The sequence below is a fragment of the Artibeus jamaicensis genome, unplaced genomic scaffold, assembly GCF_021234435.1.
Source record: "Artibeus jamaicensis isolate MK-2021 breed Jamaican fruit bat unplaced genomic scaffold, CSHL_Jam_final scaffold_754, whole genome shotgun sequence".
NCBI lineage: Eukaryota > Metazoa > Chordata > Mammalia > Chiroptera > Phyllostomidae > Artibeus > Artibeus jamaicensis.
Genome location: NW_026522054.1, coordinates 2,412,171 through 2,553,663, shown reverse-complemented (window position 1 = coordinate 2,553,663; position 141,493 = coordinate 2,412,171). Strand labels below are relative to the sequence as shown.

Here is a 141,493-nt window from a genome sequence, read left to right as displayed (position 1 = left end):
GACCCACACCCAGCCCTGGGGGTCCCCACGTGGGTCTCCTCCACCGCTCTCCAGCACAGTGTGTGTGGTTCTCCTGCAGGGCCACCCGCATGGCTTCTGCTGGCTCAGTCAGTGGCAGCTGCTTGTGGCCAGACTGGGTCCCCCAAGCCCAAGAAACTTCGGGAGCTGCTGGTCTTGGTCCAGCCACTCTGCACTACGGCTTGTCCAGGCATCGATCCTCTTCTAGACGGGGAAATGGCCCCTGGGGAGCTTCAGTGTTAGCAGGGGGCAGAGCAAGGATCAGTCTTGGCTCTGCTTTCTTCAAAGCCAGTCACGCAACTCCTTCCTGTTGCTGTTCACCCACGCAGGACAGGAGGGAAGAGGGGCTCTTCCTGGCTTCTACCTGATGTGACCCGAGAGCCCTGCATCAAAGGACCCCTCAGCCCCTAAGCATTCCCCTCACTTCCTAACAGCTGGCCAAGACCTGAGAGTCTGCCTGCTACAGTCCCTCATGTATTAGACGGTGAGTGCTCTGGTCTCTCTGAGCCAGCCATTGGCATAATAGCTAGGTCAGTCTTGTGTTAATATGAAGTAAGGCCCCAGTGAATGGTACTGAGGCTGAGAGATAAGGAAATGAAGGACCAGCAGGAAAGGGGGCCCCATGTGGCTACAGGTGAGAGAGAGCAATGGGTACTAGGGACATGGAAAGTGTCCACTTTAACCTTCCACCCGGGGACTGCCAATCTGTTAGCTGATCAAATTTCTGGTCCCCAGAGTGGAACATGTGGTCAAACATACCAGGTTTAGGCAGTGAGACAAAGGACTCAAAATCAGCACTGCCCTGGAAAATCCAATACCTCTTGCGGTATTCAGGTTGGGGGTATGTGGTTGGGTCAGACTTCATTTGGGAGCTTCAGTCAACCACAGGTGGCTGGGGCCCAGGAAGGAGGCGGCTCTCGCCAAGAGATAAGGACCGCCCTGTGAGAAGCTCTCCCCAGAGCAGGCAGCCCCAGCTGCTTCTCAGTTCCTGTGGTAAACTCATGAAGATCAAGGGACAAGGGACCTGCCACCTCCTCCTTCTCCTCCACCCCTTGTCTTCATCCTGTGTCCCCTCAGCCACCAGTTTGTCCTCTCTTCCCAGTTGCTGTGCCCATGAAGTGCCCAGCTCTTGCTCCCATTTCGCAGATGGAGAAATGGAGGCCTTAGAGAAGTAAGGGCACTTTCCAAGGTCACAGAGCAAATTTGCAAGCGGAAAACGGGTTCGCTCAAGTTTCTACCTTTTAGGTCTCTGTCTGTCAGTCCCTCTGTCCCTGGGTTGGTATTGTGCCAAGTGTTCAGCAGAGTCGGGCAGCGTGGAGAAAATCTACAACCCTCAGCTCGTCGGCACAGTTTCTTCAGGACTCTGATATCTCTTAGGGGTGGAATAAGATTGCAAGGGCCTCAGTCTGGGGACTTGTTCTTAGGCTTCTATCCCAGTGGCCTCACTTGCAGCCATTTTTCTACCTTACCAAGAAGCCATCCCCACAAGTCGTCCTCTCCCTCCTTGTCCTAGGGCCCTGAAGAGCTTGGGGGAGGGCTGTCCTACTTACTGATAGAAATGAGGAAATGCCTTTGGACTTGAGCTTTTCACCTGCAGCCCGGCGGCCAAATTTTCCTAGTGAGGCATGTGGGTGTTTGGGACTATGTTAGTCTTCTGCGCTATAACCCTTTACCAAGTTCAAGTTCTCTGAGTCCCCTTCCAGGTTAGGACCTTGACTTGTTCAGTCAACTCAGCCGTCAGCATATCACTAGCATGAGTTCTGAGGGGTTTTTTAAAAAGTATGTGCTTTAAGTTTATATAATTATGGGTTTTCAAGATGATGCTGGCTCCTTCTGAGTCTCTTCTGTGAACAACTCTGGTACTCTGGGAAAAGCACAAAAGAAGTATAGGCAGGAACATAAAGAGGCTTCTCTGCCTGCCCAGTCTATACAATTGGCCACTGCAGCCCCAGGAGCTTCGAGGAGAAGGATTCTCAGGGCCTGTCCAAGCTCAGTGGGAAAAATGTGATGTGGTTGATTAGTCATGTCTGCCCTGGGAAAGGAATCAGATGGGGAAGAGAAGCTCTTATTGCTACGCTGAACATAACAGGCTAGGCCTTCAAGGAGTGGAATGATTTCTTTGGGAAACAACTTTAATCCCTTTAACCATCACCCCCACTCAATTCCCCAGAAGCAACAACCACTACTCTCAGAAACTTGAAGTCTATACTTTGAGACCATTCTAAATAGTTTTATATTCCCACCTAACCAACCTAGGTACACACGGACATTTCTGACTCTTCTCATCCCTTTATGTTCAAGAACGAATAGCAATTCCCTATGTCTAATCGGCTCAAACATAGCCCTTTCTTAGTCAACCACTTCTCCTAAGCCATGTTCAGTAGAATCTTCCCAACTTTTCCATTGCCTCCCCTCACATTCTTCAACTTCTTCCCCCCAATGTGCTGCCTTTCTTTTCTTTCAGAATAAATCTTATACTTTCCTTCCTTCCTTTCTCCGTGCCCATATCACAGGATTTTCTTCTCACGCTGAACTCCCCTAATACTGATACATAAAACCTGTTCTACTTGACTATCCACTTGTAAGTTGAACATTTCTATTTTATTAAACAATTTAGATGATTTAGACTGAGACGGACAGAGAGGAGAAGCAGGCCTTCCTATCATCATCATTCTCTACAACATAAGAGTCGGGCTCAAAATAGAACCGCAAGATTGCTTATTGAGTAAAGAAAGTCATTCTGTAGGGTTTTTGTTCCTATGTCAAGTGTCAGAGACTGATAACTGTTTCCCATTTTCTTTACTAGAGGGGAGTCATAACTTGGGGTCCTGACTGGTGTGGTTCAGTGGGTTGAGCAAACAGAAAGATTGTCAGTTCAATTCCAGATCGAGGCACTTTCCTGAGTTGTGGGCCAGTCCCAGTTGGGGGCATGCAAGAGGCAACCAATCCATTTTCTCTTGCTGATCGGTGTTTCTCTCTCTCTAAAAATAAATAGAATATTTTTAAAATTTACCCTAAGAAGATGTCCATAGTCTTAACTAGGCTGCCAAAAGGATTCATGGCACCAAAAAAAGAAAAAAAGTTTGAAAATTCCTGTACCTCTGATGTTTAGCTGGTCATGTTGCTTGCTGCCTAGAATAGAAACCACACTTTCCAGCTTAGTCTGACAAATACAGTGTTAGAAAAATGGTGTTTGCAACTTTCTCAGAGGGTCCTTTAAAGGAAGGACTATATTTCTCTTTCTCTCTCCCTTCTTTCTGCTTCCTGAATCACAGACATAATGGCTGGTGCTCTGGCAGCTACCTTGGGCCTTGGGAATGGAAGCCACAGATCACCATAAACAAGATTGAAGACCTGATTCCCCGGCAGAGCGGAGGGCTGCACCAACCCTGGACAGACTACATCCAGAATCCTTACACTGTGATAATGAGATAACTTCTGATTAACATGAGCCCCTGTTATTCTCAGCTCCTGCTACTTGCCCAGGCCCATATCAAACTGACGCGGGAAGTGTCGCTGAAGATAAATTGAAAATGGCGTTGTTTATCTACAGAGTTTCCAGAAATCGTCTCTCATTCAAGAGAAAGAATCATTTCAAACCTAGACAGTGACTCTTTTCGTGCCTAACCTTACATCTAGTATTCAAACAGAAGCGAATTGTGTGGGAACGTACTTTATTCAGAGTTTCCGTTTTTCAGAGTATCAACTAATAAACTCGGTGTCTTTTGAAACTCATTTTTCAGCCACTTTCGCAGTCTGCTTTGGTCTCCCCTAACGAGCATTTACGAGTAGCCTGACTTGGTGCTCAGCATCTCTTAATTTATGACAGTGATTTATTTAAGAGTGTGTGTGGAGAATGTTTTTAAAATAGTAAAGATTCTTCTGGTGCATCCACTATACTACTGATAGATTCAGAATACATGTATGATATCACAACCACCAAGAACACACTTGCTTTTAGGATGCTGTGGTTACTGAAAGGTATAGAACAGTGGTGTCTGTCCTCAAAAAGATTATGATATAATTGGGGCAATATACGTGAAAATAGAAGTTGCATACAACACACACCATAAACAGGAGGCCATCAGCAAGTGATACGGTGGTTCAGAAGAGGGGGTAACTATGGTTACTGGAAGAAGGCTAAGGTTATGATACAAGGAAGGGGGAATGGCAATGAAGAGTGCAAAAATGAAGGAAATGGGTGGGCCAGTTGGCTGGAGCAGAAGCCTGCCTTCAGACGAGATCCCTATAAGGCCTTTCCTGACTCCTTCAAGTAGACTTCATCCAGCTTTCCACACAGCTGTGCTTCCTTACAGCTTTGTGAATGCTTCTAATATCCCAGGAAGGTGATGGTCCCCCAGAACACTTAGGGCTGAGCTCCTCTCGTTTTTATAAGCCACACATATACAGGGGCTTCTAAAGTTCTAATGAACAAATGTAATTTCATGTAAGTGTGTATACTACATCTTTACATGAACCATCCCTACCTAATATTTCTTTTACAATTGCACATACAAGTCATGTTTATTGTAGAAAAATACATAGGTCAACATCGAAAAGAAAATTAAAATTCATCCCTAATCACAACCCCCAAAGATAAGATCTAAATACTATTAACATTTCTGTGTACACCCTCACATGATCACATACAGGTTTCACTTTTTTGAGTCTGGCCTGGAAACTCAGGTCTCACTTCTTTGGAATGGCTGTCCCAATATTTGCAAAATGGGGTGAATATATATACATTTCAGTGTCTCGATGAAGCTGCCATGCGCATGGGCCCAGAAGCAGAGGCGGGCAGCCAGCCGGGGAAGCCAGCTGAGCTCTGACACAGGCCTTTGTTGCATCGAAGAATGTGGACCCCAAGGGCAGTTAGTGTGTTATGGGTGTCTGGAGGGCTGAGAGTGGAGGCAATGGGAGAGACCGCCTCGGAGAGGCCAAAGAATGACTCATCCCAGCTACGGCTGAAGTTCCTGCTGTGAAATGCCAGCATTGAACTAGCTCTCTTAATTTAAAACAATTACAGTCATGCACCACCTAACCACCTTTCAGTCAACAACAGAAGGCACTTTCAGTGGCAATCCCGGAAGATTATAATGGAGCCAAAAATTCTCTATTGCCGTCATAGCTGGAGGAATGTCCTTGCACAACGTATCACTTGTGTGTGTGTGTGTGTGTGTGTGTGTGTGTGTGCACGTGGTGGTGTGGGTGCACACGAACCCACTGTGCTGCCAGTCATACTGAAGCACGACACGTTAAACTAGGTGCAGCCCATAGTACTCGACGATGATCATAAATGACCAGGTTACTGGCTCGCACTTCGACGAGGCTGTATTTTGCGCTGTTACTTTAGAGTCTACTCTTCCCACTGCCGTACTTTTAAGGAGTCTGCCGTGAACAGTGTTCCGTGCTGCGCCAGCAGCTCCACACGGTCACCACACCTCGTGACTGCATCATTTTCTCGTGTGCTCCAGTTCATCTCCTGCTGTTTTACATATTTAGTGGCGCCTAAGTGCTCAGTGTTTATACAGACAGGTCTTCCCCTTCACTCACCATTGGCTCGCTGACTCACCCGGAGCAACTCCGAGTCCTGCTAGCTCCATGTATGGTAATGCCCTGAGCTGGTGCACCATCTTCTGTCTTTTATACTGTACTCATTGTACCTTTTCTACGCTTAGATGCACAAACGCCTGCCGTTGTGTGACAATTGCCTGAAGTACTTAGTACAGTAACGTGCTGTGTGGGCTTGTACCCCGGGAGCGATAGAATAGGCCGTACTGCATAGCCCAGGGGCGTGGTGAGCTTAGTCCACACACAGCAACCACATCACGTGACTACGCACTTCTCAGAACATGTCCCCTTTGCATGACTTGCACTGAGGTGAAAGTCACATAACATAAAATTCGCCGTTTTAAAGTAGGCAGCTCCGTCGCATTTAGCAGCTCACAATGCAACCACCACCTCTCTCTGGTTCCGAAATATTCCCATGACTTCAAGGTAAAGCCCCAGATCCATTAAGTAGCTTGTCCCCAACCCCACTCCCCTCCCCAGCCCCTGGCAACCACCAATATTCTTGATGTCTCTGTGGATTTATCTCTTTTGAATATTTTATGTAAATGGATTCAAACACTATGTGACCTTTCGTGGCGGCTCATTTCACCTCGCATAATGTTTTCCAGATTTATTCACATCGTGGCGTGTGTCAGCACTTCCTTGTTGCGGCTGAAAAATATTCCATCTCCGTATATAACGCAATTTGTTTATCTGTTCACGTGCTGATGGACCTTTGGGCTGGTCCCTTTACTTTGAGCAAGGTCCCTGTAAAAGGAAATATTTGCAGATCTGGACATTAACAGACAGGGTTTCATGGAGTAGGATGTGAAGGTTCACTTGGGGGTCACCACGTCAGCCTATATCACCTACGGTTTGAGAGTGTCTAGTGCCCTTGAGTGCCCCTGAAGCTGTAAGTGGCGAGACTCAAAAAGTCATTATAATTAACTCTGCACTTGCAACCCAACTGGACAACAATCGTGTGAGACTACCAGGACAGAAAAGCTTCTCCCCACTTTACAGATGAGGAACCCGAATTCCAGAGCCTAGAAGTCAGGCCCCCTGGCTGGGCAGCATTGAGTCAGGCCACCTGGCAGGCCATCTGACCACATTCAGCCCCAACTTCCTTTAAACACTTACCATGAACAAGACCCACAGTGACAGGCAGAGACCTGGGTAGGAGGGAGATCTGAGTGTCAGGAATAAGTCTGGGGGTGAATACACGGAAGGGAACAAGGGCAAGTCTGTAGGAGCCGGAATGAGACTGGTACCCAAGGACGGAGAATGCTTTTCTTTACCCAAACACTCCATCCTCACATGGAAGCACATGGCCAGGAGCTCACATTTTATCCCTGCAGATCCTGCCCCCTGAAGACCTTGGGAGGTGGTATCCTGGACATGGTGGGCTTAGGGTGGGCAGAGAATGTTTGGGATGGGAGACAGGCAGCATGCCAACTTCTCACACACACAGGTGCTTAGGCAGTGTTTGCGGAATGAATGGATGAAAGAATGAATGAACAAATGCACATGCTTCAAAGCACTTTTGAATCCTTTGCAACATTTTCTGCTAGACAGCTCACTTTCTCTGCACCGAAAACGAAAGCAAAAATCTCTGCTGAACAGTGGCCATCAGTAGAACCTGCGCCCCTTGCCCTCTCGTAGGAGAGGAAGGGCTGCAGAGCTTTATTATGTGCCTGCGTCTGGGTCGGGGCTAGACTGCTGTAGCCAAATCCCCAAGATGTCAGGGGCTTCAAGAACCACTGTGTTTAAATCTCTCTCCTGTACAGTCCCAGGCGAGCATTGCAGGCTGGTGGGCGTCTTTGCTCTGCCTGGGCACTCAGAGGCCCAGCCTCCTTCTAAGGCAGCCCTCTGTGATATTGTTGTCATCTGCCTCCCAAGACTGGGTTGCTGCAAGAAAGAGAAAAGGCATGCAGGAGGGATACTTACTCTCTTCATGCCTTGCAGGGGTTACACATATTACTTCTGCTCAAAGCCTATGGGTGGGAACGTTATCACAGGAGCACACCGACCGCAAAGGAGGCAGGGAAATGTAGCCTGGCTCTGCGCCCTGGAAGAAAAGGAGAATAGATTTTACACGGCCAACATCTTCCATGTGCTTTCAGTTTGTTTCCAGAAGGCAACATAGAAGGCTCACCTCCACTCCCAGCAGCAGGCCCCTGTTCTAGGCTGGGGTTTGTTGCCAGCCTTTGCACTTTTGCATGTGAGAGAGTCAGCTTTGAAGGATGCAGGAGAACTTGGCTTTGGGGAGAAGCCAAAGAAAAGGTGCAGGGAAAGAGGGGAAACCTGGAGAGTGGTGAAAACAAACGTGAGCGGAGCGCAATAAATACCCACACAGGTTGTCTCCTCTGGCACTTACAGAGCAGTAAATTTTATACAAGATGCTCAGCTTCACACTGTGGACAATAAATGCATGGAGTTTTTAGAAAAGTTTCCGACAACACAGGGCTTTCATATAACTTTTGGCTTAACTTCAGGGTGGATACCAATGTCTCCCCGAATACACACACACACATATACACTCAGACACACAACTCGCATGGATTCTCACACTCACACACATTCATACCATTATACACTCCCACCATCTAACACATCCTTTGGGGGTGGGCCCCATTAACAAATAAAGCAGGAGGCTGACCCCACCTACATCTAGGTGCCTGTGAAGGACCTTGAATTAACCCCTGATCACACAAGGGCAAGGTGTCCTGAGGAGATCCGGTCTTCACCAAATGGCATCCATAATGTCACAGCCACCTGCAACAAACTATTTGGCTGTCTTTGCCCCTAAGCCAGAACCAGGGGTCCCATGGATCTCTCTCAGTCTTAAAACACAAGAGCTGTCTTTAGGTACTTACAACAATAGTACCAGACAGCTTTTAGGGAAGAAAAAACTGGTAAGTGGGGAATGAAACCCATCGAGAGCCATCTTCATACTTGGAAGGTTCTTGGGACTCGAGCCATCCTCTGCCTCTGGAAGGGACACGGCTTGTGCAGGGTCCCCCTCCATTGTGAAGGGGGCCATAGTGACTCTGAGGACAAAGGGCCCCTCCAGGCTGCCTGTTCCCACTGGCAAGGCTCCGATTTCCCGTCCAGTCATCCAGAAGCTCAGCTGCTCTGACAGCGGAAACTTTGATTCCCTTCCTGCTGCTTCCCATGCAGCTCATCCTTAAGAAGGTGCAATGGATCATCTCCACGGCGTCAGGACTTGAAATAAATTCTCCTGCAAGCAAAAGGCCAAAAACACCCGGCCGGGGGGTTGGAGGGGAGGGAGAGGGGAGGGAAACGAAACATTTGTGGCTGATATATTGCAAACCAAAGAAACATCAGCTGCTCTTGACCAGCCCTAAGAATACAAACTCCCTGAAAGACTGCACTCTTCTTCCCTATTATGGAAATGTGGCTGGGGCTGCAGGAAGGGCTGGTCCCAATAAACGGCCGGTGGGCAGCTGCTCCCTCGCTCTTTCCCTTTGGGAGTCGTGTGGGCTCTGGTCGTGGCCCTAGGAACCCTCCCCACCACGAGTTACACTTTGTTTACACTTACTAAACCTTATGGGTTGTTTTTTTTTTTTCCTTTTTGCTGATTTTAGGGCCAGGCCCCTTATTTGGCTTCAGAGAAGGACGTTTTCCTGCTTGGTCACAGCCCTCCTATTGTGCTGGCACAAGGAGGCAGATGGAAATAGGGGGAAGAAGGACTCGAATCATAAAGTGATGACGCAGGGCCAGCATGTGAGCTGTTTACCTCTGTCCTTGTGTTATTAGGCACAGTTGCTTATGTGAACACGGTTGACTCTTTCTTCGGTGGGAAGGGGCCTTTGGAGCCTCAGAGCTGTCCTGTTAGGTGTAGCTAGTGAACAGAGAGGCCAGGGGTGGGGTGGGTAACAGTGGGAGACTGATGTGGTCAACTCTTGGCTCCTCACCTGTTGGCTGTTTGTGCCCCAGGGCAATCACTGAACCTCTCGGAGCCTCAGTTTTACCACTGGCAAATTCAGACTGAGAACACGGCAGAAGGTGGACAGCCAAAGGAACACGGAGGGTATGGAGAGGGGTCACCAGGGAGAGACTGGCTGGGCAGCCAGCAGGAGGCCTCCTGGGGTCAGAGTTAACTTAGCAAGTTCACTGGAGGTCAGGTCAAGTGTGCAGGCTCAGGAATCTAACGTCACGCACCATGTGGGTGCCCATTTTTTTCAGGGGCCAGTTAACACCCATCTGGCTGCAGGTTTCAATCTGAGTGCCCTGTTGCTGATTCAAAGTGAGAAATACAGTCACTAAGAGTTGTCACTGGGGTAGATGAATGATTGCACTGTAATTAGTCAGATAGCAGGTGCAGAGGACAACATTTGAGAGCATCATTATCGGCCCCACCTGACCCACAGTCCCCTGGCCTAACAGGCAGTTCGTTACCTCCCGGAATAGAATGAATGCATACCACAGCCTATGTGCAGACACACTCATATGTTTTAAAGATCCATAGGAGGCCCTAACGAGATTATAGAGGTCCCACAGAGGAAGAAAAAAGGAACATATTTATAAGCAAATAATATGGATTTCGATTTGTGAAACTTTTGAGGGTGAGACACTGGCATTTGCACTTAGAATCCCCACAAATGTAACTGTGACCAACACAGACTGATATAGGCCTGTCGATTTGGTGACTCAAATATCACAAGTAACTTTGCCATAAGTGATGTGATTTTCTGACTTGGAGACTAACTCTCGGTAACATCTCGAATAAAGTGAAGCCCAGTCTCCCGGAAAATCTGGTCTGTTCTAACGCTGTGAAAAAGAGCTTGGGTTTGCACGTAAAAAGGAATTAGGTCCAAGGCTCAGTGAATTATAATCAGGTGCGTCAGCTGCCCTGGGTGCCCCCCCACACACACACACGTACCTTTGTGTAGTAGTTTCCAAGGGCTGCTGTAACAAATTACCACCAATTTAGCGGCTCATTCTCTTGCAGTTCTGGGAGTCGGAAGTCCAAAACCAGCTCCTGGGCTAAGTCAAGGTGTTACCAAGACTGGTCCATTGTGGTGGCCCCCAGAGGAGAATCCATTTCCTTACCTTTTTCTGCCTCTAGAAGCTACTTGCTACTAGATGGGACCAAGCAGAGATCCCATCTCTGCTTGGTCACTGCATGGATTCTGGTTTCTGCTGTGTCCCTCCGATAAGGGGTGTTGTAATGACATCAGGCCCAACCAGAGCATCCAGGACCATCTCTCCATCTCTAGATGCTTAACTCAGTCACACTTGCAAAGTCCCTCTCACTGCACAGTAACATTCACATCTTCTTAGAATTAGGATGTGGACCTGTCTGGGGGCTAATATTCTGATTTTGATACCAGCTCTTGCAGCAGTGTGCAAGTCCACGAAGACTTTGACCTTCAGTAAAGAGCTGCTGGCCTCAAGGGCACCCCAAGCATCTTGGCTCTCTGTCCTGGGCTTCTCCCACCTTGGATATCCCTGGAGTACCAGCCCAGGCACAGCTAGGAGGTGGGGGTGAATGTGGCTTCTGGGATACTCGTGGCCAACAAGAAATGATGGACAGATGCCACTGCCTCTCATTCTTCAGGTGGGACTGAGTCCCAGTTATCAGTGTTTTTCTCCTGCCTCATCTCACTTTATGCATTAGTCAGGGTTGTCCAGAGAAATGGAACCAGTGGGAGGGACGGATAGGTAGACAGCTAGACAGGTAGGTAGGTAGGTAGGTAGGTAGACAGATAGATTTATTACCTATTATAAGGAAATGTCTCATGTGATAATGGAGGATGAGAAGTCCCAGGATCCACAGTCAGTGAGACTCAGGAGAGCCAATGGCATAGAACTGTAGAAGTCTCAAGGTCTGAGAAGTAGGAGAGCTGGTGGTATAAGTTTCCATTTGAGTCCAAGTTCAACAGAGCAAAAGAACAATGTCCCAGCTCAAAGACAGTCAGGCAGAGAGAGTTAGACACACCCAAGTCAGCCTTTTATTCTACTCAGGTCATCAACAGGTTGGAGGAGGCCCACCCACACTGAGAAGGGCCATCGGCTCTTTCTTCAGTCTATCTGTGCAGACGCTGATCTCATCCTGAAGCACTTTCACAAACAAACCCACAATAAAGTGTAACTAAAATCTGAGCACTCCACAGTGCAGTAGAGCTGTGTATAAAATTAACGATCACATTCTTTCTGCTTCCTGAAATCTCTTCCTAAATAAGCCACATGTGAGTCTATACTTCAAGCTCCGCCGTGAGGACAACCCAAACTAAAACTACAGGACTTTCACCAACAGTGATGTTGAATGAGACATACACATGTCTTAAAGACTGTAGATGGTTCTCTGCCATGTGGAATAGTCCACACATTACAGAATGTCTAACATTCCCAGCACCTGTGAACTGAATGCCAGTAACATCCCCAATCACTATGAAAACCCCAAGAGCCCCTTACATTTGCAAAATGCCCCAAAGGCAGTAAACAGTTTTTAGCCCCCAGGTTAAAAACCATTTGTTTAGAGGATGTGAACTTCAGGCATGGCTTGATCAAGACTTCAGATTTATTTTTCACTATTATTTTCAGCTCTGCCCTCCTCTGTGTGTCAGCTTAACCCTCAGCCTGCCCTTCTTCCTGGAGGCAAGTTGGCTGCAGCTGCTTTAGGAGCAAACAGGCACACACTACAGAGGCCAGAAGAAATGAGGGCAGTCTGCCTGCGTGTTTCCAGCAAGATTCCTGAGATTCTCTTCAACTGGGTCAGCCAAGGTCATGCATCTGATCCTGTTGATGGTTTACGTGGAATATGGAATTTTTTTTTGTGGCAAGTCAATCATGGTCCAGTTTGGGATGGGAGCTGGCGGTGGTTGGTTCCCCTGAAGCCCATCAGTTGTGTGTGGGCAATGCCTGGATAAAAATTTGAGCATTGTTCAGAGGGGAAGGGATGCTGGGTAGGGAACCAAATGATGTGCACAGTAGAGAACGGGGCACCTTGAGATTGTGTGGGGTGACTCTTGGGCGGAGCATAGGAGAGGTGGAGAGCTGATCTCGGGAGTGAGCAGATAACAGACCAGTTAATGCAATAAATTCAATCAGTTCTCCATTCTCCTCAGTCATGTTTACCAAGAAAAGTCCCAGTGCAGAGAGGAGAAAGCAGGTAGGGGAACTGGGTAGAAAATTTGAGGGGATTAAGCAAAACAAATGAGCAAAAAACTCCATTTGGTGACTACCAGAGGGAAAGGGGGCGGGGAGGTAGGAGCGGGTGAAGGGAGGGTAAGTGGGCCTGGAAGGAGACTTGACTTGGGGTGATGAACACACAATACAATACACAGACTATGTACAGTCGAATCATACCCCTGAAACCTATATAATTGTATTAACTAATGCCACCCCAATAAACTCAATAAAATAAAAAAAAACTAAATACAACAAAGTAAAAAATAAAAAGAAGTCCCAGCAACATTTCCACCTCCCACATCATGCCCCCATCCACAGAGATGCTCTGGCCGGCTTCCAAGACTGCTGATTACCTCCCTGGTGCCCTCAGGTCCCCACTTCCTCCTGCGTAGCGCTCTTTCCATGTAGTCCTGATTTAATCTAAAAATTCCTGTCCTCTGAGCATCCTAGGCAGCCTAGTGGCTGGAGTTAGTGCCTGAGACCCTGCCCTTCTAATCATAGTGCCTTGGCTTGCAGCACCTTCCTCCCCACCCGGGGCCAATGCTGGCTGGCTGGGACATCTGCTCCCCTAAGAGAGGGGACAAGAGTCACTTCCTAGTCTTCCCATGGCCCCTGTGCCTGTAGTGCAGGGCGGGGTGGGGAGGCTGCTCTCATTCTCTAGGAGAGGAGCCAGGCAAGCTGTTGGACCCTGAGTGGGAGTGGACGTGGGTGCTCCTGCTGGCATTTCCTTGTTGGTGTTCCCCAAGGATAAAGTAGAACCCAAACCTAGAGAAGCTATTAGATTAGACTCCGTTGTTTTTTCATGTATCCATATGTTGCATTTTCCTTGTCCAGTGCCATATGTCAAGAGCAATTATTTCCTTGGTTCAAAAGGAGGCTGACCAGCACTTGTTGTCAATGGGCAACTCCGGTTTCCTCTTGGGCTGCCCAGGGACTTACCTGGTTCGTAAAAGAGCGACATTAATCTTTAATGGCTCCTTTCTTAGTTGCCCTGGGAAGCGCTCCAAGTTCGGTGAGATTCTTCTGATGGAGGAGGGTGGAAGCATTAGTCAAACGCTTCTGCCGAGATAACAAATAACAACCACGAGGCCAACCGGGTCCTCGGCTCATGGCAGAGAGGACGTCCGTTAATGTCACAGCAATTCCATGTGCTGGGTTTGGGCGTCCCCACCCCCTGGTAAATGTGGAAATGGAGACACAGAGGGACTTTCCAAAGATCACAGGACCAGCAAGGGCAGTCTGGGATGCTAAACCCTGAAGGATGGAAACTGTTTTTATAAAAAGGAGAACAAGAGAAATGCAATGGGGTGGCAGTGTAACTCCTCCTGGAGAAGAATTTGGGATTGCCTGACAATCCTGATGTAGAATCTGGGCCAAAGAGTTAGTGCAAGTCATAAAAAAACACTGCGGGTTTTGGGGTTTTTTTTTAAACATGTTGACTGCGTCACCAGAGAACTGTCTCCTGTCTCTTGTCCAAAACAATAAACAAACTCCTTGGGAGAAGAGGGCCGCAAAAATTTAACACAAACACGCACTCTGAAAAAACTCACATACAGTATTTCACTACCCAACTGGAACTTAAGAGCTTGTAGAGTTGGCCTGTGATCAGAGTGGATGGAGGACCCTATGAATGCAGAGTGTGGTTTGGATGCTTCTTGGCAGAATTAGGTCGCTCTGCTGCAGGTGACCTTGTTCTGCCGGGGCCAGAGCCAACCACGTGCACCAATACTTCAAATGCCACACAGAATGAAGGCTTTGTCACCGAGATCTGGTGCTCCACGCTGGCTCAGCAAGGGCTGTGCCCTTAAACGCCCGTCCTATTCACCAGCACTGTTCAGGACCCGGAGATATCTTCTCCACATGTCTTGCCCTAAATTTTCAAAACAAAAAGTGACTACCTCTGAATGATGTGAAGTCTGTGAGTTGTATCACCGTCAGCATTGGAGACAGACACTGTTTTGGGGAGTGTGGGAAGGTTTGAGCAGTGGGAGATTTTAGATAACAGACGAGTTAATGAACTTGTACGTCCTCCCCTCAGTGTGAATGCCATGGGTTCTTAAAAATGCATTTTCTTCCTTGTCTTTGGATTGCCACTTGTGGTTTGGAAGGCTTCACTACTGCAGTATTTGCCATAGTCGCACATGCTGGCCATGGAATATTTTGCACTATTCAGCATCACATTAAACATTTTCATCGACCAATCAGCATACAGCCTTGTTTCATGTGTGTTCCTGTTTAAAGCCGCCTTATCTAATATGCAATGTTGATTCTTTAACGTTGAACTCGTGGCCAATGGCAAAACTCCTCCTGAACAAAGTTTACCTCCCAAACACATTTCCTTCTTCTTGCACTTAGGATCCCTAGACAGCAATGCTGCACTGGGCGGGGGGGTATTTTAGATAGCAAAGTTACCCCCCCACCCCACAAAAGCACAAGTGTTTGAAAATTGTGGTACTAAATAGACCGCAGAAAGGACACTCACTTACAGTGCGAGAGCTGGAATAAGTGGGCAGAGTGTCACCTTGTTCCTCCTCAGCTGGGACCATCGCCCCAGGTGACTGCGTATGTCCCCAAATGACCAAATAATTACTGCAAGCATTGATTTGGGGGTTTCAGTGGAATTTTAGCAAGCAGGCGAATTCGTCAATACAGAATTCATGAATAAAGAGGTCCACTGTATGTCACCTAAATGTAACTTGTATGAGGTCAGATGCTAACTCTTTATAGCATATTAATCAGTTGGACATAGAATGCTAAGATGCAAGCAGTTTTATTTTTACAGAGGGATGTAATAAGATTTCATTAAGTTTTCAAGAGTAATCACACAATTTTGTTTTTAAAGAATTTTGATTAAACTATTTATATTCATTCACTAGCCCTGGCTGGTATAGCTCAGTGAATTGAGCACGGGCCTATGAACCAGAGGATCGCGGTTCGATTCCCAGTCAGGGCACATGCCTGGGTTGCAGGCCAGTTCCCAGCAAGGGACACACGAGAGGCAACCACACATTGATATTTCTCTCCCTCTCTCTTTCCCTTCCCCTCTAAAGATAAATAAACAAATAATTGTTTAAAAATTTATATTCATTCATTAAAATTTATAATTTAGCTTTTAATTTTAATAGGTAAATTTAAGGATTTTAAGAAAAATAAATAATTTTTTAAAACATAATTTTACTCTTTTTATACTTTTGTGATAATATATTAAAATTTGTGGTACTTTGAACTGAATTGCCATCACTATTTACTTTCTAGATCATTACTGTTATGGAAAACAAATTATGCGAACATCTTCATTACAATAATATTATTTATAATGTGGCTAAAATGAAGATAAGAAAAGTTAATTATATGGTGTGAACACTACAATAATATGTGAATTACACATGTCTTTAATTTATTGCTCACCTAAAAATTCTCAGCTCATAAACCGAACACCAGACATGTTCCACAATGATGAAATTTAGATATCTTTGGTATTTTGTTGACTAACAGTCATATAAAAATCATAGCTTTACACATATTTTAAAATTTTGTTGTTAGAAAGCTACACTTATCAGGATAGGAGGATGGAACATGTTTTATTTAACAGTTTATTGGTTTGATTTATTGCTTCTTAAAATTTAGACATCTGTGGTTCAGAGCTCTGTTTGCGCTCTTGCCTTGGGACCCACACAGAGCTAGGGTGGGCCCATTACTATGGAGACTGAGGGCGTTAGGGGGATTTTGGAGTCTGCATCCAAGAGAAGCAGCAGCCCAAGCTAAGGATATGCTAATATTCCGACCAGGTCTCTCTAGCCCCAAATCTCAGAACAAGAGATAGCACCCCAGCCTCAAATCAAGCCAGAAACTCCTCTACGATAGTAGCGCACATGGTCCCCAGGTTGGAGGGGGCCCCCCTGGCAGGCTGGTGGGGTGGCGAGGGTCAGAAAATGCGTGGTAGCCATGATGCCGTGGTGGGGAAAGGATCCTCGGGTGTCGGTGGGGTCAGAAGGCCATGTGTTCTGCTGATCAGAACGTGAAATCAAAGCGCTTTGCCACGCCGCCCTGGAGGAAACGCAGTGTCCCCCGCCAGCAGGACCGCACCTGGTCTAGGGTGACATGCCCTCCCACCCTGAGCATCCGGTCTCCAGGTGACAGAACGTGTGTGTCGTGGGGCTCCCACCTCGAATCAGCCCTGAATCGAGGCTCCTCCAAAGGGTGTTTAAAAACTGAAACCTGGAGGCCACCTGCCAAATGTCCACGATATCGCCTTTAAGTCCTGAAGCTGGGACTGTGAATCATCCCAGGAGGGATTTAGCATATGTAAAACCTCAGGGGACACAGTGACCGATGTTCCACTTCCAGTACTCACTCGTGCTGTGTGACCTCGGATCATTTCTTGGATCAACCTCTACAGGCCTCTATTTCCTCGTCTAGAAAACAAAAGCATAGTCTTGGATGATTTCTAAGGTCCCTCTTGCCTGTAAGGCCACGATTCATCTGCCAGAAGGATTCCCTCTGTGTGCCTTGGACCGTATTCAGTATCGGGATTACTTATTCCAAAAGGCAGCTGTTCTTTTGTTTGCTGGCTTCCAGGGGAACCCAGACATTTTATGATCTCATGGGGGAGCAGGAGCAGCCAGCCTTGGTCTCAGGGCCAGCGTCACTGGCATTGGCCCAGCCTCTCTGGCTGAGGTCATGCCACCCACGTCAGGAGCTCAGAGGCATTACCTTTAGGGAAGTACCCACAAGACAATAGGTCCCTTTGACAGCACCAAGTCCATCCCCCTGTGATAGACATCCCTCAGTCTCTCCAATGGGGTTCAGTCTGTAACTTTTTTGAGCCATGACTTATTTATATTAACTTATTCAAGAAATATTTCAATGGAGGATAATAATACCTGCCTCAGTGTATGGCTGTGTAGAGTGTTCCTGTTCCCATAGAACTCTGGACAGTACCTGGCACATAATAAACTCCAATAAATGTTAGGTATGGAGGCCTGCTCCCTCAGGGTAAGTGACTTTTTCTGTTAAGACGCTTGAAGAATTTTTCTTTATCACTCAAGTTCACTAATTTAATTAAAATATATATTTGGTATTTAACATTCTGCATCCTGTTTTCTTGGAATAGTTTGGTCTGTTTAGTTGTACATTAAGCCTTTCCTTTCATGCAAATTAACTCGATTATACATTTAAATACATCTTATCTTATGTGTTGGGCTCTTAAGGACCACCAGTTATATTTAATCATGATTTTCTCTCTTCCATATCTATTTCTTTCTCTTTCTCATTTACATCTGCTGTGATTATCTTAAGCCTTTCCTCCACATCACTATTCAAATTTCAACAGTATCTATTCAGTGTCTTCTTATTTACAATTTATATGTTATTTCTTTATAGTTTTTAAAATATATTTTATTGATTATGCTATTACAATTGCACCATTTCCCCCCCTTTATTCCCCTCCACCCTGTACCCCTTGTCCCGCCCATATTCACCTCCCCCCCCCTTAGTTTATGTCCATGGGTTGTACACATAAGTCCTTTGGCTTCTACATTTTCTATACTATTCTTAACCTCCCCCTGTCTGTTTTCTACCTACCACTTATGCTGCTTATTCCCTGTACCTTTTCCCTCATTTCCCCTCCCCCCCACTGATAACATTCCATGTGATCTCTATTTTTGTGAATCTGTTTCTGCTCTAGTTGTTTGCTTAGTTTTTGTTTTTGTTTTTAGGTTCAGTTGTTGAGAGTTGTGAGTTTGTTGTCATTATACTATTCACATTTTTTATCAACCTCTTTTTCTAAGGTAATCCCTTTAACATTTCATATAATAAGGGCTTGCTGATGATAAACCCTTTTAACTTGACCTTATCTGGGAAGCACTTTATCTGCCCTTCCATTCTAAATGATAGCTTTGCTGGATGGAGTAATCTTGTAGTTCTTGCCTTTCTTGACTTTGAATATTTCTTTTCAGCCCCTCCTTGCCTGCAAGGTTTCTTTTGACAAATCAGCTGACAGTCTTATGAGAACTCCTTTGTAGGTAACAAGGAGTTCCCATTTCTTTTTTTCTCTCAATGCTTCTAGGATTCTCTCCCTATCTTTCATCTTGGGTAATGTAATTATGATCTACCTTGGTGTGTCCTTCCTTGGGTCCAACTTCTTTAAGACTTGCTGAGCTTCCTGGACCTCCTGGAAGTCTATTTCTTTTGCCAGATTGAGGAAATTTTCCTTTATTATTTTTTCAAATAAGTTTTCAATTTCCTGCTCTTTCTCTTCTCCTTCTGGCATCCCTATGATTCAGATGTTGGAACGTTTAAAGTCATCCCAGAGGTTCTTAAGCCTCTCCTCATGTTTTTGAATTCTTATTTCTTCATTCTGTTCTGGTTGAATGTTTCTTTCTTCCTTCTGCTCCAAACCGTTGATTTGAGTCCCAGTTTCCCTCCTTTCACTGTTGGTTCTCTGTACACTTTCCTTTATTTGACTTTTCATAGCCTTCACTTTTTCCTTTATTTTGTGACCATATTCAACCATTTCTGTGAGCATCCTGATTACTAGTGTGTTGAACCGTGCGTCTGATAGGTTGGCTATCTCTTCATTGCTTAGTTGTATTTTTTCTGGAGCTTTGATCTGTGCTTTCATTTGGGCCATATTTCTTTGTCTGGGCATGCCTGTTACGTATAAGGGGCGGAGCCTTAGGTATTCACCAGGTTGGGGCAATCCATGTCACTGCACCGTGGTGCTGTATATGGGGCAGGAGTCCAAGAGGGAACAGTGCCTCTTGTTCAGCTTTCAGTCACTTCCTGTGCTACCCACAAGCAAAGTGGGCCCTTCTGGTGCTGATTCCCGGGTAGGTAGGCTTGTGTATATTCTAGGACCCTGTGGGTCTCTCCAACAAACTCTCCTGTGAGGCTGGGAGTTTCTCCCACCGCCTCAACCCCCACAGGTTTTTTCAATCAGACGCCAGAGGCTTTATTTCCCCAAGCTGGAACCCTGGGTTGTGCAGTTTGTCTCACTTTTCAGTTGTTCCTCCTTGTTTATCTGCATGCAAATGTGGGACCCCCAGTCTGCCAGCCATCACCTCTCCTCATCCGCCAGCTGCCGCCTTGCTGCACACCCTCTGCACCCCGGCTGCCATCTCTACCCCTCCTACCGGTCTGGATGAATTTTTCTTCTTTAATTCCTTGGTGGTGGGACTTCCATACAGTTTGATTTTCTGGCAGTTCTGTTGTTTTCTGTTTTTAAATTTGTTGCTGTCCTTATTTTGGTTGTGCGAGGAGGCGCAGTGTGTCTACCTACGCCTCCGTCTTGGCCGGAAGTTACAATTCGTATTTTAATTCTATGATAATGCTGTCCTCTGTTGGTTTTCTTAAATCTGAAGTCTCTTGTTTCACCTCATTTCTGTTGTCTTACCATCTCTTCTGTGAGTTTGCGTTTCACTGGACTCGTGAAGAAATGGTGAGGAATTTCCTTCTTTTGCCTGAGTCATGGTTTCTCCTCATTTGGGCAGCAGGTCATTTGCTGCATTTCCCTACTTTGTCCTAGGGTTTTATCGTCACAGATTTTCTTCTCATTTTGCTAATCCTTGGGGAACTTCATCCACTGGTTCTGATAGAGTGTGGGTGACTTCAGGACTCTCTTCCTCTTGTGTTTGAGATCACTTTGCCTTTCTCTCTCAGTTTCATTGTGAGGGTGGCAGGAACTGCGTGGTCAGGGGCAGGGAACTCAGTGGGCCAAGTGTGGGATGTTTAAATGCCTGGGCGCTACTCTATCTGCTGTGATTTCAGAGATGTGTTGGGATCTATTGCTCAAGGTTCAGTAGTAGATCCCATTCCCTGGGATAGAACCTTAAGCCTGCCGGATTGCCCACATTCAGTGTGTTGCTCTGAAGCGTTCGCTTTGGCCAGAATCATCCCCATTGTTCCCTACTCTCTCCTTATCGATTTCTCCCATAGCCACGTCTACCACTCCTCAGTCAGTGGAGGAAATGGATACAGATACTTGCATGTTTGGCTTCTCTCAGCTTTGTGGTTATTCATGACTATTCACAGGACTTCGGAGCTTCTCCACTATAGCTTCCAGAGAAGTAGGAACCCTCCTAGGCTTCTCTGCTCTTCCCCAGAATCTTGCTTCTTTTCTTGGTTAACTGTTTTTTGAAGTTTATTGTAGTAGGGGTGCCTCTTTCCTTAGTTGATTGCGGTTGGTGGATTTCTTCTGGTTATTTTTGAGGCATTGGCAGAACAAAACTCCATGAGAACGTTTTAGTCTACCATCTTCATCCAGACATCCTTTACTTGTTTTCTGTTAACCTGGCTACGCTATTAGAATGTGAATTTCACAAGGACAGGGAGCTTGTTGGTCTGTCCCTGTGTCCCCAGATCCTAAAACAGTGCTTGGCATATAGTTGGTGATCAGTGAGTAAGTAGGATGGGTGGATGGATGGATGGATGGATAGATGGATGGATGAAGAATAAAAATCACCACAGTGTCACACAGGGATGCCATGAGCCTGAGCAGAGGAAGCAGAAATGGAAAGGAAAGGGTGGGTATGAGACTCACTGAAAGTTGGGATAGAACTCAAGTGGGATGAGGGGCCATGAATAAGAAGCCTCTATGGTAAATGAAAGACTCTATGGTTTCTGGCTTGAATGAATGGGTGGTGTCGTTAGGTTCTCAAGTGAGAGAGGAGACACCAAAGACGCAGATGATACTGGGTTCAGTTTGCACTCCCTGCAGTTGGTATCACTGAACTGCCTTAGACACAGGGCTGATGTTCAGGAGAGAAGGGGACCGCACAGAGTCTGGGGAGGCATCAGAAAGGTGGAGGTTGAGGTGATGGAGCTTGATAAGAGAATGGGGCAGAGGAGTGAACCACCCTTATCTGCATTTAAGATGGGGGAGTGATCAGAGCCAAAAAGAAAAAATTCCACTGAGCTCCAAGTCCCAGAAAAAAATAATTATGCAGACATAAGTCACATGTGTGCCCAATTTGACTTCCTGCAAGGTCTGCCTTCTTCCCTATTCTGCCCCACCATCCTTCACTCCCCCGGCAAGTGTTTCCACAATACTCAAAGAAAATGCAGATTTACATAATCTCAAAAAATGTGAAACCACTGCCTTTAGCAGCAGGAATGGTTTACTTCTTTTTGCATTCACTTAAATGCACAGTATGAGTCATCTGAGGTTTGAAAATTCAGCAGGAACTAGGCATTTTAATACCCTAATCGGTGGGGGCATAGCCGGTGGGTGTAGACAAGCACCAGGCAGGAAATGCTGAGTGTTAGACGAGGGAAGATCCCAGCAGGTTTACCTTCAGCGACGACTCAGAGTCTGGAAACTGATGTCAGTACAAGTTGTGACTGTGAAACGGAGCTAACTCTGTTCTTGTCTGGAACAAAGACCCAGGGCTGGGCCGCTTCCCCTGATCTCCCAGCCTACTCCCTTCCCTGCCTGCTGCCCCCGCTGTCCTGTAGCCTTGGGCTGAATTTAGGCCTGGGGTGATGACTCCACCCCAAATCTCTGACTCTGATCTCTGTGAGCTACACCTGAGGTCCCACTGACCCGTGTGATCCCCAGGTGTCGTCACAGGAATTGAACACTGGGAATCCAGGTTGAAGTGGTATCGCCTTGGACTCCCCAGGGCCTTAGTTACTGAAACTGCCGGGTGCAGATCTGAACCAGAGAGTCTGGCTCCACCCGGCAGGTAGGAGGTTCTGTTTTGAATTTTCACCTAGTTAACTTCAGCTAACTAGCTGGGATTTCAGAGTTAGCTTCACTGCCATTGGTCACGAACACCACAATTATAGTGACTAATTACTGGTAAACTGATACTGTTTTTTCCTATAGCTAATAATTATTATTTACTGTAAACTTACAATGTGCTGGGCGCTAAAGTAACTTACACACTTGATCCCACTCCCCATAATGACCCCGAAGTACCAGTTATCACTTTAGTTATTGCCGAGGGAACGTGGTCACTCATTTCTCTCTTCGGTTAGCAGCTGGGATGCAGTGTCCATGACACAGACCCTGTGGATGCCCCGCCCGGAGCCCTCCCCTGGGTCAGGGGCTCTTCTCCAACGGTGGTGACGAATGGCAACGGCTAATGCCCCACAACTGCCCCTCTTCTCCCAGGAATTGCCTTGGCCAAATGGGACCCAGGTTATGGGACCTGCAGCCCATGGCTGATGACTCAGTGACACAGAGAAGTGCAAAAGGTGGCTGTGCTCTTGTCTCAAGTTCTTGCTCTAGAGCTCCCCAGGGAAGAAACCAGTCCCCAGTCAGGACACGTCCTTCCCCTCACATCCTCCCGCTGTTGGCGCCCCCTTTATCTTTTGAGCGCTTCACACATAAACGACGGGCACCGAACTCCCGTCTAAGGCTCTGTTTCTAGTGGCAACGCAGCAAGGGAAGGAGTAAAGGCTTCCATTTCAGACAGGCCTGCGTTCAAGGTCATGGGTGTGGCGGCGGATCTTGAGCGAGTCAGTTAACCTCTCTGGGTCCTGTTGTCCTCACCAGTTTTTGAAATATTACTCATGTAATCTTCATCCCTTCCTTAATATCAATAAACTCCCATGTTAGTCTGTGCGTTAGGGACACAGAGACTAAAAGGCATAGTTTTGGCCTCCAGAAGTACAGTATTTTTCTTTTTTCTTTTTTGTAATTTTCTAATTTTAGAGAGAGGGGGAAGGAGAAAGAAACAGAGAGAAAGAAACACCAATGTGAGAGAGAAATATTGATTAGTTGTCTCTCCTACACTCCCCAAGGGGGGCAGACCTGCAACCTAGGAATGTGACCCGACTGGGAATCAAACCTGTGACTGTCCACTTTGGGAGGATGACGCCCAACCAACTGAGCCACACTGGTCAGAGCGAGGTAGAGTGTTTTTCAAACAGAAGAATTAAAATCTCTCATCAGACGTTGGTGGAACCAGGTTTATTGGATCTGGCCAGGATTTTGAGAAAAATAAAACAGAAAGGAATGAAAAGAAGTTATCAGGGTGCATCAGACTTAATAAGGGTGGGTTCCATGACACTTTATTGGAATTTATTATTCTATCTATGTAACATGTGTATTTCTCTATAGTTAGCTGATAGTAGGCCTGAGGATAATGACATAAAATGTATTTCTTGCTGGCCATCGATTTAAAAACATTTGAAAGCTACTTACCTATGGGAATAAGGGGCATTTCATTTCAAAATTAATTTTGTTGTCATGGTTCTTTAAGACTTTTAATAATAAGGAGTTTACACACAACTTTATGTTTATACACATTCCAGGAACTCTATAATAAACAGAATTTGTCAGTCCTGAGGGGTGTTTGACAATACTTTTCCCTTTAAGGCGGGTTAATGAATTAGTGAATCATGTGTTCCAGCCATACAATTACTCTCTCGAACATTTTTTAAAAAAACCACTCTATTGAGGTATAACTACCACACAGAAAGCTGTTCAGATTTAATATATACAACTTAAATTTACAGTTAAGTGTTCTTAAGTACTGTGGTATTTTTTTTCTTCGGGACATTATTCAGCAAATTAAGACACTGGGTAAAATATAGATATGTATAATTAGAGTTTGATTTGTTACGTGTGTCTATATATACACTTATGCACATATATGCAGAGAGAAGAGCGCAAGGCTGATGCAAGTTTCTGTTATCCCGAGAGGGGGCACGATCGGTGATTTTGACTTTCTCTTTCCACTGAGTGCCCCTGAATGGCACTCAGGAGACCAGACCGAGGAAGAGGGTCCCAGCCTACCCTTGGCTCTGTCTTCTGAGCAAAGTGGGAAGCCCATGCCCCAGTCTGAGAAGAGCTCCTTCCCCACCCCTGCCCCCATGGACCCCAGCTTCCTGTCTATTAGAAATAGACACAGGAACCCTCATTTAATTTGGGGTCTGGAAGCCCTGAAGAGGGAGCTCCCCTGCATTGCCACCCAGGCCCCAAATAGGAGGACGAAACACAGCCAGGCAGGCGTTCTCCTTGTCCAGCAAAATACTTCCACCTCAGGCAATGCTGACCTGAACTTCTTTAGCTGGTTTGGGTTGCTGGTTACAGCCCAACCAATGAGAAACGGCCAGACTCAGCCAGTGAGAAGCCATCACCCCCCTGAATTCTTCCAAACAGCCCCTTTCAGCTTCTGTAGAAGCAAAGCCCTTGCCCCTGTTCTTCAGACCGGCCTATGGTTGCCCGTAGCTCGCTTGTCCTGAGCTGCAATTCCTCTGCTGTTTTTGAATGAACCCGTTTTGCTGGTAAAATAACTGGCTCATTTCGTTTTAAGGTCAGCACATCCTTCATCATGTGTTTTCATTGAGCACAGAGCTGGGCACATAATAAACACACTTCAAGTAATCCAAGGCCTCCTTCTGCTGGCTGTGGCCTGCAGATAAGAGTACATGGAGGACGTTTTAAATAAGTGAGACCGGGGGGCAAGTCTGTGGTCGTGGACGCTGGAGCCTGGGACGGGCAATAGGAGCTTATCTGTCATTTTGTTACATAAGAGTGTTCAGAGAAAGGACCCTGGCAGGACTTCTCCAGTCCCTAAGGCCACTGTGTTAGACTTCACAGATGTCATCCACATTGAACAAGGCTTCATAATGTCCCACACCCGGCACTGTGTCTGGCTGTTCCAAACCATTGGATGAATGCAGAAGCTGCAGGGGACGTACGAGTGAAGGGAACCTGCCTGTCCTAGGGCCCTGGCAGAGCTTCTGGAGGGGTGGGCAGAGCCCTGGAGCCCAGTGCCTAGAAGGCAGCCAGCAACCATTTGTCAGGCAGTTACGAAATGAATGGAGTGTCCACACCACAGAGACGCGAGGGCCTCTTACTTCTAACACTGAGGTGGCCTTGATGTTGGGTGCAGAGAAGCCTGGATTGCAGGATCCATCATGGCCAGGGCTTGCTTTGTGTGTGATCTGGAACAAGCCTTTAATCCCCATCTGAGTGTGCACTATTGGCCTTAGTTAAGATGTGGCCTTAGTCACTGGTTATTGGGTGCGGCGGAGCCTGTGCTAGGTTTTTTTTTAACATGTGCCATCCCATGTAATCCCTCAAGAGCCCCAGAGTGCCCCTATTTTCAGACTAAGAAACTGATGCTGAGAGGGGCCACCTAACTCCCCAATTCACACAGCTGTAAATGGCAGAGCCGTGATTTAAACTTGAGTCCATTACAGACTTTGAAACTAAAGGACCTTGTGGCTGATAAAAATAAGATGATGAATAGAGAAAGTGGAGGTATTTGACATCTCTTAGGGCCACGGCGAGAACCTCCTAATCGACCTCCTTGAGGAAGCACTGCCTTAATTGCTGGATTGGTTCACTCAAGCTCTCTTTGATCTCACGATCCGTGGAGAATACCCCACCTTATTTTCCCCTGATTATTCAGAGATAGTCTATGACGTCTCCCGCTGTACAGACAGACTCCGAAATGGTCCCAAAGTGTTCCTGCCTACAGGTGTTCATGGCCCTGTGTGATCTCCGCCCCACAAGTGTGGGCGGGACCTGGGGCCGGCTTCTAGGCCAAGACGATACAGTCGCCGCTGTGATGTGTTATATAAGGACGCAATTTCAGTCTAGCGAGTACACTCCCTCTACTGCCTTCTTAGCTCAAGTGCTTTCTTGAAGCACGCGGTCATGCTAAGGAGGTCCCCATGGCCAAGAACGGAGGGCAGCCTCTGGCCAAAGCCAGCAGAACATGAGCTTGGAAGCAGGTTCTTCCTCAGCCGACCCTCAGATGAAAGCCTAGCCCTGGATGACGCCTTTGCTGTGGCCCAAAGCAGAGGCCCCACAGTGCATCTCATATAAACTCTGAGATCGTGGAGATGTGCTCTTTTAATAAAGCCCCTAACATTCTGGTGGCCTTATTTAACACAGCCCCTTAGTGGCGTGCTCCTGGAAGGCAGGGCTGATATCCTATTCCTCTTCGAGGTCCCAGGACCGTAGGAAATTTTGTGGTTCCCCCTGAGCTGGTCTCTGTCCCGGCCACTAACACGTCTTCCACATCCCCTCAGAGAGATTGTTCTAAAATGCTCATTTCATTCTGTCACTGTCTGCTTCCAACTCCTCCTCAGCGACACCCTATCATTTTTAATAAAAGTCCAGACTATTTAGCAATCAAGGAACTTCACCACTTGTCCCCCGATTGCTACTCCAGGCTCATCTTCTCCCCTGCTCAGCCCCTCCTACTGAATGCTCCAAGCACACTGACTGACCTTTCTTCTGCTCCCTCCTCTAGGGGCCAGAGCACTTGGCCATGCTGTGTCCTTGCCTGGACTAGTCTCCTTTGCCCGGAGTTCCTGCTTGACCTTTACGACCCAGCTCTAGCATCCCCTTCTCCTGAAGTCTTCCCGCCTCCTCCCCTGGCCCACAGGCAGCCGCCGTCGTGCCCCCCACCATGGGAAATGCTATTATACCATGAACCCCACTGAGCTGTTTTTTTAAACCAGGGCTCCCCTTCTAATTTGTGAGTTTTCTGGAGAATTTTGTAGCCTTCTCCTATCCTTTTTTTATATTCCTCTTCAAGTCCTCTTTTCACGCTCCTTGCCTGGAAAAAAACCAGGGATGGTTTAATGAGTAAATGATTGGCATCCATAACAACACCCAAAGCCGAAACCAGGTGCTCGTGGGCCAAACGAGAGCTAACCTGGCTGTATTGGTGGGTACAGCTCTGTAGACACCTGACGTGCTGCTGAAGCGTGGTTTGCAAACACTGGAGATAAAATCTAATGTTGCTAACACTGTTCCTTCATTGTGAGGGACAGGAGACAAGGAGGCCCAAGAAACTTCCTCTTTCTGCTGGAGACAGCTGCCTATTTTGTGTTAAAACATTACATGGTGACCTTTTCTGAGACTTTGCACTTAAAGACCCAGTATGTAAACATCATACTTCCTTTCTGTTCCTAAAATACTAAACGAGGGGACAGGGTGGACTCAATGGCTCCCTCCGGCTCTCCTGGACTTGCTGATCGAGACACTCAAACCCAGGGCTCACTACATCAGAACCTCAAAAAAAATGTCTTGTAAATGTCATGTAATTTACATGTCCCTGATGCTCTTTCCCACCACTTCTTTTTGTCCGTGGGGGAGCAGGGATGCCACACAAGCCCAGTTATTCAGAGAAGGGGACAAAGGAGGGGTGTAGATACTGAGGCTGTGAAGTTTAAGCTGTACAGCCAAGCAGCCTCTGGTCACCAGCAGGCCCCACCAGCAGACGGAGATCCCTGGAGAACAGGTGTACCGGCTGCCAAACCGAAGACCCAGTCTCTCCAACTGATGGCTCCTTTTAAACGGGACACTGTCTTGACCCTACATTTCCACGTGAAGATTTAAGTTGGCCAAGTTCACACTGAGCTAGGAAAAGCAGATTGCGTCCTTTTAATCTTTCTCTTATCAGTCCATGGTTGTTTCCAGATAGTGAAAAGTATAGTGTACATAACCACTGGCTCAGGTCACGGCTGAGCCCTGGCGTTTGGGCCTCTGCTCTTGAGTCAGATTGGCAGCAGCCAATGCAACTGTGCGGAATCAGCTGTTCGAATGGTTGACAAAGTCTATGTGACACTAAACTGCGGAGGGGTGTATATGAGGACTCAAAGGTAGTGTTTACAAAGTGCAATAAAGATGAAATAAAATACAGAAAAAGAAACCAGAGCACTGTTTTGGTACCCCCATGCACAGTGGGTCCTGTGTACCTGTGTCTGATGCTTTGCTGCAGGAGTCTGTCCAATCTGCTTGCTTTCCCTTCCTGGCACCTCTCCTGAAAGCCCCTTTGGGTTTAGGAGAGAGAGAAAATTCTGCTTGTTGCTTTTGCCCGAGTTAGAGTCATTGATCATTCAACAAACACTATCAAGTACCTTCTCTACCACGGGCACTGCAGGTGCCGATCGGGGTAAGGCATTGTTTATTCTCCACCTGGATGCGAAAGAAGCAAAAGGAAGCAGATTCCCACAGAGTGTGTTTGGAAAGACATTTGATAAGTGGATGTATAAACTCACATCTATTATGACACAGGAAGCCCCAAGACTACGGGCTGTGGCCAGGAGGACAGTGAAGTAGGACTGGGGAGGTAGGTGTCAAAATGAACATCTTCTTCTTCAAGTCAACCTAGAATCATAATATTTGCCATTTGCATTTTGCTCTTGCAGATTCTGTCACTTCTTAGTAGCGGCAGAGGGCAGCAAGACTGTGTGTGCGTTTAAAATAAATAGGGCTATCTTTGGTAAAATAGTGTGTTTGAAAGATTAAGGAATTCATCGTGAATAAATAGGTGTAGGGCAAGGTGATGAAGGCCGGGGGAGGATGGGGCTGTCCGCAGAAATGTCGAAGCTGCTCGCATGATCTCAGGGCCTGTCGGCCTCCTGGGAATGGATTCTGGGAAGCCACCAGCAAGCCAGGTGACCAGGTGCTGTGGCTCCTTTGGTCTAGAAACGTTGGTCCGCCACGACCCCCTCCCCTCGCTCAGACTCTCTCTGCTCATTACTGCTTTCTCACTCTTAGCTCACACACATGCTTCATGAGCCCAGGTTTACTATGAGGCCTCTCCATTCAGTTCCTGTCATAAAAATTCCAAAGTCCCATTAGAGGAGTCCAGTGGAACATCTCTTGTTTTCATGCCGGGGCCTTAACCAGCCTGTGGATTAGCTGTCTGTGGGACCCTGGCCCACCTCGGTCTAATTAGCCGTGGGCCCAGAGTGGTCCTTTGATTCCCAGCATTTAAAAAAAATTATTTAAACATTTAAAAATATTTATTTTTAGAGAGAAGAGAAGGGAAGGGAAGAGAGAGGGAGAGAAACGTCAATGTGTGGTTGCCTCTCACATGCCCCCTACTGGGGACCTGGCCTGCAACCCAGGCTTGTACCCTGACTGGGAATCGAACCGGTAACCCTTTGGTTCACAGGCCGGCATTCAATCCACTGAGCCACACCAGCCAGGGCTGAGTCCCAGAATTTCTAACAGGGAACAAAACAGACAGATTCACTTGGAAGGGCAAGTGGGCTGTGAACAGGCATCTCTCAGGTAGTTTTATATCTGGATGTGGGCTAAGCAATCGCCATGTCATTGGACTTCAGAGTTTCTGAAGACAGAGCAAAGACGAACAGCTCAGTAGGACCCCAGACGTCTCCACGTCACCAGGAGATTAGAATAACACAGGGATAAGGGGTCTCTTAATTATTAATGAGCTTAATAATTAAGCTCATTTAGAGACAACTATTCATTGAGTACCTACTCTGTGTAAGGCAGATTCTTCAATCCACTAACTCTTGAATCTTTTTTGGCATGAGATGCTGGAAGGGGTGGGAGCCTACTTTTTAAAGAATATATACTTTTTGGAGTGCTTAACTATGCATTAACAGATCTTCATAAGAACACTGGAAGTGGTGCCATTCTACAGAGCTCAAAACTGAGGCTCGGAGAATCTGTTGCCTTTCATTTCTTTGTTTCGTTTAATTGCCCTGGCGAGGATGCCCAGTACAACGCCGAGTGAGTGTGGCTACAGCAGACGCCCTTCCTCTGTTCCTGATCATAGAGGACCAGCGTTCATTCCCTCACCGTTAAGTATGATGTTAGCTGTAAGTCTCCTCATAGATGTCCTTTATCAGGTGGAGGAAGTTCCCTGTTATGCTTAGGTTCATAGCTACGATTTTTTAAAATTCCACTTAAAAGGTAGGAAGATTAGAACCCTGAAAAATTAGGCAAACTGTTCCTACAGTTTTAGATAATTAGTTTAGAATATGGAGAAATAGTGATAATCTATTTCGATTCTGAATCCAGACTTCCCACGTTCAAATCCAAGCCTTGCCACTTACCTGCTGTAGAATTTGGGGCAAATTATTCACTGTTTTGTGCTTTAATTTCCTCATCTGTAAACTAGGGACAATCATAGCATCTACCTTATTAGGTTGTTGTGAGGATTAAAATCTATAAGTATTTATAATATGCTTAGCACAGTGCCTGGCTAATAACAAATGCTGCATTTTTTTTTCTTATGTTCACCTAAAATTCATGAAAGACAACTAGGTTCTATTTCAGAATGCAAGCCAGCTATGCTGGCTTCCAGATATGGGTTCTGCTCCATCTTTCCCCCAATGCTTGCCGCAGCTGGTGGTGCAGTTAGAACGTTAGGCTGGTAGAATTATCCCCTAGCTCTACCTCTAGCCCAGCCAAGACAGAAATCCCTTCTCTATGTGGCACCGGACCAGGCCTCAGCTGCCTTGTGAGCAAGGTTTCTTCAGGCTGATCGGACATTCAGGAAGCCTGAATTTCCTAACTCTGGGGAAGACCCGAGATGTGTCTTAGGTGACGGCGAGGTTTCCCAGGGCTGAGTTCCTGTGTTCCCTGCCTGCACTGCTAGGGCCTCCCGCTGCTTCTATCAGCGGGGGAAGTGCCACTTGACATGGCACTTGCAGCTCCTGGAACAGTTAGAAATAAACTCTGTAGAGTGGGCTTCCTGGGGACTGGCAGCGCCCCTTTTTCACCACTAGGGAACTGAATTAGGGGCAAGGATAGTGTTGGCTTTTCTGCCTTAACAACTACCCAGATCCCGAGTCAACACCTGAATATACCCTGGGCCCCTTTTTATTGAGCTCATTGTGGGTGGAGAGGGATTAGGCTCAGTCCTTTCATGGCATGTTTTTTAAAAAATTTTAAAGAACTGGACATGTCTGATTCCTAGGAATTCTTGGCTAGGAGACCTCCTGGTTTCAGACTGAACATGGGCTTTTTTTTCCCTCCTGACTGAGCAGCAGGATACTTTGCTCCCTTTAAAGACTGTTACATAATTAAGAGATGAGTTTGCTGCCAGCAAAGTCAAAATTTTCATTGAAATTCTAGCTCATGTGAATGTGAGGACTGGTTCAGGATGCAGATTTTTAAATCTCCAGAACTTGGCAACTCTGCTTTCGCTTTTCACTAAGTGCTGTAGTTTTGGATTTAGAGAATTATGCAGAACACGCTTGCAGCATCAGTGTGTTAAAATGGGGTGGGATCCCCTGTCCAGCTCTATGCGCTGATTCACCTTCACATTTTTTGCTGATGGTGGGGGAGGGGCTCTTGAAAATGAGCTACAGGAGCCTGAGCAACGAGGTCCATGGCTTTCTTAGTTCCAGGACTATGCTTATTTAAAAAATCACTCTGAGAAGTGCAAAGGTATGCCAATGTCACACTGGCTGTGTGTGTTTGGTAACAGATGAATGTGCAACATTAAGGCCTGCCTGTTTATACGACTAGCGATTGCACTGCAAAACCAACAGCTCACAGCCCAACCAGTCTTCCAAAATATCAGCGCGATGCATTTAAAATCTGCAACTTTGCAACGAGGTGCCCACAAAGTCCCTTCCTTGAATTTGCATATTTTTGTGCAAGAACGCAAAGCTTGTAAGTATGATTTTAGCCCGTTTTAAATGCTAAAAAAATAGTCCCCATTATTAGCTTGCTTAAAATACTCACTCAAAACTTTATTAAAAACATTTTTCAAAAAGAGTTTCACATCAGCAAGGCTTGACGGAGGGGTGGAAAAAAGGATCGTATATCTTTAACCCGCAAAAGTTAAAAGGTTTTTTTTTTTTTTTGGTTAGCTAACAATGGAAACTTTTTTTTTTTAAGTGTTTCCCTCCCTCGGTCTTGCCAAGCAATAGAAAAAAAAAAAAAAAAAAAGAAGAAAAGAAAAACTTGTTCCGCTGAGTTCAACCCCAGACAGGCTCACAACTTCCTTCCTGCTTTCCTCCCCCAAACCCCCGCCTATCACCCTCCTCCCTCCACCGCCCCCCCCAACCCCGCCTCAACTTTTTTTTTTAATCGCATATTGAACAAACACTGAAGTAGCCCTCAGCGGACACCGACAGGGCTGGTATCTCCGAAGCCGAGAAGGGAGTGCTGGCCGACTCTGCGCCGCCGCCGCCGAGATCGCCGGGTCCCAGCCCAGGAGCGAGTTTCTTTCTTTCGCACTCTTCTGTCTCCCATCGCTCGGGGAGGAAATCATTTCTGAGCTTTGTAACTTTTAAAGCCATCTTGTTGTTGGGCCATGTAGTCTGCACAGGACCCGGGAATCTGAGAAACTGCAGGTAAGTTTGGCGGCTTTTTTACGGGCTCTGGGTTCTGAGCCGTTTCCCTTCACTTCCATTTCTGAGGAGAATCTGAACGTTCCGGGTTTTGAAAACGCGCACAGAGGCGGGCTGGGGAGGCCGGGAAAGGGGTTTGGTTTGGAAGGGTGGCGCGGAGTCTGGGTGCGGGGAGAGCGGGGAGAGGCGAGTTGTCGGTGGTCCTCCCGCTCGCCTTCCAGGCCGCGGGCTGCGCGCCGCCTTCCCGGGCGGGCGTGCTGCAGGCGTCCCAGGCGCGGGCGGCCTGGTGGCTCCACGGGCTCTGGGCGAGGCTGCCCAGGATGCGGAGAAGCCCTGCTGCTTGGCCGCGCTGCCTGTGGCTTTCTATACCGGCCCCCGGGAGGTTTGCAGAGCCGCGGCTCCCGCGCGGCTGCAGCCACGCACGCCCTCGAGTTCCCCGGAGTGGGCTGGGGTCCCGGAGCCGGCAGGACGGCTGTGTCCTCCCGCACAGGGGGTGCGGAGGCTGACTCGCTGTCCGCGCGCAGACACACACACACACACACACACACACACACACGCCCACACGCCCACACGCCCCTCCGCGGGGGGCTACGGCGGTGGGCAGCGAGTATTGGTTCCGGTACGGGTGCTCGCGGGCGCGCGCAGGCGCGCCCACACTCACAAAACACACTTGTTTGAGGACAGGCGGCAGAGCCGGTGCTGAAAAACGCCTTGGTTGAGGCCCCGTCGCGCGCCCAGACCATCGTAGGCGGAGAAACAGAGTCCCAAGGCCAGGGTGGGGAAGGTGAACCTCAGGCACGCGGGGTCCCCCCAGACCCGGCATGGGGAAGGCAGCCCCCGCCCAGGTTCCGTCTGAGTCGGTCCCGGGTGACCGGAGGCTGGGATGGGGAGATCCTGAAGTCCAGGGGTCGGCGAGGCCCGTTGGGCCCAATATAACCACTTTTTGCTCAGGCCGAAGACCCGAAGAGGGCGGATGGGTGTCCACACTCGCGGAGGCAGCCACGCCATGCACGCAGCACACTTCGGCACCGAGTAGTTCTGCATCGTCCCCAGCCCATCCGCGTGGCTCCGGAGACGAGTCTTAGAATTTGGAACTTGAACACAGCCCCATACGCATCAAAACCCAGGGTGTGGGGTGGGAACGCACTTGGGAAGGGCACACCCACCACCGCGCTGGCCACTGACGCAGCGAGGGTTCGTGTGCCCGGTCTGTAGGTGAGACACCCAGTGGCACCCGACAGATTGGGGGTTTCTCAGGTCGAGTCGTTCGCTCCCCTCTCCCCCACACCAGCCCTCTAGTGTCCTGACGTTTCTCCTTGTGTCTCCACAGCGGCGCTGTTGTTTATGGAGCTTTGGGCGGGGGCTGAGCCCGAGGTCTTGCCCCTCGCCCGCCGCCCGAGCCATGCCACTACGTCTGTGCGCAGAGCGGCGGCCGCCGGGCCTGCGGGGCTGAGCCGGGAGCCGCGGGAGGACGAGGCGCGGGCGGCCGAGCCGGAGCGGGAGCCGCGGCGGCGCCGGGCAGCGCGGGACCCAGTACTATGGCTGTGTACTGCTACGCGCTCAACAGCCTGGTGATCATGAATAGCGCCAACCCGGTGAAGAGCGGCGGCGCCCCACGGGCCGGCAGCAGCGAGACACCCCCGCCGCCGGGGAGCGCCGTGTTGAGCCCCGGCAGCGTTTTCAGCCCCGGGAGAAGCTCCTCTTTCCTCTTCCCCCCAACCGAGTCGTTGTCGCCTGAGGATCCCGGGAGCCCCGGGGGCTGGCGGAGTGGCCGGCGCAGGCTGAATAGCAGCAGCGGCAGTGGCGGCAGCAGCAGCAGCAGCGTGGGCAGCCCGAATTGGGCGGGTCGCCTGAGAGGGGACGGGCAGCAGGTGGTGGCCACCGGTCCCCTTTCCCCTCCAGGGCCAGAGGAGGCCCAGAGGAAGCTGCGAATCCTGCAGCGCGAGTTGCAGAACGTACAGGTGAACCAGAAAGTGGGCATGTTCGAGGCTCACATCCAGGCGCAGAGTTCTGCCATTCAAGCACCCCGTAGCCCGCGTCTGGGCAGGGCGCGTTCACCCTCCCCGTGTCCCTTCCGCAGCAGCAGTCAGCCCCCAGGAAGGGTCCTGGCTCAGAGCGAGGAACGGAGGACCAAGTCCTGGGGGGAGCAATGTCCAGACACCTCAGAAGCCGACTTCCAGAGGAGCGCTGGGGCGCCCCGCCCAAGCCTCTCCCAGGACAAGGAGGGAGCGGCACCTTTTCCCTGCTTGGACTCCCTGTCGGGATCGGGGGCTCAGGGTTCATCCGCTTCCGTGACAATTGAGGAGGGGGTCCCAGCCAGACCCCAGTGTTGCTCACCCGTAGCTGTGGAAATCGACAAAAGGGTCTCCCCTCCTTCCGGGACTCTGAGCTGCCAAGCTCCTTCCTCAGGGCTTGTTGGAGCAAACTCTGTGATGGCCACAGAAGTGGCAGCTAGAGCTACATCCATTGGGCCGCACCATCCATACGACCCTGCGCTCGGTGAGCTGTTTGAGCGGCCCCGGGAGCTCTTGGGTGTACATCCCCCAGCCCTGCTGGAGAGTCAGGGGCAGTTTCTGGGCAGTGAGACAAGACCAGCCCCTGAGAAAGGGGGGCCGAGCCCTGTGGATCCCCCTGGGAAGGTGGGGAAAGGAAATCTGCCCAGTGGCTTGCAAGACTCCCCGGAGCCCGAATCGGGTGGAAGGCCAGAGGAAAGGACTGTGGAGGCGCAAAGCTCAAAGCCCGCTGAGGCCCAGAACTGGTTCAGGCCATCAGGAGACTGGGGCTCTGTAGGGCCCGAGGGGACCCGCAGTGTGGCCGCAGTGGTGGAGAAGCGGCCACAGCGCTCCAACAGAGTGGATGAAGAATCTGCAACACTGGGCTTGCGTGGGGGCAGCTGCTCAGCACAGCCAGGTGCAGGGGAGGCGGAGGCGGGAATTCCCACTAGCAGAATGCTGGAACCTTTGCCCTGTTGGGAAGCAGCAAAAGATGTGAAGGAACCTCAGTGCCTTCTCCGGGACGGGCTGGGTGTGCAGCCTGGGAGCCCCAGGGTTTGCCTGGGCCCCATGGAGGAAGCCTCTCTGGCCTGGACGTGTCGCACTGGGGCACAATCCCAGGGGACCTGGGGAAGCCCACCAAAGGACAGAGTCACCCACCCCAGCCTAGAGCTGCTCTCCCCAGATCAGAGGGACAAGGCTTCTCCGAGGGAGGCCTGCAGCCCCAGCAATATACCTGCAGTGATCATTACAGACATGGGCGCCCAGGAGGACGGGGTCTTGGAGGAGACCCAGGGCAGCCCGCTGGGCAGCCTTCCCCTGAGGAAGCTGTCTTCTTCCTCTGCCTCCTCCACTGGCTTCTCCTCCTCCTATGATGACTCAGAAGAGGACATCTCCAGTGACCCTGAGCGCTGCCTGGACCCCAACTCTGCCTTCCTCCATACCCTGGACCAGCAGAAGCCCAGAGTGGTAAGTCTTGCCCTGAGATTTCTCTGGAAATGCTTTCATGCTCTATGTGTCCCCCCATTCTTCTGACTTTCTACTGAGTCATGAAGACTCTGAGGGGGGGACCCTGGGACAGTCACAACTTGCTGTTCTCTCCAGGTGTGTTTGCTGAACATGCGCTTTGTGGCTTGGGCAGCGAACACAAGTTTCTTCAATGCCTATTTCCGTGTACATCTTAGAAAACCATGTTGATGGTACCTCTGGTAGGTCACCACTCACTTCTTAGGATGATATTCGTGACTGTTACCACAACCGTCCTGATTCATCTCCGCCAAGTGTGAACAGAGCTGCAAGGGTAGCTTTTGTCTCTGGTGGAACCACTTAATTCTGTGATTCTTCTGGGCAGAGGAAAACTGATGAGCACATCATTGAGTTAACTCAGCCTCTGTACTCAGGAAAATGGGTGGCGTGACAGGGTCCTAAAACCTACAGATGTGGTTGTGGCGGGTCAGGGGGTGAAGAACCGCTCAGCGTCAGTCAGCTAAGTGAGGACATTGCAGTGTTCGTGGGGCTGGCATAACAAAGATACATACAGTTTGCTGTACAAATTGAAATGAAAACCATGCTTTGCATTCCTTTAATCACAGAATGTTCTACTAGGTCGAATTGCTTCAGATAGGGACCTGGGTAATATCTTTAAAGTAGACGGCACCTAATGGATATGCTGGGTGACTGGTGCAAGGTGGATTTCGTCATACTGACCTCTTATTCTGGCTGTGGCTGTGGACAAGAGTTTATTTCTACTGTGGTTAATCTCAGTCCTTGGCTGTTTTCACTCTTAGGATGTTCAGTGTTTTACGGAAGACGTAAGCGTTGAAGCTAGTGCTTCTGAAAAGGTCTGGACTTTCTCTTAGCTCTTCCAGAGGCTGGGGAATTTCCTAGCCCGAGTACAAGGGGTTCCTGTGCTGCCTTGGGGAAAGTCTGCGTCTCATTGTAGCAGGGAGCCTCGTGATTTCGTCTAGAATATCCAGTAGTATTCACTGTACCTCAATGACTTAAACCACGGCAACTGAGAACTTTATATCGCTACTCTGCACCCTTGCCTAAGGTATTTTGGACCTGAAAGCATGTTTCTCTCTCACTCCCACTTCAAATATCACAGTCTGGGTGTTTGAAGGCCAGGCATTTTTTTTTCCCCTGGAACTCCACTTTCTGTTGTTGATGAGGAGGCAAACATGCCCCAGTCAGCCTGGCATTCTGGGGCCAGGACAGGGCCTCAGGCCTGGGCGCACCACCTGGAGAGGAGGGACGGTCTGCCTGGAAGAGGATGGTGATAAAGGACAGGTGGAAAGTGTTTCTCCCTGGAGATGGGGCCCAGCTTTCTCTGCCTTCTTGCCTACAATTAAAGGCTCCATGAAGGGGATGGTCCTCTGTTCACCCCTCTCATTTGCTTTCCAAACTGGGAAGCATCACCGGCACAGCCAAGATGCCTTAACTTGTCCTCCAGCTTTCCATCCACCCTTTCTAGTGGTGGATTCGTGGCTCCTATTGGCTCGTTCTCAAAACAGTGTGTGTCTCTCAATGTTTGAAAAGGGCTCTTACCTGGAAGTGAGACAAAGGAGAGCTAAACAGTGACAGACGATGCTCATTATTTTTCCTGTGTCAGAGGGAAGCTGACCGAGAAACCCAGAGGCCAGAGGGGTGTTTTCAAGGCAGCTACCGGGTCCCGAGGTAGAAAGGAGGCCTGCCCTTTGTCCAGCTTCCCTCCTACCTTCAAACGGGTTTTCAGACACCCAGAGGGGGGCAGGGCCTGGGAAGAGTCCCCTGACACCTTTGTTCTCTGAATCACATGAGGCGGATGGTGGGTGTTGGGGGTGGGAGGAGGGTGGGCAGTCAACTGGAAATTACGGGATCCCGGGGGTGTTTGAGCTTCGGGATGAGTGTTCGCACGAGAAGCTAAGTTTTATTTCGTACAGGTTGTGATGGTGGAAACTTCCTTGAGACACCGTAATGTCTGTTCATTGGGTCAAAAACCCCTCGATTGCCTGATATTGATATTTCGTCTGCAGAAAGCCAGACATCTTGATTGGCTGGGCCTTTGGGCTGGGCTTTTCAGTGTTTTGTAGATAAAACCCGAGCCAGCTTTGTCTGACATACTATAACACCAACTCTCTGTTCTTACCTTGGACCTTTGTGGCTTGTTTTTAAACATTTATTTATTTACTTTTAGAGAGACAGGGCGGAATGGAGAAAAAGAGGGTGAGAAACATGATCGGTTGCCTCTCATACACACCCCGACTGGGGATCGAACCCACAGCCCAGCCATGTGCCCTGAATCGAACCCGTGACCTTTTGCTTTGTGGTATGACACCCAGCCAACTGAGCCACACCAGTCAGGGCCTGCTGCTGGTTTTTATGTTGCACTCCAGGTGCACACACGCTCACATGCATTCACACAGCTCACACATGTCCACCCTCACACACACACATACCCAGAAGCTGAAACGGCACGTTCAGCTTCCCAACCCCTGACCCTCGGGGGGTTTAATGCTGCTCAGCCTTTCCCGACAGTTAAACCTTTCGTGCCTGTGTGACAGGGACATGCTGCAGGGGAATGACTAATGGTGTGTGATGCTGTGCACAGGCCCTGGTGACAGCCCGGAGGAGCCTGACGCTGGCTGCCTTCTCAGCCCTCCTCCTGTCGGGTCACCCCGTGGCTCGTCACATTTGGGAGTCCCAGAGCCTGTGTGCAGAGAAATCCAGAGGGCGCCCCTCCAGTGAAAAACACAGTGAAAAAGCAAGGGGTTTGCAAGTGTACTCTGAAGATTACTTCGCCGCTTAGATTATGCAAAGCAGCAAAGGCCTTTTTACTGGGAAGGACCCACTCTCCTCATTTGCTTCCATGGGAAGGAGCTGGCTGTAAGGACCTCTCAGAAACACCCAAAGTGCTTCAGGCCTTGTCTGTTGTGGCTTCTGATGAGCCCGATAGATACATCTGTCCCCGAAGTAGAACGTTCCAAGTGTTTGCACCTGATGTCTGTTTGTAAAGGGTTAGATGCTTGAAATTTACTCGGAAGAAATTATTATACGTGTTGCGTTCCGTGGCTTGAATTTGGGCACATTTATTCTTCACTGGGGTCTGAACAGAAGCAGGTTGTACTGAGCAAGGGTGGTGTTCTCGTATCTCAGCCATTGACACACCAGGCTTAAAGCGCTGTATTCAAATATGTGTGCATGTCACTTTAAAAAGATTTTATTGATTTGTTTCAGAATTGTGCTATCACTTCTGGGTGCAAAAAAAAAAACCCCAAAAAACAAAACGTTGGCCAAGTTAGCCGTGAGGTGGAGGGTGGTGAATATATAAAGAAGTGTAGTACAAAATCTTTGGCTTTTTGGTGCTTACTAGTTTTAAGGGCCACCAGAATTTTGTTTCATTTTTTGTTTTTGTTTTGCTTTCCTATGGACTAGTTTTGTGGTCTTTTTAATTTTTTTTCAGTTGTGGTTGATGTACAATATTATGTTATTTTGGGGGGAACAACATAGTGAGTAGACATTTGTATAACTTGCAAAGCGATCACCCCGACAAGTCTAATTCCCACCTTTGTTGTCTTCGTTTAGTGAAAAACTAACTCATCCATGTACTAAAAACTTCAAACAGTTTATAAGGGTTGTATGTGGTTTTGCAAAGTATAAAATTTTTATTTGTGGGCAAGCCGAATTAAAATTTAAAAGCCTTCGAGGATTACTTTTTAAAAATGAGTGTAGTGGTGAGGACTTTGAAGTAGAAAATTCCTTTCTGGATGAGAACGTTGAGGGCCCAGATCTGGAGGTGGGGTCCGAGTTCAGGTTGAACATGCAGTTCTTGAGATGAGGCCCCCTTCCTCTTTGTTGGGTATGGAGAGGATCTTTCTGGCAAGGCTTCCATACCGTCCAGATCTGGGAGGACCCTGGGTCATTGATGTGAGGATCTGGGTGTTAACTCGAATCTGTGTAGGGACAAAAGAAAAAACAAGACTCAGAGAGCCAAAGGGACTCAAGGACACATTCCTGGTCTCTATTCTCTTGGCTCAGTTTCCTCCTTTTAAAATGTGACTTTTGGATGAGGGCGATCTGATAAAGGGTACCTGTCTAGCTCTGACTTTCTGTGACTATATAATTCTAGATATTTGATTTAAAACTTGGTGTATGTAACCCTTTAGGGTGTCAGGAAGTGTGACAAGACTCCTTTGGTACGGACTTCAGGCACTGCGGCCGAAACTGGGCACATTTAATTTTGTCCTTTTACTTCGGAGCCATTCATTGATTGGCTTCTCTTCTCTCTCTTTACTGGAAGATTGGTTCTTTGTAATTTCACGTTGAAAAAATTGTCATTAAAAAAAATCATTAGCATGATACCCAAGATTCTCATTATTAATTAGACCAATGGTAGAGGCAGTGCTGGCTGCATGCCAGGACACTAACCCGAAAAGTAGAAAAATGCTGTTACTTGAGGGCTTTGGCCTCCTCGGATATTTCAGTTTGGAAACTGAGGCTTTGCCGACACAAAGCCAAAACATCAGTTCAAAGGTCTTCTGTTTTGTATCAAAGATAAAAGTAAGTCGGCCAGCCAGAAAGTCTTTCAAACAGGTGCGGAGTGTAGAGAAAAAGAGAGACCGAGGGTCAGGCATTGCAAAAACACAGCTCGAGAGCCACCTCGCCTTTCGGTTTTATAAGAAGAACATATAAAACCAGTCAGTTGCTGCTTTGACAAAAATGTATTTCAGGTACAAGGTAAATCATTTTCAGGACTTTTGTTTTTAAGTGCTGAATCGCCTCAGAGTCACAGTTCTGATTTTGTTGGCACGTATCTGTTTCTTGTAGTTACAGATTAGATTAGTTCTGTGTAGTTTATTTATATTCCTAGGAGCCTTGATAACATTGTTTAGGCTTATTTTATTTTGTCAGATTTCGACTTTGTTACCTACAGGTAGAATTTTTTTAAGTATTTATTGGAAAGAACTTTATGTCTTTGATAGAAAAAACTTGGTAGACTTCAGGTAATCAGCAGGAACTTGAGTGAACTCCGAAACTATCCTAAGTCCTGTTGCAGTCACACCTTCACTGTGGAAGGCTGGTAGGACATGAGACCCTGATGTCAGAGGTTATGCCCACTGTGCCCTCAGATCCGTGACCAGTGTGCTGGCCATGATCCTCTTCCCGACTAGGTTGAAAGGGCACAAATATAATTTTCACGAGTCAGGGGAGCTCATTGGGTACGAAGTCACACCAAAACTAATTGTGAATTCCTTGGAAATACGAAAAGCCCTTATTTGGCATGCCAGCTGCCATTTTGTTATCTGGATGCTTGGGATTTTGTTAGATGCAGTTCTTCCGAGGACGGTGGTGTCATAGGTGCTCTCAACATTGTGGAGAGGAAACGCCCAGAATTACAGCCTCCCCCAGACCAGGGGTCCAGGCCACCTGACTATGGAGGCCACCCTGAGGTCTGGAAGCAGCCACTGACCTGGTCACATCAAACTTGACCTGCTCTGTTTCTGCCACCAACCTTGAGTCTCACTGTGGTCCTTCTGGACACCTGGTCATTCATTTTTTCCAGGGGTGGGACTGTTATTTTAAAGACAAGTCAGGTCTTCTCGGCTGAAAGACACCATAAATGTATATGATCTCATTAGGTAGTTAGGTCTCTGTTTTTGCTATTTAAAAAAATAACAAGACTTTTCTTTAGCTTATATAATTGACATAATATAAATTTGGGTCTGGAAAAGGCTCGAGAGCTCATTTCTTCCAATATCCACATTTTACGGATGAGGAAAGTAAGTCTAGAAAGGATTCAATATAGTCGCAGGACCCGCATCTAATTATTTTCACTTGAAAAAACTTCATTAGTGGATAAGCTTCTTATTCACCTTGAGAGATCTACCATGGCTTTAGACACAGTACATGTTTTTAAAACATTTGTGAAAGGAATGGGCGAGTGAATGAAGGGATAGATGAGAGGCAGTATTTCATTATCTGTCTATAAAAGAAATGTTGAACTGGACTTCCAGTCAAGATGGCGGTGTAGGCAGACATGACTCGCCTTTCCTCACAACCACTTCAGAATTACAGCTAAAATATAGAACAACCATCCCTCAGAACCCTCAGAAATCTAGTCGGATGGAAGTATGACGACAACAACAGAATTAAAGAAACCACATCCATCCAGATTGGTGGGGGTGGGGGGGCATGAATGCTGAACAGGCTGGTCCCACATTCATGTGTGATGGCTAAAAATTTGGGAGGGGTATCTCGGGAGTGAGGAGTCCCATCCCCACAGGGTTCCAGTGCCAGGAAGGTAAGTCCCAACAACTTCTGGCTGCAAAAACCAGCAGGGACTGAGTGGGTGGAAGAAACTGCTGGAGTCCCAATCAGTTCCTCTTAAAGAACCCACACAGACTTACTTACTCAGGCTCACTCCCTCTGAGCTCTAGTACCAGGGTGGCAGCTTGAAAGGCAGCAGTGGTGTACAGGGAGAAACTAAAGTGTCTGACATCAAGGCCAGCAGAGGCTGTTGTCATTTTGTTAAACTCTCCCTCCACGGAGTCGATAAGCTAGTGCCATATCTGAGACTGCATCAACCTGGCTAACACTGTAACCCGCCTTGGAGATCCCCAGACTTACCCAAACTTACCAGCCTACCCAAACTGCTTTTCCATTGAATGGCTGGTCTTGGCTCATGCTGCACAACTTCCTAAATCCTATCAAACAGGCAGCAGCTGGCTTCAGTGAGCCCCAGGCCCAACACTGGCAGCAGCCAACTTAGATTCACAGTTTAGCTGTGCCTGGGAATCTCCAAGCCCAGCACAAGTAGCAGCCATCTCAGACCGCTTTATAGCTTATGCAGGGTGCCCCGGGTAAAACACAGGTGGAGGTGGACCTTTGCCTGCACCACCCAGGAAACCCCAGGGCCAGTGGAGAGCTACAGACCATGTCACAGCACCACCACCCTGCCCCCCTGCACAGCCGATCCTCCATGGAGGGCGGATGTTGGTGGTCAGTGGTCACAGCCAGGCCTTGCAGCTGACTGGCCTGGGTGAATCCCTCCCACTGATTTGCCAACAGCAACCAAGGCTCAATTACAAGAGGAAGGTGTACTCAACCCACACAAAGGGTGCACCTTGAGTATTTAGCTTGGATGATAGAGAGGCTGTGCCACTGGACCCCACAGGACACCTACTACATTAGGCCACACGACCAAGACATGGAGTCAATGCAGCGGTACCTAATCCACAGAATCAAACACAAGGAGGCTGCCAAAACAAGAGGACATAGAAACATGGCCCAAATGAAAGAACAGATCGAAACTCCAGAAAAGGAGCTAAATGAAACGGAAATAAGCAATCTTACTTGATGCAGCATTCAAACCACTGGTTAAAAGAATGTTCAAGGAGCTTAGTGAGGACCTCAACAGCATAAACCAGATTGAGTCAGAAACAAAGGATACGGTCATTGAAATGGAAAACAATTTACAGGGAAACAATAGAGTGAATGAAGCTGAGAATCAAATGAATGATTTGCAACATTAAGAACCAAAAACAAAACAAAACCCTATCAGAACAAGAAGAAAAAATTTTTAAAAAATGAGGAAAGTAACAATAGCCTCTGGGAGAACTTCAAGAGGTCCAACATTTGCATCAGAGGGGAGCCAGAAGGAGAAAAGAAAGAGCAAGAAATTGGAAATCTATTTGAAAAAGTAGTAAAAGAAAACTTTCCTAATTTGGTGAAGGAAATAGACATGCAAGTCCAGGAAGCACAGAGTCCCAAACCCACTCCAAGACACATCATAATTAAAATGCCAAAGGTTAAAGATAAAGAGAGAATCTTCAAAGCAACAAGAGAAAAGAGTTCCCATAAGACTGTCAGCTGATTTCGCAAAAGAAACTTTGCAGGCTAGAAGGGACTGGCAAAAAATATTCAAGGTCATGAAAAGCAGGGACCTACAGCCAAGATTGCTCTACCCAACAAAGCTGTCATTTAGAGTTGGAGGGCAGATAAAGAGCTTCCCAGACAAGAAAAAAACTAAAGGAGTTCAGCATCACCAAACCATGATTATATGAAATGTTAAAGGGACTTATTTAAGAAAAAGCAGATCAAAACTATGAATGATAAAATGGCAAAAAATACATATTTATTAACAATCGAATCTAAAAAACAAACAGCAAACAAGAATAACAGACAGAATCATGGATATGGAGAGCATTTTGATGGTTGCCAGATGGGAGGGGGTTGCTGGGGAATGGGTGAAGAGGTGAGGGGATTGAGAAGTACAAATAGGTAGTTACAGAATGGCCATGGGGATGGCAGTACAGCATAGGAAATGGAGTAGCTAAAGAACTTATACTTATGACGTATAGACATGAACAGTGGTGTGGGGATTGCCTGAGGGAGTGGGCGGTGCTTGATGGGAGGGGACAAAAGGGTAAAACTCAGGACAACTGTAATAATATAATCATTAAATGTAATTTAAAAAAGAAATGTGTGCATATGTGTGTGTGTAAAGGTTCAAATCAATAAATTGGTGTTCACAATCCAAAAGAACCTATGCACCCCAATGTTCATAGCAGCACAATTTACAATAGCCAAGAGCTGGAAGCAACCTAGGTGCCCATCAGTAAATGAATGGATCAAAAAATTATGGTACATATACACAATGGAATTCTATGCAGCAGAAAGAAAGAAGGAGCTCCTACCCTTTGCAACAGCATGGATGGAACTGGAAGGCATTATGCTGAGTGAAATAGGCCAGGGGTTGAAAGATAAATACCATATGATCACACCTTTAACAGGAAGCTAAACAACAAAACAAACAAGCAAGCAAAATAAAAATAAACACACTGAAATAGAGAACAGAGGGACAGTGACCAGAGTGGAGAGGGGAGGGAATTTAAGGGGGAAAAGGGGAGGGATTCAGAGGAACAAGTATAAAGGACACAGGGACAATAGCTAAGGGGGGTGGAAATGGGAGGGAGGTGGGGAGCCCTGGGGGGGGTGGGCTGGGATGGGAGTAAAAGAAAACTACTTGAACAATAATTAAATTAAAAATGTTTTAAAAGATATAAAACTGTACTTGAACAATAATTAAATAAAAAATGCTTAAAAGTGAAAAAATAAATGGTGTTCACTAAATAAACACAATAATGACAAAAAAAGAAATGTTGAACCATCTGGAAGAGGCAAGCAAGCTCATTGCTTATTCCTGTGACCTTGACCCATAGGGGTAAGGGTGATGGACTTGGGTGTAAGAGACTTGGGGTGAAATCCCAGTCTGCATGTGGCATGCAAGGCCTCTGAAAAAATAGGGAGAGTAGGTATGACTTCAGGGGTGGTGAGAGTTCAGTGGTACAATGCGTATATAAGTACCTAGCACAGCTCCTGGCTCACAACAGAGGATCCAGAAATGTTGGTCAAGGTGGGGTTGGGAGACAGCGTGAGTATTGGTAAGGCAGTGTCTGTCCCGAAAATTTCTCAGGCCCCTCAGAAGAAACACTCTGTAGTCACCCTAGGATTTCTAGGTCCCGCTTTCATCCCAGTACAGTCATGGAAGATGATTCTGTCTCAGCCAAAAAGGCTGGAGTGAAATTAAATTTCTCCCAGACTGGTACGCCCAGCACAGGCTGTTGTGGAACCGCAGTTTCACGAAGTGTCTTTCGTGGAATGCTGAGGGCAAGGCTGGCCTTCCCTTCTATCTAACCTGTTTGCAGGTCTTATTTCTCTGTGCTCCGTGGCTGGGTTGAGGATTATTTTAAGGCTGGAAATCAAAGAGACCTATGGGCACATAGCTTGCAGCAGAAGCATGCACTGTATACAGGCCTCAAGGAATGAGGTCGATGCTGACACCTTTTTGCAGAGTTTATACGTAGAAGACCATGCTGTTGTTTCATACTTGAAGGCAGGGCCTCGCAAACTTTCTCTGATGAGTAATGACTTGTCATCATCATCATCACCATCATCGGTTTACTGGTAAGCCAGCACACAGGGTATTGACTAACTTGTGTGGCATGTTGCCCAGCATTTTCATTAAGTCACTGTTAAAAACTCGGTCTTTCCCCTCCACTGAGCTTTATTTTATTGACTGGCTCTCCCTCAGTGGAAGTCCATTCAACAAAAGGCTCCTAGTCAATAGGTACTACATTTTTTTTTCATTTCCTGAAATTTTTTACTTGTTTTGTTCCCAACCAGTGGAGAATCTTCATAAGTAACCAAAAAGTAGAAGCAACAGACAGTAAGCAAGCAGAATGAGCCCCTCCAGTTCCTATTTATGTACCATGTTTTAACCGGGGGGTGCGGTGGAGGGAGGAACATAGGTTCTTATTTCTGTGTCTCCGAATACGTAAAAGAACTTTGCACTCCACACAAGGTGGTCATGGTTAATTTTCGACTAAAGAAGATCCTCCCTCATGAAGTTCACTGTTATCCTGTTCATCTAGCATTTTACTTTTGTGGTAAGATTCTGGGTGGAAAGGGAAAATCTAGCGATACAGCATCTGAAACAAAGACATTGAGATTATTTCCGTTGACCTGGTGACTAAGATGAGGGTTTGCGTAACCCAGAAATGATAATAAGTATTAATGATGCAGGGTATGGTCTCATCCTGGCCAAGGAAAATGCTTCCAAAAGGGCGGGCCATCTGCTCACATTTATAAAATTGGTCTTTATGCATCAGAGCACAGAAATTAGGTACTTTTGCATCTGGTTTTTGGGCATTGACATTGGTGTGGTTTTTTTGTTTTTGTTTTTACCCCATCTTAAGAGATTCTCTGCATTCTGCATCCCCCCCAATCCATTTAATCAGAATGAATAAACTGATTGTACTGTTTTCCAAGAAGAAGCTGTAATACATTTTCTATTACCAGCACTTAATATTTTCAGACACTCTGGGGAGTATTCAGCCTGCCACAGGGCAGAGGGATTTGACTCCCTGGTGACTGGCCATCCACCAGCCCAATCTGCAGTCCCTCCTGGTATGTTGGGAGTCGGCAGGACCTGGACAATTACAGGAGAGGTCACTGTACCCCCGGGCAGTTCCCACCAAGTGTTTTTCCCATTTCACTGACATTCTTTCCAGGCTCAGCTCAATTTGTTTTCTCCTTTTCTATGGCAATTGGTGACAGAGTCGCAGACTGTAATTCAGCAGGATCTCCTGTTGCGTGCTTCTGGTAGGAGGGGGTGTTCGTCCAATCCCCTGCCGAGGGTGGCTGTGTACTGTTTTCTTTTTTTGCAAATTAGCTATCTATAGAGTACATTTAATAAAGCATGCCCCAGAACTGTGGGGACAGGACAGGGGCTGAGGCAGGGAGAGGAACTCGGGAGTATCACTTCTGTAATTCTTATCTAACCTGAATCTATTAGCAGGAAACTGAAAGGGCCTGTGTACGACAATGAGATAAACAGTCATCACAATGTCAAGTGGAAAATCCTACCAAAGCCAATAGTTTAAAAAAAATGGCTGGGAGGTTTGGTTGGGACAGCAAATCCTGAGACCCTGATTGCTGAGCCGAGGGTAGGGAACTCCCTTGCTGGGTGTAAAAGCTGGGAGATTAGGAAGACAGCGTTAGGGTTTGAGAAACTGTTGAAACTCTTACAGATAACAAAGTTGGCTAACGCAGGGGACCTTTTGAATGTGTTGTAATTGATAGTTCAGCCTGTATGAGACCATTGGAATCTTTCCCTCCTCTTTGACATCATTGGCATGGTCATAGTACTCCTGAGTACTGAGCATTTGGATAATTCCAAGCAATTTAGGAGACTCTGGGTCTCCCCCAAGAACTCTGCTGGGCGTACTCTAGGAATGCAATGAGCTGGGAAGACTGCCGACTCCCAGATTTGGTCTCTATAGGCTTTGATTTCTCCATCTGTAAAATGGGTATATTCTGAAGTCTTCCTACTAGATGAGGTCTTTGGGGGTCTGGAATGAGATAGTCTTTGTAGAGTCCTTTTGAGAGAATATGTATTTTTTTTTATCTTCTCCTGAGGACATTTCTTCATTGCTTTTAAAGAGAGAAGAAGGGAGAGAGAGAAACACAGATGAGAGAAACAGTGATCGGTTTGCCCCCTGTCCCCTCAACAACCCAACACGCCCGGACTGGAGGTTGTATGTGCCCACCCAGACCACTGGGGACCAGACCCGAAACCTAGGCAAACCTGTGGCCTTTTGGTCATGGGATGGCCAAACTGAGCCACGCTGTCCAGGGCCAAAGTAGTTTTCATTATGAGTGCTCTGATGTTGCTTTTCAAAGCTTTCCAGAAGAGGATGGACCAGGACAAGCACTGCACTCATGCAGGGTGGCCCCATGTCGGCTCTGGTGAAAGGGACGTTGGTAAGAACTGTGTCAGAAGCAGTCTCCGTGTGCACAGAGGGGCCCGTCCTGACACGGATGGCACAGTGTGGGTGGGAGCAGGGGCACGTCGACAGACATTTCTGGATTCCGTCCTGGTCCCACTTCCTCAGTTCAGCATAGCCTCCTCCTGCCTCGGGGACCATCTCGACCAGTGTGGACTGTGGACGAAGCTTCCTGCCCCTGTGGTTTGCTAACTCGTAGGTGGGGGTGCAAATGATGGCCAGGAGGGAAGAATGGAGCGAGCCAGCAGGGAGCCGCAAAGCAGGGGTCTGATGTTTCTGGAATGGGGCTCTCAGCCTCTGAATCATTGAGAGGATACTGCATTCCACCTAGGGCTTGAGAACATTTAATGGGAGCATTGATTCCTCCTATACCATGTGGTGGTTTTCTTCTCTGTGTCCTGGGAAGTGAAAGAGAGGGATCCAGCAAAGTCACGAGCTTTCCAAGCAGACACGACATTCAGCAAATGCATCCCGGGCACTTTCTGAGCATGGCTGGGCCCGGAAACCTCTGCACACAGCCGGACCTCTGTTCTGGAGGCCGCCCACATTGCGAAGTGGACTTGACCTCGGTGGCTGCCCAAACAGCAGGCACTTATCTACCACCTCTGTCCGCACATACTGGTGCCGAAGAGAATGGCTTAATTGATGCTGTTCCTGTCCTTGGGGCCCTGCCTTCTAAGCCGAGCTGCTGCCAACAGACATATTTGAGATTTGCAAAACTCAAGGACAAGCTGTATAGCCATTAAACAAGCACATTCATTAAAGATGAGTTAATAAATAATGGATCGGTGTTGGCCTGTGACATGCGGGGAGCTTCAGTGTGCACCGCAGAACAGGAAAGAGGAATTAAGTTTGGGCAACAGCCGTTGGAGAAGGAGTCTGTGTAAAGGCCTCGCAGGCCTGCGTAAAGGCCAGACTAAGGGTTATTCTGGATCCAAAGACTCTGGGAGGTTGGAAAGAAAGAGGGCAGCTCCCTCCCACCACCCCCAAACCTTTGTGCCCTGCACTGAAGTCCACACAAATTGGTACTCTGCTGACAAAGGGTCAGCGCCTGCATAACTGCCCTGACAATGTGCTCTTGTGAGGCTAAAATAGGGCCTCAGGAGATGCACCTCCACCACCCCAACTGGAGAGGGTCAGTAGGTGTTTATGAGCCCCAGCTTTTGGAGGGGAGGGCCCTGGTGTGGAGTCACAACAGTCCTGGGTTCGAATGTGAACTCTACCACTTCCTGACTGTGTGACCCTGGAGAAATGCCCTACCTTTCTGCCCCTCAGTTTCAACATCTGTAAAATGGGACGACTACTACCTGCCTTAAGGTTGTGAGCCTTAAATACAGTAACGTGTGAGGTGCCTAGGACAGTGTGCGGACATTCTCGGTGCCCGATAAACAGGAACTAAACTGCACGGACGTCCAAGGCCACCTTGCTGTCGTTCCTCAGCGTGCTAACTGAGCCCCCAGCTTCCGCCATTCTCTTTGTTCCTGTGACAGTGAAGGGTGGTACCTGGGGGAGTCTCGCATGCTGGTGGCCTTCTTCACCTCGAAGAACAAGAGGGGTCGCACACTGAGTTTCGTAGGAGGAATGTGCCAGAGTAGGATTGTTCTGATGAGCGAAGTAGGGAGGGGCTCTGTCCACTGGAGAGGGGGGCTGGAACCAGCCAGACCTGAATTCACACCCTCCCTTGATCCCAGACCTTGGCAGGGACCCACGTCTCTGAGCCCGAGTTTCCTTGCCTCTAACCTGAGGATAATGACCCTCTCTCATGGGCTATTACGAATATGAAATGAGATCATGCAGCCCAAGTACCTGGCACAGAGCAGGCTTGGATGGAGGGAACCCCCTGTCCCGGCGCCCCCCCTTCCTGGTTGTTACACCAACTTGCCATTACTGAGTTACCTCATCCCCGTGCCGCTCCATGTCCCCGATGATGACAAAACAGGCAGCAGGATTTGTTTTTCCAAGGAGGTTTCTCAGTTGCAGGAGAGGCCTCACTTTGTTACCAGGGCTCAGAACTTGAACTTAAAAACAATCCACTGTATTCAGCTGCTGTGAGGGGTGTCAGGTTACACCACCCCCCCCAACTCTACCCGTGCCCCAGCCTCTGTTCTGTTTTAGAGGTGGAAACTGGCTGAGGTCATGGGGCAGGCACAGAAGGCCCGGCTTTTGGAGGGGGTGGCGTGGAAGTCTCCATCCCTTCTCCTTGCTCCCGACTCCTCTGTCGTCAGAGTCACCGTGCCTCCTAAGAGGGACAATGAAATATCTGTATGTCACCACGGCTTTGTACAGCTGTGGCTCTTCTTGCCAGGGGGACCCTGAATGTGTGTGTGACTTACTGGCCGGCATCGCTTCCCTGTGCTGTATCTGGTCCGGGCTGGACACGTGTTTACGAAAACGGGATCTCCCTGGATTAGAGAGATGCTTTCTTTCACTGCACGCCCCACTTAGGCCCGAAGGCCAGGCTGGGTGTGGGGAGTCTCTGGAGCCCACTTTGCCCGCCCCACTCTCTGCCCTTGCGCTGACCTGAGCTGCCGGGACCCCTGGCCAGACTCTGTCTTCTGCACTGTTCCTCAGGGCTGGGATGGTGGTGTGCAGGGAAGACCCACTCAGGAGGCTGGGCCCATCTGCATCGACCCCACACATACCTAGGAAGGCCAGGGGGACCCGGTGCAGTCCGACAAGAAGTGGGATCAGCTGGGGACAGGTTCCCCCAGAGCACCTAGGCTGTGTATCCCGGCCAGACATCATCGCAGTATTGGGCACCCTGCCTGCCAAACACGGGCTTCTACTTTGCTAGGCATTTGATGTGTGACGTGGAAATCCCTCTTTCCTTCTTGGCTGTGGTACAGGGCGGGCAGCCTGTGGTGTTAACCCCTGGGGACACCTGTGAGTCCCCAGATGAGGTTTGTAAGAGCAAATGCAAGTCCCCAGGTGAATGCCTCACCTTCTGGCACCCCGATGTGGCTCTTAGGTGTCTGAGCACTGAGCACAGGGTTCCTTCTTGGGGCAGTTTTGGGCCACACGCCCTTCCGGAGATTTGGGTCTCAGGCTTCACCTATGCTAACGTCTCCTCCAGGCTCCAGACTCCTCCTGCCCTTTGGGAGAATAGAGGGGCTGACATCCGGGAGGCACGAAACCACCGAAAGAACTCGTTAGCCTGTGGCGAGCTTGACCTCAGAGGCGGTGTGAATGGGGCGTGTGCGGGACAGCAACTCTCTTATTGCCCCAGCCTGGAAATACTCACAGGAGGCAATTAGTTTCGCTCCCGGACCAAAGCCATAGGCAGCAGCGTCTGGGTGCTGTTTGCCCTGTGGTGTCACACTGCACGTCAGGTCAGCCTGCCCCGTCCGAGGGTCCCTTCGTGCCGCTGGCTCCCGCCGAGAAGCTGGCATGGTCCTGCAGGCCCAGAGGCGCTGCCTGGCACCCTTTCCTTGGCATTGTAGACTGGCCTGGACTTCCTGGCCTGGCACCCTTGGCCTCAAATACCACATCCCCAGGGGAAGGCAGGAGAGCCCGTCTCACCAGGAGTGGCAGGGGCCCTAGGGGTGGATGTGGGTCACCCCGAGGGAAGTGCCCTGAGTGTTCCGGGTGACGCATTGCTGGGGACCATTCGCCTGGCCTCTGCGTGTAGTTTGTGGATGTGTGACACTGACTTTGGAAAGATCTCCAGAACTTCAGAAACTAGTTCAGTATGCCCCTCCCCGTGACCAGGTTTTTGTAAGAGCAAATGCGAGTCCCCAGGTGAGGTTTTAAGAATTCTGTTGTACACAGGACGCGTGGAGCGGGCCTGGCTCATCCATATTTCTTATGAAGCTCACCGGGAGTCAGGGCACCGACGTTCGGCGCGCTTACACTGTGCCGCGGCTGTGAAGGAGGCTGAGCCGTCCCAGACTGTACCAGGGTGATAACACACCAGCAACTATGATTTCCAAGTATCGGATGTGGGCCAGGCACGTGCCATAAATCGGTTCATTGGGCTTTTGCAAGGGGCATGCTATTTCCCTCCTCTTACACTGAGCAGACTGAGGACCCCACAGATGAGGCCGCCAGTCCCAGGGGCACAGGCTGGGACCCCCCTCTCTCTGTCATCCATCACCTGGGACCTGGAGAGCAGAGGAAGGTGATGGAGCTCTGTGCAGAGGGGGGCTGAGTTTCTGGGCTCCCGCTTTAGGAGGATGGGGACTAATTGCACTGAAGGCAGAGGAAGATGGGGGACCGAGGGGGACTCTGAACCCTGGCCTTGGGGGTGGCTGAAGGAGTTAGGTGGCTTGTTGCCTTGGACATTTTACTTTGGGGCAACGGGGGATGGGCAAGGGAACTGTCTTCACATAGTTGCCCCGGAGTAAGCGTTTTAGTCTGGTCAAGATCAGTTTTCTATTCACAGAACTGAGAGAGGATTCTTTTCCTTCTAAATGAATGGGTCTTTGTACAAAAACACAGACTCGGGAGACAGGGAACCACAGAGGACTGAGCCTCTGGACCTGTCTGGCAGCCCCAGGCCTGGCAGAGAGGAAAGCGGAGAACTCCTGACCCAGAGGGGCAACGGAAGGTTAAAGCTCCTCACCGCTGCAGACAGAGCTGGGCAGTGAGCCCCTGACCGCAGAGAGAGGGGTGGGGAGGGCATTCGGTCCTTTGTCCTGCAGCCGGGGCCTGGGGACCCCACCTCCCTCCTCCAGCAGGGAGCGGGAGGGTCAGTGCTGCCTGCAGGCTGGGGGTGGGGTGGGTCTCAGCAGGTGGAGAGCGAGAGCGTGGATCTGTGCTTGTCCAGTTTCCGTAGGCCGCCCAGAGAGAGCGTCAGGGCCTCTTCACTTCTTAGGTTATTTTGTGCAGCCCTCGGGCATTCTGGACCCTTTTAAACCAGCCAGGTAAATGCCCGTGGTGGGTTTCTATTTCAAACATAACATTAACACCTACACGGGAATTGAGTGCATCAACTTGCATTACCCGTCTGCAGGGGTCAGTTACATTAGGAGACACTGGATGGGCAAAGGGAGAAAGTTTATTCCAAAGGGACCAGGGGGCAGGAGGCGCAGGCTTTCAATAGATGGTCGTCTCAGGGTTCTTTACCGACAAGAAGAGAGTTTCTCTGCATTGCTCAGTGGGCTGAGCTGAGAGTAAGAGGTGTGAACTCTGAGAATCCCATGGCTTCTCTTTAGCGGGGCTCAGGACAGTGCCACCACATCTTCCAGGTGGCCTCCATGTGAGTGGCATGGCACTGCCACGTGGGACGGTGAGCAAGTTCAGTCCCAGGTGGAGTGACCGCCACATTCTCAGGGATTCTTTTGCTTGAGCTCGGATCACTCCGCCTCAGCCTTGTCATCTGAGATTCTGATGAAACTGTCCCTTTCAGGAGGGGACATCTGTGTCATTTCCAGTGTTTGGCTATTATGAACCAAGCTGCCATGAACATTCATGTACAAGTTTCCATGTGACCATAAGCTTTCAATTTTTTTGGTGCTAAGTAGTCAGGAGTGTACTTGCCGGATCGCATGGCCATTGCGTATTTATCTGTTTCTTTAAGAAACTGCCGAACTGGTTGCCAGAGTGACTGTGTGGCTGTACATGCCCACCAGCAGTGCCCTGAACATCTTTATGCACTTATTTGCCATCTTTGTACCCACTTCATTGAAATGATCCGTCTTAGAAAAAATAATTCCACAGAGGTGCTGTGAGAACACAGGCAGGTGTCAGACACCTTGGGGGATAACCCGCTACCCCCAGCCCATGTGAGCTTTGCCCATCAGGGCTTCAGGTGAGGGTGCTTAGTCATCTCCAAGGTCCCTTTGTGCCCCAACCCTCTGGGCCTCCCCTGGGCTGGCTCCCCCCAATACACACATCGCCCCCCACCCCCCAGCAGCCGTGGCTCCACAGAATCCCACCACAGCTGACTCACAGGTGCTGAATTTAAGGAAAGGCGCCTATGGGTTGTGGGGCCTGGGCCTAAACAGAAGAGCAAAGGGACAACTGTGGAGTGTCTGCTGCCACCCTGCCTGGCCCCCCTGGGCCTCCCTGGAAGGGCTGGGGCCAGGCCCAGGCCCCTTCTCTGTGGCGCCCCTTCCCGCTTCCCTCTGTGTCTGTAGCAGGGCCTGTGCTTCAACTTGAGTTTTGCAACATGGTCACACTGAAGGTCCCAGAAACACTTCCCTTACGTCAATCAAGAAGAAAGGGAAAGTATGTATGTAACTTAAAACTGCCAAGACAGTATTGATTGAAATATTTTTTCTCTTTCAACCTGAATTCCACCCTTTCACCCTAGGCTGCTTGGTAGGGTGGTTGACATTTTTTTTTCCTTCTGCCTCCTGTCTTGGACAGGCAGCAGGAAGTGGTCTTGAGGGTTCCTGGGATCACTACCAGTTTCAGGACCAGCTGGAGGGTTTGGTGTTCTGCTTGCTGTGCACAGGACTTCACAGTATATGAAATAAGCATCCTGAGTCTTCCTTCCAGTGAGTCATCAGAAATGAAAAGGCATGGTTGTTTCTCCCTTGGTATAATCAAGTATAACATTTGCAGAATCTCCTTTGGTGCATTTGTACAGACATGTTGTCACAAAGAAGAAATTGTTTTCTCTGTGGACTTAGAGGGTTTTTGGAAAATGGGCAGGAGGGTTTTCCATGTGGCCCCTGAGCCCAGGGAAGTGGAGATAGTCTCGTGAAGGTAGATGGTCACAGGCTTTTCACACAGTCCCTGTGGGCCGTTAGAATATTCCAGAACATTTTGATGGTCCTTTGATTGGGCCCAAACCGAAGATGTAGCTGAATCCCAGGATGGGTTGGTTCAGAATATTTTTCTGCTTTGGAAACTTAGGTTTGATTCTGGTTTGAACTCGCTCAGTGGACTTCAAAGAAAAATAAAAACTCTTGTTACATTCTTGGTTCCAACTAAAATTTGACATTTGTGCGTGGTCTGAGGGTGAATACATGAAATGTAATAAGGCTCTTGGCGAGCAGTTCATTTGGATCCAAGTCACTTCTCCAGATAGCATCACTGCTGTGAAATTTATTTTCCGTGAACTCGCATTCTTCCAGGATGGTGTGTGTGTTGATCTCATTTCTTAAATATTCTGGTTAACTAAGAGTCACTAGACTTGTATTTGCGATGAACTAGAGCTAACAAAACGCCACCCACTACAAACTAGCAGAGGTTTTGCTCAGTGCACAGATTTCGCCTTTTGGGCGCCAGGCGGAGGGTTGTAGCTGCCCCTTGTCACTCACTAGGCTGCAGGAAAGGGCAGGCTCCTTACTCGTACTGTCCCCGCACTTTCACTGTGCGCGGACCACATCAAAGCCATGCTGGCCCGTAGAAATCTGTACTAAGTAAAGCTTCGTCCCTACCTTCTCGGATTTTTCACTGCAGAAGAGGAGGCAGGTTCCAATATCTAACATCTATTACACACTTATTATGTGGTAGGTCTTGAATGAGGAGTTTCATGCCTGGAATACCAGGATGAGTACCAGGATGTGAATCCAGGCGTTCTCACCGTAGAACAGCGTTTCTCGACTTTGGCACTATGGACCACTGTCAGTATATTTTTGGTCTAGGGACTGTTCTGTGCACTGGAGGATGTTCAGCAGCATCCTTGAGTGGTAGCACCTCCTCATGGTTGTAACAACCGAATGACAACCAAAGACCTCTTCAGACACGGCCAAATGGCCCCTGAGGGGCAACTCGCCCCCGTTGAAAACCACTGCTCTAGCCCTGGCTGATGTGGCTTAGGTCGTGGGTTTGATGCCCAGTCAGGGCATGTACCTAGGTTGTGGGCTCAGTCTCCAGTCAGTCTGCAGTTGGGGTGTGTGCAAGAGGCAGCCAATCGATGTTTCTCTTCCCCTCTCTCTCCCTCGCTTCCCCTCTCTCTCAATAAGCATGTCCTTAAGTGAGAATAAAAAAACAAATACAAAAAAAACCCCACTGCCCTTGCGCATGCTCCATAACCACCACTCATTCTTGCTTCCCAGGTAGTAAGTGATACAATGCAGTATCCATGCGTTTAAGGTGACAAGTCCATCCAATTCCTGAAGGAAGCACAGGACAGATGCCACTCTATCTGGGGTTGACAAGAAGAAGAATCTCAGAAATGGTGCTCAGTGGATTTGGAAGGAATTCACCTACCTAGGCAGAGACAGGGAAGGCACATTGGGAAGACAAAAAGGCCCACATGCACGGAGCCCCATAGCATGAGAAAACAAGGCAACTTTAAGGGTGTCAGTTTGTTATGAGCCCTTCACTTCCCTCTCTCATGCTGTTTTTTTGTTTCCTCCTTTCAAACAGTAGCTGGGCTCACAGCAGCTATACGATTCTTCCTTTTAGACAAAGGTGTTAGTCTGGATGGGCTAGGTTGTGCAGCAGTAACAAACAGCCCCACAACCAGTGGCTTAAGATGTCAAAGGTTTATCTCTTGCCCATGCTACATACCTGATCTGGGTCAGCCATGGCCTCTGCTACATGCTGTCTTCACCTTGTGTCCCAGGCTGATGGCGCAGCCACTCTTGGAGCTGTGCTGGTCACCATGGCAGAGGGTACGAGAGTATGGCAAATGGCAGACTGGCTTGTAAAGCTTCATCTCAGAGAAGCAGCATGAATCACTTCTGCTCATAGCTGACTGAGCAAGTCTAATGTTCTCACCTAACTAACTGTAAGGGGGCAGGGGTGTCGAGTCCTACCATGGGCCCAGAAGGACTGGAGCTATTTGAGGGGCCACTCTGTCTCCCGCAGATGTCAAAGGCCCACGCTTGGGACGTACAAGCAGGGACAACCCACCACCTTCTTGGAGGCCTCCTAGCTTGGCTTTAAAGAATGGCCTTTCGTCAGACTCAGGGAGAACTTGATGGACAAAAGGAGAACTGTTAGGCTACTGATGTTCTAAAAAATTGGAATTCTCTGAATAAGTCCAACAGGTCCTCATGGGATGGGCCCAGGTCACAGGCCTGCATCTTCAGAGTTAGGACATTGGGAGTGGGAGAGGCCATTCAAGCCAGTGGGGCCTGGATGCCGTAGGCTGGTTTCCGTGAGCTGGGGGTCGCTGTTCAGGACGACGGCGGTTATCTGAACACCCAGGACACTGTCTCTGGCTCTTCCTGTAGCAGACAGAGCCCCTTCCACGCCCAAGCCCAGTGCCACATAGATGGTGTCCCTTGTAACCTCTACACTTACGGGGCTGCTCTGAGATAGGGGACAGTGCTAGGTGGGAGCAGTAGCCCCCAAGAACATTCGAGATGACTTAAAAAACCTAAAAAATTGCTCATAAATGCAGGAACATTGTCCTTGTCAGAAACCCGTTCAGACCGGGGCCCTGTCCCAGGCCCTGGGGCGGACAGATAGAGGCAGAGCCTGGCTGCTGTGGATCTAAAACGGGATAAAACCGGAAACCTGTGGGGAGGATGCAGTCCTTGTCACCCCTTGACAGAGGGGACGCAGAGGTCTTAGGAAAATAGACATAAAAATAGCAGTCCCTGGCCACTTCCCTTCCCAATGAAGGGCTCTTTCCAGACCAGCTCCGCTGTGTTTCTGAACTGTTCCTCAGTGTGGTGTGTAGGGAGCCAGAACAAGGGAGGTGGGCAGAAATGGGGGGGCACAGGTGTTGACTCAAAGGGAGACAGAATAGTAGCAGTCTGGGAACTCGGACGTAGGGGCATTCCACAGACGAGAAGAACCTGAAACAGCCAGCTCGGTCCAGAGTCTCGTCATTTTGGGGGTCTTGCTGGAACGTGTAGGCACAAGCATGTGTGGGTGCCTACGTTTGTGTGTACAGGGATACGTGTGCATGCATGTGCCCCCGGGGGGAGGGCTTCGGTGGGAGGCTGTGTAGGTGGGCGAGCGTTAATGACCGTCCACCCTGTGGTTTGCTGACACCTGCCTCGCCCGGGCTGTGTGTGTCTCCTCCCTCTGTCCGGGACTTAGGGGTGTCTGTGAGGCACCCCCCTCCACCAGCCTGCACTCTTCTCTTCTCACTCCGAGGGCAGCAGGCTGAAGGAGCCCTTCTCCGGGCTTCAGCAGGCTGTGCAGAACCAGGCAGTGTAAGGATGGGGTAAGCCTTTGAGCTCACGGGCCTGGACAGACAGACAGGTGGGCCTCAGGGGGACAGGCTGCCGAGCTGAGGGCCCTCGCGAGGGCCAGCCCCCTGCCTCCCAGCCCGCTGCTCCCTCCACCACCTTTGTTTTCTTGGCTGGGACACGGGTCTGCATTAGGCTGAGCAGGAAGTGTCTGCCAATGCAGCGGCCCCGGGAATTTGTTTCAGAAACTGAGGCCGATCACAGTGGCTCCTGTATCTCAGCTTTCATCACCTTGTTTCTCAGTTGCCCAGGTGGTAAAGGGAGGCTGCAGACACTCGCTTACCCTTCACCTACCCTAGGACTGGGGCTGTGTCCTCAGTGACCGGGGGCGTGGGAGACCAGACTGCTGCGGACCTCTCGAGGGCCCGACAGTCCCCAGCGAGAGGCTCTCGTCTGCTGGGGTCCGGGAACTAGCAGGGCTCCGAGAAGAGCTGTTTCCGAGTGAGCCTTGCCCACCCCTCAGGTGGTAGGAAGGAGGTTACACCCCGCTCTCACCCTGTGCTTTGAGGTCTCCGGAAGAGACAGGTGCTATATATAAACCGAGACTATTATCTCGCTCTTGCTAAGTTTCCACCCTGGCGGCTTACTGTACACCACCGCGGAGATTTCCTGAAGCCCCTCTCCCAGCCCCGGGGGCCAGGCTGGGCATCCTTGCTGAGAAACTGAACGTTCTCCCAGGGAGGCCTGGCGCGGGGCTTGCTTGGGCAGAGGGAGGGAACTAAGGGGGCCTGGAAAAGCGTCCAGCTTCACACTGGTGAACTGTCACTGACTGACTTGGGGGACCAACACGCTCCCAGCTTGCCATGAACCCCCTCTTTCTTCCCCTTCTTTCCTTTATACATGGGGCCTCTGGGTTAGGGATGGAACTTGCGGTGTGAGGGACACTAGGTAAAGGCAGACACCCTAGTGAGGTGTGAGGTTCAGCTCCACCCTCAAAGGTGATGGGCAGTACACTCCTGAGGGATGTCTGTTGGCCCTTGTAGTCTGCATAGCAAATGAGAGACGGTCCAGATGGGTAGGTTTCCATGGTGACTTGAAATTTCCCTGTGCAGTTTATCACATGGGGCGTTACTGGCATTGTTTGCGACTGTCTGGCACAGGCAGGTCATTTCGCATCTTTGGCCCTTGGGTCCATCAGGCAGGGCCAGCATCTATTCCTCTGGTGTCACAAGGTAGAGTACAGTGCCACCCCCACCTCAGCTGGCAGGGTCAGCTCTGTGGGCAATGAGCCTCATGCTCACTCTTGATCTGGGTACCGCGTCCCTAGATCCATGTCCCATGTGGAGGTGGCAATCCCTCTGTATGCTCACAGGTGGGCCTGTGAGAAGAGAAGACCTCTCTGCCCTTGACCTATAGCTGCTGGAGGGAACCCACAGCTTGCTTGAGTGGCCAGAGCCACGGGGTGAGGCCCCTGGGTCCCCGGAGGGTCCATGCTAGCCCAGAGATGTGAAGTAGCTACAGTCGAGCGCTATAGCCAGCTGAGAGAGAGACTGCGGAAGAAGGGGAGAAGGTTTGTGCTTGACTACCTCTCATGGTCTTGCTTCCTGCTGTTTGAGCAAGAGGTGCTGCCTCTTCACTTGCTCCGGGCCCTGCAAATGAGGGGGCGGGCCCTGCTTGCTCCTTCTTACCTGCTGTTTCGGAGTTTTCCTTCCCATTTCCAGAAAGAAAAAAGACAATTAATTAGAAGGGATCCCTGTAAATGTAAGAGACTCCCTGTGTTTTCTCCCTTTGGTTCTGAAAGTCGCAGTCACCAGCTGCTCCTCCCTGAACTTCTTTTCCCACAATGACTGTTGGCCCAGCACCTTCTACAGGTGGCAGCAAACCAGGGGACAGAGAGAGACAGGGAAGGGTCATCGGTCTGTCTGTCGCTGGGACTCAACTGAATTTTGGGGCCCGTTGGTGCTGAGTCTTCCTCAGTCAGTGAGCTATTTCTTCACAGGCACTTACCATGCGCCAGTTCTGGGCTGGTGGCTGGCTGTGGGCACAGCCCAGCAGGGGTACCAGACAGGAACCAGAAAGCGAGGTTCCAGGAAGCGAGGCCCCACTCCCGGTGGCCAGCTTCGCTAAGGGATCGTTTGTGAGCAGGTCCGTAGTGCCGCACCAGAGCACGTTAAACAGACCTTGCCCTTGGCCTGGGTGACTACGCTGTAAGACGTGGCCTCCTGGAGAAAGACCTATCGCCTCAGGGGACCACAGGTAAGGTCAGTCCGTAGACAGTGGACAGGCCAGGGCCCTGCCCGCTGACACTCTTCACCACTCGTCCACAGTGTCATGCGAGTCGTACTGAAGCCAGGTAGGTCAGGGACTTGTCGTCGCTCCTGCTTCACCTAAGAAGCTCTTGTGGGGGGAAGTTGGCTGTCAGGAGCCGCTGGGCTCCTTCCCTTCCCTGCCTCCTCCCACGGCCTGCTGCACAGTTTCCAGACCTCTCCGGACAGCAGTCACGCCTACCCCTCCCTCGCACCGTAAGTGTCCACCACTTCTTGTCTGTTACTATGAAACCCACGTCAGACCTTCCTGTGCTCATCAGAGACCTTGGGAGGCCAGGCACTGGTCACCCTCCTACCTCAGGCCAGGCACACCCAGGGCTGTCCAGACAATGGCCCGGACAAGGTTTATGGGGGCAGGGAGGCTACCTCTTTCCAGGGCGCAGGCAGAGGCCCTTGTGCGTGGCAGAGAGGGGGCGCAGCTCAGAACAGGGGCAAGGGCTCGGAAGCCTCACACAGGGCACATCCTTGTCCTGGGCAGTTACTTGTTTATCCGGGATTCAGAAGAACTGGGCGTCCTGTACTTTTTCCAGGCAGCCCTACTCCCGAGGGCAGTTTCGTCCCAGCCTTTGTGAAAGGCGTGAATCCAGAAGCGAGAGGCCTGTGGCTAGGGGACCTCTGGAGTCCCCTGTTAAGGGGGCAGGTGACTGGGGCTGTGCTGCCCAGTACTGTCACCCACTTGCTGTGCCTTCTGAGTTGTCCTTAGACCTGGGTAGGGCTCTTTTGTGTGCAGGAATGGAGATGCCAGGTCCCTTTCCTCTTCCACCTCCTGGGGTGGGATACAGGAGGAGTCTTGGCAGAATCCATAGTTCCAGGGAGCCGAAGGCTGCCCATGCTCCCTCCTCATCAGTTAAGATGCCCTCAGCAACCAGAAGCAGAAATCTGCCGGTCTGCTGGCTGGAACAGTAAAGAAAATGCATCGCTTCACCTCCAGGAAGAAGTCCCAGGACGGGCAGCTCAGTGTTGGGTAGTTCATTCGTGCGGCAGAGTCACTAGGGCCGGTGTCCTTTGCATCAGCCTGCCGGCCCCACAGTGTGTTGACTTATCTCTTCTCAGAATCACAGGATGGCAGTGCCCTGTGGAGGGAAAAGAGGGCTGGGTCTCCCTCGTGTCCAAGGCATCTTTCTCAGAAGACACCCAGCAGACATCCCCTGTGTCTCACTGACTCCAGTGTGTCACATGCTCATGCCTAGGTCAGCCCCTGGCAGGACAGTGACTTCAGATATTTGTTCCTGGAACAGCTCGATGAAGCACACACTTTGCCACGTTCCTTCAGGGGCGGCGTGGACTCCCAGGCAAAGTCAGGTCCCTTGTTCTGTTCCCGACCACACCCCACATAGGGTTCGAGACAGTGCTGATTGGTTTGGTTTTTAACATCACCTTAGACATTACAGAGGAAGACCCAAATCATGACCGAACGAATGACTCACTCTAAGTGCACAGTCTGATAAGCTGCCTCGTATCACGTTACATAATTGTCATCCGATTATGCTCATTTTACCCTTTGATTTGATCATTTTCATGTCATCTCACATTTTCATTTTCATGAATTGATACAGGGCACCTGCTTGTCCTTTTAAGTGAATGTATAACGATACAGGCACCTACCTTTTATTGAGTACTTACTGTGCACCAGGCACTCTCCACAGAGTGGATTATTTTACTTAATCCTCACCGCGCCCCACTTTCAGATGAGCAAACCGAGGCACAGAGAATCTAGAAACAGCCGGCAGTCTGACCTCGGAGCCTGAGCTTTGGGGCAGGACGCACTGTCCACCACCCTGCTTCCCCTGTAGTTACCGTTGTTCCTCTGAGCTACAGTGAGCATTTTCGTAAAAATCACCCTTTCTCCTCCCCTATTTGTGACTCCTTTGGGAAACGCTCCTCCTGATGGTGTGACCAGCAGAGCCCAGAAGAACACCCAGCTGGGTCCTCTTCCCACCTTGCCCTCTGGAAAGACTAGACCAACCCCAGGGACATCTGCGGAGTTTAAATGCTCCCACTTCCCTTCCACCATCGAGTTTCGTTTGTAGTTTAGTGTTGTCTGACTGTCCCACAAGGTTTTAACCTGTGATTCTTTGGTTTTCACACGGGATTCTACATGTTCCCTTGTGAAGATAAGGATCTTTAGTTATTCCTGTGTGAACTGCCTGTATCCCCACGGACCAACCATGCAGTCGAATGTGAAGATAGCCCTTGCGAGAGCATTTTTATGTAGAGCATGTTTGTATTATGTAACAATATCATTGTTAATTGCCAGTGTGTTTCTATTCTGTGGTTTTCTCTTAAAAATCTACTTTATTTTGCAGCAGCGTTCTCATTCCAATTTACTAACAGATCCTTTTTATTTCCCTCGTGAAATTGTTCTTAATTGTGCTGACCTGGAAATAGGGATCATCTACTACTCAAGGGCAATGGCTTTTACTAACTTTTCTTAATGCCACCAGCTTCTGCAATGAGTTCTTAGAGGGCAGGACTGTGCCTCACCCTGTGAAGACTGGGTTTTGTAGGAAAAACACAAAAACAAAAAAACCTTTTTCAACACCCAGGAAGCAATTTGGCTACAAGCTGATGCCTGGGTGCTAGCTAGCTGGCCGCTGGCCATACCCAGCCATCCCCGGTCCCCTGGCCATCTGTGCACCTTGATGACAGAGTGGTGACCAGCATTCCCAGGCCCAGAAAGCCAGACAGAGTGGCGGCTGGACGCTTCACGGAATCCTTATAATTAGAAAGGGCAAAGGCCTGTTAGCTCCTGTGGTGTCCTCCTCCCACGGGGCCCAACCAGCTTTAAAAGGTGACATATAATTTGCTCTGTCACCTAGAGTACTCAATTGAGTTTTCTGGAGCTTATCCATAAAATCCAAGAGCTGAACCAGATCAGTGGCTTTTAACCCTTTTTGGGCTGGGGGGATCTTCTGCCATTCTGATAAGTGGTTGGAGGCGGTGCCCCCCCGCCCCTCGCTGGGGAAATGTACATTTCACAAACCAATTTGGGTGCCCTTTCAGGACATTTATGGCTAGAAGTCCATCACAACTCCAGTCCACAGTCTGCAGAGTTAGAACCCAAAGGCTTGCTGATCTCCGAGGCCCCTTTCAGCTCAGAAAGCACAAGTTCTAGAAGGTTTCCGGCCAAGGAACCTAGGGATGAAGTGGAGGAAACAGATGTCCGTCCCGGGGGTTTTACTATCAGATATTTTTATTTGTTTTTTATGGTTTGTTCTTTTTCAGGGTTGAGTTCCACTTTGTGATACCACGTCCTTTCCCTTCATCTCATTCTTTTAAAATTCTGACTGAAACTTTTGAAATCTTTTCAGTTTCATGGGGGGCTGTGTCTGGGGGACGATGGGTTACAAACACATTCTTGACCTTCCCATCACAAGGAGGGGAAAGCTGCCCAGATGTTTCTGACAACTGCCAGAGGCGAGCAGCCTTTGCTTGCTGACCCCTTAGCCTTTAGCAGCTCGGAACATGAGAGAACGGGCTGGTGGAGTCCATGTTTTTGTGAGCAAAAGGGGTGCTGGGGATCAGAAAAGAGAAAATGCCTTCCGGTTGATGAGTGCTTTCCCAGCTCAGTTCCCAGGGGCTTTTCTCATTCCTCAAATGACCTGCCTAAGAGAATGACTCTTGGGCCTCGCAGATCCATTCTCAGGGGTCAGGAGAATGTTCCCAGGGTAGCTTGACTGCAGCTGGCGGGGAGATGCCCACAGCCTCCAGCAGCTGTGGGGGCTGGTCCTGCTTCCTTCCTGGAATGGGGCAGAACCAGCCACAGATGCAAGTCTCCTGCAGGATGCTGAAGGCATGCATGTGCCTCTGTGTTCATAGGCATTTGTGAATCTTTGGTTTGACCCGGGAAGTTGACATGGCTGAGGGCGGGAGGGAGAGAGCAGACTCATCGATCCCAATTTCATGTGTCTGTAATCTCCTCCCTCCCTCTACGGTTTCCGTAAAACACGGAGAGAGTGATAAAGAATGACCTGAGTGTGGGAATCTATGGGCCCAGTTCTACCATAGGTACAGGGGCTGTTCCCATTACCTGCCTATTCTGGAATTCATCTCAGAACATTTAACACCTATGACCAAGCAAGAGGTGTTCTTTTTAAAAGCACATAACACAGTTTTGCCAGGCGTTCTCCCTTCCCGTTGTAAGTTTTATGAGGAGTTTTGTTTCATGGTGCAAAGGAGTCTACCACTTTAAGAAAGTTCATTCCGGCTCAAGATATTAAATGAAGTTGAAGCTGGGTGAAGTCACAGGTTTTCCCCTTTCCGCTGTGGTAATGAAAGCCCCTTACTGCTAGACTGGGCACTGTCCTGGTGACCGTCCATCACTTAAGTCGCCAATGATCTCTGGGAAAAGGCCTGGCTGTGAAGTTGCCAGAATGATGCACTGCTTTGTCTCCAGCCACCGTAGACTGTCTCCCCCGTGGCATTTTTATCTCCAGTGCTTTGGTCAGGGTCCTTCTGTGTTTCTCCAGACAGAAAATGCTGCATCCCCCAGAAAGTCTTCCGGAAAGACAATTTTCATTGTGGCCCAAGTTTCGATATTTTCATAGCGACTCAGGGAAAGAAACCAGCTGCATTTTTCTCCAGCCTCATACATCTTCATCAGCACACACAAGTTTTGTACAGGAAAATGTACAGTGGGTGTTGTAGGGTGGCTAGCCAAGATTATATGGTTTTTAAAAGGGTAAGTCATATTAACTTTCTCAGTCATGCACAATTGAGTTGGGTTTAATTTAATAAGAATTAGTAATTTGTGATTAAGATTTTATGACATGCCCAACAGATTTTTCTGAAGCGCTTGTACTGTTCGTGTGTATTTCACTCATTAGTTTAGGAGGCAGCCCCTTTTATCATGCAAAGTGTGTTGAATGCAGCCTAAGGCTGAATCAACAAAAGTTCTCTGGGGTCTGAACAAATAGTGTTAGAGCTGGGCCTCGCACTGTTTGAGGTCTAAGCAAATACAAGGTTAAGTCTGATGGCTCTGGCTATAGAACCTGTACCCTTTCCAAGGTCTCCTTGGAGTTAGGCTCAGTGTTGCCTGAGAAACGAAGTCCTTTTGGGGTCGGGTAATCAATCCTTACGCAAAGTTAACTAATATTGGGACCAAAAATTGTTCCTGGGGGGTAAGAGGAATGGGGGAGGAAGGCCTAAGAGCTGATAATTTGAGAATTCAATCAGGCTGAATGCAACATACTTTGCAGTATGAAAAACGGAGCCGCTATGCTAATTAGCATAAGTATTGATTGTATAAACACTTCAGAGAAATCTGGTTAGCATGCCGTAAAATACCAATTACAAATTATTGCTAACTCTTAATAAATTAAGTCAGCAGGCCCAGACTGTCCCTTTCAGGTCTTACAAAACCCCTACAAAAAAGCTATTTTACCCTTTTACAAAAGAGGAACCCGAGATTGACATCCATTCTCCCAAGAAGACCACGGAGCTGCCAGACAGCTCAGGGATTCTTTCTCTAACAAGATGCAGCGGTACTTCCCACTTACTGGGTACAAAGCAAACATACAAAACAGTTTCCAGCCCCGCTTCCGGGGGCGGTACAGCCTCCGCCTCCCGGGCACCGCCCCCGTCACGTGGCCAGCGCGGAGCATGCCGGGAGGCAGTGCCCCTTCCCCACTAGCGGGCTTCCGTGTGTGGGCGGCGGGCGGGGCGCTTGGGAGGCGTCCTCGCTGGGGACCCGGGCTGGGGGGAGAAACTGCGGGGAGGAAGAGCACCCCTTGCGCGTCCCCCCTCCACCCCGACCTCCCCGGGCGGTTCCCAGCCTCAGCCCACCAACATCAAGGGGGGTGCGAGCCAGGCCGAGGGCGGGGCGGAAGGACTGCAGCTTGTTGATTGTAAACAACTCCAGTGAGCAATGAAATCAGGCCGGGTCCCCTGGGTCCTCGGTGCGGGCTTTCGCTGGTTTCAAGGAAGGCTCAGCCCTGCTCACCTCGGGGTGCTGGCCCTGGGTTTGCTGCTTGGATGATAGGGCTGCTTGTGCAAGTCACTTTTTTAGCCACACCTGCAGCTTTTCTCCTTGCACCTACTCAGGCGTTCCTCACAGTCTCTCTACTTAAACACGCACACTCAGCCCTTGGCAGGTCAGACCTCAGTGTTTAAACTGCAGAAACATAGGGCATGCTTGGTTTAGATGTTTTACTGTTGTGAAAATAAACCACCTCTTGAGGTTCCATCAGCTCAGATTTTTCTTCTATAGGGTCAGTGTAAATTATCTACGAGAGGAAAAAAGGTTTAATTAGAAGTAAAATAACTCAAACGCCCAGTTGTTTAAAGTTGAGGGAGCTGGGGGCGAGGAGCTGTTATAGATTTAAGTTAAAAAAATACCAGCGACCGAAGGAACCACTATTGGAAGGCAGTATTTCTTGGCTCCTGGTGGTCGACGTTCCTTAAATGTACTTTCTTGTTCTTAGCACACTGTTGCAGGCGTCCCAGTTCCACCCACTCTGGTCTTAAGGGGTTCTAGACCGGTGAAGTGGGGAAAGTGCCCTGTTCATTGATCTTCATTACCACCTGCCCAGTAAAGAGACTGCAAGCAGTTGTGCATTTCTTGGAGCCTAATGATTGAATTCAGGCTATGCTCCTACTGTGCGTGTGTGGTTAACTCATCATCTCTTTCTAGCCCGAGTGCCAGTCGTTTCCCGCCTTTTAAACAGGTAGAGTGACCCTAGGAAGAATATGAGCAGCCCAGCAGAAGAAGGTCATTCTTTCTGGGAACCTCACCATGAAGAAATAGGGGGAGTGGTCAAATTGATCTTTCTGCTGGGGAAATAATTGTCCTCAACAAATATCTGATGCCGTTGTCTTGTCTCATTCTGTTCCCTGGTATTTTCTCTGGTCTAAAGCAAGCATTTCCTGCTTGTTCTGATCCTCTTTATGTGTGTGCATGGCCATCAGAGGAGGAAGGAGAAGGAAGATTTCTGATCAAGGAGCAATTGGGGAGCAGGAAATGGCTCTTTGGTACTGATTGTTCTGCAGAATTAGGGGGTGTTGATGGTGCTGATGCTGGCAGGTCAGTTAGAAGGATTCGGTTAGTCATGACATTGAGCCCTCCCACCAGAACCACGTGGGTTACTGAGGGCCCAGCCAGCAGTTCCTACTCCCTGCCATGCTGACAGTTTACAGAGTAGGTCTCTGTTTTTGGAGCTTAAGACACAAGGAGCAAACCGGGAAAGTCAAGTTTTTGAAGTAGGGCTGTTGTTAGCAAGGTGTTAGAACCCACTGAGTCTCACAGGAATTCCTTGGGGATGGTGCTTTCTGTTCTGATGGCAGTGGCACGTCTTCCAAAGCAGGAGTGCAGGCTTGTACAGCAGGGCGCCTCGCCTGCACCAGCACAGCCCCTGCATGGCTGGCTTCTGCTCCCACTGCCAGGAGCATCTGCAGTTCTTGGAGGTGTGTTCCCGTGAAGAACTGCAAATGCCCTGTGCTGCCATGTAATGCCCCGTGGAATCTAAAGTCCAGAGACAAAAGGAAAGCTGCGGATGACGACAAACCTAGGTCCCGAAAAAGATACAGGCCTTTGCAAGGTAGTGAATTTCTTCTGAGGTCCCCAGTGTCTCTTCTGTTGCTGTCTTGCTTGACATGTGGCCCTGCGTGGAGTAGTGGTGACCAGTGGTCGGACAGTGTGGCCTGTGGGAAGAAGGGCCAGGCTCTGGAGTCAGAGGTTGGGTTTCCGTCCCAGCCCTGCCACTTACTAGTATCACTGTAGACACGGTATTTTATCTTTGGGGAAAACGCGTCCTGCACTGGATTTACGTGGGGATGGCGTGATGGAAGGAACGAGTGCCTTACCTGCGTGGTAAGTGCTACTAAGTGGTTTTGCTTTTAAATGGATGAGGCTATGCTACAGTGGGCGCTGTGGAGAATAATATCTGAGGGAGGGCTGCTTCTAGAAGCTGACAATACACATGATAATGGCTCGCTGTTGAGTGCTTAATATGCGCCACGCATTGTTCTAAATACTCAAGTATTTTGGCTTATTTAATCCTCATAAATGGCCCTGGGAGGTAAGTTTTCTTAGGTCTCCTTTGCAGATGAGAAAACTGAGCCACAGAGAGGTTCAGGAACTTCTCCAGGTCAGAGAAGATTTTAGTCTGCAAACACAGGCAGCCTGGTTCTGGAGTCCGGGCCCCTCACTGCCCTGCTCTGCCCTGCCTCTCAGCACAGGTGGTCAAGTCGGGGAATCGGTGCATCGGCACCAGAGGGTGCCGGCAGTGCTGAGACCCTCGGGGGCCATCCTCGAGGTGCCCTGCCCTCGCACCTCTGCTCACTCTGTCACAGTGCCACCACTGGGACCAGGAGGCTGCCACGTTCAGCTTTCATGCTGAACAAATGGACCACTGAGCACTTTCCTCTTGGCGGAGACCTTTCCCTCCCTCTTGGCCTGATAGGCCCTTATTATCAACATGTTAGAAAGCCAGGGCTGTTCTTTATGGGAGACGGTGGGGGTGAGAGGAGTCCAGAGGGCCATGGGGAGTTCAAGGAGCGGGAGGAAAACTCAAGGCATTGTTCTTTGCCCAGCAGCTCTTCCCTGGGTCGTCCTCGGCTGCTGTGAGAACTAGCAGTTGACACTGACTTGATACTCATTTTCTAGCCCTTTGCCGTGCTGCCAGGCTCAGCCTCCTTTCATTTTAAGCATAGAAGTGTGTTGGGCTGGAGAGGGCACCAGCCTGAGACATGACCGGAGAAGCAGAGTGGGCGCTGCCCAGGGCTCTTACTGGAGACCTCCAGCAGATGTGTGAGTATGGACTGAGCCGCAGTGGGGAGGGGAGGGGTGGGGGGAACTGGGTCCAGTGCTCGGCTCTCGCTCAGGTGCCTGGCTGGGAGGGGATGCCCCGTCTGGGGGCAGCTTTCCATAGCCTCCAGCTGATGCTGCCCTTTCTCTTCCTCTTCGGACCTGGGTCAGCAGCTCCCCAGCTCTGGGACAGGCCACCCAGAGGAGAGGTCCTTCTTTTCTGTTCCTCTCCAGGTTTGGGGATTAGTCATGACCCACTCACCTGTGGGGGAGCCTGTCTTCTCCACACATGGCTGAGCTGAGCCCTGCTCTGAGCCAGTGGAGACATGAGATGAAATGGAAAGACATGCATTTTCCAGCCTTAGGGTTCCAGAAGGTCGCTGCTGCTCCCCCAATCGGCTCAGAGCATCCACACTCATTTAAGAAAGGTTCCTGTCCCTGTCTGTGTCTTCAGCCCCCCCAGCCCTCAGCCCTGCTGTCCCCTGTGTTCAGCCCAGAAGGAGCTGTAACTGCCGCTTTAGGGGCCTGAAAGCAGAGACCTTTCTCACCTCTCACATCCACAAAGAGTCCCTGAACCTCCGGGCTGAGCCAGGCAACCGGGTGGGTGCTGCGGAGACAGAGAGAAGCCCCTCCAAGCCCCTCCTTCGAGAACTGCTCAGTGTGCTGATTCCCCTGGGCCGGTCCACCCATGACATTTAGGGGACAGAAGACAAGATTTAACCGGTTGGGCGGAGAAACCCAAAGCTGCCTTTCAGGTTGGCGTGCAGTCCTGCCTTGGGGCAGTGCCATAGCCATCTGTCAGGATGCAGGGCGCCCTGCCTCCGGCCCTGGTGGCTGTGCCCAGCGCTTCCCAGGAGGGCTTTGGCTCCTCCCTGGGACCCCTTCCATGCAGATGGAAAGGTGCATCTGTTTCGCTGACCGCTCTGCTCAGTCTGGCAGGACCCTTCCCTGGAATGATGCGTCCGCTTTTGTGAACAGACACACAGAGAGGCACTTGGGGGGATGACCTGGAGCAGAGGACTGGTTGGATCACCAAATCCCGCCTTCCCTTCAGGGTTCGGTTTGGGCGGTTACTTGGCCCTGAGAGGGCTCTGCTCAGGGAGGGAGGGCTTGGGGGCCTGCCACCCCTGTGTCCTAGGCCCTGGGGCCTGCACCCACCCCTGTGCAGTCTCCCAGGAGACACCAACCAACCCTAGTGGAGCGTCCTGGTGCGGGGTGTGGCTGGCGCCCGACGGGCCAGGCCAGAGATCCGTGGCCTTCCTGGGGCAGCTGACACCGGGACAGTTCTGGGTTCTGTGCTGAGGAATCCGGAGAGTTCTCTCTCCTTCACTCGCCACCTGAAGCAGTTGCCAGCTCAAAGTGAGCTCGTCCCCTGACTTCCAGGCAGTGGGGGTGGCAGGAAGAGGAAGCAGTTCCCCGACACCAGGGCCATGCTGCTTGCAAGCTCTGCCTCCTCTGAAAGGGGGACGGTCCACAGTCCGTGTTTTCTGTGTGTTTGATTTTTTTCAGAATTGTTTATTGATGGAGAAAAGGGAAAGACACTGAACGTTTGTTGACTGTTCACCAAACATTGCGCCAAGCCGTTAAATGCATTAGGCTTTAATCACACCTCACGATGGTTGTTGTTTCCATCACCTTTCAGATGAGAAAGCAGATTCAGAAAGGTTAACCAAGTTGCAACAGGCACACAGCCTGAATCAGTGCGTTTCTCCCTGGGCCTCCCGGCTGTCAGTGCTTGCCCCGGCTTTCTGGTTCGGTGAATCGTACTGTATTACTCATAGTGACACCTTCACATTAAAGTGAACCTGTTTGTCTAGGAGATGCTGCTGTGATCTCTTCTCGGAGGCCTGGATGTGAATGAGATTCAGGGTTGTGTCCTCTGTTTAATTAGGGACACCGTATCTGTCCTTCCTATGGCAGCAGGCGTCAGAGAGTGTGATCCATGCTGGGGAGTTTTCCTGGGAGTGGGCGGGGCTGGCTGTGGGAGCCCCCTGGCCCCCAGGAGGGGGTGCTCAGGCTCGGTCTCGGTGCAGATGCTCAGGCCGCGCCATCTCTGCAGTGTCTCTGCTCTGAGGCCGTGACTTTCGTAAGTGCGATAAAAACTCCGGAAATATTCACAGCTCTCCCTAGATACTAAGGTATCCCAGTGCTGTTTTTTTTCTCTTTGACGATGCCAGCAGCGAAATCCCCGGAGAAAGTTAGTCCTCTCAGTGGTCACTGTATCTCCAAAGGGACCCTGAGAAATGGCAGCAGCTCATGCTGCAACTAGAAAATGTGCCTTCCAGAAACAGAGGAGAAAGCACCGGGCTAGGCCTGCGGCCTTTTTCTCTCCTTGTCACAGGTAGAGCTATCACTCAGGTAGGTAGAATATGGTTACTACCTACGTGCCAGGGTTCCTACTGCAACTGAATGCTGGCTCCTTGGCCAGCACTTCTCATTAGCTCCCATGGCAAAACCGAGGTAGGTAATACCCCCATTTCACAGATATGGAAACTGAGGTTTAGAGAGTTTTAATAATTGGCCCAGACTGCACAGCTGAGAATTTTGGTGAAGCCAGGGTTTTAACCAAAGACTCCCCAGGAGGGGCAGTAATTAGTGGGGTGCCTGGGGTGAGCAGCAGGGAGGAGTTGGATGGGTGAAGAAGAAGTCGGATACGAATAAATATCGGAGGGCTGAGGAGGAGGCCTGGGAGCCCTTGGCCTTTTCCCTTACTGAGCCTTTTTCTCATCTCCTCTTCCTGGTCCCCGTCCCAGGTCCCTTTTCTCCCCCTTCCCTCTCCCCCCTCATCCCTCTGTGGTGCCTGCGTTGGGTGGTCACAGCGGTGTTGTACGCCAAGCCATAGTTTCTCCATTCCCTCCTCCTCTTCTCCATGGCTCTCTCTCCACCCCCTTTCCCCTCTTTTTCTTCTTGAATGTATCTGCCAGTTTTAGAGCAACTGGACTACGTTGGAGGGTGGGAGACGCCTGGCCTGCTGCTCATGAACTTGGGGTTGAGTCCCCACCCATGGGCCCTAGTCTGCCATACGTAACTGCTGTCAAACCAGCGCCAGCCTTACTTTGAGCTTAGATATATTTAAAGCCAAAATAGGGACCTTCTCTTCTGTTACTGATTTTTGGCCCAGCATGTCAATCGAGAGCATTTGACTTCTGAGTTCTGTGATTTATCCTGTTCACTATCCCTCCCAGCTTTCTGAAGGGGAGGAAGAATGAGAAAACTGAGGTACAACTGCTGTCCTGGCAACTTTTTAACACTGGACCTTTGGTCAAGCCACTTTACCCAACTGTTTTTCAACCAGGGATGATTTGGACCCCCCAGGGGACATTTGACAATGTCGGGAGATGTTGTTATTTGTCAGAACTCCAAGGGGGTATGCTCTTGGCATTTTGTGGGTAGAGGCCAGGGGTACTGCTAAACACTTCACTGCACAGGGAAGCAAAGAATTCCTCTGTCCAAAACATCAGTGTGGCTGAGGTTGAGAAATCCTGATGGCTGAGCCTGGCTTTCTACTGCAAAATGAGTGTAATAATACGAGGCTCCCTGCTTGGGAGGCTCAGCTGAGATGGATGTGTGGAAATACTTAGTAAAACTGTAATATGCTGTGTGGGTGCCCATTCATCCGTTTATCAGTTGTGACTGTGGACGTTCCACATCAATTAGCAGTGTAGCTATTCAGAAGTTTAAAAAGTCATTGATTAAAAGGTTGACTAGGAGTGCACTCAGTATGGACCCCTCTGGGGTCCCCTAGAAGCATTCCTGCAGGTTCTCCAGGGTCCATTATCAGTAGCCCCCAGGGTACAGTTGTTCAAACAGCTTTAAAAGTATTCAGCCACCTCTGATGCAGGTTTTTATTTCTCTGTCATTTCTTGGTGAGGCCTAAACACATTCTCTCTGACATTCTTCCTGGTTTCATCACCTGCCTCAAAAGAAGGAATGAGATTGATTTACTGAGACTTTTTCTCAGTGAACCCATTTCAGCTGTTCGTGATTTCTGCTCCTCCCTGTTAATGGTCACAAATTACTTGTTCTGTAATCCAGTGCTAGGTTTGCCAGTTGGAAGCGTCCAGAATCCAGTTTGGCAAAACGCCGGGCAAATATTTGCCCATCTTTAGCCTTCTGACCGTTCTCAGATTCTCTGCACTGTCTTAAAGGTTACTAGCCGTGGTTCCATGAACACGTCATTGGGTTCTTCCATGGCTGCCTTGGAGGCAAGGAGAGTGAGCAAGGCTATGAGAACCCATTCTGGCCGGGGCCATCCGGTAACTTGAGTTCTCTAATAAGCACCGGTGTGGGACTTCCTGGATAACCTTGAACTATCCAGCAAAGGGGAATAAGATTCAAACCAACTAATTTGTACCTTCTGTCTGACCCATGAGGTCAGCACATGACGTTAACTTAGGAAGGTCGGACTGACTGCCGCGAACCACTGTAGGTTGTGACTACTGTAGGTTATGGGGGTCGATGGAGGTGGTCACGACCAACGTGTTTCAATGAAGTAGAATATAATAGCGCAGAATAGAAATGTTAGGGCGCACACTGCAGAGCAGTGATAAGTACGGTTTTACAAAACTGCTCTTTTCAGTTGTGTGTGTGTGTGTGTGTGTGTGAGAAAATACCAGGCGTGCTACACATTCAGTTACTTACAATGGTCACAGTTAGAAAGGCTGGCAGAGCAGCAGGCGGTGCTCTCTACAGACCCCCATCAGAAGTGGCTCCAGTGTTGAGACAGTGCATGCCAAAACAGAGGCTCTGAGGGGCTCCCCGATCCCTGTGTGGTAAAGAGGCTCTCAGCTTCCCCTGACTGTTCAGTGTAGACCAGCCAGGAGAAAGCAGGAGAGGAGGAAGGGGATGGTGCCGGGGCCTGGCTCTTTCCAGAAGCCCAAGGCAATCTCCGCTGAGGGGCTTCTGCACTCTGCACTTTGGCTCCTGGCCCTGCCCATGCCCATCAGTAGCTGTAGTCCAGCTTCTAGAAAAGCAGGGCTCTGAGCTGTCTGCTCACAGAAGTTGCCCAGAAGGGTCTGTTGTAAACAGCGCTGCCCCGAGGGGCTCCGCAGGCATCACAGCGTCACCTTTTAGCAGGTCCCCGGATGAAAGCAGAACCAGAGTTAGGGCCAAAATGCCCACTTTGTTCGCCGACCAGGCACGCTCTGTTTCAGCTAGGCCTGAGGGATTTCGGTTGAGAAAAAAGCCCCCAGATCCAGGAGAAGACCAAAGCCATGGACGTACAGCCAGATGTTGAGATTGTTGTCTGCTCATGGTTGGTGCTTGTCAGGAAAAGAGGAAAAGGAGAAACAAGAGACAGTGTTCACGTTGGCAAAAATACTTACACAAAGCAGTGTTGTTTCATGGAGAGTTTTTCTTTCCTTCCTTCTGTCCTCCTTTATTTTCTTTTTCTCTTTCCTTCCTTTTTTCCCTTCTTTCCTCCCTTCCTTCCAGGTTGGTATAATTTATATTATAGCTCGAACAATTCTATTTTTGAAGGATAAAGCTCTTGAACAACAGGCTCCATCCAGCCTGGTATTTGATGTGACTTTCCTATGATGGCTGGCTCAGAAACAGCCAGCATGCTTATTGCCAAGACCCCAGGCTCTCAGGAGAAGGATTTAGGGTTTGGAGGCCAAGTTCAGCCCAGCAGCTCTGGGGCTGCTGGGGTGGGGCTCAGGGCTGGTTAATGTTGAGGATTCCAGAGCTACAGAACGGAAGTGCTTTCTTTAGAAGCTTACCCTTTGAAAAACGATTTCCACTTTCCTATTTATTTAAAGAGGCTTTTGAGTGTGTGTTTATGAACTATTTCCCCACCGTTTCATGGGACTTGGGACAGTTGGGATGGTGTTCTTTTTACTCAAATGGAAAGCTGGGCTGGGCTGGGGCCTAGGGAAAACTTGAAGTTAAAAAGCCAGGCAAGGAGGATTTTCTTTTAAGCCAATCTGAGAGGCAGCCGTGGTCGAATGGAAAGAGAGCAAACATTGGGGACAGGTGACTTGGAATCAACTTCTAGTTCCTCTCCTTGAGCCTAGTGCTGATCTTCTTCTTCCTTAGAAAACTTGAAAAAAAAAAAAGAAAACTTGACAATGACAGGGTTGTGAGGGCACCGTGAAAAATGAAGATCAGTACCTTGCACACGGCAGGCCCTTGATGAAAACTGATTTCCTCCCAGGCCTGTGACCCTTGTCTCCTGAGGGCTGCCTTGTTTCGTCACCGGCCTCCATTTGGGCTTCGGCAGGTACCTGGGAGGGGAGCCCAGGACAGAGTCCTTCGGACTCTGGGTGGGCGCTGGGCGGGCCCCCGGGGACCCACTGAGTCCTGTCTTCAGGATCCAGGCCGGTGCAATCTAGTGCTGCTCCCCCAGCCCTTCCGTGTTTGTTTTTTGGTTTGGGGTCATTAAAATGGAACCCATCGAGTGCAACGACGCAGTAGGGAGAAATGGAACACGTTCGAACACAGAGCGTGCTGCTGTTGAGACGTCATGATGGAGAGCGTGGCATCACAGCGTCACCTTTTAGCAGGGCAAGTGGCAACTGGGCAGAAAGCCGTTTCCTTTAAGACATCAGTCTTAGGACTCGCAGTCTCCTTTCCTTGTTTCTCCACTAAAATTATTCTGTTTTATACCAGGCCAAAGGCACTAACCAAAGTACCATTTTGCACACTGGGGGAGAAGGGGCGGCTGCTCATTCTAGGCCCTCCCCTTCCTTCCTTTGAATCGGGCCCTGGCTAAGGCACGCGTGTACATTTGGGGGTTTTCTGGGGACTTTAGAATGCCTGCCTGCTGGGAGTGCAGGGCTCCCCCAGCCAGGCTTGGCCACCGCCTGCCTCCTGCCACCGTTCAGAGGCCTTATGCTCTGAGGTCGGGAAGGGAATAGAAGAAACCGATCTTACAGACGCGTCCGAAGTTAGTCCACGGAGGAGCATGTGCATCCTTACCCTCAAAGACAATGCACTAGGTTTTTAAATCTTATAGTAAAATATACATAAAGTTTACCGTTTAACCGTGCTGAAGTGTATGCAGTTCGGTGTCATTAAGCACAGTCACCTGTTGGGCAGCCATCACCACCGTCTCTCTCCGGAACTCTCTCACCTTCCCGGCTGAGAGTCAGTCCGTTCAGCACGAACTCCCCATTCCCTGGCTGCCACCCGTCCGCTTCCTGTTCCCATGGGTTTGACGGCCCTAGTGCCTCGTAAGTGGAATCGTGTGGTATCTACCTGTTGGTGACTGGGTTACCTCACTTAGTATTAGCCTCGAGTCCTCCAGACTCATCCGTGTTGTAGCATGGGTCAGAATTCCCTTTTTAAGCCTGAATAATAGCCCATTGTGTGGACATAGCCCATTTTGTTCACCTGTTTGTCCATGGGTGGACACGTGGGCGGCCTCCGCCCTTGGGGTATGGTAGGAAACTGCTTCCGACTTGAAGGCCTGCTTTCTCCGCTTCCTTGTGAGGCAGGCAAGTAGAATAGACCGTGTTCTCTCTGCACGAGTGAGGGTGGTAGGTGTGCATGTGTCTGAGTGTCCATCCATCTGACCCAGTTTGTGTCAGGGGGGTGTAAAAGGCCTGTTTCATACCTAGAGAAGCTTTCCCTGCCCACCTGGCTGGTTGGAAACTCTTGACGGAAAGGTAAACAGGAGGCACGTGTGAGGCCAGGAGTGACACAGGCTCCTCCCTGGGTCCTGGACGACCCAGAAAGAATCTCATTGCTCTGAGCAGCCTCTCGGTCCCTCCCAGCCTTGCCTGGTGCCTTCTCTATGGGGGCGACCTGTTTACTGCAGAGCCGGGCAATGGGGGGGGGCAGAGAAGAGGGGGGGTCAGTGAGGGTGGGGGGAAGGTCCACCCTGGGAGCCTGGCAGTCCTGGGCCAGAGCCAGTCCTGTAATTTCCTGCCTGTGTGACGTTGGCTAAGTCCCTTAACCTCTCTTAATCTCAGTCTTCCTATTTGAGGGGATAGTAGGTGTGTGCGCACGCGCGTGTGCATGTACTAATCACAGCGTATCAGAAACTGTTAGCCCAGGACCTGGCTTATGGTATGCATTTTAAAAAAATCTTTGCTCCCTTTTTCTTTCCTTCTCCACCAAATAGTGAGCACCTTGCCAGGAGAGGCCTTGTTTTCGACACACTCAGCTCCCGGGGCCTCGGCTGCGCCTGCAGCCGCAGGCTTGTTGACACCACTCTGGACGCCCTGTGTGGGACAAAGGGTGTTCCGGAGCAGGGCTTCTCAGGGCTTCTCAGATCGACCGAGCCAGCACGGCTCCAGTGGGAAGAACGTGGGGCCTCCCGAGGGGACCGCTGCGAAGTATTTTTTATTCAGATGGGCAAACTCTGGCTCGTTTGAAAAACAAAAACCTAATACTGGCCTCGTTACTTTTCTGTTTGTGGTCATTGCCTCCTTGTCTGTGCATGGAATGCTTTTAAAAGATTATTCGTTGGAACTTGACAAATACGCCAGTGGTCATGGCCAGAAGACATATCCCATCGGCTTTAGGAATTTTTGTAAAGCTCAGTGTCTCCCCTTGGAGAGAACAGTTCTGATCAAGTCGCTGAAGACCCTGCGGAGGTCAGAGAACTAACTCAGTCTTCCCTCCCAGGCAGGTGGTGCAGAATCCCAATGTCAGTAAGGTGGGTGTTGGGGGAAGATTGAGTGGTTGGTGATGGGAACAGAGAATTCCCATCATTCTTTCTGAACCTCCACCCCCACCCAAGGGCATCTGCCTTTCGTTTGACCAGTGAATGGTACCAGCCTCCGTGGGTGTTTGTGGCCCGGGCAGAGAGAAGGGTACCGGGATTGTTGGTGGGGTTCTGAATACCAGGGGAAAGGCGGGGGGGGGGGGAAGTTCTAGAATCGACGCTCCCTGTGGACTGGAGAGGCCGCTCCAACACATGGCGAGCAGTTCTGTGGCCCAGGCGGCCCCAAACCATGACAGGCTCCTGCTGCTGTTGGGGTTGCCATGGCCACCGAGACCTCCTCTCCTCTCTTTTCCTTGTGGCCCTTCCATAGCAGAATGGCGGTGACTCCCCTCTTTGTCTCACACGGGGCCCCAAACAGAGGGGACCGTCCTGGGAGAGGCTGTGGGTTCACATTCTGGGTCTCCAGGAGCAGCTCTGCAAAGCGCACCTGTCAGCTGTGGGGGCTGCGGTTCGAAAGGGGACGCCCTTCTGTGCTGGGACCCCCAAGGGCCGCAGACCTCTTTTTCCCAGTAAGGCCGCTCGCCCCATCTGTCCCATCAGAGGGGCTCCAGTCATTGCCCCGCCCTATCCGAGGGGAGGACTCTCAGGAAGGGTGAAGCCCAGGCTTTTCCTCGCTTGGACAGGGGCTGGGCTTGCTATGGCCTTCCACTTAGGCCTGTTTATGCTAAGGAAGGAACACTTAGGCAGATCGGGAGCTTTCTTCTGTTTCTTGTTAAAAATGAGGAAGGGAAACAGTGTTGTTGCGGAAACTCCCTCAGCGGGTCCTGGCAGATTCCTGGTTCGTAGGACTGCCTCTTCCCTGTCCCCAACTGCCTGCGGGAGTTGGTGAGCCCCTTGGGGAGGTACATGGATGGTGTCTTTGGACTTTGGCCTTTGTTATCCCGGGCAGAGGGCCACACATAAGTTGCCCTTCAAAGTGAGAGTGATTTTGGTGTCGCCCAGGCCACCGGACCTGCTGCTGCTGGCTTCTGTGTGGCCCTCTCTCTGCGCCAGGCAGGGTCGGGCAGTTGTGGGGGGGCGTGGTGCGGGGAGAACACTGTGTCTCTGGGCGGGTGGGTGGAGCCGATGGGATTGCGGTTTCAAGGATGTCCTCCGTCTGGGGCCTCCGGTGGGCAAGTTCAGAGGCAGATTTGGACTCAGCTCACTCTTGGCCCTTTACTGTGGGTGGCACCAGTGGTCCCCCGGGGAAAGCTGCTCCCGGGACGAAAGGCAGAGTATTTTCCAGGCTGAGCTGGAGAACAGAGGCAAGGGAAATGGGTAGCTCGTGGGCTCGTAGCAGGTGGCACCTGAGCCCCCAGGCCCTGTGGGTCCTTTTATAAGCCCACTGTGGGTGGCTCAGTGCGGGCAGTGGGTGAGATTTCTGTTTGCCTCTGAGGATGGGAGCCATAGGCGCATGATGTCAAAAGCTCTCTCCTTACAAACAATTCACGGTCCTGTATCCCATGGTTTAAATAGTTAGCATCTCTTCTTGCCCAGAGTCTGTTTTACTCTGCTCTGTACCTAACTTCAGCCAAGCGTCAGTGATGCTATAAACAGATGCCATTTTTAGGGTTCCTCTTTCTACACCGACTGCAATACCAGAGACCCAGGGCAGCAAGCGGCTTTGCCACACCACTGAGGCGGGAGTCGGCCCACGGTTCCAGCACGGCCCGGAGGCTCAGCCTGAGGCTCGTCGCACCAGGGGCCTTGGTGGCCACAGTGTCTTGAGTAGTAACTCTTCTGTTCCTCTGCGCCCTTCTGCACCTCGCCCTGGGCCCCAGCCCTTCCCAGCAGCTACCACTTAAGCAGCCGCAAGTAGCCCCCAGGGAGTGGCTGCAAGTTCACACTTACCACACAGGACACCCCTTAGGAAGACTGGACGCACACCCAAGCCCTTTGGGGTGTCTTTTCCCAACGTCATGCATAGCGACACACTTCATCTCAAAAAAGCCATCTCGGTTCGGCAAGAGGCGTGCGGTCAGAATGGAGGGCACACTGGCTGGTCGTCTGTCACGTTAGGTCTCTGCTGGGGTCAAGGGCACGTCACCCCACAGGCTGGAGGAGGTTGGAGCCTCTCAGAGGGTGGGGAGAGGCAGCGAGGGAGCCCTGGGTTTTCCCTCAGAGCCCAAGGAGATCTGACCTGTCTGATCCTTTTGAATTTTTCCCTTTTCCCCAAAGCCCCAGGGGCATCCTCCGCTCTGGCCTGTGAAATACTTGAGGGGACCGGAGTGCTGTCATGGTATTTCTGTGACCCTAGGGGGATTTTTCCACTTCCTCTGGTAACTAACCACGACCTCCTTTCCAGTCAACACCAGACGTGCCAGAAATGAAATTTGGCCCACTGAGTGGCTAGGGCATGGAGACATTCTTCAGCCAGAGCCTCGCTGTTGATTCAAGGTCAGGTGCTTCTGTGGCCTGTCCCCTGGCCACCTACCTCCACCACCTCATTACAGCAGACTAAACCGGTTGGGAAGCCTGCTGGCCCGCGTGGCTTTCCCTTGGGTCGTCCTGGGGTTTCCTGTGTGCGTGGGGGGCTTATCTGCCAGGCCGGATGGGCTACTCTTTCCTGTAGCAGCTTGCCCTGTTCATCTGGGGTGGGGATCTTCATCCTCCCCCACTCGTCACCCCACTGTCCGCACGCATCCTTAGCTTCCGGGTTGCTCCCCACTCACCTGCCCAGGGGTAGCCTCTTCCCGAAAACTGCCCACCAGCCCTTTGCACTGGGAAGCAAGTTGCTTCATTTCCCCAGAGCCTTGTGACCAAGAATGGGGATTTCGCTCCTCCTCCCGTGTGTTTGGGCTGTTCATTAGTTCTAAATACTGCAGTAAACACGTGGTACATGCTAAACATTCCAGCTGAGCCAGCCCCAGTGCCTGCCCTGGATGGAGGAGCCGGAGGTGTAGCTGATCACGGAGGTGCGCAGTCGCCTGAGCCAGGCGTGCAGGGGCGGGGCGGCGGCACAGCCTGGCGGGGGTGAGCCCTGCCCCAGGGTGTGCTGGGAAGCCCCCGACGAGAACTCTCCGTGGAGGTTTCCCAGAAGCAGGAGAGTCCGCCAGGTCTTCGCTGTTGAGCTTGACTTCAGTGGCTGGACGGGGAAGAAAGTAAAACTCCCAAGTTGAAAGCTCCCACAACCAAGGGACCCGAGAGAATGTGGCGGGACCGTGAAATGGTGAGTGGGCTGGTGTGGCCAGGACTTACGGCAGGGGCGGGGAAGAGCTGGAGTGTGTGTGCTCGGCGTCCTGACCGTGGAGCTCCTCGGGAGCTGAATCGGGAAGTGCTACTAGTTAGGGAAACTAAAATGTCACCTGTGGGTGACAAGAGGACATGTCAAGCTTTCAAGGTGGCATCAGTAAGGCCAGGCAGAGAGAGGTGACGCTGACCACAGGGGTTTGGCTTGTGTCTCTTCCCACGTTGTTCCCGTCGAAGGCCCGTTTCCTCCCTGGTGTGCAGGAAGCTACCTCCCTCGTCCCCCGCCTCGGTTTCCACGCCTGCCCAGGCTTTAAAGGGGACCCAGAAACCAGCAGTTTCTCCTGACCCCCATTCTGCTGTCCTGGCGTAGGGCCTGTGAACCAGCCTGACTCTGAATTCCATCTCCTGCCGCCCCAGGAACGCGGGCCCATGGGCGTGAATGGTGGGGGGGCGGGGGGGCGGGGAGATGCTGTGAGGGACAGATAGGACAGCACCCTGGTCTCGGTGCCTCTGGACCCTGAGCCCACCTCAGTGAAGGCATCGGGCCCCCTGTGCCTGGAGGCAGATGTGAATGACTACCAATACAATATCGTGCAAGAATGTCACTTTAAAGGCTCAAAGCTTGAGAACCTCGCTTGTATCGATTTGCAGCCCCGGCCGTTCCCAGGGCTGGCTCATCAGCCTCCTCAACATGGAAAGGACTTTGTGCCCACGAAGGGCTCTTGGAGATCCCAGTTCTGGGGCAAGAGCTACTTTGGGTGTGTGCGGACTGCCCCTGTGAGTGTCCCTCCCTAATTTAAAAAAAAGTGCTACCTTCTTTCTTCCCCTCCACATGTGGGCATTCCGTGCTGGCTTTCGGGAGAGGATAGCTGGGGGGGGGGGGGGGGGGGGGGGGCGCCCCGCTCCTTCTGGCAGCCTGGTGCCGGGCTGGCTGGCCAGAGAATGCCTGGTAACAGATGAGCAAGAGTCTCTCCCGGTGTGAGTCCTTTGGGGGCGATTCTGTACCTGCTTCCATGTTCCCTTCCTGTAGTACTGTGCTGGCTGCGTGTCATTGCCTTGGTTTTTTCTGCTAAGGGCCCCAACATCAGCACTTCACGCCAAGGGTAAGAGAGAATTCTCAGATGGCGAGGACTGGATTCTGTAAAGGAGCTATTTTTCTATTAGTTCAAGTTCATTTGCTCTTTGTATTGGAAACTTCCTCAAGATCCAGGAGGGGAAAAGCCAGATGGTTTGTTGATATGGGGTATGGCTATGGTATTAGAAGAATATCCCTGTCTTCTTTGGCTGGAATTGAACATTTCCAACACTTTGAACAGGCAATTTATAAACTCTTTGCAAAGTGCCTTGTGGTACCCTCATTTCTTTCATTTTTTAATATGAAATTTGATAAGGTGAAAGCTTATATTCTAGGATATAGACCTCTACGGTGTTTGGTGGTTGGATTTTTTGAGTTCTCCTTCACCTTGGCCTTGGGCACAACTGGCTTTGCCGTTTCGCAAATGAGACTAGGACAGAGGCACGGAAAAGAAGGAATGGCGGGTTGTCCGAACCACAGTTGTAGAGTTGAAAATCAAACTAGCCACCTCCTCATGCCATCCCCTCTTTTCACAGTTGGGTTACAGGGGGCCGGGGGGCATGGCGTGGTGGAGAGAAGTGGGCTCCGGTACACAGGCATGGGATTCAGGTCCTGGTTCTGCCTCTGGTAAGTTACGTGACCCCGAGCAAGTCACAGGATCTGCCCAGCTTCTGTTTTCCTCCTGGTGAATCACAGCAATCTTAGTCTCTGCCTCAGGGTAGTTCTGAGCATCGTAAAAATCACTGCGTGTGAAAGTGTTCCATCAGCTTCACAGGCGCTAAAGGAGAGAGGATGAAGAGGAGAGCTGGTCACATTGGAAGGAGGGCCTTTAATGCTGGCCTGCTCAGAGCGTGGATGGCCCCTCCCCTCCACCTTGAGACACGGCCACAGGTCCCCGAGGTCTGTCTCTTCCGCCCAGGCTGACACACGTTTGCACAGAACAGGTGACCGATTCCAGCGCCCACTGCCCCTCTGGGGTCTGGCTCCCCTCAGAGCGTCATGGTTTAAAGCAGGAGGGAAAGCATAGGTGTGGGTCCTTGGGCAGACAGACCTGTCTCGGGCAGAGCTGCTTGGGGTGTCACAATCCAGGGTGACACAATCCCGTCCGACTGCCACCCACCTTGGGAGGTAGAGTTGCAGCCAAATGTGCTTGGACTCACCCTCTAAATATGTACCTTCTCCCGAAGCTCAGCTTGAAGGTGGCAGAGGGCCTGGAGGTGGGGAACAAAAGCTGGAGGCATCCCGGACGCTGCAGCGGCTGCCCCGCCCGCCTCCCACACCACTTTTAGCTTCGTTGAGCTTTCACAGCTCCTCCCCAAGCAGGTATGAGTCTCACTCTCCCAAAGAGTTCCCAGTCGCAGGCACCATCTGCCAGGTACCCACATGCCAGGCAGTGCCCTGGCGCAGCTGCTCTTAAAGGAGCCCTGTGAGGGAAGCATCATCTTCATCCCCATTTCACAGATGAGGAAATGAAGGCTCAGAACAATGAAGTGGCATGTCCAGTGTCACACAGTGGGCAGTGGGCTGAAGCTGGCATTCAGATTTCTGTTCACTTGGCCCCAAAACCTTTGTTCCACCCTGACCCCTCACCTCTCACTGCCAATCAGCAGAAGTCCCTTTGGCCTTGTTCTCCAGAACCCTGCTGAGCTCTCTGAAGATATTTATGGTTTTTAGCTCGCCCTCTCTCTCGTGAATATGACCAGACTGCAGTCCAAACCAAGTACATCAGAACCCCTGGGACCTGGGCCCCAGGGACAGTGGCACAGCTCCCGGGTGATGCTGATGGGCTCAGCGTTAAGGGCCCATGGCGTTCTCCCACCCAGCCTTCAGCTGATGGAGCCCCTTTGAGTTATGGAGGCGAGACAGCGGCCGCTGCCTGTGACCCTTCAGGAGGCCAAGAGATTCTTCAGCCAGCCCTTCAGGGGGCCACCTCCACGGCCGCCCCACTGTTTCCAGGTGGCTCGACAACGGACTTTTACTTAATGGTGTCAATCACGCCATAAGCTTATAAGCGGCACCGAACTCCCAGCTTGGGCTTCTCGGAGACGGAAGGTGGGATAGAGGCGTTTGTTTTGAAGGGGGAGGTGGGGCGTCATCCAGAGAACTGGGTCTGCAGTTGCCGAAACGGTGACCAGCTGGGTCTGCACTCAGTGCTTGGGTTGGGGCATTTAAATGTTGCAGGTGGGGAAGGAAAAAGCACAGGTCCAAATCTGCATGATGCAAAAAATATGAAAATTGGGTTTTAAAATAAAAGACGACTGATTTTTAAATCAAATCTTTGACCTGGACCAGGCGTCCCTCCGTTGCCCCAGGCAGTTGCGGGAAGGCAGCCTGACCTCTGACAGGCCTGGGTCGGACCCGGGTGCAGGGTTTACCAAAGTTCCAACGCCCACCCACGCCATGCCCTTGCCGGCGTGGCTGTGAAGACCAAAGGGAATGGCGCCGACCTCTCTCGCGGTGCCAGGCACAGGGTACGGGCCGGCCCCGCGCACTGTCTTCCCTTCCTCCCCCACCTCATTCTAATGATGCGGGTGTGGTCGCTCTGTCTGCAGTGGTGCACTTGCTAGTTGGGGGGCGTGCTACCCACAGGCTGGGAGGGAGACACCATCTGGCTGCCCCCAGGAAGCCGTGATACCCCCCTCCCCCCCGGGGCCGAGAAGCACCATCTCAGAACTTCTCAGACCACTGGATCTGATGTGATGAGAGGAGGCATCTGGCTGGATTTCGGACGGAGGGGCCCAGCTGAAAGACCACCGGGCTGGCGGGAATAGGTTTACCACCCTTGGCAAATTTGGGTTTCAGACGGTGGTGCTTCTCATCGGCACTGTCAGGTGCGATCACTTCACCCTATAGGCCGACCATTTCCTATTTGGGAATTAGCAATATGAAGGGACCATGCCCACACTTAGCTTCTTGACAAGGTGTGTGTGTGTGTTGGGGTGAGGTCTGGCATTCACTCAGGATGGGGTGGAGCATTGCCCCTCTCTATCCTAGGGACAGGCCAGCTCTCTTGTGCCCAGTGGACTTCAAGGCCAGTGGGCAGTGTGAAGTGGTGAGAGAAGACATTTAAAACGTCCCTTGGACAGCGTCCCCGGCTCAGTTTCCTCGGCCTGCCTTCCCTTTGGTTTCAGTTGCACCCCCGGGAAGCTGCGCCTGTTCTCTGTGAGGCTGCTGTCACGGGTGGGAGCCCTTTGCCAGCGGCCTTGCTGTGTCCCCTTTTTCTTCCTCCCCAAACTGGGAAGTGTTGCTTTCCTTTTACGTAACAATCACCAGTCAATTAATAGAATTAATGATGGTAAAGGTGCCTCCCCAGGAACTTTTTCACCGGATGTTCCTGGACAAGGGCCCTAAAACGTCGGCATTCACCTCTTCAGGGGAGGACTTGCCGTTCCTCCCGAGGTGCTCAGCTGCCCTGCAGCCACCTCTGCCCAAAAGGATGTGAATTAAATGTCAAGAAGTGGGATGCTTTGGAGGGTCATGATGATTTGGGCCTTTGTGTACCAGAGGGGGCTGGCGTTGGAGGGGGTGTCTCTACCCTCAGCCCCGCCCACCTGGCGCTCAACCTGGAAAAGGTGAAAAGGTGTGAGCAGGAGGCTCCAAGCACAGCCGCGGGGGTGGAAAATTCGGCCCCAGAGCCCGGCCTGACACTCCCAGCCAACAGTGTCAGGCCAGGAGGGGGTTGGTCTTCTCGAGCCTGTCAGGGGTGCAGCGCGGCATTGGTGTCACTATCAGGAGAGAAACAGCAGGTTCTTGGGACTTCCGAGTTCCCTTTCTGCCCTTCCGGGCATCGGGCATCGCTCCGATGAACAATTCCCTGGCTTCTCCCGCCTGGAGTGGGGAAGGTTAACGTTGGTGAAAAGCAGGAGATCAAGAGTCAGACTCTTCCTTAACCCTCTCCCCAGCAAAATGCAGTTTAAAACAATAACATTTATGTTTGTTCGAAAGGTTTTGGGCGTCCATTGTAGATTGGATAAATCCAGAAAACCATAAAGAGATGAAAACCACCCATATTCACCCGGTTGAACATTTTATTCCACTAAGCATTTTTTAAAAATTGCTTTCATATGGTCAAAATGCTATTTAAACATACCCTTTTGGGTTACTCTGATAAAGAAGAAAATTTCCATTCTCTTATCTGCCTTCTCCCTTAAAAACCACTTCAAAAGGGAAGTGGAATATGAATGCAGGTCACCCCTCACAATTCAGCTTTTTTTTTTTTTTCAGACTCTCCCAAGACCACGGAATTTCAGAGCCGGGTATTATTTTTGAGTTTGTGTGGTTAATCCTTCCGTTCTGTGGACTGAGACTCAGAAGGGACAGGACTTGCTGGGGATTGCCTAATTCCTTAGTGGAGGACCTGGAGGCAGGAGAACCCAGGCAGTTGTGCCTGGGAAGCTAGGCCCCTCCCACAGCTCCCGGAGCACAGAACCCGCCCACTTACTTGCAGGTTGGAAATTTAAAGTCAAGGCAGGAAAGGGCAGAGGTGAGACATCAGAAAGGGGCAATTTTCTTTGAAACTCTGGCACATTCTAATTTCTTATCACAAATGGAAACAGAGTGACATTTTCTAACACTCCAAATAGATGCTGTTCCCGCCGGGAGAAAATGCCAGCGAGAGATGAGGCACCCCGTTCTTTGGGACGTGTGGACCGATCCTAAAGAAGCCGCCCGCCCGGGAATCCCCTAGCCCAAGTCCTGACAGCTGTGCGCCCTTCCCTGGCCAGCCACCCTCCTCTCTTCCTGCGTCAACAGCACCTTCTGCTGGGGCCTGTCCCCTGGGCGTGCCCCTCTTGCTGGCACTCCGCTCAGTGCTGCCCTTTTTCACCTGCTGGGGGTGTTCGTTGGCATCTCTGTGTCACTTCCTGGGAAGCGTCACGCATCAGTTAGCTTCCTTCCATTGAGCTGCCCAGGATGTGTCTAGGCAAGACCGGATCCTAAGACCGAAGCCTTAGCCCCGGCTGGCTTTCTGACTGGGGCTGATAATGACAATAAAATGAACACCTAGAAAGGAATGAATGCCATCTCACGGTGTCTGTCCCGAGCCCACCTTCTAGATGGGAAGAGGGAAGAGGGACGGGGCACAGACGGGCCCGCCCACGGCCACACAGCGGGTAAGCAGCAGAGCCAAAACACACACTGAGACCCCCCGTGTGTCCGACCACTAGAGCAGACTGGCTGGTTTCCTCAGGGACTCGTGTCCACGGGGCAGTGGCCTGACTTCCTGTGCCCTGTCCTGAGTTTTCATTGACACCGGTGTTCACTTTACATCATTTTATTGTCCTTTGGGCAATTTGGTCCTATGTAAAAACTGATTGTAATTTAGTTACTGGTTCTTTCGCCTAATTTTTCATATGAACAGTATTAGAAAAATAGTCTCATCAGCGCCCACGTCCTGGTTCGGGTCTTGGACAAGTGTGGAGGTGTGACCAGAGAGCGTGCATTTCCAGAATCCAACTAATCTATTCAAATATAGACTCCACCACCAACTGCCTATATTTATATATTTTTTTAATTCCTTCATTTAATATGTTTCAGAGTATTCACATAATTCCTGTACAAGCTTGATACAGCAAGTGAGATAATACAACAAAAGAAATTCCTGTGCAGGTGGAATAATTACAGCACAAGATGTCTAAAGGCGAAGCTAATCACCTACCTGCCCCTCAGCCCTGTCCCTCTCAGTCACCTTAGCCGCGTCCTTTTCTCTGGGCACCTTCCTCAGCCTCTCCAAGGTTGTTTTCTAGTCCCTGATCCAGGATGACGCCCCACTCTGTGGAAGACTGAGGTCGATGCTCGTAGATGGTGCTTTTCAAACAACAGCTGCGAAATGGAGGGGATGGCGCGCATTAGGGCTGCAGGAAGTGACCTCTGGCCATGGAAGGAGGGCTTCTCCGGCTTCCCCACTCTCTTACTCTGCGCTCCCGCATCTTGCAGGCTCTGGGGTCATCTTGCATGACTCCCAGAAGGCGTGGAAGTCCCCTGGGAGCACACCTCCCCCACCTGGAGCCACAGCCAGGTTGGGTCTGAGTGTCCGGGCCTTCTGATCCTGGCGCTGGGCTTGTCTGAAGTTCAAGTGAGGTCAGAGAACTGAGGAGGAAGAAGACTACGCTAAACCCCATCCCGCCCCTCCCCTCTCTCTCTCCGAAGGAAACCTCAAACAGCTCCTTCTGCTTGTCTCCTGCACCCACACCTCTTCCTGCTTTCTCTACCTTGACACAAAGGTTTCTCCCCAGCCTGGTGGCACCTTGCCTGGGCTGCTAATAATAGAGAAGGGGAGACCTGCCAGGCAGTGAATCAGAAGGCAGTGTATGCTCTCCATCGGGCTCCTGGCAGACTCTTGCCGGGCTGACTTACGAAAACCTCTGTGAGCAGAATGGGCCTTTGTGTGTCCTGGGAACTCCTGCTTGAGGGCCACGCCGTCCTGGAAGGAGGATTGGCATGCCTCTGGCCTCAAGATCCTAGGAAAACATTGTTTCAAATAGCTCTAGGCTTCCAAACCAGCCTGGGGGCCCCGGGGGGCCGGTTCATTGGCATGGCCAAGGGCCTACCGAGGTGCTCAGAGGAAGAAGTGGGAACTGAGGAGGGAGGGTAAGTGTGAGGGCCTACCTTTCGTGCTCCCTAAAAGGCAACACAACATGCTTTTATTAGGCCTTTGTGACGTAAGACAAGTGAAACCTTCAGTTTTCCTGCTTAAAAAAAAAAACCTCTAAAAGCCTTCTGCCCAATTTAGTGGGTTGTTTTGGAGTTTGCCTGGGTAAACTTACTTAGAAATCATTGAAGACTTTCTCTGGACAGCTACCTGAAATTCTTTTAAAATCCAGACAGGAAAGATGTCTATTATTAAGGGATTAAAAAGAAAACACTTCCAGGTGTGGGGGTTATATCCAAGGCACTTTTGCTAGAGAATCCCTTGCACTTGGACGAGGGATCGTTTTGTGGTTTACAGAGCACTTTCACATCTGTTTTCTCACTTGGTTGTCACCATAACCTTGGGAGCCGGGCAGGGCCTGTCTTGTTATTATCCCCGTTTTACACATGAGGAAGCCAAGGTCTTGGAATGTTGAGTGGGCTGTTCAAGGTTGCAGGGGGGCGGGGCACGGGGTGGAGGTGGAGAGAGCATCTAACTCAGCTCCGTTTTTCCTTGGCTGTCCCGTCCCCACTGAGATGAAACAGTGTGAGCGTTTCTGAGACCCAAGTTCCCTTTAAACTTCAATTAACCCCCAAGCGTTTTAGGTTGTGCATGGACCTGCCAGTCCTTGCTTTTCTGAACTGCTTCCTCCCCTGCCCCAGCATTGGTGCGTCAGATTGGAAACCAGATGGCCGACTTTCACTGGGCCCAGCATCAGCTGCTTCAGTGTGGGCCACAGTGGCATGGATTGGCACAGGAGTGTCCATGGTTGTTCTTTCTGCATGGCTTTAAACGTCAGAATTACCTTGCAGGTAATCAGTCGTGAGCTAAGAGGCCGTGCACAAGAGGCATTAGGCCACAACCAGATGTTCATTTTAATACATGGAAAATATGACTCAGAATTGGGGCCCATCTGAGCCTCCCAGCAGGCAAATTAAGCCATCGAGGGTGATGTCTTTGTGTCTGGATTGTAGAGAATGTGGGAGCAGGGGCCCCAGGTTCAGAGTGGCACCTATTTCTTCTCACTTCTTCTATTCGACCTTGTCTGTACTCCTTTGCCCAGACCGTATTGAATAGTCTACCTCCATTTTGCAGAAATGTGGATAGAATTATAATGAGGCTCCAAAGGGCGGGCTGGGGAAGTAGTCCAGTGGACATGCAGCCAAGGCGATGATTTTGAGAAGCCAAAGGATGGGAGCAACCTGCATTTGTAGAGCACACTCGAGGGTCCAGAAAACCTTCATCTTTTTGCCTCATTCCGTACGAGTCTCACAGCAGCCAAGGATGTGGGCAGAGCAGTCAGTAATATCCCCGCTTTATAGAGGAAGTAGAAACTGAGAAGCAGGAAGGTTGAGTAATTTGCCCAAAGTTCCACCGCTAGTAAATGGCAGAGCAGGGACTGCTTAACTCAGTGTTCTTTCCAGTCCGCCATCCAGCCTTCTTCCCCTTCCTTCCTCCCACCCTGCACTCCCCCGGGGGCTCCTGGCCGTTCCCTTTGCTCAGAGATAGGAGGAGTGACCCTGAGGGCCCTAGATGGTGCTGGAAAAAAGTGGGCCGGCATCTCTGTCTTGATCTAGGCTTTAGGGTTTGCTGGGGGGAGGCTGAGCCTTCGACACTCACCTCTGGGGAGTGCTTGTACAAGCGTTTCCAAGTGCAGCCAGCTTCTTGCACGCTGCTAGTGGAAAGTAGTAAGAGTTCCATTTTCCTGTGTCAAGCGAGCCTTTCCCCCTTGGGGTTTGAGTAACCACTTCCTCCTCAGCACCCAGTGGAACCTGGTAAACACCAGTCACAGCCGAGTATTCCCCTCTAGAGCCACCGTGGTTTCCTTTTTTTGTCCCCTCTTGTCTTTAAGTGTGAACACACACACACACACACAGTGTCCTTCAGGACAGGTCTCCTTCCCCTCTGGCTGACAGTCCCCAGAATATCCTGCAGTGGCCTTTAAAGCAGAAAACCCACACATAGGTCATATGTGGTTCTCAAGAGGTCCTTTGTCATCCTGTCTCACTTCGCAGGGACTTGGGTTGGAATCAGCTGAGGAAGAAGACAGAGTCGTTAATTATTGGAGGCGCTGGAGAAGCCAGAGGCAAGGCGAGTGGGTAGGCAATGCAGTGGCAGGCCCCGGGGGCATCGGGATGGTAAGAAGCAGACATCACAGAAGTTACTCGGACGGTGGCGAGGCGGGCAGAGCAGGACTTGGTGGCCAGGTGGTGAGGCAAAGGCAGCGAGTAGGGATTCCACAGAGGCCGAAAGGGTGCGAGGATAGAAGGAAAGGGTGAGTAAAACCTTGAAAGAGAGGCACATTCGTTTTAGTTAGATGTTTTAAAAATACTTTAATACTTTTTTTCTCATTGTTGGCTTAGGGTTATAAGAACTTCTTCTGAATTCCCCTCAGTTTTTCTTAGAGTCTTTGAGACTGTGAGATTTCCTTACCAGAGAAATTATTCTGGGGAGCTGATCGCCCTGACTCTCCGGGGAACGGGGGGCTGAGGCCGAGTGAGACCCGGTCGGAGGCCTGTGTGGCCGGGAAACCTCCTTCCTGCTCCCTGTGTCAGCCATGCGTGACGGAGCCAGAGAGGGGGAAAGTAAAGCCACTCTGTGTGTGTTTGCGCTTAACCTTTATGCATTATTAAACAGAACAATACCAGCGCAGGTCTCTGAGCCTATCGGGTAGAGATCTCTGGGCAGAATAAGCAGGAGCTTCCTGCAACTCTGGCAGACTTGCAAGACCGTCCAGATATAGAAACTTACATTGCAAACAGGCTTGGGGTGTTTTCTACTTTGTGCAGCTCGATGACAAAGCTGAAAGGCCAAAAAACCTAAGTATATAGCATCCATCTAATGCATGTGATGTGTATTATGTATTGATCTATGTCTACAGGCTCCAAGGACCTGTCAAAGACTTCCATATGTCTAGAGAGTGTAGGAGAACTTGGTGGGGGGGCGCTGAACTGGTTGGTGCTGACTCCACCCCTGGCCGCTGGCAGAGCTCTCTGGGCAGAACAGGCAGGCGCTTCCTGCAGCCCGGCAGGTTCCTGTCGGCCTTCCTCCGATCACCCCTGCTCCTAGGAAGACAGAGCCTATGTGTCTGCATCTCGGCCACAGCGTCCCTATGTTAAATGGGAATAGCTAGAAAACCGTCCTTGTCATACACGGGGCACATTGCAGAGCCTGTCCTCTGCTGGTCAGAGACAGGATGCCAGTTAAGAAGAGGTATGTTCTGAGTGCGGCAGGTTTCCTCAATCACTAGAATTGGGGTACAGAAACCAAGTGCAGGCTCTCTTTCTGGAATCTTCTTCCTGTCTGTCTGTCCTAGTTCACACCTCTCTTAGGAGCTTCTGACGAGAGTGAGGGGGCTCTACCACCTGGTCGAACCTGGAGTTCCTTCCCGGACCCCACCTCCCTCGGGGGCTGGCCTGAGGCCGCTCCCCCGCCCAGGCCCACCCGACAGCACCACACCCTCCCACTTCCCCGTCATCTGTCCAGACCCTTGGGAGGCACCTTCCACCAGGATCACAGCTCCAGGTTCCAGTGGCAATAGGAAGCAACCAAACGGCAGTCGTGGTCTGAAGCAAAAGTTTCGTTTTTTCTCTAATCCATCTTCCTCTCGCCTGGGCAATTCCAGTGACCTCAAGAGTGATCTTTTTCAGTTTTAGCTTTTCTAACGTGCTTTTTCTACTCCCCAGGTCTGCTCTACACCAGACTGAGGTACCCTTTTAAAACATAAGCCAGATCGTGACACTCCTCCCTCAAAACCCCCCCCGTGCCCTCCCCGTACTTCCATCAAATCCCAAAGCCTACATACAGCCCCAGGAGCTCTGCGTGCGATGACCTGGCTTTACCCCACGCTCCCCTTTGCTCCCTGGGTTCCAGTGTCTTTGTGGCTCCGGTTGGCCCCGAGCCTGTCCAGCACATCACCCTGGGCCTCTGCCCCGGGCTGTAGCACACCCATCTCCCCTGCCCTGGGCCACTCCTCCTCTCCGCCTTGCTGTGTTTTTCTTCAAAATACTCGCTGCTGTCTGGTGTACTCTGTATTCATTTCTTCAGTGTCTGCCTCCCTCCACATAGAACCTAAGCTTCTTCCAGGGCAGGGTCTTTGCTTTGTTCCCCACGACATCCCTGTACCCAGGACAGTGGCAGGGGGCAGCTACTCTGTAAACACTTGCCCAACAGGGAACGAACGAATGAATGCACTGAACAGCAGCCTGGACCGAGCTGTGTATCAGGCATCGAGTTGGGAGCCAGGCTACAAAGATGGCGCTCAGAGTCCCTGTCTCCAGGAGCTCACGAGTTTGATCTCCTCTCCGTGCAAGGCTTCCCACACTCCCTTTGTCACTCCTGCCCTTGAACGTGCTTGTTGAATATGGGGAAGGCCCCTCCACTGTACCACCCTAGCCACGTGTTACCAGAATAGCCCTCCGCTCATGTTCCCAGGACCCTAGCATTCCATGGGGTCCCATTGAGGGGACCATCTTGACCTCATAGGATCTACATGGAGAAGCAAGAAGTTCTGTTTCTCACCCAGGTGTCGGGCCACCCTGGAGGGTGGCCGCATTCTCAGATCAATGCAGGGAGGCAGACCGAAGGTGTCGGGGGAGACACAACAGCAATTTCTAAATGTAACCTGTTGATGCGGCGATCTATACACACTTTACATTGTGAAAGCAAACTAGCCACGTGACAGACATTTTGGAAATAGTGCATGATGTAAGTCCTCATAACCCTACCCTCATAACTAAACGTATTGAGTCTGTTGGTTGTTAATTAATTGGTTAACTTATATTCTATCTTCAGAAAGGATTTGAGGATGCTTACAAACTTATAGGCAGTGCCTTAGAACATAATAAACAGCTAAGAAACCAGCGCAAAGGGTCGAATAGTTTTGTTCAAATCAATGTAAACTTAAAATGCAGAAATGCATACTGATGCAGCTATTTTTATAAATTGGTATGTTTCCTCCCTGCCTTTGAAAGTGTGTATATTTTTATAGCCCATCATGCTCCCCCCCAGCCATGTATTAAAAAATATCTCTCTTTCCTTTTTTTTCCCTTTATTTTTTATGCCTTGGGTGCACATGTTTCTAAGTCTTATTGTTCAGGACTGAGTGATAGACCCTAAGGATGTGCCTCTAATTCATTTAACCGTTTCTCCATTGTTGGGTGGTGGGTTATTTTTAATGCTATTGTTAAGTAAACAATGGCATAATTAGCATCTTTGGGCTGGTAACTTTTTCCATATTTCCTTAAGTAGATTTCCAGAGGTAAAATAATTCATGAGAGGTTCAGACGTTTTTATGGCCTTTGAAATATATTCCCGGGCTGCTTTCCCCAGCGGTCATGTGTATTTGGGATGTCTCCAGCAGCGTGTGGCCTGGCTCTGATGCTCCTAATTGATCTTTTTTCTGTGTTTTGCTAACTTAATAAGGAAATAGTATGTAGCTAAGCTATCTTTGTTAAGCGTATGTTGCTAACAGTCTATTGGCATGTTGGCATTTTTTCCACGTATTTGTTTATTCCTTATGCACCAAAGGGATTGTTCTTCCCACCATAATATATTTTGTAAACTATTTTCTACAGTTTATTCGACTTTTACTTTAGTTTGGGGGGGTCTCTTTGACTTTGGTTCTTAAAAATATTTCCATTTGTGTCGTCAAAGCTCTTGATAATTTCCTCTGATATTCCTGTCCATTTACCTAGAGACTCTAGTCCAAGTTCATTGGCCTGGCAGTCAAGGCCCTGGTGATTTCGGCTCAGTCTCCTTTTCAGAAGCCTCACCTGTTCTCCTCTTAAAACTATCCCAGGAACTCGAGGCATCGGCATATCCAGCATCTTTGGCACTCGGTGTGGATGAGGTGTGTGTGTGTTTTGTAACAGCTTTCTCTTCTGTAGGACAGAAAAATTATTTTCAGTCATAATCAAGAAATAAATCATGCAAATAGCCAGCAAAGCAGACAGTGAAAATTTTCTAGTGAATTTTGTGTACATAAGCGTATCAGTTTTTAAAATGTGGGGAAGTGGTGTTGGAGCTAATACTTGCATGAATGCATGTTTTGGAAAAAGGGGGAAATAACCATTATGTTCTGGTCTGTACCTGTAATGAATAATAACGTGATCATTTCTGGTTTTGATCTTGTATAAATGTGTCAGACTTCATGAAAACTGATCTCCGTTTCATGTTCAGGTTCAGTTGGACAGGGACAGATTTGTCTGTCTTTCCTAACTTTGAAAAGTTTCTTCCAGGTAAAGCAACAGGTAGCAAAAAATCTTAAATGTAAAGATAAATTCATCAAAAATCCACAAATTCCCCATTTCACAGTAAATTCAGAAATCATAATACTGCCCTTATCTGTATGTATGTCTTTGGGATTGATTCCATGTCTCCACTGTTGAAAACTTTAAACAAAGAAAAACTCCAAGTGATCTTGTAGAACGCCAGGTTGGAAATAGCCAGGTGCTGTTTCTTTGTCTTTTTACTGGGCTGCCGTTGTTTATTTCTGGTCTGAAGTTCATTTCTGGTCTGCTCTTGAAGTTCAGGAACGTGTCGTAGCACAGGACTGGGGGACAATAACTTGCGGCCCAAATTGGGCTTGAATGATTCTGAATCCCGTGAACTTGCTCTTGAGACACGTCGTGTAGCTGAGTCTGTGTGTGTCAGGAGCTGACTTTACAGCTGGAAGATCTCTGAATTTACTGCCATGTAGGATACAGGATTTATTAGAAGATAAGTCATAAGTGTGAATCGGAAGCTCACATACACAATTAAGTAAAATAGTGATGCAACAGCTGTTCAGGAGAATTAGACAAAAGGTTTGGGGAGCGGGTGGTAGGAATACAGTTGATAAGATCTCTAGCTCCTGGTCATCGGTGTTACCACTATTTTCAGTTCCTGCAGACAACCCACCCCTTTTGAGTTGAGCACTGATCTTTAAGCCGCTTGCCTCTGGTGCAAACCGCACCATTGCCTGGCCCTCGGTGGCAAGGTTAGCCGAGCTCTCGGTGCTGTTTCTGGTTCTCTGCTTTTGCTCACGCTTTTTCCAGACCTGAAGTCCTACCCTTGATCTGTGCGCACAGCCCCTCCTCATTTTCCTCATCCTTCAAGAGTTAGTTGAAATGCCACCTTTTCCATGACACTTCTTTAGTGTATTTCCTCTGTCCCCCAAGGAGAGGAATTCCCTGTGGCCCAGTATCTGTGCCTCTGCAAGGTCACCGGCATTTTCTACCCTCTATTGTGGTTATTCAGGCCTGTGCTTGTCCCCCAGAATGGACGGCGGGCTCCCCAGGACTTAGCCCTGAACCTAGTACGTCGTATCTAGAACGTGTTGTGGGATCTGAACAGGTACAGATTATTCTAGGTGAGTAAGTACAACCTGAGGGGGAATGACCCAGCAGGGGCCACCAGGTTTTGGGTTTCCTAGACAGGAGAGATGAGTGGACGTTGTTTCGGGCAGAGAAGGGCCTGGGGCCTAGAGAGAGCAGAGGAGAGTTGGTTTGCTCTCAACAAGGACAGACCCTTCTGGAGGGGAGGGCTGATGAAGGAAGGAGACGTATCTGTGGAGCCAGCATTGGGCAAGTCCTGCTGGCTGTGAGGAGGCCCGGATTCTTGTCTGCAGAGCTGGGCTCTGGGCGAGTCCGTCCCCCTGTCTGGGCCTCATCTGCCTGCAGGACTCGAAAGGGATCTGAACTCCAGCTGCCTCTTGCTGTGGTGTTCTGAGCCTCACCCAGCTGCCTTTGGGGGCTCTGCCTCTCTCGGGGGCCCAAGCCCCGGCCAGCCCTACCCCAGTTCCGTGGGAGAGAGTGGACTCAGCGGGTGTCTGAGAGCAGCCGGCGACAGCATGGACGTCGGCAGTTCTGTGCGGCCTGGTTCTGGGAGGAGACAAGGAGACGTCCCAGGGAGTGTCAGGGAGCCAGGTCTGGTTCTGGATCTCGTTCCGTCTGCCTGTGCCACCGAGGGGCTGGCCTGTGCGGGGACCTCCCGCAGAGCCTCAACAGCTGCTGCCCCTGGTTCTTGGCCTCTGGGTGTGTATGAGTCTCCCCAGAGTGGTTCAGGGACCCCAGCCCTAAGCCAGACCCCAGAGTCAGGGCTGGGGAGTCTGAGCGAGTCGCCTCTTCTGCCTCCTGAACCAGGCGCGGAGTCTCGGGGTTCCCAGCTGCTTAGTTTAACAGGCGTTTGTTGATTCCTGACATAATGTGCTTGGGGCTAGGGATTCAGCCCTGAATTCTCCATCTGCTGTCCTCAAGGACACTCACTGTCATGGGGGGGTGACAGCTGTGGTGCCCCCAGGTCATCTGAATGCACAGTAAGGGAAGGAAGCGATGAGTGTGGATGTGCGAGGCATGGAGAGATGGTGCTACAGAAGAGGAAGCAGTTAGTTTCTCGGGCCTTGGGGTCAGGGACCCGGCGAGGCAGAGGTGACGGTAACTGAGCGTGGCTTTAAAGAACGAAGCCGAGTCCTCTGGGGGCTTTGGGGGTGAGGTATCCGGCCAGAGGGAAGGAACAGAAATGAGTGTGGTGTGTCTTGGCAAATAGACCGCTTTTGCCTCAGCACAGGGGTGAGGGGGTGTGGCTGGGCAGGAGCCCTGGAGAATCCATCTGAAGGAGTCCACTCTGTCTGGAGGCTTTGGGAGGTTTAAAGCCACAGGAGGGACCTGCTGGAGTGGGCATGAGACAAAAAGAGCAAGGGTGACGGAGAGGGACAAAGGACTTGTCAGGGAGGTAGAACCGCGTGACTTTGGTGATGTGCTGAATGTTCTGGAAACACTGTGCTATGGTCTGCTTAGCTCTCCCCCAAGAGGAGATCTCAGGGTCTCCGACAAAGTCTGTGATCTTCAGTTAGTTCAGCACGATCCCGTCAGACCTGCTGGGCAGGGGCTCACAAGTCTGGGTGCTCCTCAAACTCCTAGCCCAGAGAGCCCACACGTGGGTGTGATCCTGGTTGTGGATAGAGCCCCTGCCGTCTGTGATGCTCAGCTATGACACTGGTGAGCAGAAAGACGGCCTCTTGGTCCTGAGGGCTCTGTGGGAGGCGCCCCAGTTCGGTGGCCTCAGTCACCACTGCCTCCCCAACCCCGAGCCACAGGCACCAGATCCCACAGGACCACGTGCTCCCTGCTCTTCCTGTATAACAGCTGCTCACTCTCCAGCCTTCCCTGTGGAAAGCCTGACCTCGCACATTGCTTTTGGGAAGACTTTAGGGCAGGTAGGGGGCTGAGACATTTAGCATTTAAACCTCTCCTTGTCTGCAAGAAGCCCGTTGCTAACTAGCCCTCTGTAGTCATTTCTGTCATTTCTTCCTCAGACGGCCTGTGAGGGAAGAGAGAGGATGCCCAAGGGCCTTCGGGTCTGTGCAAGTCAGCACTCCAAGTTCAGTTGGAGTCTGCACTGTGAAATAATGCTGAGACCACCGTGCCCTCCGGTCGCTCCCTAGCGCGCTCAACAGAGTGCTGAGTTTTACAGCCAGAGATGTCAGGCTTCCTCCGGCCCTGCTCAGGTGCCGTCTGGCTGTCTCCTGTCCCAGACTGGGTCATGGCTGGCAGTCCCAGAGGCCTGGTGCCCCAGCCCTAAATTCTGCTCTGATGAGAGGCACAGCGCCCATTCTGTTCAGCCGTGACCAAGTGACAAGCCGTGACATTCCACTTCCCTAGTGAGCGGGCAGTGGAGCGGGTGGGGCAAGGTGGCACGATTGGGTGGTTCAGAAATCCCGGCTGCTATTTCAGGCTCTGTAGGTGAGCGACCACTGGGCCATCTCTTGCGCTTCCGTCCCCCCCACCCCCACCCCCACCCCCACCTCTCCAGCTCGCGATCTAATCGGAGGCCAACTTTCTTTGGGCGTTTTATACGATCCCGTAGACCTGAATGGTCATGTCTTACCTTGCACAGATGATGCAATCAAGTGTTCTAAGCACTCCCCTGTTTTCCTGCATGACCCTCCCCTACTGCCTCCCTGTCTCAGAGGTGTGGACCGTGCTGTGTGTGCCCTGTCTTCTCTGTTTGTAGGTGGAGACATGGGGAAAGAGCTGGCTTATCCACCTTTACATGGCCAGGGAGTAGACTGCCTGAGACCCGCAGAGGGCCTGAGGCTGACCTTGCCACTCTCTCCTTTGTCTCTGATCCCAGGCGCTCGGCTCCAGTGCGGTCCAGGGCCCGGCAAGTGGTGAGGGTGCACGGGACTCGGTGGCTGGGGAGAGGAAGGCCTATTCTCGGTGCGCTGTCCAGCTCCAGCCCGCCGAGGGATGCCACTGGGGGTGGGAGCCCAGGAGTTCCAAACCAGATGCATTTTTGTCTAAAATGTCCGGACTTTTGGCAACTCATTTAGAAAAGAGAAAAATGGTAGCCAAAGAAAATAAGTGGGCCGGCCAGTGGCTGGACTCTCTGCCCTGCACCGCCCGGTCACTTGCCACCAACTGGCTTTCCTCTGGGTCTGGTTCCGGTTGAGGGGGAACTTCCCACTGCCCTTGGGGAAAGGGAAGAGGAAACTCCGACAACCACTCTCGATCTGCCCGCCCAGCGCCATGCAAATGGTTCAGCCGCCTGCACGTCCAGGGCAGACAGTTTCCTGTTGCCTCCCGGGTTTTCCGCCCTGAATTCTGGAGTCCTTGGGCAGGCCACCATCACCTGCCTCACTTCCTTTTCCAAAGATTGAAATGACGACTGCTTGAAAATATTGTCTTCGGTGGGGTTTTTCCTTGGTGACTTCACTCGGAGACAGATGTGCCCTAATAATAACATTGAAAGTTAAGGGGGAGAAGGCAGGCAGCCGGGTCTGTTCCCTAGAAGTGATGTTCCAGCTCCTAAATGTCGGTTGTCCCCAGAGACCTCTGAGGGGCCGGGCCCACAGGAGAGCTGTGGTCACCCTGAGACCGAATCCCTGCAGCTCTCTGCTCACCCAGGGGGCAGTTGTCCCACCTTTTCCAGGCACTGGCCCAGCAGCCACTCTCCCTGTAGATCGGCAGGCAGAGTCCCGCCCCTCCCCAGCCCCTGCCTCTTCCCTGTGGCCAGGGGCCGGCCCTGAGTAGCGCAGGCCTCCCAGTGTCTCTCTAGTTCTTTGGTTCAGGACCACTGGCCAGGACTCTCTAAGGTCATTAAGCCCACGCCTCGGCCTCTGTCGTTCCAGAATACATTTTTCAGATAACCCACTCACGTCTCCCAGTGACGTTTCCTTTCCCATAACTCAGTGGGAAGGAGGCCAAACGAGTGGAAGCCACCCAGAAGCGTTCTGTGAGCTGTGCGGGCAGGAGGGCGACCGTGTGTGGGTTGGGCTCTGAGGCCCTTTAGAAACCCGGCTGCCCTGTGCAGATGCTGACGCTGCCTTGTGGGCCAGCCTCTCGGTAAACCTGGGAAGACAGGAGGGACTGGCGTCCCAGTGCAGTTTTGTAAAAACATGTCCTGTTCATAATTATCCCAAGCGCTACCATAAAATATCTCAATATAAAATAAACGTTCATTCGTTGTAGCCTGGAGCAAAAAGTGAAGGAAACAATTGTGGTAGGGGTGGGGTGTCCCTGCTTCCATTTGCGGGGGACCCTTTCCCCCTGCTGGGTATGCAGGCCGCCCAGGGTAGGAGTTAGAGCAAGACCCCCAGGTCTGGCCCCTGATCGAGAAGCAAGCCTGGGGGGAGCCCCTTGGCCCCCGTCAGCCTCCCTGGGAATAGGAGGTGAGTCTGCAGCCTGCCTCTCGGGGCCCCAGAGGCCCCTGCCACATGGGAAACTGCTAAGTAAGCACTCGGGGCCCCAGTTGACAGAGCCGTACGGGGAAGGGCGATGAGTCAATCTGTTTATGAAAATCACACATACCGACACAAACGTCAAGATGACCCGGGGGACAGCCGCGTTCTCAGAGCTGACGAGTCTTGGGGGTTCACTGGTGTGTCTTTCTGGCAGCCGTTTCCTGTGCCTCCAGCTGTCTACACGTGAACAGATGCCTGACTGCCTAACTGAACAGGCGAGGGAGGCCGGCTGACTCAGAGCAGAAGGCAGAGCTGCGCTGGGCCCCTCCTGGGCGGGCCTGCAGGAGCGGCGTGGGGACCAGCTCCCGGCGCCTGCCTCTCCCGCAGGCCTGCCTTCCCATTTGCTGAGCGCCATTTCTCCGTGGGCAAATTGGCGTCGTCTGTCAAATCTGAAGCGCAGCACAGTATCTTGCTTGGAAATATTTTCTAAATATAGTGAAATATTTGGTATCGCTTGTAAGTTCGCACGCGGGTTCTCAGGCGCTTCCTGCAGTTTCCTTGACAGAAATTCCTTACGTGGGAGTTCGCAAAAACCTGGCTTTTGGAGTTAGTCCAGGGGAACCCCCTTAGCAAAGTTCTTCCTTGCACTTTACGGGTTCTCAGAAGCTACTTAAAAGGCAGTATTTTGTCTGTTAATGTTCTTGGCCTAACAAAGTAAACTTGGAGCAAGCTGGTGGAGGCAGTCTTATCCCTTGTACCATGTTCGGCCGTACCTTTAGGCTTTTTAATTTATAACCTGCAGGTCTTGGGTCTGAGCAAATACCTGCAGAAATACGAGGGAGCGTCCCAGAGCCACTGACACAGGAGGGTTTGTTTCTGGGCTGGGGTGAGCCGCAGGGAGAGAAGGTGGCATTTTAGATTCTTCATCATTTTGCAGAAAACGCCCTTTCAGGTTGCTGGCTTTCTAAATGTCATCTCCCAGCATGGAATAAAGAGGTCTGTTTCCACGTGGGCCGCTGGGCAGAGCTGCCTGGGTCCCGTTGCCTGGCCTGGTCTCCCGGGAAAGGAGCAGAAGGACTTGTTTCAGACCTCAGGTCCCTGGGGGAGGTGGGGGTGGGGTGGAAGGGAGGGTCTGCAGGAAACAGAAGAGCCACCAGGGGCACAGGCTGGTGGCTTCCTTTCAAGGCTGCTCCCTCCCTCGCTGTGTCTCACACCCCACTCTGGTGGCTCCTGGACCTTCTGGACTTTCCAGAAAGACCTTTACGGCCAGCTCGATGCTCTTTCCACAGCAAGGACGAGGACTGTCGTCAGAGACCCACTTCCTGCCGGCTGTGGCCTTCACCTCTGCACTTTCCCCGTGGAAAGGCCAGGGCTGGGCAGGAGGAAGAGGGCAGGCCCTGCTGCGCACACCTGCGGAGCCAACCCCAAGCCCCCTCCCGTGTTTTCATCCTGCTCCCAGGCTCTTGCCCTCAGGGGCCTTAGCCACCAGACAGGACACCAGAGAGCTATGCAGGCCCACCTTCCCTGAGACTGCTCCCTGTGCGGCCAGCACTACACACGCAGCACTTAACCTTGAAAACAGCCCAGCGGGACAGGTGATGTGCCCATTTTACAGACAAGGAGGAAACCAAAGCTCAGAGGTTTGGTGACTCCCCTGATCTCACCAGGCAGCATCTAAACAGGGTCTGGTCAGGACCTGAACCTGCGTCTATCAGGCCATCAGGTAGCAGGTTAGGAACCACACGGAGCCAGGCAGCCCCACAGAGTGACGAAGAGCTTGGACCCTGGAGCCAGACTGCCAGGTTCCAACCCTGGCTTTGCCCCTTGCCGCCTAGTGAACCTTGGGAAACTTGTTTCATCTGTGTGCCTCAATGTCCCCAGCTGTAAAATGGGATGAGTGCCGATGGGATACTCTGGGGTAGGTCGAGATACCCATGCCGTGCACACATAATCCTCATCCAGCATGCAGCACTGCGTCTGGCTAGCAAGCACTCAGTTTGTGTTGGCAATTTATTACCGCTTCTAGAGCAGGGCCGCTCACCGCCTGCCTGGCCTTACCCTGACGTCCCCACGAGGGGAAGGGATGGAAGGAGGGATGGAAAGCCTCTAGCTGCCGAGATCAGGGAAGCTGAAGGAGGTGTGGGGTCTGGGGTGGGATGGGGTGGCCCCTTCTCAGGAACTGGCCTGGGCAGCCTTGGGGTGCTCGGAGTCCCAGGCCCTTCATTGCCAGTTGTCTGCAGACCAGCGCGGACCTCCAGTAAATTTCCACGCGCTGCAACTCGGCGCTGTTTTTTTGCATTTTACCGAAGTAAAAATAAAATCTCTGGGGAGGGAAGGGGCCTGGTGTTTGATGCAGGGGTGGCCATCAGCAGCTGGGCAGAGCCCCGGATGCCCTTTCCCAGAGGAAAGGCTGAGCCTCTCTGTCCTGCGAGCTTTGTCCACGAGGAAGCCAGCTCCTGCAGGCCGCCCCCCACCCCCAGGGCTCTTCCCCGGCCCCGGTCCCTCCCTGTTTCCTGCCATTGTTGGTCCCCCAGCCTCTGGTCCCAGCAGGCTTTGAGGCCCGGGCAGGCTCCTAGTGCAAGAGGCTTGCTCGGCCTCTGTGTACACCAAAGCATTTCCTACGCTTTCTGCTGCTTCCTCTCTTTCGCCTTTTTCCTCCAGATCTCCTTTATTTTTAGTTCCGAAGAGGATGGGGTTCAGGAGGGAGTAACCTTCTGGAGCAAGGAGGGAGCACTTGCCGGGCCCTGCCCGACGGGGACTGTTACAGGCATTTCCACTTTGGGCAAAGATACCTCCCCCCTTGGGTAACCAAAAAAAAAAGTCTCACTTGGCAAGAGTGGGCCCCTTTGATGCCAGCTCCTGTAAAGCTAGGAAGGAGGGCGGACCTGGAACCGTCTGTGATGGAAGCGCTGTCTCTGCGGGACTGGCTGGCCGGGGTGGAAGGGGGATCTTCCACACCCCGTGCGTGCGTGTCAAGGAATCCTGCCAGGCTGCCAACTGCCCCGGGGCCCTGGGGGCGTGGAGAGAGCCCTGGGCAGGTGGAACAGGAAGTTCCCACAAGGAGTCCTCTCCTGCTCCCTGGAGATGTCTCTGGAAAAATCCAGGCTTGAGCAGGTGAGCACAAGGAAGTGGGAGCTGGGCCACGGAGCTGGGCTGTGGTGTGCGCACCCTTGCTGCCCGCTGGCCCATGCAGTTTTCCTGACAGTCCGACAGCTGATGGCATTGCCCACCCACTGTGTGTCCAGCCTGGGGGCACACAGCAGTGAGAGGCCAAATTTCCAATTCCCCAGAAGCTGACCCTGTGCTAGGAGACACGGTACAGAAAAAAACCACAAAGCACCCAAACCCTGTCGCACTGTGGGGACGATGCCGGGAAGGGCACATGGCTGGAGTGGTCTGTCGTGTGGGGAGGACGTATGTGGGTCAGTGGGACAGAGGAGAGAGAGCCCTGCGGGCAGAGCTCCTGTGTGAGCAGGGACCTGGGGGTGGGCCAGGCGTGGGACGGCGAGATGGCCAGCTCTGCCGGCTCAGGGAGGGCACCTGACAGAGTGAGTGCGGGGGCTGAGGACGAAGAGGGGTCGGGGGCAGCCCTGCGTTCACGGTGGGGCCTCACTGCCTCCCGTGGGTCATCAGGGAGTGCTCGGTGGGGCCCTGGGGCGGCCTCGCTGGGCAGGGATTCTGTCTGATGAGCGAGGGGGTGGCCACGATGAGGACCCCTGTGCGGCCCCGGATGCTGCCCTTGGCCTAGAAACTGGGCCTCCAGTTGCAACAGGAAGAAGGCAGCTGATCAGGCGAGGACAGCTGGACAGCCGCTGAGGGTTTCCCTGGTTTGGCCAGAATCCCTGCCAGAAGCTGAGTGACCAAGGGGACTGCCATTTAGAACAGGAGCCGCGGGTGCTGACCGGGGCCTGCACCCCCCACCCGAAGCCGGCCGCCCCTCTGATCTGTCAGGGTGGAGGGGACGGGGCACTCTCCCTGAGAACGCAGAGCAAGTCCCTCTCACGCCTGCCTGCGGTGGCCCAGTGCCGGGGAGCAGGAGCGGCACTCACCCCTCCACTGGGGGGTTCTCGGGAAGATGGATGAGGGAAAGCTGGTGCCCAGCCATAAACTCTGCAAAAGGTTTTTCTGAACCAGCCTGCTGGTGAGGGGCCGGGACGGGGTGGGGACGAAACAGAATATCACTGGGGTCACTTTCAAAGAGCATTTTTGCATTTGGTTTTACCGGTGTTTTCTTGTTTGTTAAAGGGGGCACATGGCGAGCCTTCAGATCCAGACTGTTATTTTTAGCTGGAGCCACCCGCTCTGCCAAGTCCTTGGGCTTCATTTTCCGATCCTTGGTGTCTTGGTTTTGAAAGGCCTTCCCTCCTCCGGTCCAAGCCCTCAGCTCGCTTTTGGCAGCGGCAGGTTTCGCTGTTGGCCCCCGCCAGGTTTCTGGCCAGGAGGGAGCTGCTGAGCCAGGGCCCCCTACCTGCCAGGGCTTGTCCCCCCGCTGCGTCACAGGAGGGCCCTGCCAGGGCGCGCACAATGAACAAAGCTGGCTGGTCTGGGCCTGAGAGAAGCAAGGCCTTGCCCCCTCGAAGGCAAGAGCCATCATCACCAGGGAAACCCTAACTGCTGTTTTAGAAAGACCAAAAGAAGGAGAAGGGAGAAATAAAGCGTTTTTTTCCAAACACGGCTAGCTCGGTGACTTTCGTGCGGACTTGTGCGGGAGCAGAACAAAGGCACTAACACAGCGGGAACCTTCCTTGGGCAGGGACATCGGTCATCCCCTGAGTGTGCCTTTCCAGAGTGTGCCACTGAGGTCCTCTGGGGGCAGCTGGAAAGGAGGGCAGAGCAGGTCTCTGTTCAGGCCTCCCCCTCGGAAAGGCCGCCCCTTTGACAAAGCACCTGCTGTTTATCTGAGGCTATTTTCTAACTGGGGGAGAGACACTCAGCCCTGGGACAGGGAGAGAGGATGGGGGCCCAGTTATTTCATTGGCTGAAACAAAACCCAGGAGTCTGAATCAAATGGTGCGAACCAGGAAGCTGTGTGGCCTTGGGCAACTCACTCAGCCTTTCTGAGCATTTGCAGAATGGAGATAACCGTTCCAGTGAGTGAGGATCACAGGAGATTCTAATATACCTAATGCCTCAGAATGGGTGAGGCCTTTAAAGTGTGGGTTTGAAGTGTGGCGTCTGTGTCTTCTGCCCCAGGTTGTCACTGTCCACTTGTGTGGGTGTGAGACCAAACAAAGGATCCTGGCAACCTTGTTTAGGAGTCCCAGGGTCCGGGGATCATTTCCCTTTTCTGACATTTTGGAGAGTTCTCCTCATCTTGTCTACTCAAAAAAAAAAAAAAAAAGACTTTATAACAATCTAAAAATGAAAGTGAGCCAAGGGATCAAACTCTTTCAATAAAAAGGGAAGTGGTAGAAGAAAAAGTCACCAATTGGGGGAAGAAGTCAGGTGGGAAGGGGGTTAGGGAGGGCAGGTAAACCCCCTGTATAGAGTGAAATTTGTCCGGCGGGCTCACTGTTTATCCCCACAGTACTGTTCCTCGGTCGTGCCTGAGCAGAACGGGTTTGTTTGAGAAGCTCTCCTCCTCCTGGCAGCTTCGCTGACCTGCTGGCCCAGAAACTGGTGTGGAGACACCTGGGCCCTGGTGAGTCACAGGAGCTGCCCTGTGGGTGTCCGGCAGCCTTGAGCATCCCAGGGGAAGCTTTGTGAGGAACTAATGACACAGTTCGCTCCTCGTCTTGCCGCCCGGCAGCAGCCTGACCCTCTGGAAGGGCACAGTTGGGTTCTCACCTGTCCGTGGTGGCTTGGAGGAGGAAAAACGGTTTCACGATGAAAACAAAACAGACAGAGAAGTGAAAACGAAGTGAACTGAGAAGCCTGGCCCATCTCTGTGGTCACCGAGACAGTGTCCAGCACACCTGTGTGGGTTGTTATTGCCTCCCCGGTTCTCCCTTTGACCCCACAGGGTGGGCAGGGTGCTGAGTTGGGAAGGCAAAACGGACTGCTCGCTTCCCGGACCTGGAAATAACCGCCAGTGCTGTGGGCTGGAGGGGGAGGAGTGTGTCACTTCGGCTGTAATTTGCAGGGAGTTGGCCTGGCCAAGTCAGTGGGAAAGGGAGCTGGAGGGAGGGCTGCTGTCTGGGGGTGACCGTGGGGCTGTATGTAAGTGGCTGTCTGCGGGAGGCCTGCTTCTGTGAGGCAGGCCGGGCGTCGCTGCAGCTGACAGGCCGGGGGCGGGGGGCCCTGCTGCGGAGCGGAGTGGGGCCCCCGCCTGCCCGGAGCTCGTTTCCAGGGGCCCTGACCAGGTGCAGACTCGGCCCCTCGCACACCTGCTGCGTGCTGCTTGGCTGACTGGGGGCCTCTCAGGGATGCCCAGCGAGGGTTTGTGGGGTGCCCGGTGGGCCAGGTGCTGGGGGGTCCCGGCCCTGGGGAAGGTTCACGCTCACCCAGATAAGAACTGGGGTGCAGGTGTGCCTGGGGTGCTTCGGGAACACCCGGGACAAGCAGAGGAAAGGTCTGGGGGAAGGGAGGCCCGAGCCGGTCAGGCGCGTCAAGTCCTGTGTGTCTGTGACTGTTCTTGTGAAAACCCCCGACAGAGACGACACTCACACCCTGGGAGGCACCTGGGGGTGGGTGGGTGAGGCATCAGAGCCAGAAGCTGCTGGATGTCACAGGCCTGAGTGCACAAGTGTGTCGTGAACTGCAAACACTGCTCAGTGGGGAGGGGGTGGGCCCTGGTGGCTTGTGTCCCGTGGGAGCGGCTGGGCTGGCACCCGGCTCAGACACCACTGCGGGGCGCCCCCACCCCCGAGCAGACGAGGAGGAAGCTACGCCAGAGGAGAAGGCAAGGCCAGACCCTGAGGGGCGTGTGAAGATGAGTGAGGGGAGGGCTCACGACCAGTGCCCACCCTCGTCCCTCCTGCGGGCCTGGTCGGAGGGCTGCTGGGAGCCCCCCGAGGGCAGCCTCTGGTGCCCATGGCCTCCAGCCCCCTGCTGTCCCCGGCACTGAAGAGCCGCGGAGCGGCCTGTGGTCATCAGCTGAGAGCCAGCGGGTCAAAACCCAGAAGGCCCTGCTGGCCCAGGGTCACCTGTCACCAGCAAACAGCAGGGCCGTTTCCCGCCCCAGGAGCCGGGGCCAGATTCCTGGGCACTGGGGCTGGGGAGTCACAGCGGGTCCTTGGAGGGGTCCACTGCTTGGCCTCAAGCTCTACCGAGACATCTTGATATTCTTACTAAGCTTTGGACTCGGGGCGCGCATTTTCATTTTGGACCTCCAGTTAAAAAATGTGAGATGGTGACCAGGGACCCCCTCGGCCCCCAGCCACTGCTCTGGGTCCCTTCCTTCCTCCTCTTCCTCTCCCCCACCTCCTCCTCCTCCAGTCCTTTGGGCCTGTTTTATAGCAGACAAAGGCCAAACAGGAGGTTACGATCCCGGTTCACCCTTCTGTTTGTTTAAGGCGGCTTCTCCCTGCAGCCTGAGTGGGGACGCCTGCCCCCCGACGGAGTGGCAGCCCGGGGACAGAGTTGATTGACCGTCACAGGCGAGGGGAGGCTTGGAATCTGGTTCAGATACACACAAACACAGCACTGGAGACGCTGCCAGCTCCTCCCCGGCCAGTGGGTCCCTTCCCTCGGCACCTCCCAAGGGTACCAGTCCTCCTGGCATGCTATGTGTCACATGGAGTGTGGGCTGCAGGGACAGGCCAGCTGTGGCTGGGGATGTCTCGGCTGGTGTTCGCCCAGCTCTGCAACTCACTCGCTCTGTGACTTGTCACCTCCAGCATGAAGAGGGCTGCCACTGCATTGTTATAGGGTTTTTCCTCGCTCTACCAATCTCTCCCCGCGGTCTCTGAATATTTGAGCACCTGTGAGTCAGGGACAAGGGGAGGGAACTGTCCAGAGCAGGTTCGACACACCAGACATCTCCCGGCCACTCTGGGTCTTTAAGAACCAACCCCCCCCCATGCCCCCTTCCCCCCATTCTGAATGTTTTCTGGTTCTTTCCTCCTAAACTGCTCTGCATGAATTGGGCAGGAGACCGCACCTCTTACAGAATGAGATCAGGGCTGTTTCAGGCATTGGCAGGTAGGAGCCAGAGCCAAGCCAAAGCTAGTGCTTATTGACCCAAAAGTGCCATCGCCTTGGGATTTTTGTTGCTGGGTTTCCTGCAAGCCTATAAACCTGAGGTGCTACCCAAAACACATCACTCTGGTCTTCAGTGGGCTTAACCCCGTGGCACAGAATGAAGGTGAATGCCATGCATCTCCAGCCCACCTGTGGCCCTTTGCCTGCTTGGCAGGTAATCAGCTTAGTGGTGTTCTGTTTTTCTCGGAAAACTGTGCTCTAAGAGCAGAATTCCCACCACAGTCTAGAAGTGTTTAGCTGGTCTGATCTGACCCGTGGGAGAGCCTTGTGTTACCTGGTAGGTGAGCCTGAAGGGGCCCCTGCCCAGCCCCAACACGTCCCCGGCGTCCTGGGGGTCTTGATTGGTCGAGACTATTGGGGACCTTCCGGTGGGCGGGGGTGGGGGGGGTGCAGAGGGGAGGTAGAAAGCCAGAGTTGAGAGGAATCAGCTCTTCTGCACGCAGTACTTCCAGGTTGTCGGGGTACCCTCCTTCCTCGCCGTCACCTGTCATAGCTAGGGGGGCGGAGGGCATCTATCTAAGGACCGTGGCTCCCTTCAGTGCTTGGCAGGAGACTGTCAGCCCAACCAGTCCTCACCCACAGCCTAGAAAGCAGCTGCCACTCAGGGGGGTTGGTGCCTGGACGGGGCCATTAGACAGGAACTGACCATCTGACATCTGGTCGCCACTCCCTGGCCCTGGGACACAAGTCCTCTGGTCCTCTGTTGCCACCGTGTCTACAAATGAAATGTGAAATGACACATGGCAGCGGGGGACAGGGGCCCTCTCTTTTTCCCTGTCCTGTGTGTCTGCTCCCATAGGCTGGACACAGGGAGAGCGGGTCGCCCTGCAGGCCCCTTTCCCAGGCCTGGCCCTGGAAGTGCCTTTCCTGTGTGGTGTTTGGCGGCCACGAGGCGCTGCCTGGGCCCTGCTATTTAAAACCCACAGGAAAAACCCCTGTGCGCCGCTGCTGCCAGCAGTGAAGTCCCCGGCGTGAAGCCCGCCCGCTCGGTGGAAGATTCCACCGCCCTGCATGGCGCAGGGCGGCCACGGGGCAGAGGCTGTCGTGGCCTTGGCCACGTGGGGCTTCTTTCCAGTTGCAGAAACACTTGCTCACAGAGGAGCCAGGAAAGGGCAGGCTGAGCAGAACGTGCCCGTTTACTCCGAGCCCAGGGAGGCTCTTGGGTCCCGTGAACTATCAGAGGCCCCCCAGCACCTGCTTCTTGCTGGACCCCTGGCCTTTCCTCTCTGAAGAGAGTTCAGGATCCCGCGGTTTCCCAGCGCCCAGTTCTCCTATTTGGGCGGCAGCCTTCCTGTTCTCATGCAGTTATGTTCTCTCCTGCCTCCCATCCCAGAGGTGCAGGTCACAGGCTCAGTGTGTCCCCATCGGTCTCTGGAGAGCTGTGTCCCAACAGGGTAGGCCTGACCCAGCCCAAGGTGCCGTGGTCTTTATTCCAGTAACTTCACCAGCACCCCTGCCCAGCTGCAGACTGACAGCCCCCGGGATAAGCTTTAGAGACCCCTCTCCCTGAACACAGAGCTAAGACTCTCCCACAGACACCCATGGTCTGCTGATGGCTTTGCCTCCTGCTACCAGGGGAACCTGTGTTATTCCCATTGTGCAGTTGAGATCATGGCTCCTCCCACAGGTGAGTCAGGAACTGTTTGGGGTTCGTCAGGGGGAGCAGGTGGGGCCAGGACCCCAGGCCCAGGTGGGCCCACTGCCCACCCCTCAGCCTCTGTTCCCATAGCCCCCTCCCTGCCATGAGCCGGGAACATCTTCTTTCTTCTCCCAAGTCTCCCTAAACTACCTCTGCTGACTGTGGCCCCTGGGCCTCCCTTCCCCGCAGGCTTGGCTTCTCCCTGCCCCTGGGACCCGTCTTCTCTGGTCTTCTGTTGCCATCATGTCTGTGACACATGGCAGCAGGGGGACAGGGGCCCTCTCTAATCTTCCCCTGAATGGCCTTCTCTGTTGGGATGTGGGAGGTCATTGTCCAGAGTCCTGGAGTGTCTGTCAATCAGTCCAAGGAGGCTGGTGGACCGGGGTCCACCCCTCACTAAACAGGTGAGGAAACAGGCTCGAACAAAGGCCGTGTGGGTTTAGCTGTTCCCTGATGGGGCGTCACAGGATGAGGTTGGCCCTGGATGGAAAGTGCTCTGCCCTGCCCCCACCCCACCCCTGGACCTGTGGGACCCTCATTCCCCTGGGCTCGGTTGCCAGAGGAGACCAGGCAGGTGGTGGCCGACTGCACACTTTTCCTCTGGATCCACCTTAATGTCTCCCCTTGCGTTTAGCCAGCCCTGCTTGGCGCATCCCACGGAATTAGGTTTTTCCATTGTTGCTTCAGCATTGTCTGCCCGGATTGTTTGTGCAGCCTTTTGGGCGCTGAGATAAGAAATACCTCGCCTTCCTTAGCCTTCTTTGGTGATCTCCATCAGCAGGATCTAGGAAAAACACCCTTGTCAGTAAAGGCCCAGCCCTCCGTCACATGGCCCGGGAGCACAGGCCTTACTTAAGCCAGATCACGTGTGGCAGATGGTCGGCACAGGGCTTCTGGGATGGGGATAGAAATGACCAGGTTCAGGAGGGAAGAATTCTTCTCCTTAAACAGCTTTTAACTTAAAAACTTGGTGGTAGAAGCGGCCAATCTCAACAAAGAGAGAAGAAGCAAAGGAAGCTGAGTTAACCTTGATCTCAGCTTGGGCTCCAGCAGCCTCCACAGCCGGAGCCTGTCCAGCCCCCTCTGGGCAGCTGCTGACCGCTGTGGGGTAGGGAGTGAGGAGACGCACCTTTGGGTCTCCTGTTGGGACAGGACCCTCCTCACCCCCTTCTGCAGAAGCCCCCTTCGTGCCAGCCTAGAGCCTCGTGGCCTGGACTCTGGGCTTGCTGGTCAAGGATCTGCTTTCTCAAAAATTCCAGGTCTTTCTCAGTTCAGTTCTCATTGCCCCCAATCAGGGGCTCATGTGTTTGGGGCCACCTAATCTTTTGGGGGGGGGGCTATGGGGAGCTTAATCTTCATCTCTACAGCCTGTTTTTATTAAAGTTAACTTTGAGATGTTTTTTCTAGAGACATGTTTATTGCTGGGGGAGAGAGGGGTTTAAAATTTTTTTTTTCTTTCACTGAAGAAGGAAAGGGAAGGAGAAAGAAAGGGAGAGAATCATTGATATGAGAAACATCGATCGCTTGCCTCTTGCACGCTTCCCAACTGGGGACCAAACCCACAGCCAAGGCATGTGCCCTGACTGGGAATCGAACCTGTGACCTTTAGGTTTGCAGGACAATGCCCAACCAACTGAGCCTCACCAGCCAACCAGGGCAAAAAGGGGATTTTATAAAAGTAAGCATATAAGCGAGGGTTTCCATGCATTTTATTGCTTACTTCTCTGAGGCTTGGCTTCTACAAATGACCATAACTGCCTTGCCTGCCTCTTGGGAAAAGAAGGTGCCCAATGTTAGTTCTCCTTTCTGGCCAGGCAGCGTCTCCCCCCCACACACATCCTCAGAAGCAGAAGCACAGTCAGAGGGAGAGGCCTGCAGGCCTGCTCACCCGTGGGCGCATGGGGTGGGGTGGGGTGCTGTCCCCGGGGAACTCCCTTTAAAATTGCTCTTCAAACCACTCCCGGGCACGTGGTGCCTCTGCTGACGCGTTATGGCCCGGCGCTGTGGTCCTGGTCTTCCTCCGGGGGGGGGGGGCGTGGCTGTTGGAATGTGGGAGGTCATTTTCCGAGTCCTAGAGTGTCTGTCCATCCAAGGAGCCTGGTGGAGAAACTGAGGCCCCGAGAAGGGGGGTAGAGGAAGGCAGTGTGTGGTTAGTTGGTCCCTGACGTGGTGGCATGGGATGGGTTCACTGGGATTGAGAGTACTTTCCCCCTGCCCCCCAAAACCTGTAAGACCCTCATCCCCGAAGGTCCCCTTGCTTCTGGGCTTTGTGCTCAGCCTTTGCAAAGGCCCCTCCGACAGAGGCGAGGCCCCTCTCACCCTGTGTCCACAGGCAGCGTATTGCCTGGCTTTGAATTCCTCCTGACCAGAAAGCGGTTCTCTTTCTAATGTAGAGCTTTTCGTTTGCTTGTTTCTAGAGCAAATCATGGAGGAAAATAAAAAACATGGTGCACTGGTCTCCCTTCGTCATGTCCTTCAAGAAGAAGTACCCCTGGATCCAGCTGGCAGGACACGCAGGTAGTGCGGCTCTCTGGGTTTGCCGTGGGGACATTCGGCTCCCTGGGGAGTTGCCCGGCACATTGGCGGGGGCAGTGGGGCCGGGGAGGGGACCTGGCCCCGGCCCTGGCCGCTCCCTGTGGTGAAACTGTCCAGAACAAGTTCTTTCTGAGAATCGACAGTGGCAATTGCGGCCAGGCTTTCGCGGTGCGGCCGTAATGCCTTGAAAACACACACAGACCATCCCTTCCCCAGAACACGCAACACCCCCCTCCAGTCACTGTTTTTTTCAGCCTCTTCCTCTGTCTCTTCCAGTTCACCTCAATAAAACGCATGAAGTCGTAGATCTTAGAGCTCACCTGCCATTTGTTGTCTTGGATAGAGGCAACACCAGCTCTTTCATTGAACATCTATTGAGTACCCCCATCGCTGGGGGTCACAACATTCACGAAAATGGAGTCTGTGCCCCAAGACAGGGTGGAGTGCTGGGGACAGGGGGCCAAAGCCTCAGAGCTGTCCAGTCCCAAGGCACACGCCTGGGGGCCCTTTGGTGTGCGCTGTCCTCCAAGGGCATTCCAGTGGCTGCCCATGGACTTGGCCTTCATTACTTCAGGCCAGCACAGGGTCCAGCATTTCTTTTATGTCCCCATCCACCTTGGCCCATCCCAAGGTACGTGGACGCACCGCTTCCAAAGTACTGACCTGAGGTCGTGGCTCAGACGGAGCGTGGCCAGGTGGGTCAAGCCCTGGACCCCACCTCTCAGCCAGTCTCCCTGACCCCGCATGGAGCCAGGTCCCGCTGGGGTTTCTCCTGAGGCCAGAGACTCCTTTTTTGCCCAAGAAACAGGGGTGAGGATGCAGGCGGGAGTGGCAGTGGTAACACACAGAGGAGTGAGTGAGCCAGCCTTGGCGCAGAGGCTCACAGCCCTGCTGCCCCTCCAGGGCGCTGGTGCCCCTCCATCTCCAAGGAAGCTGGGGAACCTCAGAGTTGCAGTCAGTGTGTGGGGGGCTAGGACTTGCACCCACCCTTTTAAAGTACGTGGTCCACAGCAGAGACCTGGGCCCGCCTTCAGCCCTGTGCTTAGCAAGCCCCGAACCATCTCCGAGGGAGACAGGCACTGTCACCAAGGGGGCCACCCTGAGCGGAGCCATCACCCAGGGCCTCCTGTCCTCTTGCTCTGCAGGGAGCTTCAAGGCGGCTGCCAATGGCCGGATCCTGAAGAAGCACTGTGAGTCGGAGCAGCGCTGCCTGGATCGGCTGATGGCCGACGTGCTCAAGCCCTACGTGCCGGCCTACCACGGGGACGTGGTGAAGGACGGCGAGCGCTACAACCAGATGGACGACCTGCTGGCCGACTTTGACTCGCCCTGCGTGATGGACTGCAAGATGGGCGTCAGGTGAGCCGAGCTCCTCCTCCTCAGAGCAGTCGCCGGGCATCCTGGGCCTCCCCTGGGGCCTCGTGTGTGCAGGGGCAGGCCGGGCATCTGGTGGGACTACCAGACCCCCAGCGCCAGCCCAACCATCCCACATTTCGTGCAGAGGGGACAGGGACCCTGGCTTTGCCCCTGATGGCCTCCTCCCTTCTCTGTTGAGCTGGGGTGGGGCAGGAGCCAGTAGCTGGTGGGGCCTGGCTTGGTGCTGCATGTCCCCAGGGGAAAAAGCAGAGGGAACAGCCCATCCTGTCGGCCAGAGGGGTGGGAGGTGTTTGCTGGGGGTAGCAAGAAGGTAGCTTCCTGTGACGGGAGCTCTGAGGGGACGCTGGAGCAGGGGCTCTGCCCATTCCCCCCACACCCTGCCCTGTGCCAGGAGTGGGGAGAGAGCTGGTCAGTAGGACCTGTCGGTTTGCCCGCAAAGACTTGGCCTGCGTGAGGGCGCAGTGGAGGAGGGAGCCCGGCCCATACGAGGCCCTGACCACATGCACCAGCCGGCCCCCACCGAAGACTGGGGCTCGGGTGACCCAGCTCGGAGCAGGGTGCTCCAGAGCCTGGGGCAAAGTGCAATGGGTGCTTGGGCTTGTGTGTGGATTGGGAGCCCCGCCCCCACCCCAGACTCAGGTTCACCCTCATGTCTGCCGGGAGAGTAAGCAGGACAGGCCCCGAGGGGGTGGGGAGGAGGGGCAGGAGACTGGGGAGGAGGAGACGGGGTGCGTGGTGGTAAGAGGTGGAGGCCCTGAGACCCCACCATAGGAGGGCCAGACAGACACGGGGCTCCCAGCCCCTCTCACAGCAGAACAGGCTTCTAGAAGCAGAGCCTGGAGCAAGGAGCTTGTTTGCTTTCGATGGTTTAGGCAGTTTAATTTCTAATGAAAGGAGATTGGGAAAGATGACAGGGAACTCGAGACAGAGCAGGACAGAGGAAGAGTCACACGTCTCACACACACACACAGACACACACAGAGAAAAGCCAGGAGGCCAAGCCCACCAGTTTCGCTTCTCTTCGTACCCCTCCTGGCAGCTGCGTCCTAGACTCTGACCCTGCAGGCTGACTTCTGGTCCCTTGGCATCACCCCAGGGCAGGGATGGGGACAGGGAGTACAGGTCTCACTACTCGCCCTTACACCGTCCCTGCCTCCCTCCAGAGCCCTCACCAGCCCCAGCGCACAGGGAGGAGACAGAACGTCCCTCCAGCCACCCCTTGGCCACTGCTCTTCCCCAGAGTCTTATTTCTGCCCCAGGAAGCACCCTCACCCCCTCAGTGTACCATGATGTGCCCCCAAGGGGAAACATATAAATAGTCTGGTTGGTGTTCACTCAGAACGTGGCCAAAATAAGTACACCCTGTGGGAAGAACACATAGCCGGTCAGTCCCGAAGGGCTGCCCAGGGCACCAGTCTGTCCCTGGGAGGCCCTGGGGTATGGGAGTCTGCCTCTGCCCAGGGCTGCCCTGTCCCCCTGCCTCTTGCCGCTTTCACCCCACTGCACCCAAGGGCTCTCAGGAGGGACCCTGAGCAAGTCTGGTTCCGGTTTGACCCCGTCCTGGGCAGGGGTGGGGGGCAGAGGCAGTGGGGTGTGAGAGGGGCTCTTGTGGAGAGAAGGGGTGGGTCTCTCCAGGACCGGCCCTCACCCACTTTACCCTCCCTGCCTCATGGTGGGTCCCTCTGTGCTCCGGGCAAGTGCTGGGTGCTCCTCGGGGCCTCCCTGTGGCTGACCTTTCACACCTGAGGTCAGGGCCCCACGTCCTGAAGCAGCGCAGCCCTCGTTTGCCTCAGGGCCCCACCTGCAGGTCCAGTCTGGGCTTCACCCTGAACTTGCCGAGGGGGCTCCGTGGGCCCTGCATCCAAGCTGGGGCTGTGACGTTTTCACCTGCATCCATCCAGATGCCTTGGACTCACAGCCTCCCCTGAGGCCAGCAGTCCATAGTTGTCCCCCTCACCCCACCCCACCGAGCGTGGCCTGTGCTTGGCAGAGGAGGGAGGCGGAGCCCACAAGCTGAGTCCCAGGCCTGCGGGCCTGAGACTTGCCACAGGGTAGGGGTGGAAGGGCCGACAGGGCAACCCAGCCTCCAGCACAGTGGGAATCTGTAGGGTCCCAAACTAGAGGCGTCTCAGGACCCTGGTCCCACACAGACAGATGCTCACACTGTCTGGAGAGCCTTCTTAGCTGCAACCCTGTAAATCTGGGTGTGTCACCTGCTGCTGAAAGCCAGCAATGTCTTCCAGACCCAGACCAGGGCCTGGGGGCAGAGGCCGGTGCTGTCTCCAGGACCCCCGCCCTGTTGGAAGCTGCAGATGGCTGTGGAGTGTCACCAGTGGGCTCTCCGCCCCCCACCCCAAAGCCTCATACACACACCTTATGAGGTGGACGTTTGACCTTCCCCAGGAGGCAGAGGGGCAGACGGCAGGGCGGCATGGGTCGGTCCCCACTGTCCTGCTGAGGAACTCCTGCAGGCACCCCTGCCCAGCCCCTCTCCCTCCCCAGGGGGGGGCAGCTCCGCCCAGATCGAGCTGCCTGGGCCCTTCCTGGAAAAAGCCCTGTGCGACCAGGGGTTTGACAGGGAGGCCTGCTTCCTGTTTAAGGAGCCACTGAGAGCTCTTTGCAGAAGTGCAGCCGCCCACCGCCCGGCAGCCCTGTGGTGCATGGGGGGCCTGGGCGCCTGCGGCTCACCCGGCCACACTGTGCCACAAAGACCCGCACACTGGGCTCCGTGCAGGCACCTCCCGCCTCGCCGTCTCCGCCCTGAAGCTCACCCTCGCAGATTTGGCTGTGCCCGCACAGTGGCGTGAGCGCACGTGTGGGCGTGGGCACAGGCGTGTGCCAGTGCACCGCCAAGGATGCACAGTGTTCCTTACGCTCTTTGTCTCCTCTGGAAGGTTCTAAACGACCAGGCCCAAGTTCACATGCAAGGATTTGGGTTTTTTCTTCTATTAGTTGATAACAAGTGGTTTCTGAAAACGTTATCTTTTAAAGAGATCGTGAATTTGATAGTCAGTCTGTTCTGGGTCCCCAACCAGCAGCTTGGAGGTGTGGGGGCGTGTGGAGCAAGGCCCTGGGGACGGGCAGTGGAGAGTGGGGACCCGGCCCATTGTCACAGCAGGCCGCCTGTGGGCAGCTCCCGCCCACGCAGGGCCTGGCGAACAAAACTTCCCTCTACTGCAAATCATGCTGCACATTTCTGTCTCGTGAAGGGTCACAGGCAGCAGCTAAGCCCACTGGGTGGCGGGGGGGAGGGGAGTTTACAATGGAGCAGGGAAGGGGCTGCATGGTAAAGAGACCTTAGGCTTGGTCAGGCCTTCCTGGCTGGCTTGCGATGCAGCTGACGATGGGGGCGGGGGGATTCCACCGGGGCCAGCGATTCAGCCTCGGCTGCCTAAATCCTGTACTGCTCCTGCTCCTGTTACCCCACCAGTGTCCAGGGGACCCCTGCCAGGTCAGCCGGCAGGCCCAGCCTGCTCGTTATACACGTAGGACCGTGAGTCATGCAGTTGGACACATTTTCTTTAGCTTTTCGGGCTCAGGTGTGAGGAGGCACGGGCTGGGCTGAAGCCCCGTGTCCACAGGCAGGAGGAGCCGGGGGCGGAGCCCCAGGCTCCCCTCCCTGCCGTGGGCCCCCCCTGCTCCAAACCGTGGCCCGTGGAGAGGCCTCCTTCTGGCCTGACCTTTGTACTCAGAATCTGCCCTGTCTGCAGAGAGCTGCAGACCTTTGAGCCCCGCAGGCTGCCTGAGAACTGGAGAGGTGGGTGGCGGGGGGCACAGAATGAGCCCTCCGACCTGCTCAGGTGCTGGCTGCAGAAGCTCTCACTTTGTGGAAGGGGCCCAGGCAGCTGAGGAGGGACGGCTGGGGCCCTGCTGCACCCTGCCCGTGGCCCCCAGGTGCTGGGCCAGGGGGCTGGAGTCAGCTGAATGGGCCGGCTCACCCAGGGTGGGCGCGCACTCAGCTCGGGCTGCAGCCTGCTCCTGACCTTGCTGGGTGGGAGCAGCTTCATTCCAAGACCACTGGGAAGGCCTGGCCAAGCCTCAGGGTCTCTTTCTGCTGTCGGAGCCCCACCGGCCGGCGGGGAGGGAAGGGAGCAGGTTAGTTTGGCCGGCTGGTCTGGCCCACAGCCCTCACATGGCTGCCCCTCCCACGCAGGACCTACCTGGAAGAGGAGCTCACCAAGGCCCGGAAGAAGCCCAGCCTCCGGAAGGACATGTACCTGAAGATGATCGAGGTGGACCCTGAGGCCCCGACCGAGGAGGAGAAGGCCCAGCGGGCTGTGACCAAGCCTCGGTACATGCAGTGGAGGGAGACCATCAGCTCCACTGCCACGCTCGGGTTCAGGATTGAAGGCATCAAGGTGAGGCCAGCCCGCTGCCGCCTGAGGCCACCCGGGCCGCCCGGCTCCTGGGTAGAGAAGGGAATGGGGACTTGGGCTCCACCAGCACAGCACCCACCTCAGGAGGCTCAGGACCCTGCAGAGGCTGTGAGCTCCTTCTCTGCGGAGGCCCAGGGTGAGAGCAGCCAGTCCTGGGGACAGACATTTGGAGAAGTTGTCCTATGTTCCTCAGTCTGGGGACGGGCGGGATGGCCGCGTCGGGGGCTGGGCCCTAAGAGCAGGCCTGCCTTCCACGTCTCCCAGCAGCAGCCCCCTGCCGAGGACCCCACCCTTACAGCCCAGACCACACCGAGTACTGAGGGAACCCTCCCCGGAGCCAGGTTATAGGGTGCCCGCGGCCCAGAAACCAGGACGACAGGTGGGGCGACGCAGACCAGAGAGGGGGCACGCTGGCTGCGTTTGACAACCAGACCACAACCCTGGCTCTGCCCAGGCAGGCAGGGCCAAGCACCGCTCCTGTCCCCAGACGGCTCTGGTGGGGCTGCACTGAAGCCTCCGCCAACTTCAAGGCCACCTTGTTCGCTCTTCTTCCCTCTGGGGCCTCACGATGCTTTTCTTGTCTCCACCTGCCTTGCTGTGAGGTTTGAAGAGCCAGCTCAGATGTGTGCTCACCCCAAGGGGCAGGGCAGTGAGGCCCCAGGCCCCTCGGGGTCTCGGGCAGCCATCCCTCCAGAGCCCGCGGCGGTGGTCCCTCCAGCATTCTTCAGTTTCTGTGGTCTGTTCATTCATTCTTGGCCTTCGTGGTCCAGCCATAGAGTGAGGTCTGGGCAGCTCGAGCAGCTGAAGCCAGGGCAGGCTCTGCAGCCTCGTTCAGATGGCATTTTGGTGTGACGTTCTGCCGTCGGCGGTGGCGCCTCACCGCCTGGGAAAGGATTCGCCCTCCCCCGGGACAGCTGCTCTTCGAGCTCTGGGCTAAGAAAGCCATTTGCCCGCCCCCCAACCCCCCAACCTGTCTTCCCAAACCAGCTTTTCTGTTTCACACTCAGCCCTCAGACTGGGTGCCAGCTACACACTCCTCCTGCTCCTCTTCTTGCTCATTTTCCTTTATCCACCTTTCCCTGCACTTCTCCCTTGCAGGCTGGGTGGTCTGGTCTCTGTCCCCAGGCCGGCAGGCCGCAGGGACAGCCCGCAGCCTGTGTCCTTGGGCTGCAGGCCACCTCTCCCCTCCCCGGGTCCAGGGAACACCCTGCAGAGCCCCTGTGGGAGAGGCCACCCGTGTCCACCCCAGGGCCGGGCCCCACCTGTCCACTCAGAGGCAGCCGTGGGCTTTCCCCGACCCGCACCGCACTAGTGATGCTCAGGCCCAAGTGCAGGGCTCCCACACCCCTCCCCCTCCCCCTTCGTCCCAAAGAACTGGTTTCCTCTTAGAGGAGAGTGAGCACCCCGGGCCGCCCGGAGCAGCATGGAACAGAGAGATGTGGCCCGAGGGGACAAAGCTGCCTCACACGCCAGACAGACCCGGCAGCAGAGGCAGACAGACAGTGTTATTTCATGGCTTTCAGGGATCCTCATGAAAGGCCTTAAATTACAAGGGGACTTAAGCTGAACTTGGGGTCAGGAGTGCAGCAATCTGGTGAACGAGGGTGCTGTGGGTGGCAGGGACCTCCAGGCTCTCGGTTCCGGGGCCAGGCCTCTCCTCCAGCCCCACTGCACACACACTGGAGGGTGCTGGCCCCAGGGCCCAGGACAGGCTGCCCTCTGCCGTGCCGCCCGATTAGCTGCCCTGGGCCTGGGGGTACAGGCGCGGAGCACCAGGTCAGGCCCAGGCTCTGGGTGGCTGTCTCAGACCCCTAGGTTGGGGAGTGGAGGGCCTGCCCCCCCCCCAAGCCCCTCTGCTGACCCCTCCTGGGTTCACCTCCTTAGAAAGAAGATGGCTCTGTGAACCGGGACTTTAAGAAGACCAAAACTCGGGAGCAGGTCATCGAGGCCTTCAGAGAGTTCACTAAAGGGAACCGGAACATCCTGGTAAGCCAGGGCCCTGCCAGGGAGCCAGCCGCGGGGTCTCGGGCAGCAGCACGGTGCCCACTGGGCAGAGCCAGGCCACAGCGGTGTGCCACGCTGCCCACACGGCACCCGGCCCCACACTTCCTCATGGAAGGTGCAGAGGAAGGCGATGTGGCTGCCGGCCTGTCCTGCGGCAAACGGGGAAGCGCGGAGGACGCTCCCTCACTCTTTCCCTCGCCGCCAGCCTCGCGGCTCCCCAGAGCGGTCTCGGGCTTACGAGCAATCCTTTCCATTGCCAGGTTTCCTTAACGCCCCCGCCTGCCCAGCGATGTGCTGTGTGCTCATCTCAGCCTCGCAGCAGCCTCCGGAGGGAGTGGACACCCTCGTCCCTGTTCCACAGAGGAGGCAGCTGCGAGGTCGGGGACGCACAGCCAGGACAGGGCGGAGCCGGGATTCACCCAGATGGGCGGGGGGGGGGCTACTGGTCCCTGCACCCCGATCCTCCCAGGCCACGAGGCTGAGTGAAGGGAGTGTGCCTGGTGGGGAGAGACATAGCAGCCTCCCGGGGAAGAACCTGCCAGCTGTCTCTGAGCCTGGAGGTGGGGGTGGCAGGAGTTCATGACAAAGTGACTCCCTTCACCGCCGCCACAGCAGACAGGCTGGACGGACACTCTGTCCCCTGGGATCAAGACCCTGGTCCTCCCAGTGGATGTGGGGCACACCATGCCTCTGCACCCCACGGGCAGGGCGCCTGGGCCCACCACGCACATGGGCCCCTTCCTGAGAGAGACACCTTCTCCTGAACCAGCTTCCAGGGCTGCAGACCGGGGAGGGGGGGGGATCGGATGCCTTTTCTCCAAGGACACCCGGTGCCGGCTGGAACTGGGGTTCTCCCTCCCTTCCTTTTCCCCTGGGGAGCCTTCCTTTGGCCCCTGGCAAGCATCAGTCATGGGGCATCGCCCTGGCTCGTACACAGCCCGAGCCTGGGGGTGCTGGGTCACCAGCTGCTCAGCAAAGCCTGCTCAGAATGCACCCTATGAGAGAGGTTTATTCTACGTGCTGGACTCCCGGCTGTCCCTGCTACAGATGGGCACTGAGGGACAGTGTGTGCCTATGTGCTCCAGGCATCCCCAACTGTCCCCGGGGGAGGTGGGCATCTCCAGGGCCAGCACAGTCAACCAGATTTGGAGGGCTCTGTGGAGAGACCCCTGGCAGAGATATCTGTGGCTCCCTCACTTTGAACTTTCAAAAGTCAGGGCACTGAAGTTTATATTCAGGAAGATACCATGGCAACAGGGCTCCTAGGATGCTGCATTCCAGAATAAACTTAACCCTTGTGGGAGGAGCTCCTGGAGGCTGCACGGGTGCTTGGGAACTGGCCCCCCACCCCACCCCTCCTGCTCACAGAGCAGCGGGTACTGGGCAGGGCACGGGACCAGGAGCCTGGCCACCCTGCCTCCTTGGGGCCTCAGTCGCTTCGCTTCTAGATGAGGAAGCTGGAGTGCATTGTCAGGGTGTAGCCCCTTCCCCCTGACGCTCAGGGGCTTTAACAGCCACAAATGGCCCTAAAACCCCACCACCACCCCCAGTCCCAAATGTTTAAAAATCTGGTCATCCTTTCATTCCCAGATCGCCTACCGGGACCGGCTGAAGGACATTCGGGCCACCCTGGAAGTTTCTCCCTTCTTCAAGAGCCACGAGGTGGGTGTTGGAGCTGTTGCTTTCCCCAAGCAGAAGGCTGCACCCAGGGTGGCTGGCCCAGTCCCCGGAGCTGGGATGAACCTCCCTCACCAACAGATCTGCCTGCTCCAAAAGCCCAGGGGCGTTTTCAGAATGACCGCAGCCAGAGGCAGGCCCTCTGGGATCAGGCCCCTGGCCTCGTGCAGGGCCCAGGTCCTAACCCATCTGTGCCAGGAGCCCCGAGATGACCGCTTGGGACTGTCCTGCCTGAGACCTGGGGTCACACCTTCTGTGTTCTCCCTCCCAAGGTGGGAGGCGTAGCTGTGGTCTGAAGTAGTGGAAAGTGTGCAGGCTGGAGCTCGTAGTGGGCAGGGAGTGCTCAGCAGTCTGCCCTCCGGGACCTCCTCCCTGCCCCTGCCCCCACAGAAGGGCAGCCGCTGTTCAGGAACCTGACGTCCTCTGTCCCCCACCCCATGGCCGCCGTCCCTGGGCTTTGCCGTCCAGGTGAGAACAGGAGGGCAGGTCAGCAGGCTCTGGGCTTCCCCAGAGTGACCTCTCCCCGGTCAGGCCTCAGGTCAGGCCTCAGGGTTTTCCAGGTCCCCCCAAGAGCCAGGTTGCTGTGGGGCAAGGGCCCGGTAGGCTGACCCCTCCTCACCACCCCGCTCCCCTGCAGGTCATTGGCAGCTCGCTCCTGTTCATCCACGACAAGAAGGAACAGGCCAAGGTGTGGATGATCGACTTTGGGAAAACCACGCCCCTGCCCGAGGGCCAGACCCTGCGGCACGACGTCCCCTGGCAGGAAGGCAACCGGGAGGACGGCTACCTCTCGGGCCTGAACAACCTCGTGGACATCCTGTCCGAAATGTGCCAGGGCCCGGGCTCCCCCTAGTGCCCACCTGTGCCCACCCCACCCTGTCCCCGGCCTCTCCCTCCCTCTTGTCTGCCCTTCTCCTTCTCAATTCTTCTCTCACATCTACCTGGGTGCAAGCCCCAGAACTGACCCTCCCAAACTGCACTACAAGACACTTTGTAGAAGAGGAGAGGAGACTTCTAGTTACTTCCTGTCTGAGGGGCTTCAGCACCGTGGCTTCCGCTCCTCTCTGTACGTAGGGTCTCCTAGCAGAGCAGGGCCCGAGCAGGCTCTAGTGCCTGCAGGGCAGGTCGGTTGGGTTTAGGTCCAGGTGGAGGCAATGTGGCCCCGCAGTCCAGTCCCCAGCCTCTGGGTGGGCTCCCCGTGGGGGCCTGCTGCCCTCTGCTGGCCAGTGCTGTCAGTGCCCAGCACTGCCCATTTCTGCCCCCTCCTCCCAGCCTGGCGAGGGGGTGCTGTGTAAGAGCCCACGTGCCAGCAGGTGCCTGGTGCCAGGCTTTCTCGTGGTTGGGGTACCACATGTCGGCCACAAGCAGAACACCCCCTGATTAGCAAGCAGCCCAGGTGGTCCAGAGATGCATGCTGGCCTTCATGGACCCTTTAGGGGCTGGTGTTGGAAACTTCCAGCTTTGGCCCAGACCCGGGAGGGAGCCAGGAGGAGGTCAGAGCTGACCAGGCTGTGCTCTCTGACATTGGCCTCCCTCCTGGGTGCGGCAGGAGCCGTGGCCTTTCACCTTGACCATCACCCACAGATTGGGAGGGCCTCTGCAAACCTGAGCTGCCAGGGCTGCAGCCACCACCTGAGCCACTGTGCCTCCCACGCCCCACCTGGACCTTGCTGTGACAGGGGCTGGGGAAGGCGGGGGTGGGGCGTGGGGCACAGGCAGCCCCCAGTGTGAGAGAGACAGAACCTACATGGGGCACCCCCCTCACACACCCCCACCTCTCCCACCTCCCTGGTAACACAAAGCTGCCCTGCCTGTGCCTGAGGCCCAGGGTCCCCCGCAGGTACAGGCAGGGCTTCAGGCCAGCGGCTGGGCAGGGAGGAAGCAGGAGGAGACTGACTTCCTGGCCCCTGGGTTTTCCCCTGAGATGAGTCTTACGGCCTGAGGGGCTCAGGCCTGTGTTTCCCCATGTAGTGTGGACAGCTTCCAGGGTACATGGTGGGCACTGGGGGTCCCCAGGCCTCTCTTCCTGGAGCCTCTAGGTTGCTGGAAGATGCACGGGGGAGCAGTTATAAGCTTTATTCTCATTGTAAAGCAAGTAAGTCTGTGTTATTAAGAGTAATATCGAATTTGCATGACTTTTAAAGACAGGATTCCAGCTCTGGCCACTTGGAGTGGTGCCCCAGGGGCCCCACCTTTGTTGTCGGAGGAGATTTGGGGACCAGGCCAGCAGGCACTTGGGGCCAGTTGCTCCGTAGGGAGCTGCTGCAGGGACACTGTGAAGACAGTGGGTGCCCAGGTGTGTGTGCCCAGGGGGACCAATCCGGAGAGAGGGCTTCGTAGGCCACCTCCCTGTCACCCCAGGGTCTGGGGGAACTGTCAACTCACCCATGTGACACATGTGCTTCCCCTTTCACGTTGGGTGAGTGACGGTTGGTGGGGGCAGAGGGTGGTACAGGAGGATGTGTGAGCTCAGATTTTTAAAAGGAAATCACGTTTCAACTTCCTGGCTCTTGTTCAAAATAGTGGTGACCTGTGCAGGCTGACTTGCTAAAGGTCACAGCCCCGCCCCTTCGGAGCACAAGAGACCTTGTGACAGCATGTGACCCTGGCAGGCAGGAGCCAGGGGAGCCGTATGCACCCGTGGGCTACAGGGACCCCACCCCGGTAGTCCATGGGCAGCTCCCTGCAGGGAGGGGTGTCATTAATTTAAATGTCAAGGTCCTACAACTGTGGGCTGTCCAAAAGCTACCTTCCTCCTATCTATGAGAACAGTTCGCAGAAGCAAATTAATGCTATGAACAAAAATTACACGGGACCAGCTCCACCTACTTCCAGAGAACAAACAAACACTTTAAGCAGGCACCAGTTGTTTGCAAATGATGTGCTAATATGCAAATGATTTGTTTATTAAAGGAGACCCATGGGGCTTCCTACCGGCAATCCTTTGCTTTGGGGTTACATTTATATGTGAAAGTGGCATATTTTTAGGGTTATTCTGTTACTTAGGGTTTCGGGTTTTGTATTTACTGACCTTAGTCTCTTCCACACCTAGTCTCTCTACCCTTTCTCCCCTCTGACCTTTCACCCTCCTCGTGTGGATCCTGGAATGGAATTTTCTAAAACCCCAGCCGAAGCTGCCTGAAAGGCCCTCCCCACCCAGCCCCGTCGTACGGCAGGGCCTCCTGGGACCCCAGCCCTGCAGGTGCCACGCGGGCGGGCGTCTGTACTGCCCGGTCCTCGCGCTCCCCACCCTGCCCCCCGCCACCCCGTGCAATCCCGGTGTTCAGTACGGCTTCGCCTTTGAGGGAGCTTTCTCAACTGCTCGTCCCAGACTTGCCTTTCGTGTCTCGTAAGAGGTTTTTAAGTTATATTTATTTTGTTGGGTTTTTTTAATTGCACAAAACACTAAGACTGAGAGGCTGGATTCTGTTTCTCCTCTACAGCTCTGCCTTCTTTCCGAACTTCTGCCCCGTTGGGTGGAAACAGCCTGGAGGCCGCCTGGTGCCCCTCCCCGCCCCCCTGCCCCGCCCCCATCCCCAGGTGGGCTCTTTCCTCCCTTTGCTGTATTTAGCTTTGAGTTTCTCCGCATCCCTCCGGTCAACCCTTGTGTGTGTGCAGAACCCAGGCGCCCTCCTGGGAAGACAGAGTGTTCACCTGAGCCAGTGCCTTCTGTCCTGGGGGGGAGGACTCCCCGGAGGGTCCTCCCGCCTCCGCACTTCTCTCCCCGCAACACCTTGGAGAAAACTGAACTGTTACAAACCCTGCACAGTGCCTGTCAGACTGCAGACGCTCTGTACCTTCCCGAATAAAGGCCCTGGAGACCACGGTGCTGTCTGCAGTGTGGTCCTTCTCCCCGAGCCCTGGAGAAAGGCCTTGGGGGCGGGGGCTGGGCGGGGGCTCTTTGGAAGCTGGAGGACTGAGTCGGGGGGGATCGTGACTGCCTCCCCACCTTGGGGTATGGGGTCAGGTTGGGTAACGTTTTAATCTGAAGGGTTTAAAGCATTCTTCAAAGCTAGTCTTTTCCACAGAACCTTTACATAGCAGTTCAGGAACGTTGAACGGCCGCAAAGAAAGGCTTCTCCCCCGACCCCCGCTAGGCTGGGAGAGCCCCTGCAGCCTTTGGGGGGTGTTCACACTTGTAGTCCCCCCTTTTTTCTCATCTTCATCCAAGGATATATTTATTGAGTAGAGAGGAAGGGAGAGAGGGAAACATCAATGGGTTGCCCCGTCTGCACGCCCCAGCCGGGGATCAAACCTGCAGCCTAGGCCTGTGCCCTGACCTGAGACTGTACACCCGAGCTCCTTCGGTGCACAGAGACAACACTCCGACCGACCGATCCGCCCGGCCAGGGCCTACAATACCCTTTTACCCCCAGATCAACTCAGTGAACAAGGCTGTGTCGTCTCCAGTTTAGAGATGGGGAAGCTGAGGCTTTGCAAGATCAAACACCTTGGCCTGGGTGATAAAATGGGAAGCAGGGACTTAGATCCAGGTACTGCCTGGGTCTCTAAACCACTCCTGTCTCCCTCCCGACCCAGGGAGTGTGGGGAGGGCACAAGCTTGTGTTCTCTCTGCCGCCCGGTTCCCAGGCACCAAGCGTGGGCCTGGCACCCTGATGAGCAGTGTCGGCTGGTCTGACGAGGAAGAAGAACGAGAGCAGGCGTGTCCGCAGCACATCGGAGACGCACCGCCGCCTGCCACCCCGTCCCCAGCAGGCCTCTCCCCGCTCTGCACTGCTCGGGGCTCCACACGCAGAATTCTGTATTCGGGGGGTCAGGCACATCCTTATCATTTTGAAAAATTGTGAAACAGCTGCAAGGTTTTTGCCCTTTCTGTCCCTTCTGCCTGGGGTGTGCTTCTCCGGTTATTACACAGTAAGTGTGGGGACTTCAGATTCCCTCATCTGTGTCTTATTCCTCTCGCTGCCCCAGCCACCGGCTCTGTGGGCTCCCACCAGGCTCACCCTGGACCCACCCAGGCTCATGCCTGTGTGACCTGGGGTTCGGGGAGTTAAAGCCTCAGGCTCACGCCTGGCAGCAACGGCAGACAAGAACGGGACGGTCGGTCGTGCCTTTGCCTCCCAGCCCACAGGTGGATGCAGCCTTCTCACTGGCTTTCCAGAGGGTGGTCCCATGAGGTCGGCCAGCCAGCTGCAATGCACTTAGTGGGCCAGCAAGGGTCATTGTCCTTGTATCAGGGCTCCCAGGCCTTGACCTGCACTTCCACTTAGGGTTGCACTCCAACAAAGCAGTGGGAAACAAGCCGCCACTCTGACGGCTCGCTGGGGACCCGAGCAGTTACCAACCCTGAGACCTCAGCTCAGATGTTGCCGCTGCAGAAACGTCTCTGCCCCCACCGCCAGGGCAAGGCCAGCGCAGCCACTGTGCCCCATCACACCTATGTGTCACACCCCTTCTCGGGGTTTGCAGCCACCTGTGGGACTTGGGCTCCGTCTCCTCCACTGGGACGTTGTCCCTGAAGGCAAGGGCTGGACCCTTGTCTCTGCAGCATCTCACAGTGCCACGCGTGTGACAGATGCTTAGTAAACGCTGGTTGGCTGGGGCGGCTGAGCGCCCTGGGTGGCCACGGCAGTCGGGGGCATAGACACCCCTTCCCAGGCAGGAGGACCACTCCCAGCGGGCGTGGGCTCCTGGCCTCTCCCCCTGTGATGTCCTGCAGCTGTCCCTTCTCAGTGTCCACCTAGACAGTGTCATTGCCGATGACCGGCCAGCAGAGGCGCTTGCAGACGCTTCCTTAACTGGGCGAGCCTCGCTTCCTCTGCGCCTCACAACCCGCTCCTCTGCGGGTACCCCCACACCGTGGGCTTTGCAATCGCCCCCAAACGTGTGCATCCCCCTGCTCCTTAAACATGGCCCCTTGTGTTCGTCCAGGCTCCTCTGTCCAGCCTTCTGGGCCCACTTGCCCGGCTGACTGACAATGCTTCAAGCCTTCGACAATCCCCCAGCACCTCTGCCGCCCCCCCTTCCCCCTCCCCGAACCGTCCAGCTTTCTGAACAGGCACCGCCTTAGAACTAGGGCCCACCTGTGTTTTAAATAGAGCATTATTGGGAGCAAGCACTCACTTCTGTGGCTGCTTTCAACTAAAATAGCAGAGTCGAGGAGTTGCCAGGGACCACCAGCTGCAAAGCTGCAGACACATTTACTCTCCGGCCCTTTTATAGAAAAGTGTCCCAACCCCGGCCTTGGAATCATGGCAACCGCTGATGAAGAACTACACCTGCCAGTCCCCACACCAGGTGATTTAAGGCTAAGGAGCTTCATCCGTATAAAAACTCCGTCGGGTGAGCTTCGTGAGCCCCATTCGGTCTGTATGAAAGCAGAAGCACAGAGAGGATGAGTAATTTACCTGGGGTCACACAGCTGGTAAGCAGCCACCCCAGGCTCTGAACCAAGGCTCAGGACCTTTCCAGACCCTTCACGACTGAGTCTTCTAAGAGCAGGCTGGGTCCCGGCACACGGCCACCTCCCAGGATTGTTGAGACAGCCTTGTCGTGAAGTTGTGAGCCTTGGTTTCGGTGACTGGAAACCAGACCAGGCCCTGGGGATGGCGATCCCAAACATGGCTCTCTGCTGGGGCTGGGGCTGGGGCTGGGGCTGGGGCTGGGGCTGGGGCTGGGCTGCAGAGCCCAGGCCTTGGCTCTGGCCCCCAACTCCAACAGCCAGTGTGGGGGTACCAGGGTGGGGTGGGGACCCGGGATCAGGAGCTCTCTGGCACAGTGTGTTCTTGGCTCTGTGTGACCCTGCAGGGAAGTGCAGCCCACGCAGGCCTCTGTTCCCTCAGAGCCGGGTGACATGCAGACACCCAGACTCGCTCTTCCCCTCCCGCCCTGCCCCCGCCCCCACCCTGCCCTGCAACAGACTGCAGAACCAAGTTCACTTGCCAGCTCACCGGTTGGCTCACATACCCTTCCACAGAAAACCAGAAAACGCACCCTGGTGCTCGCAAACACCCAGAAACAGCTTGCCTGTCATTTTTTTCTCTTTGCTGGGACCACTGTGGCCTGCCCCTGGCATTTAGTGCACCCCCCTGCTCAGGCCTGAGGTGACCAATTCAACAGAGAAGTGAGGAAGGCAATGCCGGATGCCCAGCTGAGAGGAGGAATTTCACCCCTGAGCAAGATGTGAAGGCTTGCAGGTGTTTTTACACCAACAAAAACACTAGTTTGCTATGATGCAAACAACAATAACATAAAAAAGGGAAGTGCTTCCCTGAGTAGGTGCCTGTCTCCGGTCACTTGGGCTGCCCTGACAACAGACTGTGGGCCGTCCTGACAACAGACCTCAAACGACAGAAATGCATTTCTCACAGTTCTCGGCACTGGAAGCCCCAGATCCAGCTCTGGTGGGGTTCGGTCTCTGGGGAGAGCCTCCTTCTGGCTCACAGATGGCCACTTTTTCATGGCATCCTCCCCCAACAGAGAGAGAGAGACCCTGGGGTCTCCTAAAGGCACCATCCCCACCCAGTTAGGGCCCCATCTTTATGACCTCACTTAACCTTTTTCAGGCCATCACTTTGGGGGTCAGGGCTTCTTCAACATGAACATTTGGGGGCAAGGGGGCGGGAAACACAAACATTCACCCCCTAACAGTGCCCCCTCTTGCTAACGAAACATCACAGACTGCTTCCAACTCCCCCTTCCCTCCCCTAACTTCTTCCAACCTTGTGAATGAGTGAAGCAGTTCTGGGCTGTGGAGGTGGGGGTGGGGTGTAATGCTAATGTCTGTGGTTTTCTATGTGGCAACATGTATTTGGGCTACTTTCAAAATAGTTTCTGCAAACCATGGGCACACGGTGTCAGGCTGAGACAATTTGCTGTCGCCAGCAGCCCCGTTTAATTTCCATGGGGGAAAAGAAACTGCCCAGTTTTAGTCTCGCTTTCTGAGAACAAGAGCTGGAGAGAAAGCAAGAGATAGGGGACCCTGACAGGGGAGGCTGCCCCCTTCAGGACAGTCGTGTGCATTACAAGGTACTGAAACAAGGTAGGTGAGGTCATTTTTTAAAATATATTTTATTGATTATGCTATTACAGTTGTCCCATTCCCCCCCCTTTTCACCCTCTGCCCTGCACAACCTCTCCCACCTACATTCCCCCACCTTTAGTTCATGTCCATGAGTCATACATATAAGTTCTTTGGCTTCTACATTTCCTATACTGTTCTTAACCTCCCCCTGTCTATTTTCTACCTACCATCTATGCTACTTGTTCTCTATACTTTTATCCCCTTTCTCTCCCTCTCACTCCCCTGATGATAACCTTCCATGTGATCTCCATTTCTGTGATTCTGTTCTTGTTCTAGGTGTGTGCTTGGTTTGATTTAGTTTTTGTTTTAGGTGTGGTTGTTAATAACTGTGAGTTTATTGTCATTTTACTGTTCATATTTTTTATCTTCTTTTTCTTAGATAAGTCCCTTTAACATTTCATATAATAAGGGCTTGGTGATGATGAACTCCTTGAATTTGATCTTATCTGAGAAGCACTTTATCTATCCTTCCATTCTAAATGAAAGCTTTGCTGGACAGATCGATCTTGGTTGTAGGTCTTTGGTTTTCATGACTTGGAATACTTCTTTCCAGCCCCTTCTTGCCTGTAAGGTCTCTTTTGAGAAATCCGCTGACAGTCTGATGGGGACTCCTTTATAGGTGATTGTCCCCTTATCTCTTGCTGCTTCTAGGATTCTCTCCTTCATTTTAATCTTGGCTAATGTAATGATGATGTGCCTTGGTGTGTTCCTTCTTGGGTCCAACTTCTTTGGGACTCTCTGTGCTTTCTGGATTTCCTGGAAGTCTATTTCCTTTGCCAGATTGGGGAAGTTCTCCTTCATTATTTGTTCAAATAAGTTGTCAATTTCTTGTTCTCCTTCTGGCATCCCTATGATTTAGATGTTGGAATGTTTAAAGGTGTCCCAGAGGTTCCTAAGCCTCCCCTCATTTTTTTGAATTCTTGTTTCTTCATTCTGTTCTGGTCGAATATTTCTTTCTTCCTTCTGCTCCAGACCGCTGATTTGAGTCCCAGTTTCTTTCCCATCACTGTTGGTTCCCTGTACATTTTTCCTTTATTTCACTAAGCATAGCCTTCATTTTTTCATCTAATTTGCTGCCATATTCAACCAATTCTGTGGGCATCCTGATTACTAGTGTTTTGAACTGTGCATCCGATGCGTTGGCTATCCCTTCATTGCTTAGTTGTGTTTTTTCCGGAGCTCTCATCCATTCTTTCATTTGAAGCCATTTTGGGGTGGGGCGGGGGGGGGGGTCTGGGCACAGCTGTTACATATAAGGGGCGGAGCCTTAAGTGTTCACCAGGGCGGGGCAACCCACATGGCTTCGTTGGGAGGCTGTATGTGGGGGAGGGGTCTGAAAGGGAACAGTGGTGCTTGCTCTGTCTTTTTTAGTCACTTCCCCCACTGCCCACAAGCAAAGTGGGCCCTTCTGGTGCTGATTCCTGGGTGGGTAGGTTCAGGTACATTCTAGGACCCTGTGGGTTTCTCCAACAAACTCCCCTATGAGGCTGGGAGTTTCTCCAGCCGCGGCCTCAACTCCCACAGGTGTTTTCAATCAGTGGTCTGAGTCTTTATTTCCTGGTGCTGGGACCCTAGGTTGCTCAGTCTGACTTGCTCCCCGGTCGTTCCTTGAGGTTCATCCGCACCCAAATGTGGGACCACCTATTCCACCAGCTGCCGCCTCACTGGGTCTGCCAACTGCAGGCTTGCCTGCCCCAGTCCTCCAGCCACCACCTTGCCTCGAGTCCTCTCCACCCCGCTGCCCATCTCCACCCCTCCGACTGATCTGGGTAAATGTTTTTTCCTTAACTCCTTGATTGTCGGACTTCCATGCTGTTCGATTTTCTATCAGTTCTGGTTGGTTTTTGTTTTTAAATTGTTATTGTCCTTTTGGTTGTTCGAGGAGGTACCGTGTGTCTACCTATGCCTCCACCTTGGCCAGAAGTTTCGATAAGAAGGTTATTTAAGTTATAAGTCTGGAAGCCCCCTTGCTCAGTGAGCCTCCTCCCCTGCCTGCCCCCCAGGAATGCCGAGGGAAAGAGTTCCCTTCCTCTCAGGACTTTTCCAGCCCAGCTACAGCTTTGGCCTGTTGATATGATGAATTGCACTGATTAACTTTCACATTCAGAACCAGTCTTATACCCCCCCAGGGATAACCTCGCCGCTACAGTGTGGTTTGGATACAGAGAGAAGCCAGGAAACTCTTTGGTCTGAAGGACATTTTCCCTGTCATCTCTGTCGTCCTGGGTGTGCAGCTGTGTGTGTTTGACAAATTGTACACGGGACTGCGTGTAGAACTATAAAGGGTGGATTTTTACTGTACGTAAATCACTCCTAAAAAAAACCTAACTAAAAACAATCAATTGAGCCCTGACTGGTGTGGCTCAGTGGTTGAGTGTGGGCCTGCAAATCAATGAACAGGTCCTGGTTCAATTCCCAGTCAGGGCACGTGCCTGGGTTGCAGGCCAGGTCCCCAGTAGGGGGCACATGAGAGGCAACCACATACTGATGTTTCTCTCCCTCTCTTTCTCCCTTCCTTCCCCTCTCTCTAAAAATAAATAAATAAAATCTTTAAAAAATCAATCGACCCCCCTAAATGCATGTTAAAAGCCTGGAACATGGAGAAGAGAAAAATCCACAGTCACTCTCAGTGCCTGGGAGTAATTCCTTCCAAATTTCTTCCTTGCACATCGAGATTCACCCTTTTTCTGCTCTCTATCAGCTCCAGAAGGTGTTACCCATGTTATCTTAAGGACCCTTAAACAGTATTTACAGAAACCCAGCGTCACAGCCAGTGCCCTGCGTCAACCTGGTGTTGCAGTGAAGGCATTTTATAGATGTGATTAAAGCCCCCGGTGCGGCAGGCCCCGCGCCCTGGGCAGTCTTCCCCAGCTGGCCCTCCAGGCCCGGGCAGCAGGCGAGGCCAGCGGTCTGCAGCTCCATCTGTCCTCACTCCCTGCACCTGGGCGAGCATCACATTTCCTGCCTCTGCGATGTTTCCAGACTTGCCCTCCCCTCCGGTGACCTGGGGCCCCGGGACTCCAGGTGGCCCTACGGCCACACTGAACAATGCCTCTTGGGCCCCATGACTAAGAACAAGGCCTATCAGTGAAACGCTTTCTGTGAAATTGGGAGCCATTTGGGGAATCCTTCCAGGCCGCCAGAGCATCACCACCCCTTTCTGGGACTCGGCTGTTCATCTGTTTGCTCCTTTCAGTCCCAGGTGAAATTTTTGGAGCTCCTAGGCCTGTTGGCTTGTGCTTCTTTGCAGGGCTAAGTAACCAACCTTTCAGATAGGCGGGAAGCCAGTGGAAATAAAGGCTGCTTCTGTACTAGGTACAGGAGGATTCTACATAAAATATTTCCCATTTTAGATAGAAGGTGGGGGCCCATATACAGGTGTGCTTCGTATCAGTCAGCAACTCGTTGCTTCTGATTGCAATTTCCCATGCAGTGAATTTGCCTGGAACAGAGCCAGGGGTGGCACAAGAAGAATAAAAATACGATAGGAGGTGGCACTATTTGGGGGAGAGCTTTGTGTCTGAGAAAGCTTTTTCCTTCTGGGAAGTGACTTGGGCCATTGGTCTTGCCCTGTGGAGCCCTTGGCAGGCTGGGCAGAGGACCCTGGCTGAGTCAAGAATCCGAGTCGGAACGCCGCCCTCAGGTTCAGTGGTCTCAAGGGCTCAGAAAGGAGGGACTTCAATGAAAGTATTGAGACTTAAGGCTCCATTTCCCTCAAGTGGCCCTTCATGGACCAGCTAAGTCCCAACAAGCCAGAGGTGCCTCGCAAACTGTCCCGAAGGCTCTGCCCTGCCTGGGGTTGATGGGAAGAGAAAGGGTGCGTATATGTTAACCTTTTCGGGAGCTTTTTGTATTAAAAACAGTTTTAGTTGAAATTGTTGAGCATGTATACAGCTACACTTTTTTTTCTTTAAATGCTGCTCTCCGGTACCGTTTGAGACAGGAGAGGTCAGGGAGAATGGGGCAGTGTGAGGATGGGGCTGGAAGGAATAAACACCTGTCACAGGTAAGCACCAGCTCCGCCACTTGTCACATGGAGAAACCAATTACTCATGTGCTTAGGCCTGGTATGCACTCATGTGTGTGCACTTGTGCATGTCTGTGTGTGTGTACACATGTGTCACAGACTGGAAGATCTGGTCTGTGTCCCGCACTTTGCAGAGCTCAGTACTCGGTGGCTATTGTTACTGGGTGGAAGAACAGTGAAGACAGTAAATCAGAGGAGGCTTTGGGAGCAAACATTTAGGGCTTTTTCTTGCTGCCAGTGAGAGAAGCTGCTCTCGAACAGCTGTGCGAAAGCAAGGCGAGGACAGAAGGAGCAACACAGAGGGCCGGTGCACTTGAACCGGGGCACGGCAGGGCCAGCAGTGGCCGTGGGGATGATGGGAACGACATTCTCCCTCCATCTTTCATCTCTGCTTCCTCTGTGTGCCCCTGTCTCACGCCACCCTCTGCGCCCATGAGGTGGCAACCTCAGTCCTGGGCAGCTTCAGGCTTCTACGCTGCAGCCTCCAGGCCAAGGAGGAAAATAGATTTTGTATAGATCCCATTAGAAAGATCTCTGGGAAGTTCCACAATTTCAGGTGAGCACCACAGGAGGACCGTACTATTGGCCTGGCTGCGATAAGGGGGATGGGGTGCTTCTGTGATTGGCGTGTGCCTTCAGAATCACGTGGGTGGAGTAGGGGGAGAAGCTGGCCCCTGGGACAGGATGGAGAGAAGAGCAAACCAGATCGCCCTGGTGGACCTGAGCTGGGCCTGGGGAGCCAGGGGGCGCTTGATGGCGGAGGGGAGGTGGGCTGCATTCCACCTGGGGAGAGAGAGCAGGTGCCGACTCTGGGGACACGGCCATGCGGGGTGACGGGAGGCTCAAAGCAGCAACGCTGACTTCTTTGTGATAAAATCCATACCTCACCACCACTTCAACTTCTTCAGAAGACCCTGGATGTGTTTCAAGTTTCCCAGAAGCTGATGGTTTCTAGAAGCAAATCCTACCCCCCTGTCCCGGACTTCTGGGCTCCCCTCCCGTCCTGGAACCTCGGGAGACGAACACAACTTCTAAGTGTTCGGAAAGAGCTTATTTCTCCCACTGCCGACATTCCACGTTCTAAAAGTTTCTTTGCTTTCTAGAGTTGTTTTTAAAACGGAGCTATTTTGGGCACAAATATAAATATTCACTGCTCAGACTCAAGACACAGCTGCAGGCTCCTGCTCCGATCACTTTCCTCAGAGCCTGTCCCTCCCAGGGACCTGAACTCTGCCGGTGGGCACAGAGAGGGCATGAGCCAGGGGCCATCCAGGTCTCCAGGTGTATCACAAGGACACTCAGGCCACAGGCCACAGGAGCCTCTGCGAAGCTGTGCCTCCCAAAAACCTGAAAGTGGGCGGGCATAGGGATGTCTCAGCCCAGGACACGCTGCTGCCCCTGAGCCTTGAACATGACCCCATCTGTGCGACCAGCCATTGCTGTCTTCTTTTTTTTTTTTTTTGAGGTTCCCCCTTTCTCCTTCTGCTATCGGCCAGGTGACCGTCTCAGTAATTTCTGAGTGAGGTCACTGAGAGGTCTCATGAGCCGCTGGCAGGCGCCTCCAGTTTGGAGGCTTTCCATTTCAGCATCTCATGGCGGGTGGACTCCTTGGATGGAGGGACAGACCTGTGGCTGCAGGGGAGGAGCCGTGCGGATGGGACGCACCATCCTGTTCATGGAGCTGCCCAGGCTTGCTGCTTCCCCAGCACACCGGTCCTCCCTTCCCTCCCTCCTTCTTCCCGCCCTCTCCCCTCCCTCTGGTCCTTCTCCCTCTCCCTAGGCCAACTCAAGCTGAGCTCCCCCCACTAGTGACCGCAGCACCTCCTGGCCGAGCACTTGCTCCGCCCTCTCTGCCCCCATGTGTGCTCCACATCTGTGACGGCCGCCCTCCTTCAGAATGGACCCGCCACAAACCCAACCCTGGCCTTCCCACCCCACCCACCTCCCGTCCCTGGGCTCACGTGTCCCTTCCTGTGACTGGTCACAGGCAAGCACCAACCTCTCCCAGAGCCTGGGGGGGGCAGTTCCGGGGAGCAGATGCCTTCGAGTTTGTCACAGCGCCTTCCCTCCTGGTCTGAAACAAGCTCTTTGGCAGCGGGGAGGCCTCTATTCATCACCCTCCAGGACAGAGGCACTGGCTGACTCTACCATGTCACCCTTCCCTTCCTGAGGACAAGCAAATCGGGGCTGGGAGAGGAGAGACGTCACTGTGCCTGAGGGTCCTTCCCCTCCTGGGACAGGACTCCAGAGCAAGGCTGTCTTCACCTCCCGCTATGCCTTTCCGCCAGCCCCTCTGAAGCCGGACCCCTCTGCAGAAAGAATCCCCTGGCATAACGTGAGCACAGGAAGAGCTGGGAAGATGCACACAATCAATCAATGCCCCCTGTGGCATCGGGCGGCCTCGAGACAGCCTGGGCTCATTATGCTGTCTTGGGCTTCGAGCCCTGGTCTCAGCAGTGACTGAAGTCAGCCCTCGGTGCAGATGCCACTTCTGGGGCCTGGAAAGGGGCACTGTGGTTGAGCGTGCAATCTCACCGAAAGGCCACCCTTTGCAGTGATTTTCTCTTTGACCAGGGGTCACAGCAAGGCCCTTGAGACAGCAGTGTCTCTCAGCAGACAGACCAGGACACTGCCAGTTACTGGGCCGGGAAGGCCAGTCCCCGAGGGTCCTGGGCTGATGTGAGAAAGCAGCAAGAAGCAGGGCCTTTCCCTTGGGCTGTGAGGCTTGACCCCCACAGCACCCGGAGCTGAATACAAGGCTGCAGATGTGGCCTCACTGGAGACCCCAGCCTGCTGCTCCTGATGCGTCCGAAGTCAAATGACCTGTTCTGTCGACCACCTCTCGGCGCTGATGGACGTGGAGCGGCCCGTCCCATCACTCCCTGGGTGGGAGGAGCATCGTGGAGGGCTCTTAATCCCAAGCACTGCTATTTCATTTAACTATTAGATTTGGTTATTAGATTTCCTCTCATTAGGTTGCCTCTGCCTGTCAAGAGCTTTTTGAATTCTAATGTGTTCTCATATGTTCAGTTCCCTTTGTCCGCCAATCGGACAAGCGGTCTTGCCTTCGCCCAGTCATTAAGGAAGATGTGGGCTGGGCCTCAGGCTGTGCCCTGCCAATTCCCTCCAAGGGAAGGTCAGTCCAGCCAAACAGCTAGTTACAAGTTCTCCTACTCACCCAGCTCCTTATGTACGCAGGAGACTTCGACAAATGTGTGCAACGCATACACTTGCCTCATCAACCCGTCAAGCAATCAAGACGAGGAAATGAGTTTCGTCTGTACACTTATTCCTGCTAAACCCAGCCTGGGTCCCGATGCTCAAGTTAATGTGCGAATTTCCGGAGGAGCAACTCGCACACGCGCCCCAGGAGAAGAGGGAAGTGGAGAAGAGCTAAATGAAGGCCAGGCCCATGGTGGGGAAAGGCAATGTTCGCCATGGGGAAGACAGCAACAGAAAATGCTGCTGAGAGGGGGGGGGAATCTACGGAGAACCAGCCGGAGAGCCGATCAATTATAAAGTCGAGAGGACACAGAGATTTGAGAAGCCACCCAAAAGGTCACATGAATGTTTATTACATAGAAAAGGGGGAAAGGAAGAAAAGGTTTCCAAAACCGTATTTCCAGGATTAAAAAAAAAAAAACACAAACTTGGAATGCCAGAAATGCCATGCTTTATAGATTTATAATAGGAATGCATGTGTGGATAGAAATATGTACATGGAGGTATGTACAAGGGCTTTTGTTGTACATGGTGTTTCTTTATTACACGTACAGTAACAGTGCTTGGATTATGGATTTCAAAGCTGGCAGAACGTGGAAGAACCTGGAACCCTGCTGAGCGCCCAGGGGGCACCGTGGTAGCAGCAGTGCGTCAGCCGGGGCTGGGTCCCGAGGACTCTGGGACAGCTAAGCTTGGGCAGGCGGGGGCCAGGCTGCAAGGTTTGGACCAGGGCAAGTCTGAAAGCTTCCCTAGGCCCCTGATACGAGAGGTTTCTTCCTCTCCTGGAACCAAACAGGCCCCTGTCATTAGAATGGGCCAGAAAAGCCGCCGGGCTGGGTTGGATCCCAAGGAGAGCTGGTGGTGGGGCGGGTCAGCTCCCAGGGGGTCTGGGTGGAACTGAGCCTAGGAAGCCGTGGGCGATCAGACCACACAGTCTTGTCAGAGAACATTGGAAGTATACAGTGATCCACATAATGGCAAAAACTGAGACCCAAACAAAGCCGGTCACAGTGTCAGAACACTGCAAGTCACGACATCCGTGTTGTGCACAGAACCAGTCTTGTTTTTATGTATGTTGTTTAAAAAACAAAAAAAACAAACACAGGCACCATGTACAACAGCACGGAACTTAGCCTGTGAATGTGGCCAGCTGAGGGCTCCCACGGGGGGCCTGGGTCCGTCACAGCCAACACGGCCCTCGCCCCCGGAACACGGACCCAGCACCAACCCAGAGAGCACTGTGGACACAAGCCCTTCCCCCTCCTCACCTCTCTGGTTCCTGTACTGGGGCAGGTGGGAGGGGTGTGGGAACAGAAAGGGCCTCGGACGAGAGGCTGGTCTGCAGCTCAGAAAGAGCCCAGAAAAACACCACTGTCCCCCTGTTCTCTGAGCTGACTGACCTCCCACTGAAGGCCAAGCTGGGGTGTGGGGGGTGAGCCCGGCGGGTGGGGCGGGGCCCGGGAAGAAGAGAGCCAAGACGAGGTGTCCTGGAGAGAGGACACTGTGCAAGTCTGGGCCCCTGGGTAGGAGCGACAAATGCAAAAAGGGCCACCAGCCAGAGGCCGGGCTGGAAGAAGACGGCTTCTGGGCGGAGGTGGGGGGCACTTGGGCCCCCTTTGGAGACGTGAAGCCCCAGTCCTGAGCCTCCTGACAGACCCTGTCCACCCCTCACCCGGCACTCAGAGGGGCTGCAGAGTGTGCGTGTGTGCATGTGTGCAAATGTCTGTCTTTGTTTCTGCCCATTTAAAGGTGACAGTGCAGTGGAGGCCACAGTGGAGTGCAGACCAGCTGGTGGCTGGCATTTTCCCAAATCCAGGCGGGGGAGGGGGGCGCTGGGGACAGAGAGTCCCAGCAAAACCAAAGAGAGAGACAACTGGTCCCGGGAACTCGGAAAAAAACAAGTGGGACCCGAGTAGAACAGGGTCGGGAGGGGCGAGCGGAACTGGGGGTTGATGTTTCCGTCGCTAGAAGGAGTCCTGGCCGCAGGGCTGCCAGCCTGAGTCCACGAGGCCTGCACAGGAGAGAACAGCGGCTCCCTGTCCCTGTCCCTCCACTGGATGGGCCCCTCCCAGTGCCCCCCCCACACTCCTATAGAAATGGGGAAAATAACGGCTGCCCAGGCCCTTCCTTGTCCCCGAGCCATAGAAGGTTAGGCTGAGGCAGGAAGCAGCGGAAGTGACAAACAGCACTGAGTCTGGAACTCACGTGCAGGTCGTGGGGAGCATTCGGGGTCACTCTGGTTGGGGTCCCCCCGGCTGTCACCAAAAGGGCTCAGCCTATCTCATGGCATTTAGGTGGATTCGGAGCGTGAGCTTCCACACCTCTGGGACCCCTTGAACCTTCTGAAGCTCTGAGAATCTAATGGGAAGAAAACTGACAAAAACACAGGACCCCGAGTGATGCCCACCCGCTCAGGCTGCCTCAGTCTCACTTCCCTGACATCCTGGCCCCTCATCTTTGCAGTCAAGGGTCCAAAGGTCCTTGGGGACAGGGTGTCCCCTCGTCTACCTCTGCTCATCTTGCTGTTCCACCTGGGGAGCCTGGGGACTGGGATGCCGTCCAGGAAAGTGGCATCTTTGATCTGTTGCTCCGCGGCCGTGCCCAGGGTCTGCTTGGCCCACATCGGTGCCCACACCGAGTGCTTGCTCAAGGCCGAAACGCAAGCCGGGAGGTGGCAGGTGTGAGCCAGCGCCGGGGGGCCAGAGCAGAAGGCCCGCTGCTGTTCAGCCTCAGCCCAGGTTCCAGGATGGGGGAAGCACACAGCATACGGTCAGTGTCCTCTTCAAACTGTTCCCCGAGCCCGGAGCACCCCCAGCCCACACAAGGTCATGGTCTCTGGGAGGGTCAGTGCAGCAGGGACACTTCCCACCCAGCCTCTCTGTGGAAGGCCCTCCAAACAGACCCGTGAGAGGGAGGAACAATAACGACAGCAAACGGGGCCTGAAACCACCCACTGGTTCATTCCCATCTAAGTGAAACCCCCCAAGCAGTGTACACAGTGCAGGAGGCTTTCCTTGCCAACATCACTACCAGATAAAAACAACCAGTGTCACTAAAGCCTGAGGTTGCCCAGCAGCTGATGGGGCCCAGGCTCCAGCCCCAGCTTGGGCCCAGGGGCCCCGGAGGAGCTGGGTCCAGGCACAGCCAAGTGACCCTCACAAACCCACCCCGTCTGGGCAGTCACCACAGACCAAATGCTCCACACTGGGCTAAGGCAGCTCCCAGCACTGGGAGGCTGTCCTTGACATTGAGGCTGACACATGGGTCTGGGCCACAGAACAGGGCTTCATGCTCTGTCTCTTCCTAACCTCCCCTCAAGGGCATTCAGGTAAAAGGCCCCAGCGCAGAGCAGGCAGGCAGGCAGGTGGTGAGGGGTTGGGGGGGCAGGACCAGGAGCCTCCCGCTGCCCCACAGGGCCCTGGGCCTTCCAAGCCCGAAGGTCTGGCTCTGAAACAGACGCAGAGCCGAAGCTCCGGTTCCACAGCCTCCACGTCCATGAGACACTCCCAACCCCCAGTGGCTCATTTCTACTCCAGGTTCCACTCTGGCCGCAGGGCAGTGCCACGCCAGTCCTGGGATCACCTCCTCTACTGTGAAGCTCTCTGCACCCCTGGGA

General features: G+C 52.6%; 1 protein-coding gene across 1 annotated transcript; it reads left to right on the top strand.

Moving 5' to 3' along the window:
- The first annotated feature begins 32,475 nt into the window (after positions 1-32,475).
- On the top strand, positions 32,476-126,408 carry ITPKB (inositol-trisphosphate 3-kinase B). Its single transcript, XM_037138812.2, has 8 exons — positions 32,476-32,763; positions 34,091-36,221; positions 113,033-113,132; positions 114,296-114,509; positions 118,681-118,885; positions 120,788-120,889; positions 122,498-122,569; positions 123,222-126,408. Exons 2-8 carry the CDS (start codon positions 34,299-34,301, stop codon positions 123,435-123,437), a joined length of 2,832 nt encoding a protein of 943 aa, XP_036994707.2. The 5' UTR covers positions 32,476-32,763; positions 34,091-34,298; the 3' UTR covers positions 123,438-126,408.
- The last annotated feature ends 15,085 nt before the right edge of the window (positions 126,409-141,493 follow it).

Coding starts and splice junctions, on each gene's coding strand:
- ITPKB (XM_037138812.2), top strand. CDS start 34,299: ATGGCTGTGTACTGCTACGCGCTCAACAGCCTGGTGATCATGAATAGC. Junction 36,222..113,032: donor ACCAGCAGAAGCCCAGAGTG/GTAAGTCTTGCC, acceptor GCTTGTTTCTAG/AGCAAATCATGGAGGAAAAT. Junction 114,510..118,680: donor GACTGCAAGATGGGCGTCAG/GTGAGCCGAGCT, acceptor CCTCCCACGCAG/GACCTACCTGGAAGAGGAGC.